A 132,812-nucleotide genomic window follows, 5' to 3' on the forward strand; every position below is an offset into this window, starting at 1 on the left:
GGGCATAAGGAGTATTAGTGGGTGGAAGACTGTCAAATTACTGAGCACACTAATATAGCAAACAAGGTGCTTATTAAGTCTACTTTATGGCATCGGTCATCATCCAATGAATTTTGAGCAGAACTGCAGAATCTGGCAATTTTATATGATGTAGAACAGTTGGTAGCTGAAAGCAGCAGGGATGTGTAGAATTGTCCTGGATGTTCTGGGCATTTATGCAGTAAGGGTGAGATGAAGGTAGTATGAGAAGCAAAAATAAACTGCCATTTATGAATCAGAAAATATTGTTATGCATTTAATCAAATTGGAGGTTAAAGTTTCTAAAAGAAAGTGGGTTTAAATTGTCTGTGGACTTTATTGCAAGAAAGTTCTAGAAACATAGGATTGCAGAAGAAGACTAAAAGTCTGGAAACACAGATTACAGTAATCAGTGTTAAATATCTAAGTCTCCTCAAATTCTTTCATCTTGAATTAGCCCATTCCACATTCCAAAAGATCCATTTGTTTGTTTTAAGCCTACTCTCCTCTTCTGTTATATAAACATATATATTTACTAGGAAATAATTAAATGGTTTCCATTCTTTGTGGCAGATGACTCATATTCTCCAGCTGAGTTTGGGGGAAGTATCACTTCCAATGATGTTATGTGGGTTCATTTTTGAATTCTTAGGTTTCTCCTCTTATAAGGATATCAACAATGCATTTTTGGTATGTATCATGATCCACAATGCCCTTAGGTTACAAATCAGAAGTTATGTTTATGCCATACTTTTAATACTTCCTGAGATGGTAAATCTGTGCATTGATTATGGGGATGTGTATGAATCATAAGGACTAATGAATCCTCAGCCCATGCATTTTAAGATAAAAAAGAAACCTGGCTGATATCAAGTTATATTCAAAGCTTCTTTGCCTTTGTTGGAAGCAATCATCTGATGAAATGTATCTTCTTTTAGGACAGAAAGGAAAAACATCCCCTCTTGTAACAGAGGAAAACAATAACCGTGTTGTTTTCTTTATGGGTGTATTGTATATTGAGGCATAGCATATATTCCTTCCTTAAACTGTTTAGTACACTCAAAGCAGGGCTTTGCACCCAATACCTAAGCTTTTAAAGGTAGTGACAAAGGTATAGGGATTTGCAGAGGTGAATCAATGATGAAATGTGCATGTATTTGTTCTAAGGCAAACAAATAAAAAAAAGGTTTGCAATAGATCATATTACATACATTTCATTACCTGGGTATTCTTGTTAGAAACAGATGTTTATAAGTGCAAGCCTACTATTACACTATGTGTTGCCATACACCACAATCTGTTGTGCTTGCAAGGCTATCCTTTGCTAATGGATAGGAAGCTTTCTTTCCTCCCATCTCACACTGCAGGTAACTTTCTGCAGCTTAACTCACTGTCCCCAACAGAGACCTTCAGTTTACCACACCCAACCATGAACGTCACAGTTTTGATTGGCATTTTAAAAAAGAAATTTTTGTGTTTCATTCAAAGCAACATTGCCACACAACTATTCAAAAGAGAGTTATGTTTCTATGTGGCAACTGCATTTTATATGCATTTTGGGCAGGAAAAAAGCTGTTGCGCTTGTGGGAGCAGGGGTGGAATCAGCAAAGAGAATTTGTTTAACAAAGAAGCAATTCATCATTGCAATATCTATAATGTCACATTAAGCTTCAGGCTGAGGAATTAAACAAGGCTTTATTCTAATCAAGTTTGCAAACCAGAATTTTCCAAGTAATTTTTTTCTGTTAAAATTCTCAGCTGCAGCCATTAGTGAACAAACGAGAATCCAACTGGATCTCTCTAGTGCACTACTTTGAACATCTAAACATCCACCGTCTGCATGTGTACAACAGATGCATTGGAATTATAACTACAATAATTCCCAAATGGCAAGGAATAATGGGAGTTATAATCCCCCCAAAAACTGAAAACTGCAAGTTTAGTGAAGGTAAGTCAATTTCTAGAATTTCAGACAGGGGTCATGCATTCTTCTTTCCAGACATGCCAGAACTGTGTCTGTGACTCACATGAAATTGTCCTGGAAGTCTATTGAGAAGGAAGTTTATTATTTCTGTCCACATGTAGTTTCTGTTTTCCTTAAACAGATGCCTAGCTAGCCAAGTTAAAAGGATAGTGGAACTGCTAAAACCAATATCCACAAGAGCTACAATGATATAGAGTACTGCTCATATTAAATAAAGTTATCTCCAAAAAGTTGCCAGTATTTTAAAAAGATTGACTATAAGTCTACACCAGGTTTGACCAATGTAATACTTTCTTCAGGAAAACCTTTGTTTGTCATGCTAAAATGGTTGCCAAAAAGGGGATTATATGTTCTTGGAAATACACTTGATATCAAATAGCAGTGATTGATTTGATGAAATATAGTGATGAAACACTAGCCTTTGAATTAAATTTTCAGTTCTTTAAAATGAATACTGAACAGTAAGATTCTATGTGGCTAAGGATAAATTTAGAATTTAAAAAGGAAAAAATTAAATAAAGTTTTTGTTTATCCTTTCCAATTATGCTTCAGCACTAACATTTTTGTTAAAAAGCTCTTGATTCCTTCTGGATGAAACAACACTAGATCGTGTCTAATAGAAACTTGAGGTATTTTTAAACTTCTAACTTCTTTAGATATTTAAATCTAAATTTTTTTGGGGGGGTTGTGTGTTTTTAGATAGATGATGGATAGGTAGGTAAGTTGCCATTATCAATCAGAAGAAAAGCTTTTTGCATATTTATTTTTTAAGTGTTAAAATGCAAGCAATTTCCCTATGTTTATTACCTTTTTAAATCCATCACTTTTATAACACTTCAGCTTCTCTTGTTTCTCACAGCAGCCCAATCAGGTAAACCTGACATAAAAGAAAGATTCAAAATGAGTTACCAGAACTTTGCAGTGTACAGTACCACAATGTTGTGAAATTAAGGCCATTTTTAAAGTTATATACACCAGGACCATCATGATGGTTAATGGAGACAATTTACATTTACATGCAGGAATCAATATGGAGACCAGCCAAATAGTGCTAGTTCATTTTAACTAATAGCTGTTAAAAAGAAGCCCAACAGCGTTACATCATTTTAACTAATAGTATGGAGGATTGCCAGCTGCTCAATGCTTAGTTGCTGGCCAATAAGAGTCTAAAATATTATGAGAAGAGGCTGTTAAACTAACAAATTAACAATCATGACATATGTCATGGGGCATAGAAAGACATCCATAATCCAATCTAATTGCTTTGATTGTTTTGTCTTATTTTGTTATGTGACTATCTCCTACTTAAAATATGTCCTTTCTTTGTGTAAATTTCTATTTGCTATAGCTCCTCAATTTCATATAAGATTTATTTATTTATTTGATTTGTCAATCGCTTACAAGATAATACGTATAAGTATAAACATGAGTAAGAATACAGGAAATAGGTACGAATAAATGGGGACAATAGGATGGGACAATAAGATAGGGTGGGACAATAGATTATGACAATAGATGGCTTACAGAGGATGAAAGCCAGGAATGTACACAGTAAACTTAAAATCCATGGTACCAGTTAAAAAGCTCAATTATGATTAAATAGACCTAGCATGAAATAACTTTTTTTTTTTAAAAAAAAAAGAAGAATCAAGAGGGAAAAAGGTCATAGTGAATAATCAAAGACAAATAAGCATTGCATGAATATATTTTCCAGTGAATATGATTCTTAGGTCAAAAGTCTCTTTCTTTTAAAATCATTTTCATACATTCCCTATAACATTTTATAAGGTCTTTGTTCTCTTCATTTTGATCTAATAATTTCAGATATGTTAGAAATACTTATTTTATATGCCTAATGAAGATTATATATACATGGATAATTTATCATTTGAAATGAATCTGTCCTGTCCTACCCTCCTGTAAAAATAAAAAAGTCAGTAAAAGCTCATGTGGTAACAGTACAATAAGAAATATCTTGCAGTCTGCTGGGGTTCTCTAATTCTTGTGGTTATTAAAAACCGCAAGACATCTGGACAGCTTTTTGCTGTGTTTTGGCCTTTTCTGAAAATGCTGATCCTGGAGAATACTGGAAGTAAAGGGGAACATTCAATAATCTTATTTAAATAGATATAAAAGATATAAGTAGCATCCATTAGCTGTTATAGGTTATCACAAAAATAGAGTATAAAACAGTTGCTTATTGAGGAAAGATCTATTGATTTATTAGTCTTTATTAATTTAAAGTGAAGAATGAAAAGATTTACGATACCAATGCAATATTTAAACCTCTATTAATAATCTTGAAATGGGAATATAGTTTATATATGTATTCTATTGTTAATTATTCATTTTTGGGGCTATTCCCTAATTAGATTGTAAAGAGGAGATGTCAGCTGATATAAGATTTAGATTTAGCTGATCTAGATTTTGTCTTATGTGCTTTTTTTCTAAGTATGACACACATGTATTGATTATATATGAACTGTAACATAAACAAAATGTGCCTTTTAAATAATTTGATGATTTTCTTTAATAGCGATACTAGGATTTATAAATTTGTATTGATAAGAGTATTATATAAAGTAACTGTAATTGTGACTATGAGGTGAATGCACAAAACCGATGGACCAACCGACTTACTGTGTGTACAAAAATATGGGGGAGCTGATACTTTTATGTTTTGTTGTTGTGTTTTTTATGTTAAAAAAATAATAAAAATTTATAAAAAAAAAAATAATTCGATGATTTTAGCTCTTTTTCTAAATTTACATCCTCATTGTTTACAATCTTCTTTCTCTAAACAGGATTTAGCAATAAGCACATACCAGGATCTGGGACTTGATGGGATTTTGTTAGCAGGGAGAAATGTTAAAGCAGTGGTGGGATTCAAATTTTTTTACTACAGGTTCTGTGGGCATGGCTTTACGGGCGTGGCAGGAGGATACTGTAAAATCTCCAGTCAGAGGCGGTATTTACCAGTTCTTCGAACTACTCAAAATTTCTGCTACCGGTTTTCCAGAACTGGTCAGAACCTGCTGAATACCACCTCTGTGTTAAAGGATCCAGTGTAGTATATAAGCAAAAGAACATGCTCAATTTAATAAATTGAAAAACAATAAATATGTTAAAGTGACATCCTATTGAAAATGATAAGCTATAATTTCTACAACATGCCATTTTCATTCTTTAGTTCCACAAAAGCAACCTGGAGAGGACTTCTTTCTTTGTTCCCACCCTCCTCCAAAAATATCAGTCACTTCTGCTAATCTTGAAATACTTAGAAGGGAAGAGGGAGAGAGATAACTATAATCCATTCAATTTTCCCTCCAGTTGACCGACCCAGGAATGCTAAAATGGCATCCCAATCAGTTTTTCACCCTCTAGACTGCCATAGCTCCTGCAGTAACAGCACTTCCCCCTTAAAACTCACATAGACAATGAAATAAATTTCTATCACCTTGCCATATTTTTGGTACAGGTTCTGTTTATTTGTCAACTATATGTAGATACCATTGGAACCTACCCAGTTGCTAAAGCATCTTTCCTTTTATTTTATTTAAAGCCCATAGAAATTTGTGAAAGGATGGTGTTAGATCGGTGGATCGGTTCGCATTGAGAGGTGAGACTCGGGAGTGAACATTCAGCTCTTTATTGTGAGTTTAAGAAAGGAACAGAAAAGACTTGCGAGCCGCTTGGCTTTATACAGCCGGCCGGCAGCTCGGCGGCCAATGGCAGCGCTTTGAATCTCCCGCGATCGGCTCAGCCAATCGCGGTAGATTCTTAGCACTCCAATCACAGAGTTCAGTCAACCAATCATGTTGCGGTCCGGGTGGACCAATCGGAATGAGAGTCTTCAAGAATGTTAATACAGAACACCCCTCTCCTCATGGTTTCGTCCGACGCAGTGTGGTGACGTAGTCGTGCAGGTAGGCGGGGCTACGTACCTGCCTAGTTGACCTGCGTGGCTCAGTCTGTGTGTGATCGTCGGCCAGTTCGGACGGGCTCCGCGTCGCTCTCAACCCTTTCGATGGAACCGCCTGGAAGGGTGAGCCGGGCCTGTCGCTGCAGCTCCCGCCCGGACTACCTGGGTCGGTCGAGCTGCAGTTCCTGCTGCTCCCGCCTGGTCTTTCTGGGCTGGTTGAGCTGGCTAGGCTGTACCTTCCAGGTGAAGCTCCCGTCTGTGACAGCTCGAGGTCTGCTGGTGAGTATGGTTGGTTTATTTGGTCGTTGCTATCTTTTGGTGGGGGGTGTTCGGCTTGCGTTTGGGGGTGTACCGCTGGCGTTTCCGGTCTTTTGTCATTCCCCTGCTTGGTTGTTGTGGTTCCCCCTCCCTCTCTGCTTTCTGTGGTTGTTGTTGTCGAGGCGTCGGGGGTGTTGGCGGCTAGCCTGGACCGTAGCTGGTCGATGTGCCGCTTCCAGCTTCTTCCATCCGTTGTTTGGAGTCTGTATGACCGGGGGCCGGTTACCTGTGTTATTTGCGCAGGTACCCAGAGTGGGTCTCCCATGAAGTTCTTTGCGTAGACTGTGTCCCCGATGTTGAATGCTCGGTGCCGGCTGGAGGAATCTGGAGGTTTCTCCGGGTTGTAGGTGGGGTGTAGCTGGTCCAGCGGGGACCTCAATTTCCTGCCCATCAGTAGTTCTGCTGGGCTTTTGTTTGTGGTCGTGCTGGGCGTAATGTGCTGTATGAGTAGCATTCTGTTTATCTTTTCTTTAATGTCGCCGGTTTCAATTTTCTGGATGGTTTTCTTTGTGTATTGGACCATCCGTTCCGCCCGTCCATTCGCCGCTGGGTGAGCCATCGAGGTTAGGGCGTGTCTGATGCCCCGTTCGACCAGGTATCTTTCAAATGTCAATGCCGTGAACTGCGGGCCGTTATCCGACACTAAGACATCTGGCAACCCGTGTGTCGCAAAGAGTCTGTTAAGCTTATCGATGACCACTTCTGTTGTCGTCGTCCTCATGGTGCTTACCTCCAGCCAGTTGGAGTAGGCGTTCACGGTGATGAGAAATGTATGCCCCTTGGTCGGCCTGGCGAAGTCTATGTGTATTCGCGACCACGGTCCTCTGGGGTTTCCCATTCCAGGACTGGAGCGGTGGGGGGGTGGGTCTCTTCTCTTGGCACCTGTTGCACCCAGCGACCCACGTCTCGATTTGCTTGTCCATCCCTGGCCACCAAGTGTAACTTCTGGCCAGGGCTTTCATCTTGACAACGCCCGGGTGCCCCTCGTGTAGCATTTCCAGCACTCTTTTCTGTAGTGTCTCTGATATAACTACCCTGTCTCCCCAGAGTATGCACCCTTTTTGTGTGAACAGCTCGGTTTGCCGGTTCCTGAAGGCTTTGAACTGTTCGCTGCCCTCATTTTCCGGCCACCCCCGCTCTACCCAGGTCAATACCCGCGCCAGCCGTTTGTCTTTATTTGTTTCTCGGGCAATGTCTGGCGCGATTAAGAGCTGGCTGGGTAGAGTCTCTATTTGCAGGGTCGTTGTTGTGGGCGCTGGGTCATCGTCTAAGTCTGGTAGGGGTGACCGGCTTAGTGCGTCTGCGTGCGGGATGTTCTTGCCGGGCCGGTGTGACAGTTCATACGAATAAGCGGCAAGGAACTCGGACCACCTTGTCATCCGGGGTGACAGGATGTTTGGGGTGGCCTTGTTCCCTGCGAGTATTCCGAGTAAGGGTTTGTGGTCCGTAATGATTGAAAAGGTCCTACCGTAAAGGTACTCATGGAACCTTTTCACTCCGGAGACGATGGCGAGGGCTTCTTTGTCCAGCTGGCTGTAATTTCTCTCCGGTCTAGCCAGCGTTCTTGAGAAGAAGGCGATGGGTGCTTCCTTCCCGTTGGGTAGGGTGTGGCTGAGGACTGCTCCGATGCCGAAGGGAAATGCGTCGCATGTCACCGTTAGCAGCAGGGTCTCGCTATACTGGATCAGGACCGCGTCTGATGTTAGCAGGGTTTTTGTCTGTTGGAATGCAGTCTCCTCCCGCTTCCCCCAGGTCCAGGTAGCTGCTTTATCGAGTAGCCAGTGCAGGGGTTCCGCCACAGTTGCCTTCTGGGGTAGGAAAACATTGTAAAAGTTAAGCAGTCCCAAGAACGCCTGTAGTTCCGCCTTGTTTGTTGGTGTGGGGGCTTCCTTGATAGCTCTGAGTTTCTTTCCGGTTGGGTGGATTCCGTGCCGGTCTAGGAGGTACCCCAGGAATTCGACCCTCTCGGTGTAGAGTTGGCATTTGTTTGTTTTTTTACTTTAAGGCCGGCGTCTTTGAATTTTTTCAGCACCGCCCTTAAACGGGTTTCCAATTGTTCCTTGTTGGCGGCTGCAACCAGCACATCATCAAAGTAGGGGACCACTCCTTTTATTCCCTGGAGGAGTCTTTCCATGAGGCTTTGGAAGACTCCTGGGGCGACGCTGACTCCGAATTGGAGTTGGTTGCATCGGAAAGCCCCCCGGTGTGTGACAATCATTTGCACTTCGGCTGTCTTGGCATCGACCGGCAGTTGCTAGTAGGCTTGCGCCAGGTCAAGTTTTGCGTAGACCCGGCCTCCCCCCAGTGAGTGCAGAAGGTGCTGTACTACTGGGACGGGATAGGTGCTTTGCTGTAGCGCATGGTTGAGGGTGGCCTTATAGTCACCGCAGATTCTTATGGAGCCATCGGGTTTGATGGGGGTGACTATGGGCATTTCCCAGCGGGCATGGTCAATTGGCTCTAAAACCCCTTGCGCGACGAGCTTGTCTAGTTGCTCGTCGATTTTCGGTTTGAGCGCGAATGGCACTCGCCGCGGTTTGAGGCGGATCGGGGTGATGTTAGGGTTAAGGTTGAAGGAGATAGGGGCCCCTCGGTACTTGCCTAGGGAGTCGTCGAAGACCTCCTGGAAGTCCCTCACGAGCGTCGCTTCCCAGTCAGCCTCGTCTGTGTGGTGGATGCCCGTCACTTCTATTCCCAGCGGGGAGAACCATTGCAGGCCGAGCAAGCTGGGCGGTCTTTGTCTATGACTGTGAGTGGCAATACCTTGGTGTGGTTTTTGAAGGTGACTTTAAAATGTCCGATGCAGGCCATAGGGATGCGGTTTCCCTGGTAGTCCTTCAGGATTAGTTTTTGGTCGTCTAGCTCGTGGCGGCGGATGGTTGGCACTAGGCGCTTGATTGTGCGCCAAGAGACCATGGAGAGGTAGGACCCGGAGTCCACTTCCATCTCGCAGGGCTGGTCCTCGATGCTCACCTCCACGTGTACCTTTCGGGCGTCCATGGTCGATGAGTGGCCTATGACGACCGTCTGGTGGGTTTCTTCGCGCCGCTGTGCTTCGCTGAGTCGTCTGCTGCGGCTGTCGCGGCTCCACCGGCTCTCGGTTTGGCTGTCTCAGTTTCTGGTGGGGGTGCTGTCTTGTCGTCGGGGGCTGCTGCCTCATCGTTGCGGGCTGTAGTTTTTCTTGTTCCGGCACACCTTGGCGATGTGCCCCCGCTTCTCGCAATGCCGGCAGATGGCATCGAGGAAACGGCATTCGGAGTGGGGGTGGTCACCGCCGCAGCCGGCGCAATGGAATCCCGACTTACGTCCCCTCCGGTCCCGCCAGTCACGCTCAGCCTGTAGCCGGTGGATCTCCTCTTCCTCGTCATCGGTGTCGGATTGGGGGTCGATGTCGCCATGATGTGTGGTTGTTTCTCGGAGGCTGGCTTCTCCAGTCCTCGCTGGTGCCGGGGTCGCTTCGTTGCTTGGCGGTCGTTCAGTTGTGTTCGCCTGCCGCATCCGGGCTGATTGGCGGGTGGCCTCGGCTGCAGTTGCCTCAGTGAGGGCGTCGGCGAGGGAGATGTCACCCTTGGCCATCAGCCGGTCTGCAGTACGGGGTCCCTGAGCCCGAGGACGACTCGGTCACGTAGCACCTCGTCCAGGTCGGCAAACCCGCATAGACCCCCAGGTTCCTTAGCTGGGCCACGAAATCGCCTATGGTTTCGCTCTCGCACTGATCTTGCCGGTAGAAGTCGTGCCTACGGGTGAGTATGGGCACGGCAGGGGCATAATGGCGGCGCAAGATGGGCTCAAGGTCAGCCCAGTCCATTTCTTTTACGTCAGCGGGCTTTGCCAGCGCCTTGGCCATCTTGAATACCGCGGGGCCACAGTGCGTTAGGAACACGGCCCATTTCCTCTGCCCATTGGCATCCTTGAGATTGCTGCATTCCAGGAACATTTGGAAGCGATCGGTATACGATTCCCAGTCCTTGGTGGCTGGGTCGAATGGAGCGGGTGGCGGGGTGCTGCTGGCCATCTTGCGGGTCGTTGCGCTCCGTTTGTCACATGCTGTTTGGTTCCTAGCCTCATGATCCCACCTTCGTCGCCAGTGTTAGATCGGTGGATCGGTTCGCATTGAGAGGCGAGACTCGGGAGTGAACATTCAGCTCTTTTTTGTGAGTTTAAGAAAGGAACAGAAAAGGCTTGCGAGCCGCTTGGCTTTATACAGCCAGCCGGCGGCTCGGTGGCCAATGGCAGCGCTTTGAATCTCCCGCGATCAGCTCGGCCAATCGCGGTAGATTCTTAGCGCTCCAATCACAGGAGTTCAGTCAACCAATCACGTTGCGGTCCGGGTGGACCAATCAGAATGCGAGTCTTCAAGAATGTTAATACAGAACAGATGGAAACCAATATTTTTGTAATCATATATTGTTTTCATCTATAAAGATTGGTTTGACTTTGGGTCAGGAGGCAAGATAAAGAAGAGTTCCCACCAATGAGAAATTCCTTCACCCAGAAGCTTAACATTTAAAAAATTGCAAAAAAAATGTTATTTCAATGATATTTCAAACATAGCACAACTGAAATGTCAATAAATCAATTAGCTTCCACACATTAATAAGTTCTTGCAAACATAAAAGGCCCAGGACTACTTTCACACTGATTCTGAATCCTTCTCTGGAGATGTCCTATTATCGTCACATTGATGATTTACCTATCACTAAAATAAAGCCTACATTATTATTGAATAAAAAGGAATCAGACAAAAAGAAAGATCATAGGCTATTATCATTCCTATTAAAGGCCTCTGACTGAATGACCACACCTGCTGTAAGAGACAATATTTTTTCTCAGTTTCCTTGTTTCCCCTGTTCCTGACTTACTTGTGATGTTCCAGATCAGGGGCCCTCAAGCATAGCTGGCTGAGGAATTCTGGGAGTTGAAGTCTACAAGTCTTAAAGTTGCCAAGTTTGGAGAGCTCTGTTCCAGATGATCATTAAACTTTCTAGCAGATTTTTGAATGATGGGAAAGAAACTCCAAGGAATTTAAGGCTCAAATTGCTTTGTGTTAAAATGATTCTGATTTATTTTAAAACATTCTAATTTAAATAAACAAAAAGAGGTAGCGTCATTTAAAGAATCCAAATTTAGAAAAATTCTTACATTTGCTGAAGATGCAGCCAAGACTTGACCATGCTTGAATACTCAAACCCATAAGGTGTAGGAGTTTGCTGTTAAAATATAACCGCACATAAGAACACACAATTATTTAATGTCTCATTTTCGTCATCTGTATCTAGGAAATAGCTGACAGTTGGAGGTAGGAAAATAACCTAAAATAACCCAGTAGTCTATTTTCTCCATGCTTTTAAGTGATCCTAGGTTAAAATGTGCTTCCTGAAGGTGCACCAAACATCCAGGTGTAGGATATGTTAATTATAGATGCTCTGACCTCATACATCAGTGAAACTTTTCTTTACTACATGAGCCGGATTTCCCTTCTTATTGCACATACTTTATAAATAGCACTTTACCAAGGCTATTGACTCCTATTAATAAAACAGAGAGACTACTGAACTAAAAATACACATACAATAAACATGGAACCCTGCCTGGCAACCGGAATCAAACTTTGCAACTCAAGAGTTATATTTCTCTCATTATTGGGAGTACAATTAGAACTCTTCCTTTCATAGATTCTGCTTCCTAGGTAGGTGCATGGTGCATGCAGAGAACCCGAAACAGCTTTTCACAGTTCACTTAACTGAACAATTGCATACATTAAGAATATTACAAGGCTTTTGCAATTGTGAAATCTGAATTCCATTTATTTGTTTATTGGTTTTATTTTAAATTTCCATTTTTGTTTCCAAAGAATCTCTAAAGAAACTTAAAACATATTGTAACTCAATATTATAACTCTGAGGCCACTTCTGCATTGACCATTCCCCAATTCCCTCAACTAAGCTGAAATTGATCTGCAACTTTTTTTAAACTTCTGCTTATTTTAAAACACTAGGATTATTTGTTTTTGTTTGTCACATTTATATTCCTCCCAACTCACTCTACAAAGCAATTCTGGGTTCCTTATAATTAAAATCGTAAGTATTAAATATTTACAAGATTAAAGTCAAAACTAGATAGCCAAAAGCAAGAGAGGTACATTGCCCCATAGAATTGTGCTGCTTCCAAACCCCATCGGTAAAGAGAAACATTTTTTTTTTTAATATCCATGGTATACAGACCACATTAGTCAAAACCTTTTGTTACACAGCATGCCTACAGGTCTGGTTTTATTCACAATAAAATGCAAGCCAAATGGAAACCCTGTACCAACATGGTAATGAGGAGAACAACTGTGGAGAAAATTTTGCTGCTGCTGCTGCTTATGTTGTTATCCAGTTGTGAATGACTTGTTGTTTCTGTTGCAATCAGATGAAGTGGCAGAGAACACTTGTTTGTCTACCTGTAGAAAAGACTGAGGCATATTTTCAACAAACACTCTGACATTGTTTTAAATCATGTTTTCCTTGTTTCATTTTATTTCTGTTTGCTGTCTTTATCATCCTGTGGGATAACATTAAGTAGAAGAACAGACTGACAGGCTTGAAATTCCATTATGTCCACTATCCCACTGCAAGGCCAAGAGAGAGCAGAAACACATTTATCAGGAATTAATGGGAGTACATACAATAAATAATGTAAATTGCTATTGTGTGACTGAGGCAGCAGCTAGAATGAAAGGAAGGAGAAAGAGATTAAGATTTCCTTTAAAATTCAGCAAGACTTAATTATAACTATTTCAAGCACTGGATGGAAAAATGATTCAAGAACAAAAGGATGAGAATCTGAGACAGGTCACATATCTACCTTCTTCACTTTATGAAGCTGAGAGATTAAATCCGTCTCCCTTTTTATTATCAGTCTAGCTCTTATTACAGCTGAGAATCAGTATTGGAATTTTGATCTCTACATATCATACCACCATATTATTGAAGTTTTCAGCCAGGTTGTTGGGCAGTGCATAACAAACATGTACTGTATATCAAAGAGCATTCTAACAGCAAGGTCATCCGTTAGTTCCAGAGTCTTTCTTCCCTCAAGGGACAGACTAAAACTAGTGTCATGTATTTGTTTTCTCAAAGTAATCAAGTAAAGAACTAGCCAAATGCTAAAAACTGAAGAAAATCATAGATTGCATTTCTTTCATAGCTCTTTGCATTAATAGAAACCCCTTCCCCAGCAGTCCTGTTTACAGTTGCTAATTAAAACACTGATGAGAAAAGCTTTTTATGAAGAGAACTGATATATAAGTTGTGGAAGGAGATGCATAGAAAAATGCTTTCTTGGAGTATGTCTACAACATACTATATAAGGACTGCAACAGCCACTATGTAGGACTGAGACGCAGAAGACTAGCAGAGCGCATCATGAACACCAACTAGAAATCAGAAACACAATAAAAACTCATTAATTTCACAACATATGGACAGACTCAACCATAGTTTTAACTGGAAAACTGTAAGCAGCCTAGACCAATTTAAATCTCAAAATGCTAGAGAATTCCTGAAAGCATGGCATGTGGACAAATCAACCATCAGTAGACTCATTAACTACATTTACACAAGATTCAAAAAAAGACAATAAAAAAGTAAGAAGGAAATCATTAATTACATTAATTAATTTATGACCGAATAAGTGGCTTCGCAATATGACAAAATGTATTGTCCACAGTATTTTTTTAAAAAGTGTTATTTTGACTGGAACAAACTCTCCAAAATGCCTTGCAAATATGCATTCCAATCATACTTGTCTAAATAATGTTCAATTCAATTTAATTCAATTTCAGAAGGTCCAGAAAGTTTGTTATGCCAGCCTGGTCATTGAAAGGCTAAACGGTGATGTTGGATTGTATCAAGCCAGTTTTTATTGCAAAACTGTAGAATAGTGAATAATTGTTTGTGTTCATCCATATGTTGTCCATCCCTATAAAACAAAATGTTTATCAGCTTGGAAAATTTACACGTACACACACACACTTACTTCATACATATAGCAATAGGTCACTTTTCTTTAAAAAAAAAATCCATTAAATAAAATCTGCAGGAGAAATCACTGCAATTATTTTGTATTTTACTGATCTCTGACCTAAAGACAAACAGCCAATTCACAAAAACTAAGTTGATTGTTATTTAACATAGTTGTGTTCAAAGTATGCTATGGGTAAAAAGTATTATTTATCTTCATATCTATTTTTCCAAACATAGGTAAATTAGCAATGTTCGGATCATTTTATCATACATATTTCCTTTAATTTATCTGAAGCATGCCTACCCCACTATATATAGTGCAATTTAAATGCTAGGATAGACAGTTGAATTTGCATTGCTCATTGCTCTGCATTCATTCTAGTTAGTGTCCCAAAATCGACACAAAAATAGTAACAGTAATTATACTGTTCATGTAATTAGAAATGGAACAAGATTATATGATGAAGTAGAGTGTAAGTTCTGTGAATGTCTCAGTACTGACCTCGTTTGGCACCTGCTAAAGATCTAGCACCATGGCAAACCCAACCAGTGATTGCAGACACAGTACCCATTAATTATTTCCTGTACTCCAACTGTCTAAGCAGCACTTTGTTCTCAGAACAAAGAAAGCTGCAAAATGGAAAAGCCACAGATACGTTTCTTGTAGATGCAAAGGCCTTTTGGCCAACTTAGACCAAACTATCCAACATGTATTTTGTAAAGTCATGCCATTGATCATTACTTTGATGTGTAAAGACTTACAAACAAACAAAATTAACTGCTACAAGAAAAACCAGATTATTCAAAAATTATATTTATTTGTCCTGCTATCTGAAAGATTGTGTATATCTTACGTGGCGTGGTGTATACATTACTTAAGTACTATAAGGTAATTCATAGATAAAAATGATTGGAGTGGCACACAACCTGTTTATCAGATCTTGCATCCAATGTTGTCAAATAAAGTTTAAATAATAATAAATTGGTTATTTATTATAAGATGCTATAAGATTTGTTGCTATTGCTTTTATTTCAATCTTTAATTAATTAAACATAACAGGAAAAAAAGGAGCTAATGGTTAAGGCTCTAGATTAGAGACTGGGAATTTTGGTCCTACTTAGGTACTAGATCAGTTGGGTAACTTGGCTCAGTCAGTCTCTCAGCCCTTGGAAGAAGGCAATGGCAATCGTTCCAAAATCTTGCCAAGAAAATTGCAGGAATTAAGCAGTCACAGGAGTCAGCAGTCATACAAAGAAAATGAAAAGAAAAAGAAGAAATATAACAAAACAGCATACATAAATACTGTGTATTATACCAGTGGATAGATAGATAAAATTGTACACAATAGTTACAATAAAGACAATATTTCACTGCAAGTGTCCATACAAAACCTATATTTATAAACAACTTATAACCTATAAGCAATTATAAGAATATTAATTGTTCATAAGACGATCTAATTTCAGTTCTTCAATCCACTGAGTAATTTATCTATTGAAGGACCCTTTTCCACTGTTGTCAATTTCCATATAGTACATATGCAGGTTCAAAAGACATCCTGGAATGGTAAATCCAATCTCAAAAACAAAATAACATGTGTCATTACTTCTTATCACAACATAACAAAACTGGCAAAAATATGTTTCAACAAAGCATTACTGTCAGTGCATGTTGGATTCTTGCTGTTTATGCTGCAATGTGTTAACATAACTACTTTTTTGGAAGATGTTTTTATATGCCTGTGGTAAAAAGTGACAGTTTCAAAAAATTATTTCATTAAAACCTGTGAAGGCATCCAGATAAAAAAACTGAGGAAGGCTAATGTCCTCTGCCATCCTTGCTCTTTTCTATGTAGCTTTACATATTTTGCCCTTTACTCTTTATAATTTATGGACCTTTTCTCCTAGTTCCTAGTTTGAAGCAACCCAAGGTGAAACCGATTGCCTCAATTTTCACATTACAAACTCAAAGCAAATCAGGCCCTCTTTGCTCATCAAATCTCCAATTTGAATGTAATCAGGACATTTTCCCAGGAACTGTTTATAATTATGCAAAAATCTCCTGTGTTTTAGTGTATTAAAACCAACATTCTTAGCCCATTTCATCAAACAATCCAGTGAGACTTTAATATTTGTATCTATTCATGGCATTATAACTAATACTTGCAGCAGCATTACTTTAATGTATCTGCTGCTGACAATACCCTCCTTTCATAACAAGGCTAGATTCTAAAGCAGGTTGTTTCGTTTTTTAAGATTCCTTCACACCCTGGCACAAATAGAAGTAATTTCCTAGAAGTTAGAAACAAAAATGATCAATTTCATTTCTTCTCACAGATCCATCTTCTTTCTTACGATATAATAGCCTTACATTACTATGCTTGGTGATTACATCCTTTGCTACTATGTTCAAAAATTGGGGGGAGATGAAGGAGCCTCTATCTGTAGAAGAGACAACTGCAGATGGTATACAGATAATAAGCCTTATTAAAAGCAATAAATCAAAAAATGACCATTTTAAAAACAGGTAGAATATAAAATGCACAGGCACATTAGGCAAGCATGCAATAGAAGTAGTGAAAAGTTTTTTCACTTGATGGATAGAAATAACAATATGTCACATGCAAATAAAGCATCAACCTTAACACACTTGTCACCCTGGGGAGTTCAAGATTTTGAGATAAGAAATTGGAAACAACTTTTCTACTGTCTGCCAGAATTAAATTCTACATGTTACCTTTCCCCAGGCTTCCAAGTACTTATCTCGAGTGGTGATAAAAGGTAAATAGTAAAAATAGGGTGGAAAAACAAACTGGAATAAGAAAAAAATCCAACGAAGCAGGACATATTCAGGTTGTACTACAAAGTCAGACTGAATTTTCACAGTGATGGTAGAGCTAAGGAGAAAAATGGAAGTTAAACTTTATTTAAACTGTTTAAATAAAGCACCTATATTCCCATCTTGTATGGACTTTGGTTAGTAAAATCCAAAGCATTTTCCTCTCTCTTGCAGAATGGTGGAAGAATTCCTTGTGTTATCAAAAATGTGCGCAGAGGTTCAGCAATCTTTATAAATATCTTTTACTGGTAAGCCTTGGAAGAAGTAATTTGCCAGGGATATTTAATTACCCTCTAGTAATGGGTAATAACTCTTAGAGCTAGTTTGGTTAAGTTACCCAGCTAGAAACCAGGAGACTGTAAGACTCTCTATACATTTAAAATTACAAGCATGAGCGCCCCAATATAGCTGACTTTCTTGATCATGTATGTAAGAGTAACCCAATCTTTAAATGTTTAATGTCACAGAATGAGCAATCTCAACTAAAATAAACATAAAATTATAAAGTTTTAAAAACAGGCAGGCACCAACCTATGATAATAAAGTTGAGCTTAATTCTAGAGAAAAGGTAAGTGCAAGTGCTAACCATATTTATTAAAAAGGAAAACTCATCTAAGTTAGTATGATTTTATTCTGACTAAACATGTTAGAACTAGCCAGTCAATTATTTGAATTAATCAGGCGTCTGTCTGAAGGCTGTGCAGATTGCATTTTCAGGAAGCTATGAAATGCAAGCAACATAAAAAGTGCTGTTGTAGAGTAAGGCTGGTCTGATGGGGCTGCAAAGTTGTTCTGCAAAGCTGCAGCATAATCAGTTTAGGTTAATAGGTAAGTTAAATGTATGCAGAATCCAGGGGCAACAATTTACAGGATTTAATTTGATAAATTTCCTCTATAACAGAGTATTTCTCTGTTCTCTTATTATCAACTCAAAATGTGTTTTTCCATATAATATTTAAATGTATCGTTTAGGGTTACCATGAACAGAGAATGAATCCTGGCCTCATCCAATGCCTTTTCTGTGATCCCCCATTGCTGCTTCAGCTAATGCTAATGTTGACCTAGGCTGATCCTGAAAAAGGAAACATGGTGAGAGAATACGAAGCTAATAATGTAGTACCCTTCTATGTTTGTCTAAACTAGAAGATCACATGGAGAAAACATGGTAGCAAAGTTCCTCTACAATCATAAGCAAAGTATTTGGAAACAGAATGACTCGTCTTCTTGAGCCCTAGGCCCCAAACTAATTCTGGATATTTTAGTGACATGTCATATTTAATAAGTGCCCAAACATGTACTGGAAAGATCCCAGTGAAAAGGCGGAATATAAATCAGCTGAAAGAGCAAATAAATTAAAATATCCTATGAGCTAATTTTGAGTGCTAGTGACTTCATAGACATGCCTGTATAATTTCATTTGCAACAATATGGAAGCCTTTCACTATTGCTTTCATCTGGGAGATATATAGGATGTACCATAAGCCAAGCTCCTGATTTATTATTATATAATAAATTGTCTGTAGGTCCTGGCTTTTGGTACATCATACATATAAATACAATTTCTAGTGTGATGAACATCCACAGTAGTTTTCCATCCCAGGAATGCATTATGTTTCAGACTTAAACTGAAACTAGACATGTTCAACCAATTGCTTCATTTGTTATCATGTAACAGCAAATGTTTTTCCACATATTTTATTTTGAGATGAAGTAAAACTTAAAGGAAAAAAATGAATGTTCTTCTCTTGAGTTTGAGCAGTTCCTAAGCATTACAAGACTCTGAGATGACTTCTTTTCTCCCTGACTCTTCCCTCAAAAAAGTAAAGGAGAAAAAATGTGCCATTTTAGCCATGGATAACAATGTGATATTACCCTACATTAGGTATAATACTAGAACATGAAAAGTGAATGGGAAGCACTGAATTGTTGTTGTTGTTGTTGTTGTTGTTGTTGTTGTTATTATTATTATTATTATTACAGCTAGCCAGATGTTCAGACTGGCTTTGGCATTTTTGTCTACCCATCGAGTCCTTACCAAGAACCTGGGCTAGGCAAATCTGGATCTTTGATGCTGTTGTTGTTGTCATTATTATTGTCTCTTTTATTCATTAAACATGAAACTCAGTCAACTGAACATTTAAAAATATATCACAAATATAATTGACTGGCTCTAATATTTGATACGAGTTGCTGCCATCATCCTAAGTATCAACCATGCTAATTACTATTATATAAACTTTTATTCATTAAATATGAAACTCAGTCAACTGAACATTTAAAAATGTATCACAGATATCATTGACTGGCACTGATGGTTGATACAGATTGCTTATTATTATTATCTCTTTTATTCATTAAACATGAAACTCAGTCAACTGAACTTGTGCTTTTGTCCCAGTCGCTTTACAGTTGCATGCCCTGGTTCCCTAGCAATAGCAGCTGAACCTTGTAGCCCATTTTTTGACAGATGTTCAGGAGCCACAGCATCTGATGCAATCCTCATTGACCTGGGCGACGACTGACCCTGTATGGAATTTTGTTGATTTTTTCTCATAATTAGTGCTGGTAGGTGTCTGGGTTGGTTCACAGTGGCTAAGCCACTACCAATCCGAAAACCAGCAATCTCATAACCATAGGGACCGCACCTCATAGCCATCTAGGCTCAGCCATGGGTATTACTATTACTACTGTTATTATCATCATCATCATCATTATTATTTACTAAATTTATGCAGTATGCCACCAACTCTCAAAGACTTTAGGCTGTTTAAAATTATTTAAAACATAAAAATAAGATAGAAAAAACAACCAGAAACAAAAAGAAAGTGTAGAGATTGCAGAATCACAAATTAAATGAAACTAATATACCTGTATTAAATGGAAGCTTCAGTCACTTTCACAATCACGCACAATCGTGCCAATCCGTGTCCTATTGTCCCCAATTATTAGTTCCTATTTCTTGTATTTAAACTTATGTTCATTCTTGTTTCTGTTATATTATAAATTTTTGACAAATAAATAAATAAATAAAATAAACTTATTCTCCAAATGAGTATCCTTCTACTGTCAAAATGCACAAATAAGAAGGGAAAAAAAAGATTTGGAGAAATTGCAAAGTTTGCAGAAGAAGTAGGTAACATCTACGAATTGGGACGCCCATTCTCAAGATGGAAGAGTAGAGAAGGGCTACATGGATGGTCATTGGCATCCAGTGCTAATTAGATAATAGATACTTCTGGATGACATTTTGTATAAATCAATATCAATATCAATATAAATATATTATGGTCATGTGCTATGTGGCAAACTGCCTGCTGGTCTTCATCAGACCTTTCATTGGCTGTGTTAGGAATAGTGGTATTGACTGCCTTAAACAAAGGGCTATCATTCCCATTCCCCAGACACAACACTTAGAAAACAAGCACAGGCAGCACAGAAACTGACTGACTTGATCATGGAGACAAGTGAACGCAATATCCTTCACTTATTCCAGCTGCCTGCCTGGAATCCTAGTTTAGAAAGTTAGCACCCGCCCCTCTCCTAGAAAAATGAAATATCCTAGGAACTATTAAAAAGGCATATTTCCCCTAAAAAAAGTAGAAACTCAGAAGCAGAATCTCATCTCAGAAGCAGAGGCTCACCCCCACCTTTGTTAATGGGCAGGCCATTAAGGCCTGGGCCAGAATATTCTACATAACAAAGGCTTCTGGCCATCTCACTACCTGGCCTGGGAAGATTGCATCAGCCAGCACTCAGGTGAAACCAGACAAAGCCTACAAAGTGAACTAAGACCCCTGCCTCTGGGAGTGTAACAGCCAATGGGATACATTTCTTACACAGGAACAGGAAACACTAAGGTGGGGCCCAACAGAGGGTATAAAACAATTGCACTTTCAGCATCTTGCCTTTTTTCCCCTTCTTCTTTTCCTTCACCCAACATATGATCATCCTTTTTACTTTGGAGCTCTAAGCCATGTGGTCCTGTTCACCATTAAAACATTTTTCCAAACAGCCTCCATGTTTCCAGCGTCTTTTTCCCCACTTGGAACTGAACCCAGAAGGATAATTCTTCCAACACTAGTAAGAACACTCCATATTGAAATTATTTTGCTGTGGTCCCAACTGTATTATACTGATATCATTAATGTTTACATCTTACATTTTTTATTATAGAACCCCAGGGCACATGCATAGCATTCCCATATAGTTTTCAACATAGACAGCATAGATAAAGCACAAGTATATGGGCTTCATCAGAATTGTTGTCATTTGTTTCTTTATGATAATCTGACACCCAAGGTAATTACCCTTAGCGTGCATATGGATTTCATTGCATCAAACTAATGGAGCAGCTATTTAAAAGCTAGTTCTGCCAGAACACTGTTTCCTATTTAAGGGAATTTATAATATATATGATACTATAAATATGGCATTTGTCAAAGCAAAACTGGATAATGTATTCTTATGAAATCCAGGAAAATTTCTGTTTCTTCCTCTGTAGACAGAATTTGCAAGAGCTATGCTATAGAATTCTCACTATTAACAGAATCAACTGATTATGTACCATATATGCACATACATAACATAAAACATTTCTTACAATTAAAAAACACAACTCTCTCATCAAACTTTATGGAAAACAGCCATCTTAAAAATGATCATGATGTTTCTTCTTGGATTGATATGAAATTACTATATTAGTAGTAGATAAGGTATTATATCACTTAATATGGTTGTAGTTCTTTTGTCTTTGGAGTAAGCTAGACATCAGGAATTATATGAATTGGTTTAGATATTAATGTTGTATTATACTGTATATTGCTCCTATCCAAATTAAATATTGGTTTAGTTGCAATTCACTTACAAATTAGGAATATATTACAAGACACTGACTTAAACATAAAATCATATTTTCAAGAAATATCTAAATAGACCTTTACATTAACTTTACATTGAGTGCAGCATGATATGGTTCTGACTGAAACTGCTGTGTTGCAAATATTTGCAGCGCTGAATAAAAACTAAAAACTCCAGACTACATCAAGTTGAAGATAATATATCAAAATAGGTTGTAGCATAAAACTGTAGGAACTGATAATCTAAGGGGATAAAAAAGAGTCCATGGCAAGTTCTGGCATGCCTTCACCAAGTAATACACATTTCTTGATAAATCCACCCAAGGACAAGCAGTAACTGGAAGCAGAGCAATGGGAACTACATTCACCAGGACAGGGATAGATTGAACAGACTGTTATATTCGTCTTAAATAAATTTGTGCAGTATATTAATTTGTATAAAAAGAAACAACTAGAATAAATTAAAGGTTCCAGAACAAAATTAAATTACTGTAATTCCTTTGTTAAATGAACTTGCTTAGCAGTTGTTACATTAATTTGAATGTCCGCAGAACAAATTTCTGCATAAACATTTTAAAACTAACTTCATGCAGCCTCTGCCCTATTTTTCTGCAATTTAGTTCAAAATGATAGTTTTGACCTTTAAAATCCTTCATGGCATGGGGCCCGGTTATCTGAGGGACTGCTTCTTCTTGATTATGAGCCCATACCATCAGATCCAGCAGAAAAAGTATGCTATGGGACCTGTCTGCAAGTGCACTACATTTGGCAGGTCCCAGGAGGTGGGTCTTCTCTGTTGTGGTGACCACTTTCTGTGGGGATGCCTGCCCTATGGAATATTACTTTCCCCCATCCATCCCCAGTGTGGTTGGTTTCATCTCTATTGGTTTTTTTGGAATTCTCCCAAAACCAGTTATGTTATCAGACTTGAGTATCCTGGTCCTGGGGACTTGTGAGATCTTGAGGTGGCTTCATATTGTTAATACTGTTCTCTCTTAGCCTTATTTAAAAAAAATATTTTTAAACATTTACTGTTTTATAAGTTGTTCATCATCCAGAGTTACTTTCCACTGAGATGGGTGACCAAGACAAATTCCTTGTGTGCCCAACCACACTTGGCCAATAAAGAATTCTATTCTATTCTATGTAAATTTTATAAACAAACAAATATTTTATCTTTCCTTTCTTGCTCTGTGAATAGCTCTTCCAGGTTGATCTTACAATGCCCAAGATGTAGCAGTACAAGACAGAAATGTTGTACTGTATACAACTCTGAATCTAAATTTGGCAAAGTGTTCAGATGACGTTATTTTGTTGGGTTCATGATACATTTGTCTGGAACAGAATTTTCCAGGGTGCCCAACAAAACAATTTGAGGAGTTTTGACCTAGAGGAGCCCAAAGAGAGTAGTCATGTTAACTGAGTCTGTCTACATTCTTGTAGCCTCTGTGAAAACGGCCGAAAAAGTACAGCTGGATTTATGTGGGAGTGGGGCTCCAGCAGACATCCTTTTCCTGTCAGTCTGAGCGTCGTCCAACTTCTGGACTGGAGGAGAACAAGGAGGGAGAGGGAAAGCCAAGCATTTTCTCTCTCGTCCCCCCATCCCGCTTTCTGGCTCGCCTTTCTTAAAACCCAGGTCTATTTTTCTGCTGATGTCAGAGCGATAGGAAGCTGACTCAGGGTGAAAAACTGTTTGCTCTTTTCCTAGCCTGCGCTTTTGCAGAAAATCAGTCCAAAGTTTACGGGATAAATTTGTCAAGCTGAAAGCAACACCCTTCACCCCGCTCCGGGTGCATTTTTCCGAGACATTTGTTTGCATGATGTCACCGGAGAGAAATTCTGGCGGGGATTTTTTTTTTTTAAATCACCAACCAGGAGCTGTGCCTTTACAGTAAATCAATTATCTATTTGCAATGCGCCCTCCAGCAGTCGGGCAAACAGAAGGTACAAGTGGTGGCTGATAAGAAGCATGTAGCATAGGAGGTATTGCACCTTTAAAGTAACTTCCAGGAGGTCTGAATTAAAGGCTGCCCACCGGACCAAACGATCCTTCCCATGACAGAGCTGAACACAAAGACAATAGTCTTTCTTTGCCACTAAAAAACTTTAGCCAAACTTAGCTACCGGCTATAAAAGCGCAGTTGTATTTTCTGGAGTGCTTGGATGGAATTTGAAGTTAGTGTAAAACGTTCCAAGATATTACCTCTCTTGTTTGGGGTCACTGTTCGGGGCTCATAAAACGGATGTAGAGCGATCCGCTGAAAAGCTTTTCAAACGCCAGGAGAATATGAGCATAACATTAGTTTCTCTCCCCACCCCCCTTCTTTTTAATGTTCTTCAGTCCTGCCTTCTAACACTTTTCCCGAAGGGAACGAACCATTCTAAGAGCGGGAGGGGTGCTGGCTTGCTTCTTCTTGTTGGAAAACGGAGGTGGGCTACCCTAATGGGCGGGACTGATTGTTGCTTCGGTTAAGCTTGGGAGAGGAGAAGGAGCCTGTCCGGCTCGGAAGGAGACTCCGCTGAAGCAAGTGACGGAAAGCGAGTTTCTGGAGGGGCTCGAAGAGAGAAGGATGTACAACAAGGTCGAGGACGAAGAGGTGAGTCGTGGGCCGACGCTGGGGGACCCAGGCAGCTTTTGTCCTGCGCGCGAGAGCCAGCGGAGGATCCGACGAGGTGGGAAGGCAGAGAAAGAGGCATCGCTTGAGAAAGGATTCTCTCGCTTGAGTCCCCGGAGTCCGGAAATCGAGCAACCAGTGCCGGAGGAAACGTTTAACACTGGTCCCTTGTTTCTCCCCCTCCCCCCCTCTATTTACCCTCGAGTATTACTATTTTAAAGCTTAGACCCTTCGCACTTCTTTCCCCGCTTTGCTTTTATTTTCAGGAGGCAGCCTGTTTTGCCTGAAGTGAGGTGAATGTTTAGCTGGGCGGTGCTTTCCATGGATTAAAAAGGAAAAGGATCTTTCCGTCCTTTTCTTCAGCAATCCGGGATGCTTTCCCCTTCCCAGTTCCGCACATGTGCGCTACCGGATTGCTTACATTAGCTTTCCAAGCTTTCGGATTAAAATGGGACAGCCAGTGTTTGCAAACCGAAGTACTGCTGACTTGGTGTAACTGTTCCCCTTCACTGGGAATAATGTGCTAAGCACATTGGCTGGATCCCCTGGAACTGAGGAGATTAGCGCTTGCCTTGAGACAGATTTTATGAAAATACAGAACTAAGTAAATTTCTCCCAGCCAGGTAGTATTTCATTTTTTTAAGTACTGGTACTTCTTCTCCCTGGGATTCTTTACTTGCTAAGTATTCCTCTATTAGTTGTGCTTGGAAAAAAAACAAAGCTTTTTAAAATACTTTATTGCTTTTCCCTTTGGGAATTTTTAATACAGCAAAGTAGGTTTTCCAATAGTGGAAATTAAATTAGAGCAGGGGACATTGTTCTACAAAAAACCAGCAAATGAAGATGTATATTTACTGTTTGTAGGCAAACGAGTGCATTGATTTGTTTGTTAAATTTATATGACCACCCATCTCACTCAAAGTGACTCTGGATGGTGTACAATAAAGCCAACAATCAAAACATTCTACAAAACCACCTACAATGTATGAAAGATAAGAAAGAGGAGGTAGAGGCACATCTTTCATATTGCCTAAGAGCTAAAAGGCAGCAGTTTCAGGCTCAATCTATTCTAAGTCATAATAGGTTTTGGTGCTCTTTTAGAAGGGCTGAAGTTAATGAGATTGGAAGGAAGCTTTTTGACTTTCTCCAGTGATATCCGTCTGCAAATCCATCATAATTTCCCTACTTTGCCAAGTGATTCTTTGGCACAATGGGAGAAAGATAATTTGAGGGAACAAAAAGACCGATCACATCTTTGCTTTGTGTATTTAAATTTTTTTGCTCCATTGGCCTAACATTGTATCATGCTGACCTCCATGGAGCTTTAAAGAAGGCTCCCTACATTTCTTCTAAGTCCAACATGTCATTTGTTGAAAGCATGGCTGCCAGGATAATTCCTGTTAAGTTATAAATCTTTAGAAAATAATAAATCTGTTGTTCTTGAAGGTGCTGTAGATGAAATTAAGCAATGTGGGATAAAAATGGGGGTCTGCATCTAGTCTAATAGATGGGTTATAAGAGTTGGGAGGCAGACCTTTAAATCTTATGACTGTATAAGACTTCAAGGTTATTTTCCTAAACAAATTAATAAGAACTGGTTATTGGAGGGTTTTTTATGCTATTGCATTTTATAAATGGGAATGTGCAGTAGAGATGCTGAAATAACTTCATTTTCCTATGGAAGAAGTGCAGAGAAGTGTGAGGCATTTCAAACACGATTACTATTGATGTTATCCACAGTTGTTTTAGTGACATCTAAACAACTATATGTGTAAAAATAATGGAAAACATTCTGTGTTTTGCAAAGTAGTGGACAGAATAGCAGTTAGATATGAAAGCTATTATTATGTCACTGTTAGATTCCCTTAACTATTGTTCCAGTCCAGTGTTTTGTAGGTGACTGATTTGGTAATGCTGGTCACGTGTACTGAGCAGAGTTTTAAATATATACATAATAATTAACTGCCTTGCAGAACTATGTTAAGTGCATGGAAAGCAAGTTACAGAGCTTTGATGTCAGCTTGATTCTTGTTTCTACTTTGACACAACTAAATGGGAGATTGAGAGTGCTTCTTTCTTGGAATAAGTTCTTGAAGTTTTCTAAAATCAAAAATTGAGCAAGTCTTTCTTCAAAGAATGGGTGGGTAGGGGGAGATGGACTTAAATATTCTGAATCAAGGAAAAACTTCTCTTGAGCCTGGCCTAGTTTAGAAGATGATAATAAGTTGACCCAAGATTGCATGGGAAGCACATCTTGTTCTGTAGCCTGCGCCTGAGGCACTGGAAGCCTATTATACATATAATTGCCCTACTGATAAAGGAAGTAAATGTTACAAATACTTTCAGCAACATATTTAAAATGCTGTCAAGAGTTTTACACATTTCAAGGACCAGACATTTGCAACTAGAAATCAGCATGCCATCAATATCTTTTTTATAGTACATTTGTGTCTTTCATTCTTATCAACCTTTCAGATGACAAATGAAACTGGAAAGCTATAACAGCACTGAAAAAAGTGACTTATGACCATTTTTCACACAACCATTGCAGCTTCCCTTTGGTCACACAGTCAAAATTCAGATGCTTGGCAACTGGCATATGAAATTGCAATGTCCTGGAGTCATGTGATCATCTTTTGCAACCTTCTGTCAAGAAAAGTCAATAGGGAACCTGGATTCACTTAATTATATCATTAACTTAACCGCTTAACTTAACAACAGCAGTGATTCACTTAACTGGCAAGAAATAGGACCAAACTCACAACATCTGTCTTGTTTACCAACAGAAATTTGGGGCTCAATTCTGCTCCTAAGTCAAGGAGTATCTGTAATATGTGTCCACAACTTGCTTTGTTAAATACATGTTTAAGAACTAATGGATTTAAAGAATTACTCATGACTAGAAAACCCCGTGACTCATTGGGTTATCCTTTGAGACAAAGGTATACAGTGCAGCCTGATATGATCAGAATGAACATTAATTTTTAAGCCAACCACATTTTTTACTCCAGTGCTGCATCCCATGATCATTTAAGAAAAGTATATATCATAAATATAAAAGTAATTGTGGCAAACAAACTTTGAGTAAGTCAGTATTTACTTATCAACAAAATGATTGTGTGTGGGCAAAAATTAGTGGGAACATGAATGATCTCCACATTCTAACTGCTTCCCTATTCATTTTGCTTATGGAAAGATAGAAAAATCATATTGGTGTGACTGTGAGATGCTGCAATGGCCGTAACTTTGTAAATAAAAGGTCTGAACGTGGAAATACCAATTCTATAAGAGAAATAAAGCCCCTATTTTTTGTGCATTATTTAATTTAGCAGCCTGGATTCAAAAATTGTGTAATGCACCATTTGGAATAACTTAAGGAGACAAACAAGCAAACAAACAAGTAAACAGGTTTAGTGTAGGTAGGAAGGTAGGTATGTAGATACAATGCAAAAAAATTCTATTGCAATAAGTCTTACTGGTCACAAAGGGGCTTGTTTCTGATATATTGCTATTTAAGCCTGCCTTCATAAAAATGCATAGGATGGAAAGAGAGTCAAGCCCTCTAGAATTGTCTACATCAACTGTCAGACTTTAAGGTTGGAATATTTTAAAGAATATTTAATATTAATATTGAATTAAACATAACTTGCTGTGTCATCTCAATCCTGGTAAAAATGTTAAACTCAATTCTGGATAATGGATGCACTAGCAAACCAATTAGCAATAGTTGAGAAAACTGCCTGACTATAGTTAAAATCAATCACAATTTAGAGTTCAGATGAAACACTTGCAATCTGCTGTTACCTGGAAAGGAAGAGAGAATAGCTTACAAGTAGGGCTGGGGTGGTCTCTCTTCGGGACAAAATGGTTCACCTTCCACTTTAAAGTGTTCTGACTGTTCCTTGAATAATCACTTCAGGCTTTGAAATAATTTTAGCTATTGTGAATGAAGGCAATGTTTCTGTGCATGAAAGTGAATATGATATGAGTTTGAGAAGATTGACAGGGGCTGTTTGTATATCTGAGCCACTTTATTGGTGGCATCTCACCTCATAGCATGCTGGTCTAGTTCCTCCGAGCTGAAACAAGAGTCCATCGTTTATAAATATGTGTATAATCCCTATTGAGTGTATGCAACTTTTTCAGTTATGGTTGATTTTATTACTTACATATTGCTAGACACTTACTTTTTTCTCCCTTTAAGGCAATAAAACAGTCTGCTTGTTTTAAAACTTCTTATTCCTTGAATTTTATTTTCCTTAGAAAGTTCAAATGCAAATTATTATCAGTATCTTTCAGAGAAACTTTATTGATAGAATTCTTTTGATAAATATTTATAAAGCTATGGGAGTTAAACTGTCTTGTTTTCTACTAAATATTCTAATATGTACGAGCAGAAATATGTTTAGACTAAGTGCTCTATGAACTCATGAGCCTATTGAAGGGGGAACATGAATAGACCTTTTAGCATTTGTTATACTTTCAATTATTTATGCCTAGATCACTCATCTATGACATATATTTTCAATGCAGCAGACAAAAAGTGGAGTCGTTTAATAATCTTTGGTGAGAACACACTTCAACACTGCATAATAACATGAAGAAGATGGGAGTGTAGACATGTGCAGGAGGCCCCACAGAATTCATTTGGCTTTGGCCCTAATTAAATGAATATAAGGTTGTAACCACATGTTAATAATATGTTCCTGTGATCTTCCCTGTGGTCCTTTCAGATGATTCAGTAGCAAAAAAAATTTGCTTTTGTTTTCATCCAGAGTCATTTAACATGTTTGTTGTTGCAGATAGAACAAGTTTGCATGTATGTATGTATGTATGTATGTATGCATTTATGCATGTATGCCATCCATCTCACTGATACTGCAACTTTGGGCCACTTACAATAAAATAAAAAGTTAAAAAGTGCTAAAAAAATTAAAAATTGAATAGAGAAGTTAAAAGTTAAAAACCAATATCATAAACATTCTGGGAGATGAGAATCTTCTTTAGCCCATCAGCCAACCCCAACGTATCAGGTTCTTTGGGGGCTTTAGGCCAAATAGCACAGCTGTAGCTCTTCCAGAAGGCCAGGAATGTGAGGTCGAATTTCACTTCTAATGACAGAATATTCCAGAGGGTGGGGCCACAACAGAAAAGGCTCTTCTGGATCTTGCCAGTCAAAATTCTTTGGATCTGAAATAGGACTTTTCTTCTGGAACGAGCAAGGTGGGTTAATCCCATTGGGGCGAGACATTTCCTAAGAGTCCCTGGACTCATGCCATAAACAACTTTAAAAGTAATGACCAATATCTTGAATTAGACATTTAAAAATTAGAATTAAGCAAAATGACAACCAGTACAACTCATAACAGTGGTGTAACACGCGCCACTGACAGCCTCCAAAACAGTACACACGGTATCACTACATTCTGTATCAAAAGTAGATTTCGAACACTCTTCAAGGATAGCTCCATGTAGAGCATGCTGTGGTAATCTAATTGGGAGATGACCAGGACATAAATGATTGTTTGCAGGGCCTCATGATCCAGGAAAGGGCACAGCTGGTTTACAACATTAAGTTTCACAAAGGCTCTGCTAGGCATGACGGCTACCTATCCTTTGAGCAGGAATTTTGAATCTAGGATCTAGATTTTGCAACTGGGTATATCGGTGACAGTGCAACCCCATCCAGAACGTAAGGATGATAAATCTCAGGTCTTGAAGTCCCTTGAACAGCTGAATCCTTTTGCCCCCCCAAGTTGTATTCCATTATAACTAGAGATTATCAAATTTGAGGTTCCTATAATCTCCTACTGTTTAATAAAAGGAAGAGCTGACCATTAATAAACAGAACCAAGAGAAAATGCAAAGAAAGGGCCAAAGCAGATTTGACATTTATTAAAACTGAGATGATTTCATGGACACAAGTATTGTAGATAACATTTTAAGTTGCCTTTTAGATTCAATTCTATACTGTAGAAACACTGAAAGTATACTTATTCTATTATGCATCTCTTCTGTCTTCCTCACGTTCCCTGCTTAAATTGTTGGCTATTTTCAGTCTCACTTACTGTTTTGTTTCATATGAGATTTATTTGCTTTGGGGTTTGGGGGGTGGGGGTTGGTTTGTGTGTGTGTGTGTGTGTGTGTGTGTGTGTATGTGTGTGTGTGATGACTTTTGGATTTTAAACATTGTACATGAACTGTAGCATATTTTAGTTTAGAAAGCAAACTGTAATATTTTAATACTTAGTTTTTAAAGATACTACATTTCAAAGTATTGTTTATTATGAGCTTATTGTTTTTGGGTTTTTGCAGGTGTCAGAATTTATCTGTTTTCATTTAATTTGGCTGTAATAATCCTCTTTTGGTGAGCAGCAACATGATGTCAAATAGAAATAATCTTGCCTATCACAGTCTTAGAACAGGTATGTAATTCATTACTTATAGTAATGTTTCTTTAGCTTTTAATGACCTAGAACTATTGACTAATTATGATACAGTCCAAGTTAGACTAGACTGGGTGCATGCTGTCTCATTAATGATCAAAATAACTTATTCACCTGTAAAATGTTTAGAATTGCAATAGCTACAGGAGTCATTGTTTGAATATATTCTACACAAAATAAACTTTGGTTTTCTATTTTCCTCAGTAATGTTGAATCTCTGGTTTTCTGCCTGTGTAAGAAACTAACAAGACAGCAAATATATTGTTTCAGTATAACAATAATTAGCAAGTACTTGTTTACTAACATATGAAATAGCTACTGTGCAGTGAAAGTTAATCAATTTCCACTCTAGTTGACCTACAGATCTTCTTTCCAAAATAAGCTGTTATGTTTGTATTAACCTGGAAGTGCCAATTAAGGCATAACAGAAATCATATTTATGACAATATCATAAGTAAGACATCCTTTTTAAAAATATTGTGGCTGAGTAAAATTAGCACTATTCATATTTTGCTTCTACACTTGCTATGTTATGTTTTAAAATGAAAAATAATAATTATAGAGAGCTGGTTGTTAGGTTCCATGTTTCCCTTGTATTTTGGTTATGATGATGTACTATGGATATTTTTTTGCTTATTATGGATGGCTGTATTTATTGGACTGCTGTAAATTACTGTGAGTCTTTATTGATTCATTGGTATATAAATGATATAAATAAATAATTTCCCCTATTCTTTTATCTCCATTGAAATCAATGGATTAAAGTATTGCATATAAATACAAAATGCTGGAAATAACTCTTGGAATTAATTACATTTGAAACACATGCAAATATTTTCAATCTCTGGAATTTCCCAGATGATTTAAAGAGCTGCTGCTAATCAAAATAGACAATAGTGAGAAAGATTATTGCTTCCCCCTCTAAACCTCTTTTAAGATTCTATATATTTAACAAGAACCAGATTTGCAGATGCTTAAAATCTGCTTTCAACAGCTTAATTTAGCAGTTTAGAATATTGTACGTGTTAGCACTTTAATCAAAATATTCTTGCATGTGCTGGGTGGAGTAATACAAAGTTCTTGCTAATGCACAATATTTTCCATGCTTTGTTCCCTTCCTCTTGTATATATTCTTTTTTATAAATTACCACTGATAATTTGAAATATATTTCAAGGAAATAATGCTGTGGTTTTCGTTAAAGACCTACAAAATGGAGAAATTCTCTCTAGTATCTTCTCCAAAGATAAAAATGATCAAAAGTAAAGACAGAGGATTTGAAGATGAATATATTTCCCCTTGAAATTGCAACCTGACTCTGCTAGCTTGATTAAATTGGTAGTAGGAAATTATTGATATCTAATAATTTGATTGCAGTAGGAAGTTTTGATATTGTGAATTGACCATGCAATAAACCTTAAGACTATATAGTCTTCAATATATGTACATAAGAATTAATTTGTTGGACCTATTGGAATATACTTCTAAAAAGTATAAGATTGCAAAATTAACATATTTACACCTTTATTTTTATGAATGATGTCATAGGTTTCATCCAGGTCCTGAGAAATTCTGAAATGAGTTTTACTAACTTTAATTGGTAATGGGGATTAAGAGAAATGAGCCTAGGACAGTGTTGGTGAAATGGGAGTGCGCGCACGGGGGAGCGCTGGAAACCAGAAGAGCAGCTCTCCGGCGTGCATGTGTGCACCAGGAAACTGAGCTTCTGGTTTCCGGCATGCACATGTGCACCGGCCACTTGGTCTTCCTGTTTCTAGTGCACATACACATGCAAAGACCACGTGCGCCGGAACCTGGAAGAGCAACAGGGGATGGCTGGCATGTCACTTCTGTCATGCATGCCATGGTTCGCCATCACGGGCCTAGGATGATATGTTGTCTAGGGTTTTGGCATCCGAGAACTATTGCATTTTATTATTTTTCTTAAATCAGCATAAATTATTCTAGATCATGTATTAGAAATAATGTTTATCAATCTGGTAACTATGATGAAAATGATCCAGTTGAATAATGCCCCCTTGTAGATTGAAAAAAATCCTTTTCATGTTATGCATTGTTTTAAAATAGGTTTCTATTTGCTAGCAAAATTTCCCAATGAATCCAGAGAGCTTTGGAACAGGGAGAGAGATTGGAAAGCAATACTCAAATTTATTCAGAAATCCTCTCCTAATTGCATAAATGAGATGGTACACTGAGATATCACACATACCCCTTCCTTCAGTTACATACTTCTATACATTGGAGTGTAAAGTTATTTGTCAGAGTTCCCATCTACAATTTTGAACTCATATTTTTCAGGGTTTTGTACAACAAGAATGTGGGTTGTTGAAAAGGTACAAATATATATAAAGTAGGACAAAGTTTTCCCCCAAAAGGGAAGTGTTTGTGACTATGTGACTCTGAATATTATATTATCACTAATTTGATATCAACCCATTGTTTGTTGGGGGGCAAAATGAGAGAGACCATTATAAGAATAATTTTAAGTGGCAAGAGTTCACTTAACTTAATGCATAAATAAATTATTCTTGAAACTGAGACAGCTATATCAGACTGTTTCTGCCTTTTATCCAATACAATCTATTACCTACTTGTAAGTAAGGATCTTGACCTTTCCCCCATCCATTCTTTTTTTTTCTCTCTCTCTTTGCAGGCAGCTAAGATAAATAGCTTATACAGGAAATTTGTTTCTGGTGTACCACTAACATCATTGATTTGGTGGCGTCTTATTTCGCACAGGTCTATCTTGATTCTTTCTGTATTAACAGGGCTGTTTAAAACAGGAATACTTTTTTAATCCTCTGATTTGAAAATAGTTTCTAAAATTACTCATCTTTACATTCACTATAATCTATGTTGCTACAAATTTTTTGTTGAGTTCAAGTTGCATGAAGTATGAATTGTAAAAGTACTGCAAGTTAGGAAAAGAGTGAATAATTCACTTGTTAAAACTCTTTCCTCTTCTTCTCTCTCTTTTTTCTTTTTACAGATTCCAACAAAATGTTGGAAGAATATGGCCATATGCAAAACCAGGCGGAATTACAAAATACCAGTTTGGGAAAAGAGGTAGTTATGAATTCTCTTGAAAGTGATCTCCAGCATATAATGGACAAACTCAACCAGAAAAAATACTCATCAAGTCTGAAATTAAAAACAAATGAAGACTACTCTGGTTCTTATTTAACACTCTCCCAGCCTCTGGCACCTAAATTGAGCCCTGCATCCAGTGTTAAAAGTATGCCATCTGTTTCCAAAATTCAGGGAATCAAATCTTTGGCTTGTGAGAACTCTTATCTTTCAGACAAAAATGCTTCTCGAAAGCATATGGGTCCCATTTCAGGCACATTCTCATCGTTAAGTGGGTGCAGCCTTGGAAAGAAAGACTTTGATGTTTATGCTACCAGGGAAAATGAAAAGCAGTTTGGACATCTGAGTAAATTTCCCTATTCAAAGTACAGTCAGAAGAATAAATCTCATGATAGTGTCTATTTCCCAGGAGCACTGGATGGGTGGAAAAACTCTGGATCTCTTCTTACAATGTGGAATGGGAATTCAGGAAATGATATCATTATTTCACCATTCGGCAGCTCTGGAGCTGCCAGTATGCCCTCTAGTCCAAAACAAATCAGGAAAATGAATATACATGACATTATATCTGTTCAGGCTAGGTCAGCTAAACAAAAGGATTCAGTAATGGAAGCTCAGGGGCCTAGAACCAGAAAATATCCGGGTGGTTCATTGAGCCACATGGGAGTTTATAGTCGGTCATTGCCCAGGCTTTACAAATCAACAGAAAACCAACTCACACCACTGAGTTTACCACCCAGAAACTCTTTTGGGAATTCCAAAAGAAAGAAGACTATTGAAAAAGACCCTCTACCTCAAAATATACTGGATGCCGACAATTACCTTCATTTTTCTTCTTGCACTTCAGGAGTATTGCCATACACACACTTTCCACCTGAAGTGAATTCCTATGTAAATTCAACTCTCAGTGTCCCTGCAAGCCCCCGGATAGCTAGGAAAATGCTTCTGGCATCTACTTCCACATATGCATCTGATGACTTTGATAGGGTTGGATTGTCAGAAACAAGCCCTAATAATTCATTTATTCCCTTTGATGCTGAGAGAGGGTTTCCTGGAAGAAGAAGAATTTCCAATAGCTCCATGGAGTTTGATGAAACAGATTTGGAAAGCCACAGGCAGACGCCTTCCATTCGAGAGAGAAAGAGCAGCATTAGTTCTGTTTCTGGAAGAGAAGACCTGATGGACTACCACAGGAGGCAAAGAGAAGAAAGGCTGAAAGAACAGGAAATGGAGAGACTGGTAAAAAAAATTTTCCAGTTAATTTTTAACAGTGTTTGCTATTATCATATCAAATATTACCCTTAAAGTTACTTATTATATGTGCAGCTGTTGTAGTAGTTTACAGTTCAGGTGTTTGACTTTTCATGTGCATCAGTGTTTGCCATCACACAAAACTGGTCAAATCACATCCCGTTTTAAAATCTAAGCAGTGCAATGAAGCCATCTATACAGGGTAGGAAACTGAAAAAAATTTATGGTGCTTCGACTTGTGTGTTCTGACAAAATGATCAGGTATCCACAAATTATATCCTTCAGGTATCCAGTACTTCAGAAAAGAAATGTTGATGACACTGTTGTTTGCAGTGGTAAGATATGTACAACATGTTTCCCACCTAAGTTCTATAAATTATAGTCATAGGTATTACTTCAACAGAGAATATTTTTGTTTTGGCTTAAATGGTATTTATTTTCAAAAGCAGTATATATAGATAAAATTTAGGCCAGCTCTATACAGTTTGTAATTGCATGTGCATTTTTTTCTATGTCATTATGATTGTCATCGGTTTGCTTTTAAATTATCTAACATTAATATACATAATGTTCTTAACTATAAGAATTTTCTTTCTTTTTTGTTTAAGATGAAGTGATATTCATTATTTTAAAAAACTCTGGAAAACCTATTAATTTGAACACATTGAATAGTTTCCATATCTTAGAGAAAAACTTTAAGTCATCTGTGATATTTTTTTCAAATCTGAAACATTTTACAGTAGGGAAGCATAATTTCAAGAATACAGCAGAAATGAATGTACATCTTAAAAATGAAATTTTGATAATGGAAATTCGCTATTCATTTCATTGTATGGGTGTAATACATGAATACTTCACCTTGACTTATTCCCACTTAATTGAGTGAGACTTGCAGACAAGGACTTCTTTGCCTGGAATCGTTCCCATTGTCTTTTGTTTGTGGAAAAAATGGCAATCAGCTAAGCAAAAGTTGAGTGCATGTGCCAAATATAGCAGCAGTTTATTTGTTCTGAAGAAATTGTCTTTTCAACCTCATCTAATTAAACAGATAAAGTGCACATTGCATTGAAAAATAACTAATTAGTGTCAGAAGAAAGGAAAGAGAAAATTGGAGAAAGAAAACCACACTTTTAAACATAGGCAGAATCTAGTTTAGTCTTCTGCTGCAATTAGGTTGGAACTATAAATTCCAAAACTTCTAGGTCTGATAGAGCAGATACAATAAGGATCTGTCTACAGTTTAAAAAGTGAACTTAGATCATCCAAAAAAAAGACACAAGTACAGTATGGGAAAATTCTGAGTTCCTAGGTTCCCTTTCACCCCTGCTTAATGTGTATACAGTTTACAGTTTTCCTTTTTAAAAATAACTTTGTCTTTTATATATGCTTGAATTAGAAAAACCTCTAATATGAAACTACTCGGGACACATTAGGGATGGACAGGGGTGAAAACCATAGATGGGTATAAAACTGATATAAATTGTCTCATAGTTAGTCCCTAATATTAGGCTGCCAAATATCACTCTGTATAGCTTTTGATGGAAAGAGGGAGAATATTCTGTATCTGCTGTTTCTATCTACTGTAGTAATTGTCTGGCTGTTTGTATCCCAGAACTTTATCCTACCTAACTTGTAAAAATTTAGTCATTAAAGAGTACTGAAAATGGTTTTAATTTCACAACTCTCATTTAAGTCAGCAGAGGCTGATCTATGTACCCTGGGAAACAATATAAACCCAAAATATTTTATTTCCTAAGAATCAACAGTATACCTTTTTTTTAATTAATAAAGTTTTATTTGGGTTTTCACACATACAAGTAAAACATCTTTTTTGAAAATAGCATGGTCCCAGGTTGAACTTCTTTATACAGACACAAAACTCAATTTCATGCTCCTTTTTGTATTTTATTCCATATCTTATACTATTTTACATTTTCTATATAGTTTTCCCCTCTTTTAATTTTCTCAATTTTATTTTGATTATCTGAATTCAAATCATTATATTTATACTTTTGTCTGTTCTGTTTCAATTTCATATTATCTTTTCTCATTAAACAAATTTTCTCCTGTAGTTACTAATTGGAGTATGACACCTTTATATCTTTTAATTAAATCCATTCAAATCTTATTTAAACTTCAATATATACCTTAAGTTTATGACCTTCAATATAATACATAATACATAACTTCCAATCAAATTCTGCTTGGTACATTCGTATAATACACACTATATTCTTTTAAAAAAAGGAAAGAAAGAAAGATTGTAAATATATGTAATTATAAACCCTCATTCCATTCCAGTTCAGTTATATCATTAATAATCATTAAAATCTTAACATCTTTAACACTTCTTTTCAATTAAATATCATATTTCCTTAAAAACACATATAATCTCCATAATTAATTTTTCCCTTATTTCTCTTTACATATGTTTTATAAATCATTAAATATACCTTTTGTTACATTTATTTATTGACAAGCATTCCACTAAATTACGATAGCTATTTTATCAGACATCAGACATGATATTCTTTCAAACTAAAATCGGAATTCCGATTTTTGGGGGGAATCAGCCCCGCTCCCCCTTCCCCCTTCTTCTCCTCCTTCCCCTCCCCTCGGAGGCCTCCTGAGTCAGGAGTTGCTACTGCCCGGCGCAGCTCCATGCGGCTCTAGTCCCGCGTTGCCTCGGGAAGGGAAAAGCAAAAAGGAAGAGCTGCGGCGGCGGTTTGCAAAGAGGACTGGAGAAGGTGAAGCGGTTTTGCAAACGATTCCTGGCTGCCCAGATGTAAATAAATGGTTTTTGCCCGGGAAGCCCATTCTCACGAGTTTAAAAGGCTCATGTAATAATATGCCTTTCTCTCTCTTCCCCCCCACCCCCCCAACAGGGCGCGCTTCAACGACTCCTCAAGCCGCTCTCGCTCTTTCAAAAGTGTGAGGCGGGAGTTAGTTGCAGGAAAAACTGAGCCAAGGAGCGGGGACACAAGTCGCAACCGTGGCGGGCAGAGTGGGGGAGGGAAGATTGTTATTCCTGTTATTCTCGCGCTGTGGGGATAGTGAGCGTGTGTTTAGAGTAGGTGTTTTGTGTGTGTGGGCGTGGCGAGAGCTGCCTTTGGGGTTATAGAGCCGCCGCCTCTCGCTGAACTACCCGCGCCGGATGCAAAAAAAGTTCTCCATGGGGAGGAAAGTAGACCCACGTCACGCCTCGGGTCTCTTCTCCCTCCCCTCCCCCCCAGCTGCCAGGTGCCTGCATGATCAGCCCAGAGGAGCCCTGCCTCCTTTAGCCCGCAGCTCGGAGGATCTCATGCAGTTGGGTGAGGAAGAGCCCGAAAGCACCAGCTGAGGCTTCCGTGGAGTGTGGGGGTGCTGGGGAAGACCTGGATTACTTGTTCATTAAAGATGGCTTCTTCTTTGTCGCAATCTTCTTGTTCTGCAGGCATTTCTTGTTGTTTCTCATAATTCCAAATCTCCATTTCTAAAAACTGAAATACGAAGCCAAAAATACCTCTCCCTTCTTGTGCATCTTCTTTGTACTTTTTAAGTTCCATTTTCAGTTCTTCTAAAAGTGGAAGCATTTTAAATAACCGGCCGATTGATTTTAATCATTAAAAACAGTAACCAAGAATCCAGAAATCATCAAGTAATCCAGATAGTCCCGAGTTGTATCTTTTCATTTCTTTTTCGACTTTCTCTTCCTGGGGTTTTTGTTGCGATATTTCAGTTAGAATGTATCTTTTGGAAGTCTTTTGCTGTAAGTTCTTTTTTAATTCCAGGCAGTCTCCTCCCTTCCAGATCCTACCCTTTTATTCTTTTTCTCTCCTTTCCTGTTTTCAAAAGCTTTTAATTATCCAGAAATCTTTATTATCCCTTTGACTTTTTATTTTCAGCATTAAATGCCTATTGATGTCAAAATGGATTTTTTTCCAATTTCTTGCTTAAATCTCTTAGCAGTCAGTATAGGGAAAGGAGAAAACCAAATCTTTTCCCTTTTCTCTCTCCTTCGCAGCTTAAAAATCTTCTTAGGGAACAATGTTATTGTTTTTTAATAGTTTCAATTCCAGGGTACCTTATTTGTTACTTTTGCTGTTTGACCCGGTCAACCAAAACTTTCTCTTCTTATTTTCCTCCTGCACATTCTTTTCCGGTTGAGTTCTTCTGTGTGGTGGCCATTTCTGATCACCGCTGCAACTGCCTTCAGGTAAGGGAGTAATGGCCAGCTGGGGAGGAGAGATGCGGCTCTCCTCAACCCTGCTGGCAGTCTCCCCCCTCTTCACCACCTCTTCGGCTTAGCCCAGAAACCAGCCGGCTCGAGGCGCTCCAGCGGCAAGCACGGATCGAAGCCTCGCAGAGTTGAGGTTTCGGTATGTCGCTGAAGAAGCTCAAACCGAAAGCCCCAGCATACCTTCTTTAGTCAATATATATATTACCCAAAACTGATTATGTTACTTTTATTTCCCCTCAAAGGAGGGGCATAGAAGAGGCAGAATGATTTAGTTCACACTGTATTATAACAAATTTTAAAACATTTAATAACAAATTAATGCTCTTCCATTACATTTTTATCATATGCTTGATATGCTTGGGCTACTTTTTTATCATATGCTTGATATGCTTGGGCTACTTTAAACAGTGATGGACAGTCTTTTTGGGATAAAGACCATATGTTTTGGTCTTATAGTATACTGGGGATTGAGTGGGTACAGTATAGAACAGAATTTTAAAATTAAAATTAGATTTACAAATTTAATTCCCTCCAAAAATATGTCTTTTGAACATCTTATGAAATTGCATAAGAGTTTGATATTTTTGCATGATTTCTTAAGCAAGATTGATGAAATATATGGAAACTATATGAGATTCTATTTTATTATCATAAAATATTTTTATTTTAATTTATTATTCAGATTTCAGGGCTTGACGGCCATTGATGAAAATGGACAAATGCATGTCTTTTGAATTGCATACAATCATTTGCAACAATTAATCTGATACTCATAGGATTGTTGTTATGGAAAAATAGGAGGTTATGGTGTGTTAGATATATTCATTGCCTTATTTATAAAATAATGAAGGTGGGATATATATATATATATATATATATATATATATATATATATATATATATATATATATATATATATATATATATATATATGCTTGAAAAATAGGAAAAGCAGAAGCAAAATATAACTTTTGAGAAAGATGTCCTAAAACCCTAAAAGTAATCTGAAATATTTATATATTGTTAAAGGCTCTTGATATTAGTGTAAAAATTAAGGAGAAAAATATGCAATGAATTATTCTGATGACTTCTTCCATTATACCTTTATAAAGGCTGAAAGTAACCATTTTCTGTTTAGAGACAGGACAAAAAAATTTTCCAATTTATTTGACAGCTGTTTCCTTTGTACAAATAGTTTTGTTTTTCTGAACAGGATATGAGTTCATTTGCTTTGAAACATGTTAAAAAGTTAAAGTGAGTGCATGTTTATACATAAAGGAATTTCCTCCCGCTTGATTGGTTTTCTCTTTTAGCATCCTGTGCATTCAAACATTGTGGGGGCATTCACAAGTAGAATAATGCATCTAATTGATAAATGTTTTGAAGGTCAACTCACTTGTACTAGTTCAGTTGTCCTTTCAAGAAGCTTCTTGAGGTTGTGATTTAGTTAAAACTGTTGGTTGCAGTGCTACAACCAACTTTTTGATTCAGCTGTGCTTGGAAGGGAGTAATCAGAACAAAGGAAAACCCAAATTCTATTGAATTGAAGTCAATTTGACATTTTGTTCCTTTGAAAAAAAATATACATTCTATATTCCAAATTCTAATTTTAAAATTCTAAATTTAAAATTAACAGTGGTGAATATCCAGATAGGCAAGCAGTTGAATGGAAAAAATATTTTGCCTCTAGTGCCTAAGCTGAGAATTTCATGTTCAGTTTTTTAAAGAAATTCACACTTTTACCTCTAGATGGTAGTCTTAAATTAAAAATAATTGATTTTCATTCATATAGTCACATAGATATTTGGTTTTATTTATTTCAGCAATGAATAAACTATAGATGAGTCAATATACTTACATTCTAGTCCAGTAATCCTTTAATATTCTGGTGGCCATGTGTATGTGTATATAAGTGTGTAGAATGTATGTATTAATTCCATATTCCTTAAGATGCTTTTTTTAAAAGAGAAAAATCTATTTCTTTTCATTAGTAAAGTTATGTATTTATTACATAACTTATAGAAATACGTTCTTCTGTATCTCAGTAAGAATAGTGACTATTAAACAATTTTTAACAAAATGTTATTGCATAATGGCTTTAACTGTATATGTATATTGAGCTTATGGATGTATCATTATTACTTAGTTTTTTTAACTGCCTAGAATCTTAAAATCAAAGAAACCAGTGATATTTGTTAATATATAATAAGAAGTTGCAGTCAGTTATCAGGATAGGTATATGTAGGACAGTGGGATTTTTAAATAGGTACCATGTGATAGCAGCCATGTAATTTTATTGTGTATTATATTATTGTAATAATCCAGACAGCTCCTGGATTACTGTGTCCACTTTTGACAACACACTTTCAGAATGTCAGAGGACAGCATCCAGGATGGTAAGTGGCATGGAATAATAATAATAAAGTAATGATTGCAGGTTTGGAGTTTATTTTGGCTGGCAAATAAGACTCTGAGGAAACAATAGCTATCTTCACATTGATGATTTAACAATGAAAAATTATCTTGAGGTTGTTTAAATAGGATGCCCATTTAGCAGAAGGTTGAAAGAATGGATTTCACTGAAAGATGATTGAATTACATGATCCAAGGTCCCAAGGTAATTTTAATTGTTAAATAGCTTTTACTGATAGGATTTTTCCCAATGGTCCTTTCCAATATTTTATGATTCTATTAATAAAAAAGAAAAGGGGGCTTAAAATTCTGTTGGAGTACATCTCTCATATTTGACTCTATTATTTGAGAGTTATTTTCCTATCACTTTTATTGAAAACAAGAAACTGAGTGGTGACCAACCACTCAGATCAGCTATCTGTATTTTAAAATACAATACTTTACATAAAGATAAACTGTTGGTTATGTATTTACACACACACACACACACATTTGAATTGGCTTGAAAAACACAGTTTACTGTACATTTATAGAATGAAAGTGCAGTGAAATAAGGAATAGCTGGAGTCCTGTGGTGAAAATAGATGCCACAAAATAACAGCCCCAAGAATTTCCTGAACATAAGTTCTCTGATATCACGTTGTCCACTTTGAAATAGAAATGATGTAATGTAACATGTTACCCAATTACCAGTGTAGTAGTGATCAAAGCCAAGGGAGGTATATTTCTTGCTTAAAGGTAGAAGCATTTTTGTAAAAATGGGGTAAGCAGCAAGAATTTGTCATTTCTTACTATGTTCAGTTCTCTCTCTCTCTCTCTCTCTCTCTCTCTCTCTCTCTCTCTCTCTCTCTCTGTGTGTGTGTGTGTGTGTGTGTGAGAGAGAGAGAGAGAGAGAGAAAGAGAGAGAGAGAGAGAATGTTCATTCTCTGTGTCTCTCTGCAAGAGACAGAGAGAGAAACTTCCTTTTACCAATTTGTGTTTTTAACTGCTGGTAATGGTAGATTTTTTTTTCCTCTCAAAGAATAGAAATATGTATAATGCCAAGATAGCATTCTGTCCAAAAGTAAGAGTTTGGTACATATCATTGTCAAACTACACCTCGGCTGCATTCATTTGGAACTGGGCAGGGGAAAATATTTGTGTGTGGGCTACTATTTGATACATCCTGCATTCTGAAGGGTGAGTGGGGAAAAAGAGACCAAATTGAACATATCCTGTCACTATACGTGCGGGTTGGCTCAGAGAGGAAGCACTGTTTATTTCAATTCTTAATTACTGCAGTGAAGGTAGCATTAAAGTCAGCAAGTAATGGCTGAATGTTGGTGTTCCTGGCCAGCAGTCAGACGGAGCTTTCAGAAATGGGTTGGGTACTCCAAGGACTCAGGTTTAAGAGGAAGAGAACAAACACTGTTTAAGCAAAAGAAGAGAGAGCTGAAGGCTTACGGTGAAAATGCTTTGAGGGAAGAAAAGAGTTTTAAGGTGCAAGGATTTCATTGTCATTTTGTCTTCCTAATTTAATGTTTTGTTTGAAAAGAGGAAGGAAGGGAATTTAAATTAAGGGATAATTTAAAAGTATAAACTTAATTTTTAATGCCACATTTGAGCTTTTCTACATAGGTTAGGCAGATTTAAAAATCAACTGTGAATTGGATAGTTAAGAGACTAGTTTTTCTTGTAATAAAGAAGTTTCTGAATTAATTTCATGGATATGCAAACATGGTTATTGAACTTGACACTCTCCAATTCCTGCTAAAGCAAAGGGTTAACCAGGCTTCAGTACTTATTATGTGCATTTATTTAGGATTATACCCTTTGAATTCAACAGGCTTTTCTAAGTAATTAAACAAAGGCTTTGATTACATCTAATGTCTATATCTGCTTTCTCTTACCTTTGTACTTAAGAAAAGCAGAATTTGAATTTATTGTTTTGGGTTTTCTTGAGAAATGAACACCACTATAAAATACTCTGAAGAATATGTATCTTCAAATGAAGTTTCTCAGTATTTGTGTTCATTGTTACTGCTTTTTAATGCAGAGTAATCTTCTAAGGTACCTTAGCTTATAGATTGAAAAATACATTGTCTTAAAATTGTGACATATTTCACTTAAAGATAGAAAACTCTTGAGTTAGCAATAGATTTTGTAATATTGTTATGTTGTAAAATAGACTAGACTTTCTCAATAGGTATGAATCAGCAATTCAGTAAGATGTTAGTAAAGTGAAATTATCATACAGTTTGCTGTTTATGTTTGTTTATGCTAATATAATTTTTACCATCGTCTTAATTGCTTTTAGACCAATTATGGAAACTCAAGAAATTCCAAGGAGTACAGTATAAGGATATTGCTTTTTTTAAAATTATCTATACTTTTTCTTTAAAAAAATTTGTCTTACATGCAGAAGACTTATGAAAGACATAATCTTTGAAGGCTTCTTTATTTGTAGGTAGCCACCAATAGAAATATAGAACAAAGCTTATTGCAGGCTTGAAATACAAAAGTGTAACTATCCAAGCTTGCATTAGATAATACTCATTAGAGTATTATCTAATGATACATTCCCGTATTAAAGTAGTGAAGCTGAAGCCATAGATATTTATTTATTTTAAACGAATTTATAGGCCACCCAATTCACACACGTTGACTCTGGGTTATTTACAACATTAAAATATAAAAGTGTAAAATTTCCTTTCCATACTCACTCCAGTCACTTGATTGACTCTGTATCAGTGAAGGGTCCCCAGATCTCCTGACAAAACCACATAGTCAAGGTCTTCCAGAAGAGTAACAAGGTTTTACTTTGTTAAGTAACTTCGTTATGTAATTCAGTCATTGGGAGAATAATATTCCAAAGGGAAGCAAGCACCATAGAGAAGGACTTTTCCTTGGTCCTACAAGTTTTGCCGCTGTAATGGATGGGCCTCTAACATACCGTTTTCTTCCTGCTCTGGTGGGCTGGGGAGATGTGGTCCTTCAAAAGATCTCATTGGAAAAAGAAATATGGAGAAAGCAAGGGAAGACAAAAGCAGACACAGAAGTTCAAAGCAAAATCAATAGTCAGCATAGTAAAACTAGTTATTTCCTTGAATAGTCTTGACTTTTAGTTAATGCTCAGGGTTTATAGTGGACTTGGAAGAGATAGTCTTTGTTATTTCCTTGGATGCCATGAGATAGGCTTTTTTTCTTTCTTTTGTATTTCTTTTTTAGGTTGAGAAATGTCTTCAGTTTTACAGACTACAAGAAAATGAAAGCCATCATTTCACTGTCAATTTTGCACAAAATTGTATCTGTCTGTCTGTCTATCAATTATTTGCTACCCATCTCATAGTTCACGGTGACTCTTGAATGCCTTCAACTGCAAATTATATTCAGTTTCTGATTTTATGAGTTTTATGAGAAATTGCCTTTCTTAAGGCCTTGTGATTGAATGATAAAGTGCTAGCCAATTTTCACTGATGGTGCCATTCTGATTATTCATTGGATTTTGATTCTGAATTTCTAAATACTGAAGTTCTCCTTTAATCTGTATATTTAATATAAATATTCATAGTTTAGAATAAAGTTTGATTGACATGCCTGAAAAAAATTATGATGCCCACAAAATATGTGAAACTGTGATATATATTCTATTTTTAATTATTTGTTTTGATATTAGGAGCGCCAGAGACTCGAGACCATTCTTAATCTATGTGCAGAATATTCCAAGACTGACAATGAACCTGCCACAGTCACTACCGTAGCTGATGTTCAGAAAATTAATAAAGAACTTGAAAAACTCCAGTTGTCTGATGAAGATTCAGTCTTTGAAGATTCTCAGATAATAGCAGACTCAAGATTCAGAGATCATTTGCAGCTTCCAGCTGAAGATTCTGATTTCTCTGAATTCAATGATCTTGGACAAAATTCTATGGGTTTCTTTTCTTCAAGAGGAACAAATAAACATTTAAATGGCAACAGGACAAGTTCACCTTTATCTTCTGCTTTCCTTAAGGATGTCACTGAATCTCCCTATCTAAGCATTATGTCAAAGGTAAATAGAATACTTTTCTGGTGGAAGGTTCATAAATATATTTTAACTGTTGGTATATTTTGCCAAACAGCAATTCCAGACATACTTACTTTTTTCTTTTTAGGACTGTTCCAAAGACTCTTTTTGTGGAGGATGGGTGGGAGAGGGAAAGACAATTCTTTTCTGGAAGCAGAAACAGATTGCAGTGTAGTTTGTGATTGATTATCATTACCAATACACAAAAGAAAGCTGTAATTTTCAGGTGTGGTGTCTTTTCAGCAAAATCTGCTTTCCAAAAAATGTATCTTCCTTTGATATGACAGGAAGGAATCATAGGCATAATCACACAGATTGCAGTTATATCAGTAGTCAAAAGTAAAGAGAGCAGCATTTTAATTTCATGTGTAGACATCTAGTTCAAACAGACTATCTTCAAAACTTACAGATAAAATGACCAAAAGATATTATCAGTAAGGGAAAAAACATATCTCAAGGGGAGAATATATCTTTTCTTCCTTTCTTTTTTTCCTGTTCGAATCTGTGTTGAGTCTTGATGACTGTCTGGATAAGGGTTTTTTTGGCAAGATTTTTGGAAGTAGTTTGCTGTTTGTTGCCTTATTCCTAGGCTGAGAGAATGTGACTGTAATCAAGGTTGCACAATTGCCTAAGGTAGAGCTAGAACTCGTTGCCACCCACTTTCAAGCCTGATTCCTTTAACTAAAACATTGTAGGAAACATGCTAAATAGGATTTATAGAATTACACTTTGAAGAACTTTCGTACCAAACTCTGAAATAATTTAACAATAATTATGCTTTCTGCATGCTTTTTGTGTTTGTGCTTATTTTGTTTATAGGAAAAAAATGTATGAAAATGAATGATTATTCTAGAATGTACTGTAACAGATTACTTAATTATTAAGTTATTATTATTAATTTTTAGTTGTTTTTAAGAAAAGAAAGAAAAATGATAAGACATGTTCTTCCTTTAAAAGCTCTTTTAAAAAAGGCAATTGTTGATTTGTTACAGTCACCAGAATGCATAAGCAATGAACAAATAACATCAGAACTTAATCAAATGGAAGAACAGCGCATTATAATACTAAATAACCTGGAAGAACTTGAACAAAAGATCAAAGACTTAAATGATCAGATGGATGAATCCTCCAGAGAGGTATAAGATCTCTTTTTTATTTCTGAATGATGGATTTTCATTTTTAAATATGCTATAAATTCTTGTTCTGGAATTCATACTTAGTTTCAAGACATTTATACAGATAATTAAAATGGTATTTCTCATAAAAAAAACATTTCATGACCACAAATAAAGTGAAGGAAGAAAGAAATAATTATACCTTTTAACTTCACTTACAATATTAGCTAACTCTTTTAGCACTTTCCTACATGGAATTAGTCCTAGACATTAATATAATTCAGATGCAAGAGTAGGATAATTAGATTTAGTAGTTATAATCTAGACTGTAAATTAGATACTGGTAAATTAGGACTTAATTTAAGAATCCCAGAGTTCTTTCCTGTAGAGATGAGCAGCATACAAATTAATTAATTGAATAAATAAATAATTTGTTGGGATTTATTCTGTACTACATCTTTAAAGAATTATATCTGTGATGATTAGTCTGGCAGAATATTACAATATGTTGTACTTACATTTTGTAAATATAAGAATATTGCAGATAGATAATCAGTTTGAACTGATTACTGCTGGCAGTGATACCCAATATAACAATTCCTCTGGATACTATATGATGTTCAGTAAATTGTACTTCTGAAAGCCCAGAGCATTCAAAGACGTGAGCTGTGATGATGCAGTGGTCAGAATGCAGTGTTGCAGGCTAATTCAGCTCACTGTCAGGAGTTCAATCCTCATCAGTTCAAGGTTGACACAGACTTCCAGCCTTCTGAGGTTGGTAATATGAGGACCGAGATTGTGAGGGGCAATATGCTGACTCTATAAACTGCTTAGAGAGTGCTGTAAAGCATGATGCAGTGGCATATAAGTCTAAATGCTATTTGTAAAGAATCCTCTCAATACATTCCTACTAATTTCAGCCCAATTATATACATTTCCATTTTATTTTCTTGCAATCTTATTTTTCCTCGAGTGTGCCAGTGCAATGATTTGTCACGAGGAAGTTCTTAAACTACAAGCCAAAAGAGCTAGACATTTTGTGAAAATAAGCTTGTTGTAGTTGATTTATGCATTCAATATTTTGCAGCATTTTCTGTTTGTTTAGGTATGCTTATCTATTTAAACCATTGTTTCTTTCTAAGGACAGTGTTTGTATTCAAATGTATATCATATATAAGTAAACTTTCAAGATATACTCTATGTTGGAATTACTTTATGAAGGAAATTGAGGTAGAGAAATTTTTTATGTTCTTAGATGGATATGGAATGTGCCCTATTGGAAGCAGAGCAGAAATCTGAAACAGCTGAACTGCTCAAGGAGAAGGAAATAGTAGATCATTTGAACAGGAAGATAGCAGAGTTGGAGAGAAATGTCATTGGTGAAAAGGCCAAGGTAAATAAGTGGATGATATCATATTTTAACCAGTGTGTTGGAATTTTAGAAAGAAGATACATTGTTCAAAATTAAAGGAAGAATACATTGATACATTGTTTAAAATTAAAGGCAGAAAAAAGGTGTTGCAACTTATTAAAAGACATATTTGTATCAATTCTCTCTGTCTCTCTCTCATAATGAACATCTATGCATTAAATAGTTTATTTTGCATTCTCTAGCCCATTATTTAACAATCTTATACTTTAGGAGACTTTGTCATAACCATTTAACATTTCAGACAGAACCATCTGATGGAGATGATTAGATGGAATTCCTGCACTAAGCAATAGGATTGGACTCAATGTTTTTAAATAGCTACCTCCTACTACTTATTTCTATTTCTAAGTGATGCTCATTAATTACATGTGTGATATATTCATATAGCCGTTATTCTGGCAATAATGTAATACTAGTTACAGTATGTAAACGGAAAACTCCTACAATCTAAGTGATAAATGAGCATCAGCTGTTCAACTGTTTACAATTAAATATTTGTAAACTTGAAGAAGAGCAAAAATATCAAAACACTGGATGTATTTTATAGGCTCATTATATCATATATGGCTGTTAACTGTACTACCTACAGTACCTTGGGAGGAAAAAGAAATATAGGGTATTATTAAATTTTAATGGATTATCTTAGGGTTAAAGAGATATGCAGTTAGAATGTTACTGCTATAATAAAGAGTATCTAAAGGAAAACACAATATGAGGATATGCTTTTCTCTTCCTACTGTAGTTTTGATAACTATAGCACTTGCATTTCTAAGCAAGTTCCATGGCTTCTTTTAAAAAGCAAACAGCTGAGAAAAATAATTTTGGGAGATCGGCGATCAAGGGTGGATAGCCCCTCTCCTAATTTTTACAAATAGGACCAAGTAATTATATATCAAATGTTGTACAATCTAACAGATAACAGATAATCAGAGTTGGAAGGGACTTTGTAGGTCATCTAGTCCAATCCCCTCCCAAGTGGGAGACCCTACACCATTTCTTTTTTAAAAAAAAAACAAATTTTATTAATTTTTAAGGACAATACAAACAAACAAGACATAAAATATAAGAACATAAGACATCTTTTCTGAGAACTGCTTATTGAATTTTAACAAAACAAATAAAACATCTTATTTGGAAACAGCATAATTCCAAATTATCACATTTCCATACAAACACAATTGGATCTGCATATTTATCTTATATATTCAACTTCGTATCTTTTTCCAGCTCTCTATTTCTCCCTTTCCTTCTATTCAATTATATTTCTTTTGCCTAAATTTCTATATCTTTTTATTCATCGTATACTTCCATCTATCTTGTTTACAGTTTCATTGTTCTCTCCCAACATTCTTCTAAAATTTTATTAATTCTCAATAGACAAACATAGACAAACAAAACACAAAACATAAATACATAAAACTTCTTTTTGGAAAGCGGAAACCCCAGGTTACATCTTTTTGTACAAATTCATGCTCACCTTATATACTATTTCGTATCTTATTTAACATTCTATATTTTCTATATGTTTTCTCTCTATTCACTCTCTTAATTCTATTTTATTTATTTCATCTCGATTTAAATCATTATACTTGCATCTTTTGTCCATTCTTTTTCAATTATCTATTTATCTTTTCTTTCTAATACAATATTTCTCCTGTAATCACTGGTTGAAGTATGACGCCTTTTTATCTTTCCCCTAAATTTAACACTCAAAATAATACATAATTTCCATACTGATTCTGCTTAGTACATTCTACATACTACATTTTAGAATAAGAAAAAAAAAGCTTATAATATAGTAAAAACAATATTCCATAGGAAATTAAACTCTATTATTAAATCTTAAACATTTTATACATTCCCTTTAATGTATTGTTAACTCATATAGTATTCCAATTTTCTAGGTCTATTTCAAATACTAATATTACAATACAATCTTATGTACTTTTGCAGAATCTTTTTTTAAATTGTATTTTACCCTTTGTCTCTAAAAAAAACCCTGTTTTTTAACATCTTGTTTTAAGCCTTTATGACTTCTCTTCCCTTTTTCCCTTCCTTTCTTGTCGATTCTAACCTTTTTACCCCCCCCATCTCTCAATCTCTGCTCTCTTAGTCTCCCCTCTCTGTTGTATTCCTTTTTTCTGTTGCTTTCTGACATTGTATCGATTTTTCACCTTATTTTTCCCTTTCTTGGTTGCTTTTTTTGAGTTCTGAATTCTCCGTTTTCTTTCCCCTCTTTCCCTTTTCTTCCTCAGCAAAGATTATTTGTCCATTAAAGATGGCTTCTTCTTCTTCATCCCAGCTTTCTTGTTGTTGTAATTCCTGGTAGGTAGAAATCGCCATTTCTAAAAAGTGAAAAATAGATCCAGAAGAGCCTTTGCCTTCTTGTTCCTCTTCTTTTAATTTTTGGAATTCCATTTTCTATTCTTTAACAGATAATGCCATTATAAAAAAAAATTTTTAAACAACCCAAATGTTTTTAGTCTTTCAAGGAATAGTTTCCAAAAGTCACAAAGTCACAAAGCAACCGAAATCAGGACAAACTGTTTCATTTAGCACTTTCTTCTTTTTATACTTTCTCTTCCTGGGGTAGAATTCAATTGCACAGTTCCAAAATAATTTTTTAGAAGTCTTATTGCCGTTTATCTCTGATCTTATAAGCTCCAAGCAGTCTCCTCCAGTAAAATCTTAATATAAGTTCTTTACCTCTCCCTTCACACTTATAGCAAAAAGATTTTAGTTTTTAATTCCAATGTTCAGAAATCTTTAATATCCCCTTGGCTTTCATTTTCAAGTTTAGTTACTTTCTGTGCCAAAGCAGGTTTCTCCAATTTCCATCTGCTATTTCCGTAGGGAAGGAGAGTGAGAAAAAATAAACTTTCCCTTTCCACTTTCTTCCGCCGCTTTTTATGATCTTCTTAGGAAACAATGTATCGTTTAAAAAATTAAATTTCCAGGGTATTTAGATGTTCCTTATTGTCCCGGTTCAGCCAAAAACTTTCACTTTCTCAGACTTCCTCCTGCACAATCTTGTCCGGCTGCAAGCTTCTTTGTGGCGGCCATTGCTGACCGCCGCTCCACCACCTTTGGAAAAGGGAGTTGTGCCGGCTGAGAAGGGGGGTTGCGATATCCCCGGACCCCTACCAGGATCTCCCCTATCTTCAGTAACCTCTACGGGGTAACCATAGCCTCCAAATCCAGCTGGATCGGGGGCACTCCAGCAGCGAGTGCAGCAGGAACCGCGCACGATCGTGGATTCCTACCGCCGCCGAAGCCTTACAAACTGGAAGTGCACCCTACACCATTTCTGACGAATGACAGTCCAATCTCTTCTTGAAAGTCTCAAGTGATGGCGCTCCCACAGCTTCCGAGGGCAAGCTGTTCCATTGTTTGATTGTTTTCACTGTCAGAAAATTTCTCCTTATTTCCAGGTTCAGTTTCCATCCATTATTCCTTGTCTGGCCTACAGATGCTTTAGAAAATAGCTTGACCTCTTCCTCTCTGTGGCAGCCCCTCAAATATTGAAACATTGTTAATCTAATTGCTTTCATATACAATGAAGTTTATTCTGGTCCTAATTCAGGTCTGATACATGCTAATCTACTAGTTCCTTATTTGATATACTGTAGCTTTTATTTCAGGATCTTCCCCACTCACTTCATAGAAAGAAACAATATAATTTCATAGCAATAGCATTGGTTTATAGATTTGTAGATTGGATTACCAATAGAAAAGGAGATTGAATTATCTTGTACCTTCTAGAAACTCATTAGAATGTCCATACTGTTCTGATTAGAGAGTCAAGGTTACATTTGTAATTGTTGCTTATGTTTATGTTTAAATCTGTTCTGAAGGCTTTCAGCATATTTTTAAAACAGAAAAAATAGCTCTGCTTCAGTTAGGCATGTTTGTTAATCTCCAGTTAGTGAGGCATGTGCCATTCTATACATCTCATATAACTAACTGGTGGGAAGATGTAAAGGCAGAAGATATGCTAGTTTGAATCTCCTAACTCCCCCGTCCCCTGTTACTTAATACAGCTCATGAACTGTGTTCATTCATTAGTAATAAATGAATCTTGTTGGCTTCCATTTCAGTTCCAGGGACAATTTAAAGTTTTAATGTGAATAATAAAATATAATTTTGTCATATCCTATTGCTTATTCTTCTCTTTAGAGGTTAGTTTTCAACATTATGCTCAGCAATTAAATTGTAAAAGTATTTTCCCCCATGGACTTTTGTAGAGAAAGATCTGTAAAATAATTTTGGTAATTTATTTTATATTTTTGTAATTTCTAAAAAGAATTATTAATTCCAAACAATAGTGCAGTCTTTCAGTCTACATTTGTTTCTTTTAGATTGAAAATGTCTACTTCCTTGAAATAAACACAGCTGAATTCACTAGAACTGTTTGTTAGTAAAACTATATAATTTATGCTGAATATTATCCTGAAACTGATACCACATTTCTACCTATTTCCATTTTATGGTTTTGCTTTTCATTTCTTTTTTATAGTAAAGTTATAATTAATGATTATAGGTACAACAATAAAAATAGAAACTAAAAAATAAAAATAAAAAGAGCAGACAGTGTAGAAAAGAAAGAATAAAATGGAGACGAAAGAAAAGTACAAATAAAAAAAGAAAAATATACAAAGAAGTGACTTACAATGTGCATCACAAATATAAATATTAGTAATTTATCATGTCCTCTTAAAATACAACAAATTGTCTATTTTTCCCAGATCTTATTTCCATAAACAAATCCATAAAGCATTGTCATTTCAGTTTTGGTCAAAGTTAAAGTCCATTAAGGGTTACCGGAAATAATAAGACATCGATGGTAACCTTGATCAAATACACCAACTTTATATCCCCTTCTTTTATAACAGTCTTCTAACAATTATAATCTTTAAGGTTGTCAGCTCTTTTTTTCACAGAGCCTCTTCAATCTCCCATTTTTTTTTTCCTCCAGAAGCAGCTCTTATTTTCTTAAAAGTTGTGATGTTTAATAGCAATTGGATGTTCATGAAGAGCGAAATATTAGATTGTATGAAAGATAAAACACTTTCGCTCATTAAAATGTAGCGGTTGTATTTGTACATTTGATAGCCTTGTGTTCAGGAAAAGGGTTAAGAACGTCTATGAAGTCTCTTTCTGGACACCTGCTTGATAGGAAATCTCGTTCGTATTTGTATGATGGTTGTAAAGCATGTGTTTCTAGGGCTTGTGAAATTCTGAAAAAGCAATGCCATGAATGAAAATGTAACCAGATTTCCATCTAATTGATCAGCAGCTGCACTGGCTTCCTCTTTCACATGATTATCATTAATGGCAGTTTCAAAGTGACTGCATTTATGAGCAATTTTATCTGTAAAACATTAAAGCCTTTATAGTACACTGTCAAGGCAAGGAAACCTTTTACAACTCTTAAATCTGGGTTTATGAATTATTTTTAATTAGAAATAGTCAATAGTTTGATATTATGACTGTTTAGACAATAAACTTAAGTATGGCTTGTGAAGTTATAGGTATATTTCTCTCTTGTCCTCTCTACCTTTATTCTGTTGTGCAGTATCTTGGCACAACATTAATCCAGAGATAAAGTGTAATATCAAAAATCAGGAAATCTGTGTGAAGATACTTTGTTCTGTTTTGTGTTAATACTTTGGAACAATTTAGTTTACACAAGCTTGACTATTCATTGTAAAGCCCCGATGTGACCAAGATTATGACCAATATATTTGCCCATTGCCTTGTTTTACAAAGCCTTGCAGCATTGTCCAAATGGGATATAATTGTCCTATTTGGGATATAATTCTGGCATTCTGGTATTTTATGGAAAGTATTGAATCATTTTCTAATTGGAATTTATAATTTTTGAGGGATTTGAAGTTCAGCTGGTTCAGTTTTTTTCAGTTATACTTCTGGCTTAACAAACATTTCTTAAATTAAGCAAGTTTGAAGACTTGCAAGAGGGAGGACTAGATTTTTCAGAACTATTTTGCAGTTCAGAATGTTAATACTTGGGAAACTGCAACATTAAATTTTACAGTTTGGAATTTGTTGCTTCTTGTATAAAATATGTCTTTGTCCTCCCTAACAGATTAATTATTTTCACAGTAGAAAAAGCTTTGATATAAGCTGAGACAAATAAAACAGATGTTTCAAGTTGAATTTTCTCCAGAGAAAGAGATTCCTTGCTTTGTTTATGTGAAGCAGACAGGGTTTATAGGCTCCTGCCACAGCTGGGAATCCAAGCAGGATTTGAATTTTGTTGATGATATTTGATACAGTCACAGCTGTCCAAGAGAAAAGGACATATATATTCAGGATGGATTGGGACTTCTCCTTTCTTCCTGCCTTAGGACTTCAGCAGGCTTCATTTCTCTTTTGCTGACCATCTCCTGGTCAGGATGCTCAAATCTTCCTAAGAGCAAAGTTCCAGTAGAAAGGCAAACAGATAGCTACACTCAATCATGCATGTTCATCTGGGTGGAAAAAGGCCTACTGTGAAGAGGGGAAGGAAATGGAGAATGATAGCTGCAGCACTAAGAAGCAGGAGTTTGTTCTGGGCCAGTTCCCAATTGAATACTTGGCTAAGCTTGTGGCTTCCTTTGAGATATCAAAGGGTATGTAGAGAGATAAGTTGTTCCGTTATACCCTTTAGATTATGCATGTGGATATCTCTAGGATTTCCTAACTATTAGAGAAAATAACCCAGCTCCCTTCTAGCATCACAAACTATTTGATTTCTGATATTTTTTTAGTTATAAATTTTTGTGTTATAAACAAGTGTTTATAGCTGCATGCATTATTTTAGGCATGGTTTTTTTATAAATGAAGTACATTTGGGGGTTTGTATGTAATAAGATATAAGTTGCTGTTTTTAAAAACAAAGTACAAAGTGCTTGAAACCAATGACAGGAATAAAATGGCATATAAATATTTTGTGAAAAATATATTGCAAATATAATCAATGTAATTGTATATGTATGGAAGGGATATAGATGATTATGTTCTGTACTATCTAGAAATTGTGACTAATTTTTAGGGATAAGAGACCTAGGCAGTTGTCTATTCCTTTTTCCTCCTTTTGTTCTGTTTTATGGACATTCCATTTATAACAAAGTTTTAAAATAAATATATTAAATTAATTGTATAGGCACAGCATGCATACATGTGGATTACAAAGTTTGTATAATATATCTACTGAATTTTTAAAAGAATACTTTGAAAAATCTTTCCAAGGTATTGCTGTTTTAAATCCAAGTATCCATATGAAAACTTTTAATAACTTTTTTGTAAACAGGGGACAATAAACAATTATATTTGTGTCTAGATACAATTCTGGCCAATGTACACTTTTATATGTAAAATTAATACTTATTAAGTAACCCCTTAATTCTGGAAGAGTTTGCTGGAAATTGTACAATTTACAGAATTTAGTCTTATTTTACAAAACAAATATGTCTTGTGTGCCATAACATTTTATTCAGAAAAAAATTTCCCATTGTATCTGTCTGTAGCACATAATACAGTAAGCGTATTATAGGGTAGTGGAATAAATCTTCAATATTCGTGTTTATATGGTGATCACTGTCTGTTCAAGATAGTGCCCCTTTTTTTTAAAAAAAAAACCACCCCTATTCTTTATGTGTTTCTGTTGTATAAAAGACATTAATTCTGATCTAACAAAATGCATGTCTCCAGTCTTAAGAAAAAATAGGAAATGGCTCTTCCATTTGGCATTATATTTCCTTGTCTATCCATTACATGCAGCTGTTAACCTTCCAAATTAATGACTTCCCTTGTAAGATGAGCTCAATGACATCCTTGTATTTAGTATCACTGAACAACAGAAGATGCTAACTTTTCTCTTTAGCTTCCTTGTTACCCTGGCAAATGAACGTGTTTGAATGAGAAGAAGCTCTAAGAATTCATAAAAGTACCAAGAGAAGTTTATAGGATTTCTTTTTGTTTTTGAAAGGCTCAGTAACATTCTAGCAGATTAAGATTATTTCAGTTTTCATTGCCAGTGGAACAGATACAGATACTTAATTTTTCACTAAACAATTTTTAAACTTGTAGCTGTAGAAAACTAGCTTTGCAATGGATTTTTTAAAAAAGGGACCCAAGAACATCTAATAAGTTATTAAGCCAGTAAGCTTAATGTCTGTTTATGTGCAAACTGATAGAAGTAATCATCAAAGAAATGTAACTAAGCATGTAGATAAACACACCTTAAAATCAGCATGGATTCTGTGCAATCTACTTAAAAACATTTAGGTAGGCTAAGGTGAGCTTTAGTATGATTCAGCAGGGTTTTTGATATGCTCTTCCGTTCATCAGTACTGCTACAATGTAAACTGAAACTTAACAGTATGGCAATCCCATGGAGTCCTAGGAACTCTTAAATTAAATATTGAATCAATGAGCTTTACATTATAGAAATTTTCTTATAAATCAGAGAAAGAATGGTTTTTTCTTGCTGATTTAGAATGTTCCAGAGTATTTTTCTTTTCAGTATACCATAAAAATAAACAGTTCTCATTGATAGGCCAGCTGTGAAACTCTGGTAGACAGCTGTGAGATATTGGCTTACCTCTTCTTTGTATGAAGTTCTCTGTTCCCAAAACTTTTTCTTGCTTTATATAAGAACATGAAGATATATTGTGATGCCCCTATACCTGTTTTCTTAGGAAATATGAAAGTAAAGGATGAAAGGGAGATTTAGCTATGAACAAGGAAATTCTGTGACCCCTAATGTAGTTTAGGATCAAAAGGAGAAAATTGGGGGGGGGGGGAGATAAAGAGCCCAGTGAAAAGTTAAGAAAGATGCTTCTTAGAAACCTAGCAGATTGAAATAAAAATATTTTATTCTTCCAATTAGAGTTACACCATCAGCAAACCTATTGCAAAAATCATAGTATTATTCAGAAAAAAAAAACTTTAGTTATAGGATTGGTCATTTTGTGCAATAATTCTATTCAATTTTAATAATCTAACTTGCCAGTGGAAGTTAAGCCTACAAGGATCTATTGATGGAATAACACAAAATATCTGGTATATTGTTGATGAAATATCACGTTTTTATGCATTTGTAATCTTTTTTTTCTTCAAAACCAAACCAAACATTTTATGAGAAATTTATACAGTAGTGTAACATTAACATTTAGTCTGCTTTGATTTGGGGTAAAAGAAATCTACATGGATATGGAAAAATGTTTTGCCATATTTGAGACAGGAGCTAATTGGCTTAGAATTTGTGTTATCTGATCAGGATAGGATTCCTTCAGCTAAACTAGATTTTTCCCCAGCATGTTTGATCACTGAAACAGAATTTCCTGCCCCAACCACTTATTGTTGAATGATCTCTCTTTTTTCTGCTTACACTGACTTAAGAACTACTTATCTCTTTGTCTGTTATCTTTATGTCATTGCAATTAATCCCTATTTTCTTTACACTGGAGAGCATGATTGTCCAACCTTCTGGTTTGCCTGGGCTACATTGTGTGATGAGGAATAGTCTTGGGCTGCATATAAAATATATAATTAATGTATATAAATAACAAACTTCCTTTATTTTTTAATATTTTTATCATCTTGTTGGACTGCATTACTAGCTCTTCCAGGCCACATACAGCCAATGGGCCGCAGGTTGGACATATCTGCTGTAAAGCCTTTGCCTTATTTTCCTTCTATCATTAGGAAATTAACATGTTACCATTTCTGTTTCATCGTAGCTAATGTATCATTGAACCTGAAAGCATTAAAGGTAACACTTCATCTGGAACAAAACCCCAGAAATAATATGATAGCTCCGGGAGTATAATTACAAATCTAACTGTGACTTTGTTTCTGCTAATTAAGAATACATACAGAGAATGGAAATTAATTAATAAAGTTTATACTGGGAACATACATGTTCTCAAATCTGAGTATGGCTTTGTTACAGATACAAGTCATTGTACAGTAATGTTTTATCTTTATTAATGTAAATATAATCTTGAAGAATATGGAACTAATAAAATCCCCATGATAAGGTTCTTCACATATGTTGTGATTATGACTTCCACAATTCCTGTTCCCCATGCTGAGAGTTGTGACCCCCAATACATCTACAGGGAGCTAGGTTCCTGAAGATAGCCTTACATCACACAACATGTAGTATGATTTATGGCAACTCTTATTTATGTAACATTGTAACATAGAATTACCATATGTTCCAAACTACAAGGCAATTTCTCTTTGGTTACCATAAAGGTCCGTATCTTCTGAACAGACTTTTTTATTATTATTATATGAGATTAATTTTTTCGTATATGATGTTAAATAGCAGAATATATACTGACAAGCATCTATAACAGGTTGACTAAACCACCTTTTGGATATTCCCAGGTTGTTAAAATTATGTTCAGAATATTGCACTAATATGCAAAATAGCTACAGCCTACCAGCATGCAAAGCATTCTTTTGAAGCATTTAGCTCATTCCTTCAGTTTCACCTCTTTGCCCTTCGCCATTCAGAATCACTAACTACTGCTTGGGTTTAAAGGTAATTCTGTTGTTTATTTTTATGGCTCAAACTCCAGGAAAAAATAAAGCTTGATGCTGAGAGGGAAAAACTAGAAAAGCTTCAGGAGCTTTACTCCGAGCAGAAGACTCAGCTTGATAATTGCCCCGAGTCCATGAGGGAACAATTACAGCAGCAGCTTAACAGGGTCAGTAGCATGGATGTGGTGTTTCTTTAGTGATTGTTATCAGATCAAGCCCAAAGATTTCTAACCAACTCTTTTTCATGGCTTCAGTGCTGATTTTCTATATTGCTGTTAAGAATGTAAGTGCATGGTGACAACTAAACAGAATGTGAAAAGCTGGATTAACAATGGATGTGCACTACAGGCTTCAAAAGTTATCAGTCATCTAAGGCTTAGCACTCTGTGACATTGAACACTAAAGTATGACTGAGTATGAGTGGAATTTTGATGTTTAATCAGATTAGGAATAGATAAGATCTATTTGTCTAAATATGGAAAGAATTCTCAATTAGGCATGAAGGATTACTTATTTAATTCTTACTGCAGCATTATTAATCTTAAATGTGCATATTCACTTCGAAAATTAATGTATAAACTAAGCCCTTCCCCAAATTATTCTTTCCTATTAGATTGTATTTTGATCATTCCATGTAATTTGATGACTGCTTTGTTTTAATTTTACAACCGTTGTAAATATAAATTTATAACACAATAAAAAAGAAACATAGGAAATAGTGGGAGATTTGGGAATATGGAAAGGTCATCCAGACTAGAATCATCAAACATTTCCAGATCAGATGATTATGAAAGCAAAACCTATTTTTTTCTTTCCTGAAAAAGAAAAAATTTAAAGTGAAATTTGGTAAAAATAAATAAATAAATAAATCTGAGGCATGTAGCTGAAGTCAAACAGCCTACAAACAGTTCATTCATGATCCAAGCCATAATCATGCCCATTCTAAACTGCAACATTTCTTCATATTGGCACCCCCTTTAATATAATTTAAAGATTTGTTTTCTTTTTTTGAAGTGCATATTTAGCATCTAAATACCTCTGTTCATGATGGCTAGGCTAAAATAAAACAATGGATCTGTTGTCATTGATTAATTTGAGGATGTACATGATAATTTTAATTTCAGGTCAACAGGTATTTTAAAATCATGCTTAAATAGACTTAGGCATGCTTAAATAGACTTCTCTAGGATGTAATTTATTTTTATTTATTTATTTTTTATTTTGCTTTATGTCAGCTTTCACAAGCACAAGTCTTTAAAACTGATACATTTATTTTTATTTTTCTTATTGAAGGATGCAGACTTGTTGGAGGTAGAAAGCAAACATTTTGAAGATTTGGAATTTCAGCAGCTTGAAAATGAGAGCAGATTAGACGAAGAAAAAGAGAATTTAACACAACAGCTTCTGCGTGAAGTTGCTGAATATCAGCGTAGCATTGTTAGCAGAAAGGTAATTTTTTAAAAAGAAAAATGATCAGATCATTATCTTTGAATATTTCAGTGCCAGCTGATTGCAGTTGTTAATCTAGCCAACAACTAGCAATTTAACTAACAATTCAGTTAATCATTAATTTCTGGATTTGCCCACTAAGGTTTAGTAATTACTTAACATATGAAAAATATTCTAAAGTATTATATTTTCATTTCTTTGTTTCTTAACAAGAACATTTTTTTATTTTTAAGAGAGATGGTACCTTTCCGAGAAACTTATTTGTCTTTGTACACATGTTCTGTAACATTCATAAATACCTATCCTCCCATAATTCTTCTCTTTCTATTTACTCTTCTATTTTGGAGTAGTACTAGAGGAATATTGATAGTGCCATCTATTAGTGCTGCTGGAATATGCAAGCATGTGAAGTCCAATCACAGGACTTCTACCCAATACAAAGAAAAAAAATAGAGTGAGATGTTACTTCTTCTGTAATCTTCTCTGTAAATTTGTGTAAATTTGACTTTCAAATGGGTAGGAACTATATGAACAATACTCTAAAGCTCATATTAAGTATGTGTTAACATTATCTTTATGATAGGAAAAGGTTTCTGCTCTCAAAAAACAAGCCAATCACATTGTACAACAAGCACAAAGAGAACAAGATCATTTTGTGAAAGAAAAAAACAATTTACTAATGATGTTGCAGAGGGTAAGCAATTCTTCCTTTTTCTTCCAAGAACTTAATTAAATGTTACAAATACAGATATTATGTGGCTCAACTTCCTCTTTTTTTAAAAAAAATGTAAACACATATAGTTAGTATAATACCACCATGTATCATAGAGAAGTCTGTAATATATACAGTCCAATGAAGAAGTGAATAATGTATATAGTGAAGCCAATTGGAACTGTATTTTCCATAACACTGGAATGAATATGAATCTTTACATTAACATGCAGTGGATTTGTTAAATTTTCCTCAGCAGGTGTATCAGGAAAAGTACAAGTATATTTGTGTATATCATCTAGTGTTTGCTGAGGGAATTAATTGGTATTAAAACCAATCCAGCAAACAAATTGGGAAGGATATCTCTATTGTCTATACTGTGAAGATAGAACAAAAATTTTAAAAATGCATTTGTGAACAATATTCAGTTGAAACATCTTAAAAAAATTTTTTTTTACAAATCTAGTTACATTTGAAAGAAAAGAAATACAGTTTAGACATTTGTATAACATCTGTCTCAAATATAACTTATTTTTTACAGGAGAAAGAAAATCTTTGCAATTTAGAAAAGAAGTATTCCTCACTATCTGGAGGCAAGGGATTTTCTCTCAGTCCCAGCAGTCTAAAAGAGGTAGTGTGAGATTTGGGAGAAAGGGTTGGTAACTGCCTTATTTTCCATATTATTGCAACCAAAGTTCAATGAAAAATGACTTGTATTTCACTACTTCTATAAAAGGACTCATTAATATTAATTGCTAATATTTTGACGGTGGTCAGTTATTGTAAGGAGGATTTTCTAATAAAATGTGACATAGACATGTGCACTAAAAGGAAATATGTATTGTTTTGAAGCACAAACATTACATTCATTACAAGCATTACATTCCAGGCGTTCAGCTTAAGCTTTTGGATCAAGGATGGTTGGGTAAGTTCTAGGGTTTGAATGAAACAAATCCAGAGGAATCAAAGATTATTTTAACAGGGCATGTAGTGTGGTGCTGAAATAATTGATCTTCTAAATGGTCTTCAGTTTTCTTAGATTCCGTGTCCTTTTTTTTTATCTTATTCCATTTGCATGCAAACTTCAGTGATCATTTTTTTTATTATGCAGACATATATTTCAGTGTTAGAAGAGTTGTAAAAAATGTGACACATTAGAAAGGAAAAAGAAAAAATCAGATTCTTTGAGTGCATCCTTTCAGTTCTTGCTTGTGCCTAAAACTTTTCTGCTACTATTGCTGCTGCTCTAACGACTTTCTTATTTTTATTGAGAATTGCAGCTGTTATAATCCTTGTATAAAGAATATTAGAATAAAGAATTATTAGAGTATTCTGCAAAACATTTGATTTCAAACATATCTCTGGTTCATGAATTTATTTTGATAGAATTGAAAAAGTAAGATTCTGTCATATTTTTGTTTCTTCTAGTGAGCTTCATATTTTAAAAGACTTTTAAGTGTTTGCTTGCTTTAAAAAGCAGCTTAATTCCCATTCTTTATTGGGATCGTGCTTGAAAATAGTCAAGCATGACTATTCAAATAGTCAAATTTTCAGAGTGCTACATAAAGTCTTTCTAGAATATGGTAGTGTTTTATTTAAGCACTTATTATATTAACCTGAGATAATATGAAAATTGTAGTAAATGTAAAGCATGGAGAGTTCAGCATAGATGATTGAAAAAGTATGTCAAGAAAACAGTTTTGTAATATCACAGCATTGGCTGTATCACTCTAAACTAACTTTCACAGATAATTTCAAATTTTAATATTCTTGCATGCCTTTTGACTTTTGCTTTTGTATGTTTAACCTCTGAATTCCTCCTTTTAGGATTTTGTGAATGTAAATGACATTAGTGACCCGCATGGCAATTCCACGAATATCTCCCCTTCCACTCAGCCCCCCTCTGCTGCTGCTGCTGTTCCCACTGAACCTTCCACAGCTGGCCTGATAAGCCAGTCACAAAATAAAGAGGTTTGTTGGAGAGATGTTTGCCATGTGTAAACATTATGCTTTCAAATTTTGTTCCCTTGGTGTTCACAGGTTGTAGTAAACCTTTTTATCAGTTAAAAAGTTGGGTAGGGAGATGAGTTAATTTTTCTCCTATGGGTCTCTTTCAGGAACAGATGTGTGTATGTTTATTTGTCTTGGGTGTATCTTGTGTCTTCCGTTCTTTTCCAGAGTGCTGATAAAGTAACTGGGATTTTGTTATATTCTCATTGAACCCTTATGTTTACACCATTCCCATTTTAATTTCCAGAAAAAAACAGCAAAGCAAGGTCTATTTTCCCTAATAGGATATCATAAACCTAGTATCAAAATATTAGGTGTGGTGGAAGAAAAATACCATTTGTTTTTTTCTGTAAACTGTAAATCACACTTCATGCATCTGATAAAGTGAGCTCTGGCTTTTCCCACAATAAACTTCTTTGTAGTATTTGCATCCTGTATGTATGTTTAAAACTCTCATACCATTTCTTTTTTTTCTATAAAGCTAAGATCACCTTTCTGTTATGGATCTGTGATTCCTCACTCTCTCTCTCCTCGCCCTCTTGCACAACTCTCACCAGCCGACTGGCCTGAGGTCAGGGCTGCCAATATAGAGTCTTTTACTTTACCTGATACACCACCTCCTCTACCAGCTAAGAAAAACCGAAGGGAACCCCAGGTAACATGCCAGAAGGCAGGCTGTCTTGGTAATGATATGATTATCGTTGCATGCCACAGTTTGAAAAAGTGCATGGAAAATAATCATTAGTAAGCTCTCCAGAACCCTAAAGGTCTGAATGTATGGTCCTTTTCCTTAAAACTGACTGATGGAATTCTAACATTTTGCACACAGAGTTCTATGTACATTAGTTGAGAAAATTTGTACATGCATCTTGTTAAGGACCACCCACTTAAACATCATCTTAGGCATGCACAATTTCTTTATTGAGACCAATGTCTTTACTCTTAACAGTTTTATGTCACACTGACATATACAGTGCTGGTTAGTAATATTACAATCCTTTTTCTGTAAAAGTAGGAGTTGAAGAGATGATTTGAAAATAATTGTTTATCTTCATTAACATTTTGAATGGCTATTATCCAGTGGTGAGCTGCAAAGTGGTTTACCACCAGTTTAGTGGGTATGGCTTGGTGGGTGTGCTTTGCATGCATGCGCACACTTTGCGTGCGTGCCAAACAGCCACTTTGCGCACCCGCAGAGGCTTTCCTACTAACCTCCTGCAATCCTGCACTCTCCCTGTAGCTTTAACAGCTGATGCGTGGCAATCTGCTATGCCATGCAAAGCAGCTGCGCTTCAAAGGCAGGGAATAAAGGTCAGTATGGGAGAGCAGGCAGGTGGGCCCAACAGCAGCTCATCAGAGAGTTCAGTCTCCGCGCTGATCTTCGGTTCTACCAGTACACCAGAACCAGGACGAACTGGTAGAATAGCACCACTGCTATTGTCTCATTCTGATACTGGCATAGACTTATATGTATGGTATGAAGCATTAAGAATGCTTCCAAAATAACTCTGAAGCCACATTCACAGTTTACAAGCAAAGCACTCTGAAATCTGTTCCAAATATGAGATTATATTTCATTGAAGAATTCATTTATAGATCTCCTATATTTGTAGCCACAAGTTGTTTTCTTTGAGTAGATACTTGGTAATGATATGATTATTGTGGCATGCCACAGTTTGAAAAAGTACATGGAAAATAATCATTAGTAAGCTCTCCAGAACCCTAAAGGTCTGAATGTATGGTCCTTTCCCTTAAAACTGACTGATGGAATTCTAACATTTTGCACACAGAGTTCTATGTACATTAGTTGAGAAAATAAAAGTTACATTTTTATTACATGGTAAACTTTGCTGGTATCCCTGTGTGTTACTGAGGAAGAAATCAATTTTAGACTACATTCTTTAGCTTCTTCTGGATAAAACAACTTCAGAACCCTTAATCCAGAGGTGGGCTGCTGCCAGTTTTGCACTGGCTTGGCCAAACCGGTAGTTAAGATTCTGCACAGTTTGGCGAAATGACAAATCCCATCACTGATGGGTCTTGCCCCCGCTCGGTTCATTTTGGGGGGCCAAATACAGCCTGAAAATGGCCCCCAAAACAAGCTGAAAATGGCGGGGGTGGGACCAGCCAGTGGTGGGATTAGCCCCAACTGTCTGAATGCTACCCCTGTGTTTGAGGTGAGCGGCCAGGAGGCATAGCTGGGTGTGATGAGTGATGTCACCCACCTAGTCATATAACCAACCGGCCACGCCTACCCAGCCAGAGAACTGGTTGTTAAGTAGTCCAGTCACACCACTGCCTTATTCTTTACAGTATGGCAAGACAAGTTAAACAACTCCACAATAACTAATCAGTTTTACCTTTATATGGAAGGAATGAGGTATTGCAAGTTGGTACATTGATTGGGTAAGCTGTAAAATCGGTTAACAGGACTTAGATTTACCCAGTAAGAGATTATCATTTAGCATGCAGTTGGCAATAATACATTTCATTAACATTAAACTAACTTTAAGAAACATCACCCCTATGCAATCTTCCTTTCTTATTAATAAATGATTACTTCTATTATACTTTGCATTTAAAACAAATTAGAGCAAATAAAATCACCAATAAAGAACTGTGTAATCTTTTTGTATTTTTGTTCAAAATATATGTGCCATTGTTCTTGTTCAAAAACATTTTTGGTATTTAAAATCACAGTGAAAATATATTATTCTTTTTGCTTATATTCAGCAATTATTAAATAGAACAGGATTTATGACAAGTATAGAAGTATCAGTATCAAGTATTAGAAAACACTTAAATGTAATATATTTATTCCTTTAATATAAAGATATATTACTGCAGTATGTTTACATTAAAATTAGTTTTCTTGTGGAAATCATTCATGTAACAGTAAATTATTTAAAATTTTAATTATTTAAAATTTACTCTAATGTTTGGGAATCTGAAGACGTCTTGATTTTTTACCTTTTACCTTTGGCAATTTTCAGTTGTTTTAAAATTAAATTATGACTTTTCAGAAACATTAACATCCATAGCACGCCATCACACTAGAATTTTACACATTATTATTTATTTTAAGCATTTCCGAAATTTGGAAGAGAGAAAGAAGCAGCACAAAGAAGGCCTGTACATGAGTGATACTTTGCCTCGCAAGAAAACAGCTCCTCCCATATCACCTCATTTCAGTAGTTCTACTCTTGGACGAACTGTTAAGGTAAGCAATTGTACTGCTCAATTTCAAGTTTCAAGAATTTCTTTGAATTTTGAGTTAATGAAGTTCAGTAGAAACTTAATCAGCTTGAATGATGGCTTTCTCTTCACACATGCACATGTACATTATCAATATTTACACGATATAATAATATAAAATTGTATTACTTTAATCTTCAAATAAAAGTTTTGGGTAGCAAACGTGAAACATAATTCCCATGCAATTTCCCTCCTGTGAGAGAAAGTAGCTGATTTCAGACTGCCAAGCTATTTCAGAGCTGAACTAAATTTGACCTTAGAGCTTCTTGTTAAAGGACCAGTCAGATAATCGCTATGTATTTATGGCATGGTGAAATTCAAAATATTTTATATTTATATAGTCCCTGCAGGGACTCATTTTGTTTTAGACTCCATCTTCCATAAATAAGGTGAATTAATTTTAAGAGGAACACCCTGAGTGTTTTGCTGAGGATAAACCCTAGTTAATGTCATCAAATACTTGTCTTGTATTTATCCTGGATTAAAAACCCCAGGATGTGCGCCGGTTGTGTTTTAAACTGGATTGCCTTAAGCTACTTTAAATAAAAAGTAATATTTCAGTTATACATAAAGTTCATTTGAAAAATTTATACATAAAAAGTGGTAGCTCTAAATAGTTTTTGTTTTGTTTTTTTGACAGGGTCACCTGCCACTTGGACAAAGCAGTAGCTGTGGCAACATACTTCCTCATTGTTCAGGATCTATGACCAAAGATTTGGAGACAAGGAGAACACATAAAGGTAATGATATTTAGAATTATTCCATATATTTACACGCAATAATATCTAATATAAATCATATTCACATTAACATTAAGTACATATTTACTTTAATTGAATAAATACCCAAATTAATTCAGCTTCATTTAGCTTTAGCTGTTTTAAATGGATACTTAAATTTTCTCATGCAAAACTGGTGTCTTTATTTGTATACTTCATTGTTGCACATATTCTTAATAATTTCTTACAGCAAGATTCCAATTAAGACATTGTTTGTGTTGAATTTATTAAATCTTGACTCAACTCAGTACGCATTTATTTTCAGATTGATCATAAACAGAACAGTTTTTTCTTGAAAGTGAAGTCCTTCAACGGTTTTTTTTTATGCTTTATTTATTATTTGAATAGTGCCTAAAAATTACTACCATACTAAATCTCATTTGCATTGTAGTTTGGAAATCAAGGGAACATTCCCAATCAAGGGCGCACGCGTGCACACACACACACACACACACACACACCTTCTGTAACTATATAGAGTAAAATACACTGGGAATATATTTATAGATGCTCACATTCAATCTTCCTGCACTTGGAACCTTTAGATATCAGATGAAAAACTAGAAGGTTTCCTTCCCAAGACATACCTCATTTTATTTGGCCTATTGAGTGAGCATTTGGTATCTAGCCAAATCTGTGACTACACTGTTGGATTAGAAGTCATATATAAGAAGGGATACACACTGTCCATTTTAAACTATTTCTAATATTTAAGACAAAGTACAAAATAGCTAATTAATTAAAAGTATTACAGTATAATGCTTATGCTTATTAATGTTCATAACAGCAACAGAAAACATATAGACAAACAAAAATATACTTTCAGCTGCCTTCTCTAATTATAAAATTAGATAGTACAGCCCTAACATTACTTAATTAAAAGTAATATCCACTACATTTAAAAGGATTCTGTGTGCTTACCTAACCTATTTAAAATACAGGTAGTCCTCAACTTACAACAGTTCATTTCGTGACTTTTGAAGTTCCGACAGCACTGACTTTTTCACACAACACTGCAGCATTCCCATGGTCACATGATCAAAATTCAGACGCTAGGCAACTGGTTCATATTTATGATGGTTTCAGTGTCCCAGGGACATGTGATCGCCTTTTGTGACTTTCTGACAAGCAAATCAATGAGAAAGCTAGATTTATTTAACAGCATTGTTACTAACTTAACGACTGCAGTGATTAATTCAACTGTGGCAAGAAAGTTTGTAAAATGGGACAAAACTTACTTAACTGTCTCAATTTTGATCGTAAGTCAAGGACCAGTTGTAGCTGAATTTTTATTTTTTAATTTATTATATGTACTTCCTGGAGAGGCGACCTTAATTCTTAGAACACTTATACTCAGCATCTTAAATATGCTGAATGAAATAACATATTTTGATAAAAACTGCAATCCAAAATATTTTGAAGAAAAAAATCTTATAAGAGAAACTGTCAGCCTTTTTTCACCAGTTCTTTTTTCTACAATTACATTTCTTTCTACATTTGTTTGATTTGTGCATCTCAGTAAGAATATTTGTTTTTAAAGATTTAGTATTTTAAAATAATTATATATATTTTTTCCTTTCTACTGTTTGTGTCATTAAAATCAGGTAAAAGCAAAAAAGGTATGAAAAACATTTTTCTGTGGTATTACATGCTTGATTTTACAGTACTAATGACAGAGAGGACACTGTCAAGTTGTTCAGAATCAATATGTGTGGAAATTTTAAATTTCCTATTCAAAAACTTAAGAAGGGTATTAGGATTTAAACAATCCCATGTTTAAATCATACAAACTCTCTCATATAATTAAAAATGGCATCAGATTGAAAACAAGACTATGCCCACAGGTTTTTGCCCTCAAATCTGTGGCGACAGAGAGGAATACTGCAGTAGGGGAGTTTGTTGAGATTGATGCCACCAGGATTCAAATGACAGCACTTATTTTGTAAATTCATTTTCCTGATACGTTTGAAGATAATGAATCCAATATTGAAGCTAGATCAGTTGAAACATCCTTCTCTTTTCTGTTTGTATTTATTAATCACTTGGGTATAATGTAAAGACAGCATACAAACAAATTCTTCAGGTTGATGTCAATTAATCTATCTTGGATTTGCAAATAAAACAAGCCAGGTTCATACAATGCATCTAGGTCTTGCAAAATATGTTGACAAATCTAAACAGTTGTGGCTTAGTCACATTGTTACTGCAACTGATATCACAAAAATATTGGCATCTATGTAAAAACCAATATTTATTTTCAGGAAGATGCAGACACTGGTTAAAATAAACATTTGCTTAATTTTGAAGGGAAGATATAAATATATAATATGCACACAATTGGAATTATAGCCTGGCATAGAATAAAAGTAGCATTTGTAGTGAGCTGTTTGTCCATATATGTATGTATAAAATATGCGTAAAATATATATACACATGTTAATTTTTTAGAAATTTGGTTTTCTTCCAACTCTTTTTTTCTGAAAATCACTGTTATTCGCAGAAGACAAATTAATGTTTGCCTGTCTAAATAAAAGGAAGAAAGTTCTCTTGTGAGTTCCGTTAAAGCCCTGTGGAAGGAAAAATGACTTTAAAATATCCTGTCTTTCCTTCTCTTGTTACCCTATAGCACACAAGGATACTGTGAGCTTTGTCCTCGTTTAATTGACTCATCTTTTTTCCATGTTTTCTTTAAAATATAAACACTCTTGAGATGATAACAGGAAACTGTTATTTGACTATTGCAACCATACATGTAGAAGAACAAGCTGAGGTGACAACTACTGATTTTCTGGATTGACAAAACTATTTAAAATTATTTCAATTAGCATATTAAAAGCATCTCTGATTCACCATAAACAGAAACAGACTCTTGACTGCGTTCTTTGATGTGGTTTGTACTTTTTTGGTGTGATTTCAACTCTTGTTCTGTTGTGATATTAATAACAATAATATAACAGGTTTCTTACAACTGTTTTTCTGCTTATTATTATTTATGATACTTTCAATTAATTTGGCTTGCTTGGTTTTTTTCTTTTTGAAAAACATTTCCATGCAGTGCTTTGAATGAGACATTAATTTGAGTTTTTCATTGTCATGCCAATATTTGCTTTTTGCAAATTTATTCATATTTTTAGTAAGACATAATATATGGATATTTATCTTACCTAGGATGGCAGACTAAATAAAAATTAAAAGTGTGGACTTCACCCGGTTTATCAAACTCTAAAAATTTTTTGCCTACCAAAATATATTCTCCCAGCAAATGTAGTAGTCTCCTGAATCAGTATTAGATATGTCACTGCTTCCTAAAATATATAATTTAAAGAATTGTTGTCCAAATATACAACTGATACTATTTCCACAGAACTCTTTAAAACATCACTTAAATTCAAGGGATACAAGTCTGTTCCACATTTATTGCCCTAGTTATTTAAAAGAAAAACCCCTTATCAAAAGCAAAATTCTTTTGAATATTGGATATTACAGAAGACCAATAGAACAGTGGTTAACATTGCAACCTTACAGATATATACAAAAGAAATAATCCCAGATCCTTTCTTTCTACAGTGCTATAGTTTTGGATTAATAAAACTTACAAAATTGTACAGATTTTTTTCTGCTTCCTTGACTTAACCCATTTTAAAGTTATTCACCACCACATGCTATGTAACATAAAATAAATGTGTGTGTATAGATGGGTTGGTAGATAGATAGATTAGATTAGATACTATAGATATAGATCAGTTTATATTTTAATTTTACATAACATGAAATAATACCCTGGGCTGAGTCAAGGTAGCAAAGAGAAGAAAGATCTCATTATATGTATATACTATTTGAGAATAGAGTTTATACTTATAAGAATCCTTATTAACAAAATTTCCAGTATCTAAAATAGAATGTGTATCTGGTTTTTAATGACCATTGTTTCAAATCCAGAGATAAGTACTGAATAAAAATGGCTCTTAAACAGATTTTAGTTTAATGTATTTGTGTTCACTATCAATGCTGTATTAACCCAGCTTATAAAACAGAAATGACTTTCCTTCTTTTTCTAGGTTATAATCATCAGCATCTCCGTGAGGATCAAAGCCAGAAGTCTCCTGAATTCTACAGCAGAACTGCCTCAGAATCAAATGTGTATCTGAATACCTTTCATTATCCTAATCCTAATCTGAAAGACCACACCTTTGATACTCTTAGTTTAGATAGCACAGACAGTATGGAGACAAGTATATCTGCCTGTTCCCCAGATAATATTTCCAGGTATATTGTGACACTGTTCAATTTATCAAGAAAATACAACACAATAATTACACATACCAGTATATTTGATTATTAAATATGAGTTTATTGAAATGTAGTTTTGTAGATCTTAGCCAGAGCAAGAAAAACATTTTATTTTTAGAAATACCCAGTCAATAGAGAGAAATATTTATGTAAGTGTGTGTGTGTGTGTATGTGTGTGTGTGTGTGTGTGTGTGTGTGTGTGTGTGTGTGTGTGTGTGTGTATATTTTCTGAGGTTCTCGCGGGTATTTGTATGTGGATCTTTGGTTGTTCGGGTTTTCTCCCGCGTAAGATTCAAAGTGTCTAGGCAACGTTTCGATGAAGTCTCATTCATCATCTTCAGGCTTTTGTCTCCGGCTCTGTGCTTCTCAGAGTAATGGAGATTGCAGCTGCTTCCTCCTTTTAACTGCCAGTGGGGGTGGGACTTGATTGGGTGGGGGCTTGGCTGTGTTCTGATTGGGTGGGGGTGTGTTCTCATTGGTAGGGGGTTTGGCTGTGTTCTGATTGGTTGGGGGGTTAGTCGTGTTCTGATTGGTTGGAGGCGTGTTCTGTTCAGGTGGGGGCTTGGTTGTGCTCAGGTTAGTCTTAGTTGCTGGGGGATTTGAGCTGGAGAGTTGTGATCTTGCTGTTTGGCTTCTAGTTCGTGGTCCTGCTGCATCTTCATAGTGGGTGTCGGTTTGCTTCATGTATGGCTCAGAGGGGTTTGAAGTGGGTAGTGATGCAGCTGCAGTGCAGTTTCTGGTCCATGGTCGTTTCTCATTTTCTGAATGGGTGGGAGTCTGTTTTCTACATGGAAGTGTGGTGGTGGCATCTTGTGTGGCTCTCATGGGTGTGGGTCCGGTGTCCTTTTTCATGTTAGGTACTCGTCTGTTCATGAGGGCGGGTTTCCAAATGGCTGGAAGGCGGGAGGTGTCATCTCGTTTGTTCATGCTGTGTGGGCGTTTTTCTATCTCTATGGCTTCTCTGATTATTCTGCTGTTGAAGTGTTCGGTTTTGGCGATAGTTCTGGTATTTTTAAAATCAATTTCGTGTCCTGTGGCTTTGAGGTGTTGGACCAGGGAAGAGGTCGTTTCTTCTTTTTTGATTGAGTTCTTATGTTCTTCAATGCGTGCACTTATTCTTCTGTTAGTTTGTCCAATGTATGTGGTAGGGCAGGCAGTGCAGGGGATTTCGTATACTCCTTGGTTTTCTAATTCGATTTTGTCTTTGGGGTTTCTTAGGATGGTGGATATTTTTCTGTTTGTGCAGAATGCTGTTTTGATGTTGTGTTTTTGGAGGATCTTGCTAATTTTGTCTGTAGTGCCTTTTATATATGGGAGGAGGGCTTTGCCGTTTTCTTGTTCTCTGTCTTGGATTTTGGTTGGGGTTTCTTTTTGGATTAGGTGGGTAATCTTCTTTCTTTGGAATCCATTGGCTGTAAGTACGTTGGTGAGAGTGTGTAGTTCGGTTTTTTCGTGTTGTTCATCGGCTAAGCATTTTGTTCTGGAGATGAGTGTCTTGGCTACGGAATTGATCTGTGCTGGGTGGTGGTGTGAGAGTGCATGTAGATAGCGGTTAGTATGTGTTTTCTTCTGGTAGATGGTGTGTCCTAGGGAGCCATTGGATCTTTTGTATACCAAGACATCTAGGAAGGGAAGTTGATTGTTGGCTTCTGTTTCCATGGTGAATTGTATTTTGGGGTATAGGCTGTTGAGGTATGTGAGGAAGTTGTTCAGTTTTTCTATCTCTATGGCTTCTCTGATTATTCTGCTGTTGAAGTGTTCGGTTTTGGCGATAGTTCTGGTATTTTTAAAATCAATTTCATGTCCTGTGGCTTTGAGGTGTTGGACCAGGGAAGAGGTCGTTTCTTCTTTTTTGATTGAGTTCTTATGTTCTTCAATGCGTGCACTTATTCTTCTGTTAGTTTGTCCAATGTACGTGGTAGGGCAGGCAGTGCAGGGGATTTCGTATACTCCTTGGTTTTCTAATTCGATTTTGTCTTTGGGGTTTCTTAGGATGGTGGATATTTTTCTGTTTGTGCAGAATGCTGTTTTGATGTTGTGTTTTTGGAGGATCTTGCTATATATGGATCTTTGGTTGTTCGGGTTTTCTCCCGCGTAAGATTCGAAGTATCTAGGCAACGTTTCGATGAAGTCTCATTCATCATCTTCAGGCTTCTGTCTCCGGCTCTGTGCTTCTCAGAGTAATGTGAGATTGCAGCTGCTTCCTCCTTTTAACTGCCAGTGGGGTGGGACTTGATTGGGTGGGGGCTTGGCTGTGTTCTGATTGGGTGGGGGTGTGTTCTCATTGGTAGGGGTTTGGCTGTGTTCTGATTGGTTGGGGGTTAGCCGTGTTCTGATTGGTTGGAGGCGTGTTCTGTTCAGGTGGGGGCTTGGTTGTGCTCAGGTTAGTCTTAGTTGCTGGGAGATTTGAGCTGGTGAGTTGTGATCTTGCTGTTTGGCTTCTAGTTCGTGGTCCTGCTGCATCTTCATAGTGGGTGTCGGTTTGCTTCAAGTATGGCTCAGAGGGGTTTGAAGTGGGTAGTGATGCAGCTGCAGTGCAGCTTCTGGTCCATGGTCGTGTCTCATTTTCTGAATGGGTGGGAGTCTGTTTTCTATATGGAAGTGTGGTGGTGGCATCTTGTGTGGCTCTCATGGGTGTGGGTCTGGTGTCCTTCTTCATGTTAGGTACTCGTCTGTTCATGAGGGCGGGTTTCCAAATGGCTGGAAGGCGGGAGGTGTCATCTCGTTTGTTCATGCTGTGTGGGTGTTTTTCTATCTCTATGGCTTCTCTGATTATTCTGCTGTTGAAGAGACCACAAGCTCTAGAAAAATACGACCACAAACCCAAACTCTGGCTCAGATACGTAGATGACACCTTCATAATCTGGCCACACGGGAAAGAAAAACTGAACAACTTCCTCACATACCTCAACAGCCTACACCCCAAAATACAATTCACCATGGAAACAGAAGCCAACAATCAACTTCCCTTCCTAGATGTCTTGGTATACAAAAGATCCAATGGCTCCCTAGGACACACCATCTACCAGAAGAAAACACATACTAACCGCTATCTACATGCACTCTCACACCACCACCCAGCACAGATCAATTCCGTAGCCAAGACACTCATCTCCAGAACAAAATGCTTAGCCGATGAACAACACGAAAAAACCGAACTACACACTCTCACCAACGTACTTACAGCCAATGGATTCCAAAGAAAGAAGATTACCCACCTAATCCAAAAAGAAACCCCAACCAAAATCCAAGACAGAGAACAAGAAAACGGCAAAGCCCTCCTCCCATATATAAAAGGCACTACAGACAAAATTAGCAAGATCCTCCAAAAACACAACATCAAAACAGCATTCTGCACAAACAGAAAAATATCCACCATCCTAAGAAACCCCAAAGACAAAATCGAATTAGAAAACCAAGGAGTATACGAAATTCCCTGCACTGCCTGCCCTACCACATACATTGGACAAACTAACAGAAGAATAAGTGCACGCATTGAAGAACATAAGAACTCAATCAAAAAGAAGAAACGACCTCTTCCCTGGTCCAACACCTCAAAGCCACAGGACATGAAATTGATTTTAAAAATACCAGAACTATCGCCAAAACCGAACACTTCAACAGCAGAATAATCAGAGAAGCCATAGAGATAGAAAACGCCCACACAGCATGAACAAACGAGATGACACCTCCCGCCTTCCAGCCATTTGGAAACCCGCCCTCATGAACAGACGAGTACCTAACATGAAGAAGGACACCAGACCCACACCCATGAGAGCCACACAAGATGCCACCACCACACTTCCATGTAGAAAACAGACTCCCACCCATTCAGAAAATGAGACACGACCATGGACCAGAAGCTGCACTGCAGCTGCATCACTACCCACTTCAAACCCCTCTGAGCCATACATGAAGCAAACCGACACCCACTATGAAGATGCAGCACGACCACGAACTCGAAGCCAAACAGCAAGATCACAACTCACCAGCTCAAATCCCCAGCAACTAAGACTAACCTGAGCACAACCAAGCCCCCACCTGAACAGAACACGCCTCCAACCAATCAGAACACGGCTAACCCCCAACCAATCAGAACACAGCCAAACCCCCTACCAATGAGAACACACCCCACCCAATCAGAACACAGCCAAGCCCCCACCCAATCAAGTCCCACCCCCACTGGCAGTTAAAAGGAGGAAGCAGCTGCAATCTCACATTACTCTGAGAAGCACAGAGCCGGAGACAGAAGCCTGAAGATGATGAATGAGACTTCATCGAAACGTTGCCTAGACACTTTGAATCTTACGCGGGAGAAAACCCGAACAACCAAAGATCCACATACAAATACCATGAGAACCTCAGAAAATATATATATATATATATATATATATATATTTTATATATATATATATATATATATATATATATATATATATATAATTTGTTTTCTGAGGTTCTCGGGTATTTGTATGTGGATCTTTGTTGTAGAGTTTCTCCAGCGTAGATTCAAAGTGTCTGGCACTTCGATGAAGTCTCATTCATCATCATCAGGCCTCTGTCTTTGGCTCTTGCTTTCAGAGTGATGTGTGGGCGTTTTTCTATCACTCTGAAAAGCAAGAGCCAAAGACAGAGGCCTGATGATGATGAATGAGACTTCATCGAAACGTTGCCTAGACACTTTGAATCTTACGCGGGAGAAAACCCGAACAACCAAAGATCCATATATATATATATATATATATATATATATATATATATATATATATATATATATATATATATATATATATATAGTTATTGTAATTGAGAAGATAGGAAATTGGGAATATTACATCTCTTCTGTCTATTTAATGACCAGTTAATTCTGGTATTTCATTCATTGTTAATTAGCAGCAGTGGTGGGATTCAACTGGTTCGCACCACTTCAGCCAAACCGGTGTTAAATTGCTGGCTGACCCCATCCCACCCCTTCTAGAAGGCCCCACACACCCCGTTTTGGCTCCCAGGTAAGTGCAGGGAGGCCTACTAGGTCCAAAACAGTTTGCAGGGGGTTACGGCGCCTCCCCATGGCCCATTTTTGCTCCCATGGGGGTCAGGAGGCCAAATGCTGTCTGTTACATCCCCTGGCCATGCTCACCATGGCCATACCCACCCAGCCAGTCATTAGAGAAACAGTGGTTAAATTATTTGAATCCCACCAGTAGTTAGCAGCCATTTCATCAGAGTACCTGAAATGTTTCCATCTTGACTGATTGTTGTAATATAAGTCACTTTAAGTGCTAGTATTTTTTACTTCCTTCCATTTCTTGTTCTGTGTCACATTTCCCTGTGTATAATTTCAATGGAAATCCTTTTAGCTGAAGAGTAATAAGATTAAATAATACATAAATAATAATTTCACTTGACACTTACCACAAATTGTATTCTTAATGATGATTTTGCTAGAAACAGCATTTTATCTACAGCACCGATTTATTTGGAAGCTTCTGAGATCATGTTGTCTATAACTAAAATCTTGGTCTACTTGAACACCCATTAGATTAATCTGACAAAAATTGTTCTGCATTTTTGCTCTTTGTTTTAGGTATTTTTGCTGATTGATTGATTCTTTGCTGTTTTGTACTTGGGTGGAAAAATACGAAGTTGGCTAAACAGTTCCTTTTGATCAGTAATTCCACTGAAGGAAATACATAGAAAACAAAAAAAGCCTAGAAATATATTTTAATGGATTGAAATATTTTTTCAAATATTTCAGTTATTATTACTGGTTTTTGTTACAGTGCCAGTACTGCAAATGTGGCAAGAATAGAAGAGATGGAAAGACTTTTAAAACAAGCTCATGCTGAGAAGACACGGTTGCTTGAATCCAGGGTAATGATATACATAGAAACTTCAAAGATATTCCATTGTTGAAGTTGTATGTTCATTAGATTTTGAAATTAGTATGTTTTGATAGAAGTTGACAGGACTTGCATTGTAATTAACTTCAATATCATCAGCCAACACAGATTTAAAAGTGTACAGATACCCAGGTTTATTTATTATAGATTAATAAGAAATATGCAATATAATCCAAAACTAGTCTGTAAAATAAGCAAATTAAGTTGTTGCTTGAGATAATCTTATTTTTAAGGACATGAATAATAAAGCTTCTGGTCTAAGAGAGATATCTATAATAACACGTGCATTGAAGAGAAAGGAATCAATCTCCTATATTTGCTGTGGTGGTTGGAATACTGGTTTGGCACCAGAAATATTCAGGTCATAACGACTTTCTGTCAGTGCAGCCTACCATATAAAGTTATTTTGAGAATAAAAGAGAGAGAGAATGCTGCTTATCTTGCTTTGAACTTTTTGGAAGAGGAGTTTTGAAGTTTTTTGAATCTATGGAACCTGTTAGTTACAAAAAAGAGGTAAAGAAAATTCCTGGAAAATTCTCGTAATAGAAAATTGCCTGCATCCAAGTGAAGTTTAACAAAATGATTTTTGCCCTTAATCTTTCATATAATCCCATCAGTATAATTGGAAAACTTATAAAAAGTAAATATAACAAATATGATTAAACAAATAAATGTTGAGTCTGCTTTTCTAAACCAACACAACTCCCCCTATCTAGCTACATACACGTTTTAGAGAATAAATGACAGTCTGAATATTCAGGACATTAAATTTGGATTACGTTTTAAGAGAAACAGTAACTTGATCTATATTTGGAAGTCTTTAAATAACCTGGCTTAATACAATATTGATACTGAACTTGAATATATTAATCCTAAATCTGCTTTAACAGCTATTTTTATTGAATCCTATTGTGTTATTCAACTATCATTACAAGGAGGATGCAAACTATGTGTTATCAAGACTCCAAAATTAAAGTTTTGATGGCTATCTGTAATGCCTAATGATAGTTGTAAACCTGAGTATTACACATGTAGATATATATCCTTAATTGTACCATAGATCCATCCAGTATTTATCTTTGTATTTAAACCACAACTTCAACAGCTTTTAAAAATAAACATCTCAATAGATTTTATAATCGGTATTATAATCCAGTGATTCTCAAAAATGTTGATAGAAATAAAACTTTATGATTTGGGCAAAACCACCCCAGGCCCTAAGGCAGAGTGGGTATTTTTGTGTTTCAGATGTTTGCTAATATTTTCTATTTTTATTTGTTTTTACTGAGTGTCAAAGACGAGCCATGATTGCTGTCATTTTTATCATAAAAATAAATGCAACTCAGTGCCTTGCCCCAAGCTGAAGCAAGAATATCCAACTCCACACAATCAGAAAGGATATGGGAGACATGCACATATACAGAGATAGACAGGAAATAATCATCCAAATCTGAGGAAGATGAAAAAGGGGCAAAACTCTTACCACTTTCACTTGTTCCATTTACCGGGGCTCAGAAACTGGAAGGTAGATTAGCAAACAGTACATTTAAGTTAGATCAACTTGTATTAAAACTATTTTTTTTAAAAAAAGTGGAGAACGTTCATTTATGTTAAATTGCCTGTATTCCTTTAGGAACGAGAAATGGAAGTTAAAAAAAAGGCCCTAGAAGAAGAAAAGCGTCGCAGAGAACAGTTAGAAAAAAGGTTACAAGAAGAAACTAGTCAGCGACAAAAATTAATTGAAAAAGAAGTTAAGATACGTGAAAAACAGAGAAGCCAGGTATGTAATATCTTGAAATAGAGAAAATACAGCTGTTTGAAGGAAGAGAAGAAGTTCCTACGTATGAATAGATCATTTTGTTGGACCAAGATGAGAAAGACCTTGGTAGAAGTCTACACTTATCAAACTTATCAAAGACCAGCATAGCTATTTTTATTAAAAAGTAGAGATAACATTGTAGGTTATATACAAGTGATGAAAATGCAGGGCAAATAGATGATTTCTATCCTGAGAAGATGGGAAAATTGATTATTTTAAATGTGCAAATGTAAACAATTAGTAGATAACATGCTGTCTATTGTGAGGATTTTACATTTATTAAAATAAGCTAAAATGGCTCTCTATAGACCATACTTCTCATTTTGTTAGATGAAACATGAAGGGGAGATGTCAGGAGAAACCTAAGCTAAATGCAGTTGAAGTGGTTCTTTAAGAACACACATCTTTTTTCCTACACTTTGCATAACGTTTTTATGCTAAAAGGGAAGAATTGTAATGCCATGCAGTTTTTGAAAAAAACTGGACTAATTGTAATAATGAAGACAGAAAATTGTAATAACAATATTAATTGTATCTTTATTTTAGTCTCGTCCCCTGACTCGTTATTTGCCAGTCAGAAAGGAAGATTTTGATCTGCGTGGCCACATAGAGACAGCTGGCCATAATATAGAGACTTGTTACCATGTCTCTCTCACTGAGAAGACTTGCCGGGGCTTTCTTATTAAGATGGGAGGGAAAATTAAAACATGGAAAAAAAGATGGTTTGTGTTTGATAGAAACAAAAGAACATTTTCTTATTATGCAGGTGAGTTATGGTCTTAGTTTTGCCATGGCATTCTTCCTGTTGCTGTATTAAATTTATTACATTCATAAATTCTATTTTTTAACTTAAAAATGTTTATCTTATTGCTTACCAGTCTTGTATGTTTACATCTTGGAATGAAGTTAAAGGTTAGAATTAATGTTCGTACCTCATGTTCTGGTTCTTTAGAAACAAAGAAATGCCCAATATAACTGTGTGTAGATGGAATCAAAACTGATGAACTTGTTTGCATAAACTATGAATCAATATTCTTCAAATTACAGACCTGGTTATTTATTGTTTTCTAAGAATTTTTGTTACAAGTTATCGCTATTGGAAACATATGCATTTTTAAGGCTAGAAAATTAGGACTTACAATCTGGAGAATCTCACATTGCCAAAAGCTTTTTGTGCTTGTTTTCTGTAATTGACTATCCTGCACTGTGCACTTTACATTAGCTGATATTATAGCAAACCAATAAGATTGACAAGGAGGCAACAGGAGGCTTAACAGCAAGGAATGCAAAGGCAGGGGTGGGTTGCTGCGGGTTCACACGGATTCGGGAGATCCTCTAGCTAAGATTCTGTGGAGTTCAGTGAACCCACAAATCCCACCCCTGGCTGGCCCCGCCCACCCCTCCCAGAATTCCCCCATGTGGCCCGTTTTGAATGCCAGATAAGTACAAGGTCTGCACAGAGGCTCGGGGAGGGCAAAAGATGGACCTCCTGGAAGATCCGGAAGGCCAGGAACAGGCTTTTTCCAGCCTCCGGAGCCTGGGTAAAGCTGTTTTTGCCTTCCTGGAGGGTCAAAGAAAGTCTCCAAAGCCTGGGGAGGGCAAAAAATGGACCTCCCGGAATTTCCGGAGGCTCATTTGCGGCCTCCAGAGGCCATTTTCGCCCTCCCGGAGACTCAAGAAAAACCACCAGAGCCCGGGGAGGGTGAAATGCCCTCCCGTCATGGTGCAGGAGGCCGATTAGGCCATGCCTACCATGGTCATGCCCACCCAGCAACCAGACAGAGAATCAGTTGCTGATATTTTTGAAGCCTGTGCAAAGGCAAATGTAGCCTAAAGAAATATAGTTTGTGTGACTGACTTTTGTTCCTGTGCTATCTCTCTTGAGAGATTAATAATGGCCTTCTTCACCTTTTGTTCTACCATCAGTAATCTCTCTCTACCTAGTATTTCAACTCACAGCTAAAAGCTTTTATTAGGTTTGAAATAGAGAAAATAAAAAATACAGTCGTGTGCCAAATGGTTAATAATTTTGGGAACCAACTACAGACAGACAAACTGGCTGATCCATTGGTTAGTTGATGGAGTGATAGATTCATCTTGGGACACAGTAAATATGTGTTCCAGATAAAAATACTGTACCTTACTGTGAGTATGCCTCGTTGATATTCTGATGTGTTAATGTATTGTCAAATCAAATTGGTATCCAAGTAAAACACCAGTTTATTTTAAATTAAATAGAGGTCTTAATGGTAATCTGTAATCTCTATGATGGCTTGTTTGTTTCAACCCAGGTTTTTTTTTATTTTACTCTAGACAAACATGAAACTAAATTAAAAGGAGTAATTTATTTCCAAGCCATTGAAGAAGTTTATTATGATCATTTAAAGAATGCTTGCAAGGTAAGAAAAGATGCATATCTTGCTTTTATTAAAATATATTTTTAATGTTTAGATGAAATAGACACTATTATTATATATAGATAATAATAGAAAAGGTGACTTAATAGCAAAAAGCTGATGGGTTGAAGAACAGTATATGAAAATATAAGAGAAAATCGAGAAAAATTAATAAATCCTTTGAAATGAAATGTACTATCCAGATTGTAAGAAATTTTAAATATCAATACTTTCTTACCATTAATTAAAAATTAATTTACAAATAAATGTTATATTTTGATCAAGCTCATGATTATGCTTAGGTTGTATAGTATCCACATTTAAATAAGCTTTTTACTGTAATGAAACTGAGGCAAAAATATGTTCAAAAAACTTAATGAGACTATAGATCCTATACACATTCTGATTTTGACAGTTTATAAAGATCATGGTATTGTGCTAGTGTCTTTGCTTCTCTGCCAACATATAGTAATTTATAGCTAATACAATAAATGCAATTACAATAGATAACTAGTATTTCATTACAGAAATACGCAGTGATGACAAACTGTTTGGGCTCAGCATATCTAAAATTTAGAAATGCATAACTTGACTACTGGTGTATCGCATGCACTTCATCCCCATCCTGGACAAAAAAGGCATCTCTGGATTGCCTCTGGAGCCAGAATGTTTGCACAATTTTCAGATGCCTCAGAGGTTGTGCCAGGCCCTCTCGCAGAACTTCCAAAGGGTTAAAAGGCTTGGTGTGTCATCAAAAATGGCATGGTGTGTCATCTGTGACACACATATCATAGGTTCACTGTCACTAGAAAAGTATTGTGTTTTTACCTGGAATCTGTTCAAAATCCTATTTTGAAACCTAAAATGTATAAAATCTGAGCAGCAAAAATTACAACTGCCAGCCAACATAACCAATAATGTTGGGACATATTCCCTTTTTACCCAAAATAAGATAATTTTGATTTTAAATTAGTTCCTCACCACAAAATAACAAACAGTATACAGAAAGGAAAGCTAGATAAACAATACAAATAGTGTAGGGTAATGTTTATATGACACATTATATGTCACATGTATTTGTATTTGTGTGTGTCTGTGTGTGAGACAGTGTGTTCATTGACTGCCATTAGCCACATTCCTAAGAGGGCAGAGCCAGGATTAAAATAAATGTTTATTTTAACGAAATCAATAACTAGTAATGAAAATCGCACATACAATTATGCACTCAATTTATATTTCAACTCAGCTACATTCTTTATTTCACAATTATTCAAGAAAAAGAGTAAAAATGTAACATTCAATATTACATTTCCATCTGTTTCAGAATGTATAATAATAATTATATAAACTTCTACTTTCTTTCCAGAGCCCTAATCCATTGCTTACCTTCAGCGTTAAAACTCATGACAGAATATATTATATGGTGGCCCCATCACCAGAAGCTATGCGAATATGGATGGATGTAATAGTTACAGGAGCAGAAGGATACACACACTTCATGCTGTAGTAATATAGTGCAAAGTTTCGACAGTAGGGCATAATGCAATAATAGCTGTGTTTTTGAGAGTGGAAAGCCATTGACAAGTCATATGTATAAAATTCTATCAATAGAACTAATCTTAATTTCAAAAGGAAATGCATCATATGTAAGGAAACATGAAATTCTGATGGGACTTTATTTTGTTATGTATTTGATTCATTAGATGTTGACATAACACAAAAAAAACCCTACTTAAAAGATAAGAACCCTCTAAAAATGAATAACCGGACAGCCATAAGCCAATTTATGTGGCATTTTCTTACAAATTCTACCATGCTGAACTTTCCTTATGGAAAAAAAAATGTCATTAACAGTATTGCTATACTTTTAAGTATAGTATTTTGTATTAAGAAGTGAAAGAAAAAGATATGATGCCTCTATATTTAATGTACAGGGTTTATGAACAATTTTATGTTCTTTTCCTTACAAGTATTTTATAGCAAATTTTAAACTACTGTTTGCAGTGTTTTTTGTCTTAAAACACAACCAAAGATTCATACTCCGTGTGTAGAGATTTAATTTTATGTAATAGAACAGTTTTTAAATTCTTTTATATATACTAGTGTTTTAAAAATCTTTCTATCTGTATCTTTGAAATGCTGGATGTTATTTTGAATGTTAACAAAATTGATATCTTTAGGTATTTTAGCTTTCTTCTTTAGAGGATAGAATCAGATAAAAATCTATAGTGAGCAATTATGTCTGCATTTCTACTGAGGCTATTGCTTATTTTCTTAGCAAATTACGATTTCTTTACAAAAGTATTCCTTCACCATACTAGCGTAGTAGAATTAAGAACCAAAATTAAAAAGCCATAACCATGTAAGGACCTCCCCAAATAACTTGGTTTTTGTGTGTAAAATTACAAGTCTTTGGAACAACTATTCACAACTTTCCCATATAAAATAAATATTTGAATGTAATTGAATATTCTCCCAGCCTAAATTGGCTTATAAACTAGAACGAAAAATTTCTTAGGATATACTGTACTTAAGATCAATCATGAAGAAAAATCTTCAAATCTTTTCTGAATTATATTTCCGTTGATGATGAAGCATTTCTTTTTGGCACACAGACATATTTTGCAGCTAATTTGGTAGGTGTCTGAATAGAAGCCATGAAAACTTATTTTGCATCATAAACAAAATTGCAACAGTTCTACTACACATTCATTTTAGTGCTATGTTTCAGATTTCATATTCTAGATCACTCTTTATGTTGTTAACATAGAAAAAAATGTTTCACTAATGTACTGAGGAAACTATCAAAGCATTTCTCTTGAATAAAGTGCAGTACAGTCCTTCTTTCTGTTCCTCATGTCTGAAGAAATGTATGGGGACCATAATTCAGTTAACAGAGCATGTGCATTATGCAAATACTTCCGGGTTTAAGCTCAGGCAACTCTGATCAAAAAATTATTTAGTGCTGATTATAAAAAAGATAATCTTAGAGGGATACTGGACTAAATCACTAACCACTGATTCCAGACTCAGTGGGTAAATTAATTGATGGTCTGGAACCTATATCTAGCACTTGCCATACCATGTTTTTAAAAAATTATGCATTCAAGTGATCACCATGTTATGTTCTTAAGATTATATATTCCTTAAAGATCATTTCATTTAAAATAATCTTATCATCTTTAAGTACTGTATTCAGAGGAAGTTTGGATTTTGAATCATGCTTGTATTTGATGTTGCCTTTTAATATTTTGATTTTATACATGCCATATTTTCAGTGCACTAAATGAAAAATCTTAAATCTCATTAAAGAAATTATAAATAAACCACTTTTCAAAAATAGTTATTGAAATATACTGAATTTAGTATAGTGTATGGTGCCAAGTAGCATGATAACAGTAGTTCAGAGATGCCACATATCTTCGGATGCATTTACATGAAAAATCACACAAAAAACTTGCATTTAAATTGTTGAATCAGGGCTTAAAGTTGTTTTTCTTTTAATTAAATGCAAATAAATAAAGAAGTATTAAACTTTAATTGTATATACACTGTGTAATATATGTTATTTAACTTACTGGTATTTACTTGTGTTTTTGTTCACCAGAGAAAAAGGCATTAAGTTTAATTCAGACTTAATCATATTAAAGTAAGCCCATTGAAATCTATCAAAATTAAGTTTGTATTAATAGAAAGGTGGATTGCTTCCAGAATTTTGTTCTCGACACAATTCATCTAGATCCATCCCACACTAAAAAATAAAAAATACAAAAGAAAAACTTAAATTTGTGTCTTCTGAAGGAAAAGGAGTTTGAAAATTTTGCTTCACCAATGTTATAAGATAATTTCCAAAAATTAATGCCATTGGTTTCACTGTTTCTAATGAATATTTTAATTTTACTTCGATATAAATTTTACAGGTTTTCTATTTTTTTGTATCTTGCATGTTGTAATGGCAACATTTAAATAAATGTTAAAACATTTTCAAATTCAAGTCTGATTTTTCAATAATTTTCTGGGAACCTAAGAGATTTGAGATTCCCTGTAGCTGTTAATGCAGTTACAGAATGGACTGAGCTAAATATCGTAAATATCTACGATCATAGAAGTAGTTGAAGGTTAGTTGGTTAGTTGAAGGTGCGCTGCCATCTGATTTCATTTCAAAGTTGGCTTTTATTAAATACTTATTTATTGTATACAGTAGTAACTCATTAAATGTTATATGCAGCCGAACTCTGAGTGACTCAAATTTCTTTAAAAACAACAGAAAAAAGACAAAACCATCAGAAAACAAAGCTAACAAAGATGGTGGAAAATTTGTAATGGAGACAAAGGAAAAGAAGAAAAGGTGTGGGGAAAAGAGTTTCAGAGACTTTCCAAATACCAGTAAGGTAGGAGTTGTTACAGAAAAGGCACAGTTCCAATAGACAACATTGTTTAAGGAACTCAGTGCACCAATTCAGCCAGATTAGAATAGGTTTGTTTCTAAAAATGTTTACTGTTAAAGTAATAAAATAGACATACACTAAATAGTATAATATAGTGAGAAAAACAAAATATGAAAATCCACGTGATAAATTTAAAAATGTGTACAAAATTAATTCAGTTGTTAAATCTATCATTAAATCTGAATTATGTAGCAATCTAACATGGCGTATCTGGAATACATTCATTAAATTCAAGATTACTTTTTTGCCAAAAAAAGTTACAAAAAAAAAGATCCTTTTTGAGTACCAAGACTTGGAGATCTCTGAAAGCTAATATACCGTATATGTTATCTAAACTATAGAGGTCTATGAATTTAATTCATGCTAAAGGATTGAGCCCCACAGAATAACATTTGGCTGCCTGTGACTGAAAAGTCTCAGTAAAGGATGTAATGACTCATGTTGCCTCCTAGTGGTCAACATCACACCAGATTCCCCCCCCTCCTTCAATCATGTCCAGTTCTCAGAGACTGCCCAGACAAGTCCTTGCGGTTTTCTCAGCAAGGTTTTTCAGATGTGGTTTGCCATTGCTTCTTTCCCAGAGCTGAAAGTGACTAGTCTAAGGTCCACCCAACTGGGATCTGAGACCTATAAGCAATAGCACTTGGATTTATATACCACTTCATGGTGCTTTACAGCCCTCTCAATAGTTTACATCAGGGGTGTCAAACACACACTGTCAAGGCAGCGTCACATGATGTATCGGGACTTTTACCATTCACTAAACCGGGCGTGGGCATGGCCAGTGCATGATGTATCCGGCCTATGGGCCAGGAGTTTGACAGCCCTGGTTTACAGAGTCAGCATATTGCCCCAAGCAATCTGGGTCCTCATTTTAATGACCTTGGAAGGATGGAAAGTGGAGTCAACCTTCAGCTGGTCAGAATCAAATTTGAGTGAGCAGTGAATTAGCTATGCAGTACTACGTTCTAACCATTCTTGCAGTTTCTTTCCTGCTACCTGATCCTCTACACCAAACTGGCTCTCACACTGGTGAAAAGAAAAGAAATTCCGTCCATCAACATAGGAAGGGGAGGAGGGGTAAACATCAGGCAAAATCCCTTATAAATAGGAACATGATAGAATGTAACATCTGTATCTCTGACAATATTAAGAAAGACTAGCATTTTTCCAACTAACAAATTTGATTAAAGTTCATATGAAATTGCAGTTCATTAAATGCATTGAGTGGCTTGATTATAGGGGAAGTTAGAGTAGTTATGCAGATTACACAAGACACGTTGCAACTACCTTATCAATAATTAGTGTTTTTTATAATCCAGTTTGTTGAAACGTTCTGGAATTGCCTGAATCAACTGATGCATGTGAGTTCAACAACCTCTTGTTCAAAAACAGGCAGTAATCGGAATGGCCTGGACTACTGAAATGCTCTAACAATTTGCTAGTTGAAAAATCAGCAGTTGTCTGTTTTTGTTTCAATAGACAAACACAGCAAGATAATAATGTATGTATTAGTAATACATTTCATGTCATGTTCTGTTTTATTTGTGTTTTCAAAGCACCAGTCTAACATAGATCACGGTCTTCAGACTAGTTTTTAAATCCAGTTCTTAAACCACGTTTCATTAATGAATGTATAAATGAGGGGGTCCTTGGTGTTCAGCTGTCAGCTATTACAAAAAACAGGAAAGAAAAAAAAAACCTAATGTAAACAACCCATCGGCCAGTAAAATTTGCAAAGAACAGACTTATCAGTGTAAATGTATAAATCGGAAGAGCTACTATAGAGAAGCTCTATTGTATCTTATAGATAGATGCACTCGAAGCGGTTTTCGTTGTTCTATACTGCAAAGCAAGAGTTGGCGCATGCGCATGCCTAATCGACGTGTCCCCTTCCCCCCCCTTTTGCGCATGCTCTGTCGCTGGCAAAGCAGCCGAAGGAAAAGGCGTCTGCCAGTTCCGCCGTCGGGCAGGAGGGACATGGCAGTAGCGGGCGTTACGAGAGTGTTTTCGCGGGGAAAGCAGAAATGGGGTTCATCTCTCGCCCATAGGACAGGTTTAGGTTTCCCTCAGTTGCTGGGTAAGTGCGGAGTGGGTGAGGTCTGCTGCGTCCCGCCGGCCGAAAAAGGCAGCGATGGAGGAGATGCCTCCCCTTAACGCTAATTTGTAATTAAGATTGGGATATGATTGATGCAGATTAGCACTTGAACGAAAATGCACATGCATTTTACACATCAGTGGAAAAGAATATATATTATTTTCCTTCTGCCATAGTGGCTTTCCCCCAAAAAATCACAAACAGATTTTTTTCCAAATATTGAGCTTGGTTTACTAAGTTCTTTCAGTCGAATCTAAATTCCTTTTTAATCCGCTTTCAATTGAGTAGAATCTTCAAGATTGAACGTGTTAAAGAATGCTATTTTTGTGTGTGTGTAAAGCATTATATAGACAAGCTACCCAAATACATGAGTAATGCTGAATTATGTTGTGCGGTTATTTTAAGTCTGAGTCTTACCTGCTAGGCTATTTTATTGTTAACAGCAAACATCAGTAATACATATATTTTGAGTGCTGTAAGCCTGTTTATGGAATAAAGGGCTTTCTGATGTATTTGCCTGCAGTATTCAGAATAGTGGTCATACTTGCTGAAGGTTATCAAGCGATTGTATTTCCAGAAGGGAAGGAAAAATATTGAAATTAGAAAGAGCCATCATAACATCACCATCAGTATCCCTTCCCCTGTAAAACCCTGCAACCTTGGAAAATAGTTTACAAATACATTGTAAAATTATTACAAATCACTTTTTATTTTCTCATCTGAAATTATAATTCCATCCTTTGCATGTTAAGTGTTAAAAATTTAAATCATGGTTTCATAAAAACAGATTTTTTATTCCTGTTTTTGCCTCAATCAGTGCCTTAATTAGTGTCAGTTTCTTTTTATTTGCATAAAATTATTTTAATGCTGTCATCAAAATATGAATGGTTTGTTTATTTTTTGGTTAGGTTGTAAACAGAAATCATCACACAGTTTGCTTAACCGGTCTGATCAACCCAAACTCGCTTATAATAAGCTGAAAGGCAGGAATCCAGGGGTTGTCTTCCTGCCCGGTATTTTTTCAAATATGAATGGTGTAAAGGCGCTTGCATTAGAAGATTTCTGCAAATCAGTTGGTCATGCTTTTGTAAGGTATGTTTTTTAAAAACTTACTGTTGATTGGTGATATGTAATTAATTAATTTATATATGACTTTCTAAATTGTTGCTTTGTTGTTAAATTTATAAATCCTATATTCGCTGACTGTTGGGTATCTTAATGTTATATATAAATTAACAATACTGCTAAAAACACAAGCATGATAATCCATTAAATTGGCAAAAACTAGTATAGAATTTTACAATCCTCTGAAGTGGAACTGGTAATTATTATTTTCTGCTATGTGGGTTTCTTTATCCAAACCTATCCTCTATGGCAGGGGTCGCCAACCTTTTGGACCTCAGGGACCACCAAACTCATAATTTTAGATCCCAGGGATCACTAACTAGTTCTGTGGGTGTGGCCTAATTTGTGGTGTGGCTTGGTGGTCATGTGACTGGCTGGGCATGGCTTGCATATAAATATATAAATATTGAATTTTTTTAATAAAAAGAGCAACTTTATCCAAAATCAGGCAAAGCAGGCAGGCAGATTGAGTTGCTCACAGAATCACAGATTCATTCAGAAATCTATCTATCTGCCATTGGCTAGCTCAGTCTGTCACATAAAATTTGCTAGCAAGCAAACTCAAAATTAACTCACAACACACCATGCATGTAAATATTGCATTTTTTATTTAAAAAAACAGCAACTTTTACCCAAAATCAGGCAAAGCAGGCAGGCAGATTGAGTTGCTCACAGAATCATTCAGTGATCTATCTATCTGCCATTGGCTAGCTCAGTCTCTCAAATTTGCTTGCCGTGAGTCTGCACTGAATTTGCTTGCAAGCAAACCTTCAGTCCTAAGGGAGGTTCGACTGTACTTAAAAGCAGAGCCGAAGATCTAAAGACTTGCTAGAAAGCAAGAAATCCAATCATTTCCTGCTTCCTAGCTAATCTAAATCTCCCAGCACAGCAGAACAGATGATGGTTGGAAAAAGGAAAAATAGCAATTTAGCAGGCAAGTTTACTGGGTAAGGAGTGAGTGGGCAGGCCATGTGGGTGGCGCAGCCTTGTGTTTCTGCACAGCCTGGATTAATTGCTTTGGGGGGGTGCTCTGGGGGTGAGATTTCTCTGCGGCCCACCAAAATTCTCTCACGGCCCACCAGTTGGCGACCGCTGCTCTATGGAAAGTGTGACATATAATAGTATGTCTCTAGCAATGATGAGAGTGAAGTCTAAAGGTAGGATCAACAAGGACCTAGTTTTACAAGGGACCATCTCCCATTGTTTCTGCCATTTGATACATTCAGACAGAGTGAGCAAACTCCAAGCGCTTTCTCTGCTACCATTTTGTAGAACCTAGGAAGCTTGCCTTCTTTGTTATTGCTCCCACCTTCTTGAATAGGACTTCCCCAGATATATAGCATCCACTCTCCTGAGGTGCTGAAAAACCCTTAAAACCTGGCTGTGTGGTCAATGTGTTTGGCAGCAGGGAAGGGGCTGTCACACTGTATTTTAATGCCTATTTTTAATCCAAGCTATTTTCATTCTTATAACTTATTTTTAGATTTTATGATATACCAGAATTTGTTGAAGTGAGAAGCTATCATTAATGTAATGAACAATAATAAAATCATAGAATATAAAAAAACATCAAAGCAAAAATATCAAAATACCATAACATGAAGCACATCATAGTCATCCAAATAAGAAATTATAAGGGCATAAATTGTAGTAATTATCTCCCAAAAATACATTATAGCTATATAAAGCATTCCTGGCCACTGATGAAATGTAATCTTCTAGTATTGGATCTATGAGTATCTCCAGCAGTTTCAGAAACACTACTCCAGAGCAAGTGGTTATACTTGTAAAATTCTTCATCTGCTTGTCGGAACTGTTTCTGTTTTGACAATCCAGCATTTACATGTCAAATTATCTCCAGTATATATAACTTAAACCATAGGTGCAAACTAGGGCCCTGACAAAAGAGATCACTCCATATGCTACACTGTAAAAAAGTATTCAGCCAATTAGGACTGGGAGTTGCATAATAACATATTCCCCATATCAACCATATATTCCAAGAGATAATATGGTTGATAGTACTGAGACGGTGGTGAAAGGATAATCAGACATGCACTTCACTTGTAAGTATGTACCAAGCATCAGAATGGTTGAGAATATTTCTGTTGCAATTCTTGCATGAACAGAAATTGTAGCAACTTTATTATAACTATTTGGTAGCCCCATTGAGTGCTGCTTGTAAAACCCTAACTTTATTTGGACTCTGTTTTTTTTTAAAAAAAAATTCACAGGTTTGATTACAGAGGCTGTGGGAGTTCAGAAGGCAGTGTAAAAGATTGTACTTTAGGAAAGTGGCGGAAAGATGTGCTTTCAGTACTGGATGAACTCACAGAGGGACCACAGGTTGGCTAGTTTTATTTTTAAACAAAGCATAGTGTTTACTCAACTTTTACTATGTGTGTGGTTTATTCTTTTAATAGAAGTATGAATATATTCATAGCTGCTGTTTTAGAGAAGCTGGTAAAGACTGTTCAACCATCCATGCTTAAAAAAGAAAAGGTGGTTCAGAACTTGCCTAAGCTTACTGATAGCACTTTTTCGCATTCCTTCTAATCATAAGCTTAGGAAGAGACGTACATCCTTTAAGGAATTGCTGATAGTGGAATGTAGGCACTTTTGTACAATCCAGATTGCTTTATTTCTATTGAACCTGGATCACTGTGAAATCCTGACAAATATAATCTTGATTTGTAAAATACTTTAATAAAATTAACTTTTGATTGATGATAGTTATTGTGTTAGTATTGTTGCTTATAATACTTCTCTACAAAATTACCTTTTAAATCAAACTGCTTTGAGAACACAATCAGAAAAGTTTGAAGCTATGCTAAATAATAAGAGCCTTAGGGATACAAGTTCTAGTTTAACGACTGTGTTATTGTTTATCTCCACATGAGCCAGCATGGATGAATGAATATCATGATATTATGCAGTTTTTGCTTACAAGAAGAACGAATCATGGAGTCTTGAGTTAATTTTAATTTTTTATTACAACTCTTCTGTGTGATACTAGGAGTTAAAAATGATTTGATGACACATAATAAAAATCTCCTTAAAAATAGCTCACATTGTCAAAATAAGCAAGGTTTTTGAACTATCCTTTAAAATTATATGGTGCTGTAAACTGGCATACTATATATTAACTTATTAAAAAGAAGAGATATGTAAAATACTGTGAATCAATACGGTTCCATGTTTAATGACACTTATTTTTAATAGGCAGTTCTATCCTCTTATTAATTTGCTTCATTGTTATACTGATGTACATGTCTGTGAGCTATTTCTTAATAAAAGTGCTATTAATATTTTTATCTTAAGATTTTAGTTGGTTCCAGTTTGGGTGGATGGTTGATGCTTCATGCTGCAATTGCCCGTCCAGAAAAAATAGCTGCACTAGTTGGAATAGCTGTAGCTGCAGACCATATTGTATCAACTTTTCAACAACTTCCTGTAGAGGTAAGGACCAATATAGATCTGGTATTCAAATGTTTATTGAATATATAATCCTAGATAAGGACCTGGGATAGATTGTGATGTCAGCTGGAAACATGAGTTCTACTTGAGGATTAGAAAGAGTAATAGTCTTTTATTATTTAAAGTATTTGTGGTAATGTTTTAAAAAGCTCTTTTTTAAAATACTTAGTTAACTGAACCAATTTAGGATTATCCCAACAAACCAAGTTAAAAATACCGAGGTCAAGAACTGTTGTTTCATCCTGCTTCAGGGTTTACAAAATTTCATTTCATTTCATCTTATCAAAATTAAATTTTACTGCAATCATTGTTTACTTTCTGTTTTGTATGAGTCAGATGAGGACCCAAAGGAATGAACTGGTGTGAGGTCAATGAAGAATCTAAGCCAGTGAATAAAAGATAAAACATGATGATTTAAAGCTTATTAGAAAATGTTGAGCAGAAAGAAGGTAGTGGAACTTTTTTTTGTGATAAAACTCTCAGATGCAACATAATCTTGTTCTTCATGGACAGAATTTGATATAGTTTCTGGAGCCACAACCTGCAATATTATCTGCTTATGTCTTCAACAAGTGGACTCCAATGAAACAAAGAGCCTTCTTTCTTAAATCAGTTCCATCATTTTATCTATGTCCCTTTCGGCTGTCTTGAAAAACCAGAGCAAAAGTTGGTTCCATGGAATAGCAATAGCACTTAGACTTATATACCGCTTCACAGTGCTTTACAGCTTCTCTAAGCGGTTTACAGAGTCAGCACATTGCCCTCAACAATCTGGGTCCTCATTTTACCAACCTCAGAAGGATGGAAGGCTGAGTCAAGTGAGACTCGAGACTGCAATACCACTGTTCGACCACAGCTCTTGAATAGAACACTTCATTGGAAGAAGGGATGTTTCTGTGAGCCTTAAAAGAGCAGTAGAGCCATTCAAGTCATTAGGGTGGAACCTAATGTTCCTAGTAGCATAATTTAAGGCAAATCTGTGAAAGGCAAGTGAAAAGGACCATTCATTTTTGCATTTTTTTTCCATGTTATGTACATGTTTCCTCTCTAGATTAGATTGGCACCCTCATTGTTAGCCTTCTAGAATATGTTTTTTAAAAAACCAACTGAAATAATTGGTTTCTGATTTATTTCCTGCTTTTATGGTTTGCATGTGTTTTCGTTGGCTTTTATTGCGTTTTTCTTGCTGTAAACATTGAGGAATAAATAAGCAGCCAAATATATAAATAAATAATTATTCAGTTCCTGGGAGGTGATATTAAGTATAGATAGGTTTGTGATAGGTCTATTGGGTTTCCTAGGGTTTATATTAAATAATAATTTATGTGAACCAGAACCCTCTTTCAGAAAGAGAAATTATCAGTTATTCATGCTCAGTTATTCATGCTAAGAAGTATTCAGATTAAAGGATCTTCATGCATTGTACATCAATGTGTTTCGTATATTGTTTGGAACTTCAGTAGGCAGTGTAAATAATGTACATTTTCAGCCAAAGTATAATAATTTTGACATTTTGTGAGTACTTTTGTAAAATGGTTGCTTGGGGGGTTGCCTTTACATTTTACTTTTGTAAAATGGTTGCTTGGGCGGTGAGTCTCAAAGCACTCATTTATAAAATTACTGCCCATCCTTTATAGAGTGCCATTCCTGCATTTTTGCCTTTCTTTCCAGTATATCAACCTTACACATGTTTAATCTCTTAGGCAAAAAAAGAAATAGAAGAAAAGGGTGAATGGAAACTCCCAACCAAATACAGTGAAGAAGGATTTTACTCTGTGCCATATGAACTCATTCAGGAAGCAGAAAATCACTGTGTGTTGAGCAGTCCACTACCTATTAAGTGTCCTGTAAGACTTATCCATGGCTTAAAGGATGAAGATGTTCCATGGCAGATTTCTATGAAAGTTGCAGAGAATATTGTGAGTGGAGATGTGGATATTATTCTCCGCAAATCTGGCCAACATCGGATGAAAGAGAAAGATGATATCAAAGTTATTGTGTATACTGTGGAAGACTTAATTGATCAGCTAAGTACTTAACATGAATTGTGTTGTATATAAGTTTATATATGGTTGTAGAAGAGAAAAAGAAAATAATTTCAAAAGGGTGACTGGTCAACTAGAACAAGCTGGAGCTTTAAAATTATTTCTTATTTTTTTAATTTATTTTTTTTCTCTGTAAATACAGTTATTTCTTTAATGCTGCATTTGCACAATACAATGTGAAGAAATGCTACTGTTAATTACATTTTACCACATACAAATCATCACTATGCAATATGCATTTCTAATATTTTGTACTCTGATATATTAATGTCAATAAATAATATGCTTTTTCTCTTTGGGTGCAGCGTGACTTATTTTCCTTTTTATACCTTAAATACAAACTATACTGTTCTTCCAACTGATTTGTAAAATATAAGTTTTCTGTGCATGTTAGAATTTTAGCTAAAATTATTTTTTACGTGTGTTTATGTGTATACACATACACATTGGGTATTTTTTAGCATTGGGGAATATTAAAAACTAGGGGTAAGTATGCTCCCTATTGAATTAATTCATATAATGTATTAATTTTTATTTCTATGTTCCTGTTCTGACCAAGCCTTAGCAGAACCAAGAAACAGATTCCTTGTCCCAAAAAACCCCTCTTTATTTAGTTACTGTGAATTCATGGCATTCACACACAGAAAAGTCCAGGCAATAATCCTTCCAAGGGTTAATTGCAAGAACAGACCTTATCAGTCCTTGCATAATTGCAAGATTGAGAGCTTCCAGTCGCAAAGCTGTAAATTAATTCCTAGAAAGAAGTGAAGCAAGAACCACAATAAGCAAATTTTACAAAAGAAATATGGAACTATTTTCTCCCGCAACCACCATTCCCCTTTTGCTTCTATTTATTCCCCAGGAAGGGGCTATTCAGCATCCCAGTGTGTCTTTATTCCCTAGTTGGCCCCTGTTCCTCAGTTCTCTCCTGACACCTCTGTGCATACGCGCATCTGGAACCAGCTTTTCTTCTTCCCCACTTATCTCCAATGGTAACCGGGAAATGTCAGACAGCCTTGGCCCTATCTCTGCTTCTGATGCAGAACATCCAACAGAGCCTTCCCCAGACTCCAGGACTGGCCCAAGTTCCTCCCCAACCACCTCATTGTCCAAGTCTGCCGCCAGTTCCACTGGCAGCTGGTGGAACACAACCGTTCCTACCTTCTTACCTGTATTCAGAACAGTTTGCTTTGAAATACTGGTTCTTTTCAGGAAATAGAAATTTATGAAACAGTTTGGTTACAATTTGCATCGAAGAAGTGACTTTCAATAACAAATTCCTTTGATAACATTACATCCTAAGCAGAATTATTCATACAGATTTCAGTGAAGCTTTCTTCTAAATACATTGCCTGCATAGTGTTAGAAATGTTGCAAAAACATCAAATTGTTGCTTATTAAAACAAGCAAAAGAGAAAAGAATCACATTATTAGTATTTGCTGTTTATTATTTAAGGTTACAGACGATTTTAAGATTTATTTTCCTGTATAATGTGGTTCCAATTTGGACTGGAATGACCTTGCTGGGTGAGACTACCTGATCATTGACAACAATGCATTTCTTGTAAGAAGTTGAATTCTGAGTCATATAGAACAGGGGTCCCCAGCCCCCCGGCAGTGGCCCATACTGGGCTGTGGCCTATTCAGGACCGGGCCACACAAGCAGCAGCCCAGCACATGCACACACAGCTCAACTTGTGCAAGTTGAACTGCGCACGGATATGCATATATGCCCTACTTGTAAATGGTCAAACTCTGTTTTGGACTACTACTACTGGTAGTTTTAAAGTTTGTAATACAAACTTTAAAACTACCATTCGTTCTTAGGAAACATTGTTCAACATTTTTTTTGATTTATTAATTTGATTTATCAATTGCTTACAAGATAATATGTATAAGTATAAAAATAGTTATGAAAACATGGATACATGTAAGAAAATAAAAGAAACAATAGGATAGGGACGGTAGGCACTTTGGTGCGCTTATGCATGCCCCCTACAGACCTCTTAGGAAAGGGATGAGGTCAATAGTAGACATTCAAAGTTTTATTTCTTACAAAAGCTATGTATATGCAAGATTGTTTTTCCTTAATTAAACAGAAAATAAATTCAGGCACCATTAAAAGTCAGCCATAACAGCAGGAGTTTAGTAAATTGCTAACATCCTGTTGTTAATGGCTGACTTTGTATGTTGCAAGACAAACATTGAATCCATTTCTGCTGCAAAACTGAGGTGACATGGATCATGTAATTAAAGATTCAAATATTCAGGAGCTAACTGTATGGCAGTTTGTAGTTATCTTGTTGCTATTGCAAATATAATTACCTAAGCACATAGGTTTTTTTAAGGATTTTAAACTACAGGTAAAACTCGAAAAATTAGAATATTGTACAAAAGTTCATTTATTTCAGTAATGCAACTTAAAAGGTGAAACTAATATATGAGATAGACTCATTACATGCAGATCAAGATAGTTCAAGACATGATTTGTCATAATTATGATGATGTCTTACAGCTCATGAAAACCCCAAATTCACAATCTCAGAAAATTAGAATATTACATGGAATCAATAAAACAAGGATTGCACATAGAATAATATCAGACCTCTGAAAAGTATAAGCATGCATATGTACTCAGTACTGGTTTGGGTCCCTTTTGCAGCAATTACTGCCTCAATGTGGTGTGGCATGGAAGTTATTAGCCTGTGACACTGCTAAGGTGTTATGGAAGACCAGGATGCTTCAATAGCGGCATTCAGCTCTTCTGCATTGTTCAGTCTCATGTCTCTCATCTTTCTCTTGGCAATGCCCCATAGATTATGGGGTTCAGGTCAGGCGAGTTTGCTGGCCAATCAAGCACAGTAATCCCACAGTCATTGAACCAGGTTTTGGTGCTTTTGGCAGTGTGGGCAGGTGCCAAGTCCTGCTGGAAAATGAAGTCAGCATCCCCATAAAGCTTGTCTGCGGAAGGAAGCATGAAGTGTTCCAAAATCTGGTTGGTGGCTGCGTTGACCCTGGACTTAATGAAGCACAGTGGACCAACACCAGCAGATGACATGGCTCCCCAAATCAACACAGACTGTGGAAACTTCACACTGGACTTCAAGCATCTTGCAGTGTGTGCCTCTCCATTCTTCCTCCAGACTCTGGGTCCTTGGTTTCCAAATGAGATGCAAAAGTTGCTCTCATCAGAAAAAAGGACTTTGGACCACAGAGCAATAGACCAGTTCTGTTTTTCTTTAGCCCAGGTAAGACGCTTCTGACGTTGTTTGTTATTCAGGAGCGGCTTGACAAGAGGAATATGACATTTGAAGCCCATGTCCAGGATCCATCTGTGTGTGGTAGCTCTTGATGCACTGATGCCAGCCTCAGTCCACTCCTTGTGAAAGTGCCCAACACTTTTGAATGGCCTTTTCCTGACAATCCTCTCCAGGCTGCAGTCACCCCTGTTGCTTGTGCACCTTTTTCTTCCACACTTTTCCCTTCCACATAACTTTCTATTAATGTGCTTTGATGCAGCACTTTGGGAACATCCAACTTCTTTTGCAATTGCCTTTTGAGTCTTTCCCTCCTTATGGAGGGTGTCAATGATGGTTTTCTCCACAACTGTCAGGTCAGCAGTCTTTCTCATGATTGTGATTCCTACTGAACCAGACTGAGGGACCATTTAAAGGCTCAGGAACCCTTTGCAGGTGTTATGGCTTAATGAGCTGATTAGAGTGAGAAACTTTGAGCCTAGAATAGTGAACCTTTCCACAATATTCTAATTTTCTGAGATTGTGGATTTGGGGTTTTCATGAGCTGTAAGCCATAATCATCTCAATTATGACAAATCACGGCTTGAACTATCTTGCTTTGCATGTAATGAGTCTATCTTATATATTAGGTTCACCTTTTAAGTTACATTACTGAAATAAATGAACTTTTGTACAATATTCTAATTTTTTGAGTTTCACCTGTAGTATGAAAGAAGTGGACCTAAATTCATCATAAGTTATTAATCATGAAGTATTGACAAGACTGGAATAGCTTTCAATCTCAAATTTGTTATAAAAAGAAAATTTCTAGCTTAAAACAAAGTCCCAATAGCTTGTTTTCCAGAAATCAAACATTAGCAGGAAATGAGGGCAATACAAAACTAATGATATACAGATCTAATTATTTCAGTATTTTGACGTTGGTTCTATCTTGGCTGTTAAGCAGTAAATTTGAAAGCAGAATCGAGAGCAAGTAATGTCTTCCTTTTTTCTATATGCACAAATACACACAGACATATATAATGCAAAAATGCCTGAAAGCCAAGGATGTTCCTTTCAGCTGAGTGAGCCAGAGAGATGGCCTTTGAAATCTTGTTGCATTCATAGTTACAATTGAATAAATGGCTGTAATTATTTTTTGTACATCCAGTGGTAGGATTCAATTTTTTTTACTACCGATTCTGTGGGTGTGGCTTGGTGGGCGCGGCAGGAAAAAGATACTGTAAAATCTCCAGTCAGAGGACTGGTATTTGCCAGTTCTCTGAACTACTCAAAATTTCCATTACCGGTTCTCCAGAACTGGTCAGAACCTGCTGAATACTACTTCTGTGTACATCTCAACGCTAAAATGTATGAAAGTGACTAGGGGCATTTATTTGCTTATTTAACAAATCTCATTCATCTCCAATTATAGCCTTTGAAAGACCCTTTTAAAAATGTAGAATTATATCAGTAATAAAGAATAGCATTCTGTGATAAAAAAAAGTCACACTTTAAATCACAGCAATAAATATGTAGCAGCTATCATATTTAAGAATATACCCACTGAAATCCTGGTAGAGTCAGTCTTCACCAGATGAACAGTCTCTACCCAGGAATGCACAATCCCAGTCAGATGCTGATCAAAGCAGCAAACCAGCCTTAATGAGTATTTAACTTGTCGTTAAGAATGTTTGCATTATGATAGATTAATTAGCCATATACAAACTTTTATGCTTTTCTGTCATTAATTTCTTTTAACTCCTTTTATAGTTTTGTTTTTGTGTTTTTTTTAAAATTCCTAATTATGTGTTATTTTTCTTATACTGGAATATGACCTATATAAAGATTTTATTGATTGATACTTTGAATTGTACTTACTGGCAACAAATGGAGCACCTGCAATATACAGTATGTTTTCTGGTGAATTATTCTTGCTCAACAGCAAGTAGCTGCATTTAGAATCGGTTGCATTTATTGGAGTTTTCAAACTCCAGCCCAAGTGGAACACAATATTGTCTCCTCCTTAGTAGGGGAAAGAAACCAGGAGGAAGAGGAACCCAACTCTTAGAAGGCTAAGCTTACTTTGCTCATACTATTATTATTACTATTATGGGATTACTGTCAATTTGTCAAATTTGAAAGTTTCAACAGAACCCAATATGCAAGATGTTGGCCCATGTTTTTTATTAGTGTCTCCCTATATGATGTGTCTAGTTCTAAGTGAATATGAATGAATTTATCCTTATGAACAAATTTATCCATAAAACCTCTTGTAAACTTGCTCATGGTGCTTAAACCTGCATTAAGATTGCATAAACTTGCTGGTCATCAAAGACTAGTAACCTTAAATAGTGCCTCAATTCAATATTGCATGGTTTTAGTAAGAACAGGAAAGTACTGAGTTTCACCATCCTTATTATCACAGTGTACATTCAGATGTGGGCTTGTATCTGTGATCACATTCATTGGTAAATAGATATTTATTATGTTGGTTTCTCTACCAAAATTACTCTGGATATCGTAAATCTGAGGCCAGAGAGAAACTATTTGGCTAATTGTACTAGTACTTTTGCCTATTTAGTGTCGAAGAGGTCAACCAGCTATACCTAGAATTGTTCATCAGAAATTGCCCAACTAATTTAATCCAGAACATGCCTAGGGCAGGGCATCTTAATCAATTTTTCCCTTGTGAAATTCAGAAACCAGTAGCGCTAATCACCATCAGCTGTCCAAATTCGATCAAAATTTAAAAACCTAAATCTTGTCAGGGAGAATTCTTTTGAACATCTGAATATGACATTTTGCATTTATCCAGGCAAGCACTACTTTGGAACAAGCTCAGTGGAAAATGGTGGTCTTTTGATCTGACATCAAGGGTTGTTAGAAAACAGAGAATTCAATCGTGTTCATGTCACTTCTAGATGACGCGGTTATAACACCCTGGAAGCATCAAACAGGCTCAAGTCAACTGTTCAAACATTCTTCTGTTATAACACCTCAAAGAGCTTTTTCACAGTTATCTCTGCAATAAGAACAAAGACTATTCTTACAGTAGATTTCCTTAACCACAAAGAATCCTGTAAGTTCACACATAAAAGCTACCAGCCCCAAAATTGGAAGGGGTGATCATGGATAAAATAAAACAACCAACTTTGTCCTCAACAGGTGCATTCTCAAATGGCAAAATAGACAGTGCATATATTATTGTGGAATTACAGTACATTATATCATACCATAACATAAGGCTTAATAAGTTTGCATTTTTGTATTTGAATTTATTAGCAACCCAGCTAAAATGGACTTGAATATATAGTTTGCTAATTACTATACTGTGCATTATATACTTATACTTGGTTCAAATATTTATTTTTATGAATCAATTTATTTCTGCTCTCCAATGAACTTTATCTCATGATTTTTCTTCTGTGTATGTGCACTAATCTATTCAGTTCATCAAAACTGGTAGAAACCCAGATCCATTAGCTTGTCCATCATATGTCAGCTGCTATACTGAAACACCCTGTCTACTATGTAACTTATCGCTTTGGATAGCGAGATGGGTGGTATATAAATTTAATAACTAAATAATAACTTAATAAATATCCAAAAAATATCATGGTTCTTGTAATCATTAAAAAGTGGAGCTAGAAGAGATGTATTATTAGTGTTTAACCTATAGTATCCTGAATGTAGCCATTAGATTCTGGATTCTTTTAGTCTTACTGAAATACTAAAAATATTAAAGATTTGTTGGAGGCTCAGGTTTTTAATAAACTCTGAGTTATCAATCAGTCTGTTATTTGCACTATCTCCATATGTCTACTAAACAGAAGACACTGTCCCAGGGGAGTTGTTCTGAATAGCTACCTTTCTATATTACAAAATGAAAAAACAATGACAAAATAGTAGCAATTTATTATTAAAGAAATTCTTAAGGGGTGCCTATACATACTGAATGTCATTTTGAATAAATCAGTGCAAATATGTGTTTAATTTTTATTCAAGTATATTAAAACGTGGAATTAAAGACAATAAGCAGTATAAATGTCAGGTTTCTTTTAAAAAAAACATGCACGTATCTGTGGCATGTGGCTAGACAGAATAGATGCACAATATTTGCCTGATTCTAAGAACTTTCCATCTTTGAAACAGATAGCTTCTAGCTTCTGTAGTTGTTGCCATGGAAGCTATCAAGAAATTCAAATGAAATGTGCTAAAATCTTGTTTTTGGTGTTTTCTTTAAACTGATTATGAATCATAACAATTGTTTCAATGTGTTCTATTCTAGAATAATGAAAGTTAAACTGTGTGACCGTGTTCATTGGAAATTTTAATTTTTTTATAAATTATTTTTTCTCAAGAACTATTTCATACCCACAGCATGTTGGATACAGGGGAGACAACCTCTAAGAGAAGTAGATTTCAGGCTTTAAAAAATAAAAATAAATCAGTGCACAGTACAGAAGACTGACAGGAAAATGAGGTCACCTACTGAATTTTTCATGCATTCAAGTCCAGGGGAATCTGAGATTTATATAAAGCAGTGAGCTCATTATTTGCATCAGAACTCAATAACAAGGGGGGAGGGAATAACATGGGGAAAAATGTTGACTATCCAAATGTCGAAAGTAGCATGATGAAATCTGCTCTTTTTTTGTTACAGGGACCATGAAGAATTCACATTGAAATTAAAAGGTGTTCTAGGGATTTATATTTATTCAAATGTAAGCTTCCAACTATGCAACTGTGCTTAGCTTTTCAGCCTAAACCATTTGTGTTTTGATGACATTAAAAGGATGGCCCATGAGAGAGAGATGAAAATGTCAGCTTTCTTATCTAGTTTTATTGGTGATGAACAATACCTCTTGGCTGTTTGCAAGTAACTGGGCAAATAAGTTTCTTTGCTGAAGAAAAAAAATCCTCAGACATGCAAAAATTAACATAAAAATACTCTTTTTGTAAAGCTTTTTGTAAGCTTTTTGTAAAAAGGATATTCAAAACAACTTTCTGTCTGAAATGGTGCAGACTTCCAAGGAAAGGCTACATTATTCCTGAAAAAAAACCTGAACTTTTCCAAGAAAGTCTTGACTTAATGTCCTCAAAGAAAAGAACGATCAAAGCAACGTACTGCATCATGCCCCTTCATAGTGATCTGCACACAAAGCTTATGTCACACTAGGGAAAATAATGACCCAACCTTAAAAAGTTAATATTTTTAGGAGTTTAACTTTCTTTCCAAAGAAATACAATCAATGTATAATAACAAATGGTTAAATTCATTCATTATATATCAACTGAGGCTTACTTGGTATAATTTACTGTTCTATCCAAGAAAGCATAATCTCTTGGGCAAGTCCTGAAAAATCCATATTAACTCCATTTGCTTATTAAGTACAGTTCAGCAAATAACAGCTGTGATTTGGCATGAATTTGGAAAGAGTTATAGTGCTTAAGAATTTGAAGCTTTCTGCACTGCATTGCAGATCTACTGGTTTGGGATGGGATGCTGAAAAATCTAGTTTTTTGCTAACATATTTATTTAGAAACGGAAGAATTTTTTTTCCATTTTCAGTGCATCTTTTAACAACTATCAGATTCCAACCTACTCAGCCTCCACATTTCCAGATTTTACATCATTGCTGTAGGTGCAGGATTGTCTTCAGTTCAATAAAATTCCACTGTTGTCTCTGATTCTGAGAGTATTTGAAACAGCTAAGTTCTTGGGCGCTATGACAACGGCTGCAGCATAAGAGCATTGCACAGAATAACAGTCTGACAGCAGCGGAAGTGTGTGCAGAGAAGCTGGTTGCAGCTGATTGAGTTGAATAGGACTCCTTCTCTAGCTATGAGGGAATAGGAGTGCCTCTTTAATAGCTCTTAGCAACGCCCTTGCTTTGACCCTACTCGACTGTGAGGGAAATCAAATCAATACAACCTCCTCTGAACCACAATGCTTCCACAGCAGCAGGACCACGACCAGCAGATCATCACAGCTGCCTTTGTCTCTTCTTAAATTTGATCAAGATTTCCTCCTTTGAATTGGATTTTTGGATACAGTTAATTGCTGAAAAATCTTCACGTGCCTCGCTGAAAGGATCTTTTAAATTGTTCTGTATGAATGCTTTTTATACTTCTGGCTTTGGTGGCTTGCTGTTGTTCATTAAAGAGAGAACTTTGAATTTGCAATGTTAATTTGAAATTTAATTAGCAACTTCTAATGCTGATGGTAATTGTATGTGGAAATTTAAAATATGCACTGTAATAGCAAAAATTCACACACTCTTATGATCATGAGAGCTTGTTTTGGAACACATTTTTAAAAAGGTTCACTCACCTTTTTTAAAGATGCTTTGATGTTATCTTTATCTTTAGTAAGATGCTTAATAATAGTTGATCGATAATTCGTAGCTTTTAAAAGTTAATGTGTTTTTTCTCTCCTTCCTTCCTAGAGATGGCCAATAGAGGACCAAGCTATGGCTTAAGCCGAGAAGTTCAAGAAAAGATTGAACAGAAATATGATCCAGAACTGGAAAGTCGTTTAGTGGATTGGATTATTATGCAATGTGGTGAAAATATAGAGCACCCCCCTCCCGGAAAACAACATTTTCAGAAATGGCTAATGGATGGAATAGTAAGTAATAATCTGATATTACATCTATCAATGTAACATTGTTGAATAATATCATTTGCTCCTAAATTTCTACCATTTCAGAAATATATCAAGTAATCAATTAACTTTAGCATGCATTCCTGACCTCATTAGGTAGCATGTCCTATAAAATCAATAAGTAACAAAGTATTGTTTCAGAGATTACAAAGTATATTTGATTTGTTTAACTTAAGAGCAATTATTATCTCCATCTGTAAACTGCTTTTCTCTAGACTCCAACAAAATAATTAAAACATTGAAGGTGATTGCTCTTATGAGCAGTATGAAAAACAGTGTACAGAGACAGATGGAACAATGGGTATGCAATATGAGGAATATAAATTACAATCTTTGACAGTTAATTACAGATCCTTTACAGACCTGAGCTTTTCCATAATAGCATTATCTTCCTTAAAAATGGGTTAGTTGTGAATATTTGTTTATAAAATGCCACAATTCTGTTTTTTTTCCCAAGGAATAAGCAATTCTAAGTCTTTAAGTGTTAATTTATTCATTTACTGAAAAAGCAGCACAAAGATGCTTTCATTTATATGGAAGACTTGGCAAAATTATTAAATGTAGTGATTGTGTTTTTATCAGCTTACTACTTGATACTACTTACAATTGAGCTAAAGCTGTGTTTTGCTCTTCCATGTGACTATCAGTTGTTATATAATCTGAAGTGACTAATTTGATTTTGCCTGCTTCATTACAGCCATGTATGTTTTATCTGTGGAAGGGGAAGCTTTGCCAAGCATTTTTAATGTGTTTGGCTCAAATGCATCCATAATAAATGCTGTCAGTAGCATACACTTATGTTTGTATTATGTATTTCATTTGAGGAGCAGAGAGCCAGGGGACCCTTTCTAAGTGGCATTAGAATATCTATGTTATAAACAGAGTAATATACACCTACTGTGTTGCCTTTAGTTGGTGGAATTAATTGATTTTGTCTCTTTCAATTCTGCTTTTAATGGTCAATCTCCCAGCTGCTCTGCAAGTTAATAAACAATCTTCATCCCAAGGGAAAAGAACCTATTGCAAGGATCACAGAATCAAAGATGGCTTTCAAACAAATGGAACAAATTTCTCAGTTCTTGAAAGCTGCAGAAATCTATGGAGTACGAACAACAGATATCTTCCAGACAGTAGATTTATGGGAAGGTAGAGACTTATTTATATATGAGGGTGTTGGTTTTTTTACTGTAAAACTGTTTAATCTGCTATTCACTATATATTTCTTTATGAGAAAATTCCCAAATGCCATTACAATTATTTCTGATTTGCATTGCCTTTAAGCACTGTTCTCTCCAGTAATGCCTTATTTTCTCTTGAAATTTATATTGATGCAAGAGTTAATGAAATATTTTGTATTTATATCCAAGTGAAAGATCTGGGTTTTTTTTTACAGAAGAACATCAAAACTAAGAAAATAGAGGTTTTATTATAGCAGATATTTCAGCAAAATAACAACTTATCATTTTAAGGATAGTGAAATGTAATTAGTTTTCATTTAAATGTAAACATAAACCAGTTCTCATTTTCTATATTTAGCTTGGAACAAAGTTAGTAAGTATATCAATACTTTCTGAATTTCATTATCTAATTTTAACCAGTATGTATAGAAAACATGCACAGAAATTTAAAAATGTACATATTAGGAGAAAATCCAAACAGAAATTAATTATATTAGGGGAACCCATTACCAAAATTAATACATTAAGAAAGATGCACATAGAAAGAGTATATACTAGAAGAAATATATAGCTATTTTCTAATAACTTGGTGGGATAATAAATTTGGTGGGAAAAAATCATGATGGGACATTCATAGTATGGGATTTATCCAGTTTCAGATTGGGAAAACATACTTGACAAGTTCACTCATTGATTGTAGTACATGAAATTAATCATTCCATAAATAATAACCACTCTCTTGAATGAAAGAAAACTCAGGGAAAATAGTCTGAAACCTGATGATAATAATGTTTAGACTGAGTTTATATTGGATGAAGTTTCAAATGTGTATATGTTGTCATTTCACCTCTGGAAATGGGCCTTATTCAAGTCGAGTAGTACCTTTATGATTTATGCAAATCCTACAAAAAGGTGTTTTGAAGCACAGCCGAAGTTTCAGCTGGTAGAAAACAACTCTTTTTAAATTGAAAAAGCAGATTAATCTTTTACCAAGTTCTCAAGAATGTTTTAGAAGCTGTTCCTGACTATCCCAATGAGAATGTACAGCATATGCACAGTCACTGCTCCACATTTTGCTCAATAAAAAGGTGAAGTAATTTTATATGCCCCTCTTTTTATTATACTCTGGAATAAAGAACATTCCATGTATGTCTCTTAGCATCAGGAAAGACTTGGTTTAATGGAAATAAAATACTAATATCTATCTGATATTCTGATAACTTAGTCTAGTGCCTAAATTCAGGCCTTTTTTTTCAACAGCTCTCTTCCTAGTATTAGAAGAATCCATATAAATAATAATATGGTCCTTGTAATGATGAATTTGATATTTCCTTATATGTATCCTTTATGAGTATCTGATGGAAGTCATGTATATGAGTCAAAATAAATTCTTGCACTCTCCATTTAAAACAATTGTCCATTCTTATTATATTCGTTTTTCCTCTCCATTTCCTAGTCTAGTCTTGTGCAGCAACTGTAGGAGTTCTGCTTTCCCTTTTATATTTATTTTGTGCTTTAAATTAAATTATGAGCCTGAAGGCTTGCCTAATCCATTTACAGGGACTTTTGTATCTAAAGAACATTTTTTAGATGTGAATTGATAATGATACTCAGGAAACATTGAAAAGCTCCTGCTAAAAGCCCTGCCTGATGTGACTACTGGCTCTGGGGAGAAAAGGATAAAGCAATATTTTCTTTCTATTACTAATCACATCTCAGATGTTTCCAAGAAAAGTTAGGCAGAATAAGAGCCAGTAATCCCCATATCAAAAACTGTCAAGTAATGAGAGATGATTCTGGATTTTGACCAAGAAAAGTGATCTTTACAATTCAAACGGCATTCCTTTGAAGTTTGAATCAGAAACTGAATGAAGGTAGTGAAGCTTTCCCAATTCTACTAATGTCCAGTTGCTTACAGCTGTATTCCCAGAAGAGGAATTCTGGGAACTGTACTGCCCTCTCAGCTGCAGGGCATCAAGTTGGAGGAGGTTTACAAATACCACGACCCTGGGTTACACTGAGATTATCTACTTGGATAGCCATTTACAGACCTCATAGTTTAAATCTGTATTATGCTAAGGTTAGGAATAGGAACAGAGAAACCCAAGCTCTCGTGACATTGACTAGAATATCAGTGTTGTTGTGAAGGAAAAAAAAAGATTAGTACGCTTAAGCACATACCAAATAAAAATACTAAAAAAATCTATAACTAGGTAGTGAGCAAAAACTGTCAAAAATGTTCATCTGATATATCATGTCTTTTCAAGGGTGCAAATAATGAATAATTAAATGTGGATGACAGGGGTAGGAGCACAACAGTAGCTATCTTAATAATCCTTCATGCTAATTAAGACACCAAACTTGTCCCCAAATTGGGAAGCAGGATTTTGTATTGTGATTGTCCCACCAAAGTAATTAAAACAATTCTTGATTATCAAGTCATAGATTGCTTCTTCTGAATTAATAAAACAGTTCTATTCAAATCGGCATGCCTTAAAATTACAGAAGGTGTATGTGTGTGGGAGGGAAAATAGCATACAAAATTGAGTTATTATGTAATACCTTATAAATATTATTTCTACATTTAAAAAAAACAATAAACCTTTGGTTTGCCATGGGGCTGCCTAGTCCCTTAAGAGCCCCTCTGGCCTGTAATAATCCAACATTAAACGACCATCTTAGAATTCCCTGCCTATTGTTTAATTGTTATTATTCTATAATTTTTAAATGTTTAACCCTAATTTAATTTTTCATTTCTAATGTTATTTTTTATACGTTGTTTTATTTATCGGTTATATTATAATGCACAATGCCCAGAGCCACTCTTTAGGGAACGGGTGGTTTAGAAATATGAAATATAAGTAAATAAATCTCATAAAAAGACATGCAACAGAGGTACTTAGAAATAGTACATCAAATTAACACATTAAGTATTTGACCAGAATGTCCAATAGACCTGAGAAGACTATCATTTTCTTTATTAATAGAACTTTAAAAGGTTTTTAAAAGATTCTGTTCATCACTGGCTACATTTTATTTACGTTTTATTTGTTCCATAGATGTTATACGCAATACTGCTAATTACTCAACTTATTTTAAAATTATTTATTTAGCGCATTCCCATTAAATATGTAAATATGTTCATTTTTAACTTGGAAGTTATCATAATATTATAAAATATTAAGAAGGTTGTACTTTCTGGCCCAAAGCCCCTTTTAAGTGAGTTCTGATATTGAAGTCTTTGAGATTTCATTTCCAAGGCTATCATATGACAGTTAAGAAATATTTGTGATTCTTCATTTCCTTCATCTAATGCTAATTGTAAAAAACTAGTAGTTAATTTTTTTAAAAAAACCTTTCACTTCCAATGCAAGCTGGACTAGATACTTCTGTTTTCAAACATCCACACCTACGAACATGGCATAAGACCAAGGACCTGTAGAAAGTTAACCTTCTCCTTCCAGCTTGCCCTTTGCCAAACACTTCTTTCCTTTGTTAGAATATCACATTATCATAAAGCACTGATCTCAGATTTCCTTTTCCAAAACTGGAGCCTTTGTTTTGACTATGACTTTAAAGGGAGTGGCCTAAGATCTATGCTCTGGGATCAGCATCTTTTAATAGACTTAAAGTTACTTTAAAAATTAATGGGAGTAAAAAGGGGGAAAGATGGCTTCTAAATCCTCTCATTGCCTTACGGATGTTACCATTGCATTTTTACTTCATCCATGCAGTCCTCAATAGCTACAAACAGTAATTTTTAAAATGTGGCTTTTAAAAGCAACTTTTAAAAGATGACATTGTCACGAAATTAACAGATGTTCCTTATTACAATGAGCCAGGGCTGTATGACTCACAATCCCCCATTAATGTTAACTTTTCCGTAGTCAATTTAATCACTCTGTCTTTGTTAAGTAAAGATAGTAAAATTAATTCATGCCACTGCTTAGGAACAAAATAAGGACTGCTCTGAAAACAGTGCTGGGCAATTTTTGTAATGATATTACTTGTTAGCATAGGCCATGACAACTTAATAACTGCGGATTCTTTTATGTGATTTTTCATGTTGTCTTGTCACCTAGGGTTTGATATATGGTGTGGCTTTGTGAGTGTAGAGGGAGATTTAACTCATTAGTGTTCAATATTTTGCTGCCGAAATAAAGATTAGCTTTACATATCTAAAGCTTCCTTCAGCAATTCTCAGAGTGTATGTTGTCAATGCAAAGAGTGGTGGTGGCGAGAATGAAAATGAAAATAGCACTGTAGTCCATCATATTGCCTTCTATTTGCAAAGGATGAATTATATGCAAAGGAAAACGTCCTGCTTCTATAGAGATGCATCACATAATTTAAATCTCTGGAATTATAGAGACTGTCCTCTAGAATGTCTATGGAGATTCTCAGTCAGCCGGGTCATAGTTGGCCCAAAGCAGAGGTGGTATTCAGCACGTTCTGGCCAATTCTGGAGAACTGGTAGCGGAAATTTTGAGTAGTTCGGAGAACCTCTGACTGTAGGTTTTACAGCATCCTTCCCCTGCCACGCCCACCAAGCCACGCCCACAGGGCTGATAGTAAAAAAATTTGAATCCCACCACTGGTCCAAAGGTGCTTTTTCAATAGGCAACTGGAGTTTCTGGTTGACTGATGTCTATCTCCATAGACATTTGTCTATCTCCATAGACATTTAGCTATGTATTTTGGGATAAACACCCTTCGAATGGTGCGGGAGTATGAATGGATATCAGAAAATCCAGTTGCCTCTTCAAAAAGTACCTTTGGGATGTCCTCTAGAGTGATACCAGTGTTTTCAATCTGGACATCTCCAGATGTGTGGACTTCCAAAACTCCCAGCTAGCTACATGAGAAGCCCTGTACAGATAGGCACATGAAGCTGACAAGAAAGATAATACATTGAGGCAAAACCAACATTCTTTTGCTTCTATCCTGCAATCTCCCCCACATACATATATGTTCACATTTGTAGTGGGAAAATTGAAGAAGGTTTAAAAGTAATATCAGGAGACTGAAAGAAAAAACAAAGTGGTTGACATAAGAAGAGGCAAGTTAAAATGACCAAAAGCTTGATATATCTATAATAGAGGAAGGCCAATGAGTTATAAAAGACATAGATGAAAACAGCCTGAACTTATGTGGGCTGTATTCCCTCATAATATCATGTTTTGGAGCCTATATGCAGCTTATGCTGGTGAAACTTGCAGCAAGCTATTCATTTATTTCTGGTCATCATATTTTACTTCATTTGTTGGCAGTTAGAATAGGGGGGAAAATCCTAACTCGAGCCCCCAAAAGCTAGTTTGTTCTCCACAAAATTTTGCCAAACCTGATTAGAAAGATATAGTTTATTGAAAAGTATAGCCTCTAGTACAATCTCATAGAGATCAAACATATGGGCAGGTTTCCTAAATCTCCAAAACTTTTTATAGTTATACACTGACAGTCGTGCAGCAGTTTGCAAGCTAAAGGTAGGAAGAGTTCTATCAAGGAAAATTCCCTTGAGACCAAAATAAAAACAGGAAACATAATGTAATAATAAAAGCTCTGGGGATTTTGAGGTTAAACAGGTGTCTACGTAATGCTGCTGTAGTACAACCAAACAATTTAACAAATGAATAATTCTTTTTAGGAAAAGACATGGCTGCCGTGCAAAGGACTCTGATGGCTTTAGGCAGTGAAGCTGTTACAAGGGATGATGGATGCTACAAAGGGGATCCCTCCTGGTTTCACAGGTAAGAAAACATTTATTGTTTCCATTTTCAAACATTGACCTGAAAAACAAATGTACTTGTTTAATGAAAAACAAATCTTAGACAGAAGAAAAATGTATTTTTTTAAAGCACCTTAATTTTTTGCCCTTTTCAGCTGTCAATTAAAGAGCTAATGACCTTTTTAGAAGACCTATTCAAAAATGTTCCATTTATAATAAATGAATTATGCTAATGCAGAATGTTCTACCCAGGAGTGCCTAAATTTCTTCACTTACTGACCTACAGCTGTTGAAAATGAAAAGTATAGAATTCCACTATTTTCAGACAGGAAATATGCAAATCTTTAGTATAAATTATAAATGCATACACAGCTTTTAAAAAAGGGAAAAGAACAAAAGTATCCCAAATCCTTCCCTACTCCAATATGTGATTTTTTTTGGGGGGGGGGGGCGAGAAAGGTAAAGGAGTCCCTGCAGATTTGATTGCACAGGTCATTGCTGACTATAGGGGGCAGTGCTCATATCCATTTCAAGGTCATTGAGCTACCACTGTCTGAAGGCATTTCTGTGGTCATATGGCCAGCATGACATCACGGAGTGCTGTTACCTAATCATCAAAGTGGTACCTATTTATCTATGTGCATTTACTTATTTTGAAACTGCTAGGTTGGCAGCAGCTGGGGCGAGAATGGAAGCTCACTCCATCACATGGTGCTCAAGTCTTGAACTTGGGCTGCCAGCTTTCCAGCTGACAAGCCCAGTGTCTTAACCGCTGAGCCATCGCATTGTCTTCAAGTAATATGGCCCTATATATTTTGTCTTTTCCCTGACAAGCAGATCTCAGCCCTTTGATCTCCAAAACATTAGGCGAGTGCTCAGCTATCAAATGCTTGCCCACCCCAGTATATAATTTGTGTATCAAGAAGTCTTCTCTTGTTTGTGCAGCTAATAGATCAGGTAGTATGTCTTGCTTAAAGTATTTGAGTCATTCTTTCTAGAAATGACTCAGATATCTGTCGAAGTAATTGTCCAAGCATTAACAGAAATACAAAACGTAATTTGCAATTCATTACTAGCTGCTTAGATGGTTCTGAAACTATACTTCCTTAGAATTTTGCTCTACTTCATGATTGTTGATAAAGGTATATATATTTAAGAAAGCTGCTTAACAGATCTGAAGCAATTTTCTCAAACTGATATTTGATACATTTTGTTACATCAACCTCTGGAGAAATAGTGCTTAATCTTGCACGCTCTTGTCTTAGCAAAGCAGAACATCTACTTAAGTGTTTTTCTGGATGGTGGCCAGATAATATAAAACCAACACTATCAAAAAAATGGCTGGCTGATTTTCTATTTGATAATAATATTTCTACTCTTTCTCAAATATGGCTTATCCATATGTAGCAAAATACTAGGTTGGTTTAGTTTTTTTATATTGAGGTGTTGAATGAGGTTACTCCAATACCGGAGTATCCATCCACTATAAATTATTTGATAATAATTTTTATTTTTTTGTTTTGAATGAGGCCATGGCACCTACGAGGTTCCAAGAGGGGACTTTATCATGTGTTGGATGAGGGTGAACAGTTTCCCTAAAATGTCACTGTAATTAATGCTACTTTCAACATGCCATATTGGCTGAGATGCTTTCTATCTCCTTGTGTTTAATATTTTTTTAAAGGAAAAGAAATGCAAGGTAATGCATTTTTTTCAGAGTCCTAACTATTCCTTTTTTCACAGTGGCTAAATATTTTAAATATTTTAAAACAGAATCATTTTCACAGGAAAGCACAGAAGAACCAGCGAGGATTTTCTGAAGAGCAGCTTCGCCAAGGTCAGAATGTCATCGGTCTTCAAATGGGAAGTAACAAGGGAGCATCCCAGTCAGGGATGACAGGATACGGAATGCCAAGACAGATCATATAGTTTAAAACCACCTTTAAACTCTCACTTACTCACTTGGTAGCATGGCCTGACTGAAAAACACATAGCTAGTTAATGTTCATGCTGAGATCTGCTTCTAGGTTTTCTCTCTAAGATTATGTATGTGTGTGTATATGCATATGCATATGTATACACACACACACACACATATATACAATCTTTCGACTGAAATTGTGGATCTGTGTGCTTGTTGCGTGTTAGTTCACATAGCACGCTGACACCATATGATGTTCATTTTTGAACTATGCAAAGACTATTTTTCTGTATTTATTTGCAATTTGTTATTTTCTGTACCCTTGTCTTATTGAACTGCCTATAACTTCCCAGTCCTTTTCTTCTCTACTCTATTCTACTCTCATCTCCTAAAAATAAAATGGGATGAATAACTGGAAAGATTTAGGCTGGATATCTCTTTTGCAGTATCTCTATGCTCTGAAATAAATGTTTTAAAAGGAGAATCATTATGATTTACCATACTTTATAGAAACAATTGAGTTCATTATGATCCTTGTCAAGGATATATGCAGACACACACACACCTAGACAGACACAAAATTTAGCTGATCGAACGTGATTGGGCAAAAGGTGCCCCAGATCAATAAGATTGTAACCTAATGAGGCAGGAAGATCCCCAATCCACGAAAAATCATTCCAGAAAAAACAGTAGCATCAGAGGAAGAATTTGGACAATCAAAACAGGACAGTGGTGGGAAGTATGATGTTTACTGGTTCCAATCATCTTCTGCCTTCAACTGTTGACAGACACTCTTTCACAAGTAGACAAAGGCCTGATCTATTGTAAGGTGTTTTTTTTTCTTAGTATCCCTTTAAACTTTGCTGACTTACGCTGAACCCCACTACAGTACTTTCTCCTGAATACACTTACCAATGTTTACTTAATCAAGTAATATATGATTTGGTTTTTGACATGGAAAAAGCAAAACATTTCATTTAAATCATAACCTTCTCAATCATTATGGGTAAGGGACACATATCCTATGCTTCAATCCAAGTGTCTTCAGGTACCTTTCATTTAAAGTTGAAGGAAATTTCAAATATTAAAATGAATAGGATTTTTGCATAATTTATTCTATATTATTTTGCCATTGAATTCACATGTAGTAGCTTTATTACTATCCACTAAAAGGACTAACCTTTCCCCTCCCCTTCATAAACTAAAATTAAGGATTCATCTTTAAATCAGCATTAGGCTGATTTGCTCAAGGCTTTTAGTTGGAATGGGCTTCTCAAGTTCTTCATTGGTTCTCCAACCATTTTCTATGCCCTCTGGTTTTCTTCTTGTATCAGAAATGCCAAACCTAAGGTGCTGTTATTTGGGGAACAGAGAAACAAATTGTAATGTACACTGCCCAAATGTTTAACATAGTAATTCAAAAAAGAACACACGTACATATGAAAAATACAAAAAATCCTCACCTTATTTGTATTTGACAAGACTCTATTCCATGTAATTCTCCTACTCTCTGTTATCCTTTGTCTACCCAAAATATTAACTACATACAATGAAGTTTGACTATCCGTGGCTTAAATACATTCAGAAAATTATAATGCACTCAGTGGGATTCTGTTTAATAAAACCTGCATCAAGGTTGATTAAAATAAAGAGTTAACTTTTATAGGAGAAATTGGATCTTGACTATTGAGGGAAGATGAGTTCAGAATGCTTTACTATGATTATCTCATTTTATGCTTAGCTTTGTGATTGTTTAAGTTGATGTTACTTGTCTTATCAACTTACCTTCTGTAGCAGTTTTATATTGATGCTCAGGTACTCTCATTGTTTTCTCTGGAAACTGAAAGGATGATGAAGACAAAAATCTCCATTCCAGCAGTACCTTTTCCCAGCCAAGCTAAGGTATGGGATGTGTTTCGCTTTTTGCATCAAGAATATGACTGTTATGGCAACAGGATCAGGACATTTATACCTGTTTCTAATTATTTGTGGCTGTAGGATGCTATCACCTACTTTTTCACTTTTGTCTGCTTTCAGCTCAACGCATCTACAATTATATCAGGCTGGAAATATAATGACCAGAAATTCAAGATATACAGTTAGCCAGTGCACCCCTGGAATAGGTGCTCAGGAATACAATATTAGATTGGTATATCTTTATCAAACCTGACTGATGTTTGATTATAGTTGCTTCTGCTGCTATTAAATGAGTGACAAAAATACCATTAAAGTTCTTCATTCTGATCCTGGTTATACTTTCCCACTCAAAGTAATGTTGGAAAGAAAGTAAAGGAGCCCAGAAATCATCCATCTGTCAATCCATCATTGTGAGATTTTGCTGAAAACTGAATCCAACGGAAGCAAATTTGGTGTAGGAGAGAAGCTGGGAAAAGAAATTATGTCCAAATGTGTACCAAATCTGGCTGGGGACTCTGGAAAAATCTTTTATCATTATCACTATCATCATCATCAACAACAACAACATCTTCATAATACATTAAAAGAAAACCTTTCAGTGCAACAATACAATAGAGGTAGACCACACCTCAAATTCTGTTAAACTGTTTATTCTTAGTCCTCATCCTTTCTTCCTCCTGGCTATGTGACTCAAAAGCTAAGCCTATGTGATTTATCACATGCTGTTCACCACACCACACACATGATGAAATATGGATGGAATGCACACAGACAAATATAATATATTACATGTACCTCCCTTGGCCACTGCTGGTTGTGAAGTTGAAAATAATTCCAAAAGCCATACCTTGAAGCTGGATTGAATTCCACGCACATCAAAGTTTTCTCTTCCCTTCCCAGAACTTAACCCTAACTCTAACTCTAACCTCAGCCCTAACCCTAATGGCTCAACACCATTTATTCATGTCAGTTAACAAATTTAATATAGTTAACTAACCTGTGGAAATATAAGCAGCTCTTTGATAAACTGTTCACTAAGATGAAATATTTCCCTTCTGTTTACCTTTGCCAAAGTAGTTACAAATACCTAAAAACATACTAGACAAGTGTTATCTGCAACATTCGTATTTTATATGCAACATATAAAATTATTGATGAGGAACTTCATTTTAAAGTAGAGCAAAAAAAGATACTCTCGCACTTCTCCTGGGAAGAAGTTTCTTAACTTGTACTCATAGACCCAGTCTTTCTTCTGAGTAAACTAAGAAAGAATTCCTCAAACTGGACTCAGCTCCCGGAGAGAATTTAGACAGTTTTATGTATTTATCTTAGCCATGTGGAACACTTTATCATCACCTTCTGTGATTTTACTTTTTTTTTTAGTAATAACTATTTTTAAAATAGGTGGATAATAACTTTGCTTTGTTTTTCCCTTCAATATCAAAGATAGGGATCTGATTTCAAAGGAAGAAAACTGGCATGTATTTCCCCATCTTGCCACTTTACAGATTTTGCATTGAGTTAAATAAGTTTGAATGTTTCAAGTTGTATTTTGGATTCCCTATGAATTAAAATTCTATTAGGTTATCCTATCTATTTAATTGGTTACCACATTTTAGGTACGGCCAACCAGAGTTCCAATTGAGCATTTGTAATTTCTAGGAAATACTCCCTTAGAAGAAAGTGCTGTGAACGAACTATTGAAAAGTTAGGTTTTTCATTTCCATTGTTGGAACTGTTGGTATTTTAAAAATTTTATCCAGTGTAAGCTCACTATAGCAAGAAAGGTGATCTAAATTTATTTTCTTGTACTTCTAAAAATAAGCAACTCTTAAATATGCTCTGACTTTATTATTGCATAATTTTAAAGGCTCACTAGATTAATACCAATAATGCAAAAATACAATAACTGAAAAGTCCAATTTATAGCAGCCTGGTGTGTGTGTGGCAACAGTTATGAAATAAATGAAATAAATGACAAATATGAGATTTTTATTTGATCAAATATTTTGCAAATCTAGCAGAATAGTCAATTTAGGTTCAATTTCAATATTCTGAGTTTCTTCACAAAATGGATATTTCACTACCACAAACTGAACTGCACAAATATAAGAATTGAGCAATAAATGAGGTTTTGAAACTCTTTTAAAACTTTTACTGCATAGCTTATTAGCAAATGGTTAGCACAGTTTTACTTAGATAATTATTTCACCCATTCTTCCATATGAGTGGATATGGTAATGTTTATGATTAGACATGTGGTTTGTGTCCTCACCACAATATAGTTGTTTGGGGCAATAACCTTGGCTCTCTATGAATGCATCATCTGTGACCTTCAATAATGTTATAAAATAAAGATCCGATCCTATGTTCAAGCAGCAGAAGTAATAGATATAGTTGTGATTAATTTAATGGTATGATATGACCTTTGTTTCTAATTAGATTTGTCTGGCAGGACTCCTTTGCTGGAAATATCTTCCAGATGTTCTTGTAATTTATTAGTTCTAATAGAAAGGATAGTAGCAGAAAATGCATTATGTTTCATAGTTGAGGCCTGTTATATAGCTTTCTCGGATGAATGTTTTCTGTGTAAGCTGACTTGTTAGTGCCATATTTCATAAACAACATGGGTGCATTGGTTGACAAATAAAGCTATCAGGCTTAATCTAAAAATTTCACTTTTGCAAAGCCTGTCATAATGTATTATTCATGAAATATACCTGTTTAAAATTAAATTCTAGAATAAGCATACAATATTTGGGCTATAGACATATGGATGGCCACTATATGGTGGCAAAGGCTATAGCTTTCTATATCAATGGCTGGAATCTAATCAGAAGGAGTCTGGAGGCAACTTTTTCAGCTAACAAATTTTATTTTCATCAGTGCATTCTATGCCTCTGATGAATTGAACTTCAGGTCATAAAAGCTTATATCTTTCAATAAAATTAGTTTTAAAAGGTGCTATGAGACTCCTGATGTTTTGCCATAACAGATTAACACAACTCTCCTACAACTGCTAACATCCAGTGGTTCTCTATATTTTTGCACCAGAGATAAGGTCCTTGACTTATGACCACAATTGAATCCCAAATTTCTGTTACTAAATGAGACAGTTGTTAAGTGATTTTTTTCCCCATTTTATGGCATTTCTTGCCACAGTGGTTAAATGTATCACTGCAATTGTTAAGTTAGTAGCACGTTGTTAGTAGCTGGCTTCCCCATTTACGTTGCTTGTCAGAAAGTGGCAAAAGGGGATCCCATGACCTCAGGACACTGCAACGGTCATAAATATGAGTCACTTGCCAAGGGTTTGAAGTTTGATCACATGACTACAGGCCTGCTCCAACGGTCATAAGTGTGAAAAAGGTTGTAAGTCTGAACTTTTGTTTAGTGTCATCCTAACTTCAAACAGTCACTAAACAAACTGTTGTATGCCAAGGACTGCCTGTATACCCATTCTGAAATGGATAGTAAGTACTCCTATAAATCTAGCAGTGCTGAAGCAATCTCACAAGAGCTCCTTGTTAAATTTTATGGAATTTTGTGACTTGGTTGAAAGCAGAGGTGAACCCCAAACCTAGCACAACAATTAGCTGTCTTGCAGCCAGTAGTGCAGTGGCAGCAATGGAGCTGAAAGAGGCAGTTCTTAAATATTTAGCGGTATACCACTGTTTATAGACAAGTTGCACTAATGCTGCTGCCCCTAGCGTTTCTCAGAACAATGTCTAGATAGATAGATAAAATTCTTTATTGGCCAAGTGTGATTGGACACACAAGGAATTTGTATTGGTGCAAATGCTCTCGATGTACATAAAAGAAAAAAGATAAAAGAAAAGATATGTATGTCAAGAGTCAAGAATCATAAGGTACAACACTTAATAATAGGCATAGGGTACAATAAGCAATCAAATCATACTAGGAAACAGTCAATATAAATCATAAGCATAAAAAAAATCATGTAATTGGTCCACAGCATTTCTTAAGTCTTAAAAACTGTTTTTCAAGACATTTGAGGGAACAGTAACAGAGGTGGTATTCAGCAGGTTCTGACCAGTTCTGGAGAACCGGTAGCGGAAATTTTGAGTAGTTCGGAGAACCGGAAAATACCACCTCTGACTGGCCCTGCTCCCATCTATTCTCTGCTTCCCGAGTCCCAGCTGATTGGCTAGGTCTTCTTTTGTTGACCTGAACAGGAGAACGGAGGTGGAAAGCAAGTTAGTGGGGTGGGGAGGGAATGGAGATTTTACAGTATCCTTCCCCTGCCATGCCCACCAAGCCATGCCATGCCCACCAAGCCATGCCCACAGAACCGATAGTAAAAGAAAAATTGAATCCCACCACTGAACAATAAGGATATAGCACCTTTCCTTTTATAAGCCAGAGATTTAAAGCAGGGGAAGGTGTTCTTTGATGCATAGAGACATATTTAATGGTGCTTGAGAAGTCTTGACACTGCAAGCTGCTCACCTTAGTATTAAGAGAAAAAAAATACTATAGTATGTGAAAGAGTCTCCATAAAGGTATGTTCAACTCCAGCTAACTATATGGATATATTCATGTACATCTATGGAAGTAGCTTGCTTTTGTTCTATTTTAGGATGTTTGTTTGTTTGGATTTCTCATTAGACTTAGATCTAAATAATAATCAGGCCCAGACATGGCAAACTGCTGAGACCTCAATTAGATATTTTTCCTTTGTCTTGTTAATTTGTGTACATCTTTCTCCTCCCCACCCTCCCTAGAGACAGACTTTCTAGGATGGAAAATGTTCATTTAGATGATGTATCAAAAAATGAATTGATAGTACCATGAAAAACTTGCCATGTTTCCACATAGATTGTAAATGTAGAAATATGTAATCTTTTTATACTATTGTAAACTAATTAATGCTTCCATTAAAATAGTTTTACAATTACTTATTCAATTACTATGGGTTATTTTCCCTTTTGGAAATCATGCTTCAGAAAAGAGTAATGTTTGAAATAGGATGAGTTGGCAAATACGCCTTTGAATTCTGTTGCTTGAGGGAGGGAGAGGGAATGAGATAGCATAATTAGAAATCTCAATGCTAGTACAGTATAACTGATATTTACCAAGATTTGGAAATTACTTGACTCCTTTATAAAAGGGACTGAATTCTTCTTCATCTTCAGTTTTCTGAATATGGCAAAGGATAAATTCTGTTTGTTTGCAATTATTTTGATCTTGAGCAATAAGAAATTGAAATGATATCCCAAATCTTAACAGATGTATCAGTTCACTCAATAATATTAGATTTACTTTGAATAGAATGACTGCTAGAGTCCTGCTTCTACATAGGGCTGACAAATAATCAACAAGTCTGAAAGGACAGCAAAAATGGAGTTAAAGTGGCTTCATGTACAGAAACATAACTTCATTTCTATTTCTCCCTTATTTTCATCATGCCACTAAAAAGGATCCTTAAGCATCAACCTTTAATTTTAAGAAAGTAAGCAGCTGAGTTAAAACATTGAGGAACACAGAATTACAAAATAGCAGAGTTGGAAGGGACCTTGGAGGTCTTCTAGTCCAACTCTCTGCTCAAGCAGGAAATCCTATAACATTCTGGACAAATGGCTGTCCAATCTGTTCTTAATAACCTCTACTGGTAGTGATGGAATGCTCACAACTTTTGGCTTTTCCACTAATTAATTGTTCTCATTAACAGGGCATTCTTCCTTAATTCTACACTGGATCTCTCTTTGATAAGCTACCATCTCTTCTTGTGTTGCTCTCAAATGCTTTGGAGAATAGGTTGACCCCCTCCTGCCTACGACAGCCCTTCAAATGTTAGAAAGACTGCTATTATGTCATGCCTAGTCCTTCTTTTTGTTAGATGAACATACTCAGTTCCCGCAACTGTTCATCATATGCTTTAGGCTCCAGTCCCCTAATCATCCTTGTTGTTCTTTTCTGCATGCTTTCTGTATTTTTGTATTCTAGTGACCGAGACTGTATTCCAGTGCAGTATAAAATAGTATTAACACTTCATGTGATTTTGATATTATTCCTCTGTTGATGCAACCTATGACTGCATACTTAAGAGATTGTCCACTAGGACTCCTAGATCCCTTCCACAGTTACCTCTGTTGAGCCCGGTATCATCTATTCCAAGGGTCTTCAAACTTGGCAAGTATAAGACTTGTTGACTTCAGCTTCTAGAATTCCTGAGCTAACATGACTGGAGAAGGAATTCTGGGAGTTGAAGTCCACAAGTCTTAAAACTGTGTTAAAGGCAGTCTCCTTTTGTGCTTTCACTTGTTAAGAATATGAGAGTTTTGAATGAAAGGGTAGAAAGGGTGTGACAGATTGCAAAAATTAAAAGGATAAAATACTGCAATGATTTGTGAAGAGAAAAAGAATTACTAGTAGTGAATTTATCAAAAGAATGCAGAAAAATTTAAAATACTATAATCATAAATATATTCATAATGTAAATATAATTAGAAATAACCAAATCAAAAATTTTAATCTGCCTCTAAGAATTCATTGAGTTATAAAAGCAATCCTGTCTGACTATATGAAGGGCACCACATTTGATCTCTGGGAAATGCTGAGTTGTCCTACTTAAAGCATTATGATTTGTACTCAGATGACTAGAGAATTATGCTAAGCATCTGCATGACTTGGAAAGATTCAGCTTGCTTTACTTCTTATATTCATTATGCAGCAGTTACAAGCAAAGGAACAGTGCCAATGCCAATGCCAAATGGCATTTCAGCAAAATCATAGATTGGTAGGAAAATATTTATTTGCTGAATGAGGAAAAGCTCAAATGTAAGGAAATTTAGCTTAACACCCACAGAAATTAAATATTGATCAGTACTGCCATTTTGAATTGAATATGGAAACAAATGGAAGCCAGTGATGTTGTCAACATCTAACAAAGCAGGTGTTTAGTCTTCTAAACAATTTTGTCTTCTAAACCAGTGATCCCCAACCTTTGCGGCTTGCCACTCAGCTAGGAGGGGCAGACGGCAAACAAACTACACGAGTAGCAAGTCAGTGCGCACACACGCAGTTCAACCTGTGTGAGCTGCAGGCCAGCATGAATGCGCATGCACATGCAGCTCCGCTGCAAGTGGAGCTGCATGTGCATGCGTGCTGGCCCACCACTTGTGTGATTTCAGCTGCGCTTACACATGCCCACTGGGCCGCCTCTCATGCAACCCAGTTCCGAATAGGCAATGGCCTACTAGTACACTGAAGCCTGAGGGTTGGGGACCCCTATTCAAACAAACTACTTAGTCTAGATAATTATAATTGGTACATTGGCCTGAAAAAGCCGGCATGGGGAATTCTAGGAGTTGACGTCCACACATTCAACAACAAAGTTGCCAAGTTTGTGAATTATGAGGCTAAAGAAATCTTTCCGACATTGTACTCACAGAGATGTTAGGTCTCTAATTCTGAGAATCGTTCCAAATGGTTCCCAAACAAATGAAAGATTCGAGATTGGAGCAAGCAAACCTTTATTGATAAAAGGCATTCTTCCTTCTAAGAATTAAATCCATATAGGGAATTTAATCCATATAGGGAATTTAATCCATATAGGGAATATCCATATAGGGAATGTTGTAGTTGAGCAATGAGAGGCTAGACCAGGGCATGGATGCAACAAGACTTTATTGAAACAATAAAGGACTGAACGTGTTAGCCCTGCCTGGAGCAGGCTCACAGCGATCAGCGGCTGGCCGGACCCTGCAGCTGGCTTTTATAGCCGGCCGTCAAGGGAGGCCAGCCAATGAGGGGCAGCAAACGCCCCCGCAGCATGAACGGACCTGGGTGGGGACTTTGGCAAGTTCCAGGGACATAACACCCTTCCCCCAGATGCGAACACGCATAGTCATTTAAATAAGCGGGCGGTCTGTGCTGGCGCCCGAGCGTCGTAACTCCAGTGAGTTACCAAGTGTCTCAGAGTTCAAGGAACCCGGTGGGGTTGGTGATGGGGTGCAGCCTCGCTCTGAGGTTTGCGCAGGTACCGGTGTAGTGCTTCTGGTCGGTGATGTTGTGGCCCGTCTGCTGGTTCAGGTGGCGGACCCATCGAGAAGTCCCGGTCTACTGCCTGCTCCCTTGGTCCGGGTGGTGGTGGCGAAGAGATTCTGGCATGGTCTTCGATGAGAGTTTGGTGTGGCACCTGGGGGTCGACCTGAGCCCACGATCCAACACTGGCGAAGGTACCCTGTCGCTTCCTTAGCTGGTCCAGGTGTCTTCTCCAGATGCGGCCGTCTTCCAGCTGGACTCGGTACGACCTGGGACCGGTGATGGCTACTATCACTCCTGGAATCCACAGTGGGTCTCCGGCATAGTTCCTTGCAAAGACATGTTCCTGCAAGACAAAATCTCTGACCCCCGTCATTGAAGCGAGAGGGGTGTCAGGGCAATAGTGAGGGTGGAGCCTATCCAACACAGTTCTTAGGCATCTACCCATCAGAAGTTCAGCAGGGGATTTGTTGGTGACCATGCAAGGGGTTGAGTGTTGGCTTAGCAAGAAGCGGGAGAGTCTGTGATGCCAATCTTCTTTGCTGAATCTGGCTAACGCTTCTTTTGTGGATCTAACAGCTCTCTCCGCCAGTCCGTTGCTGGCAGGATGGAAGGGGGCCGTGAAGATGTGTCAAATGCCAAGATTTGTGGCAAAACGGCTAAATTCTGTTGAGGCAAACTGGGGGCCATTATCCGAAACTATGGTATCTGGTAGCCCGTGTGTTACGAATAGGCGGGTCAGAGCCTTGGTAACTGCTTGCGTGGTGGTCGTGGATAGTTGGGCCACATCGATCCATTTAGAGTATGAATCTACGACCACCAAGAAGGTTTTGCCGTGTATAGGACCCGCTAAGTCAATGTGTAGCCTTGACCAAGGCGCGTTGGCGCTCTCCCACTTTGTGGGGGTGGTGACTGGAGGGGATGGTCTGGATTCCTGACAGGGTTGGCATGAGCTTACCCACTTGACGATGTCATCATCCAAGCCAGGCCACCAGACGTAGCTCCGAGCCAACGCCTTCATCCGGACGATGCCCGGGTGGCCCTCGTGTAGTGCCTCTAAGACTGGTGTGCGAAGTGAGGCCGGAATGACAACCCAGGTGCCCCACAACAGGCAGCCCTGTATGCTAGACAGTTCCTGTTGACGGGTCTTAAAAGGTGTGAATTCGGCTGCGAGGTTAGAGCCCGGCCACCCCCTCCTCACCCAGTCCAGTACCTGGGCGATGGTTTTGTCCGTCTTGGATTTGGTGGCGATGTCGAGGGCGGTGACAGGAAGGTCGAGCTCGGTGACATCGAAGATGGCATGGACCGGGGCCGGGTCTTCAGCTGGAGCTGGCAGGGGGCAGCAGCTGAGGGCGTCTGCATGGCTTAATGTTTTTCCTGGGCGGTGGATGAGCTTGTACGAATAAGCCGCCAGGAACAAGGTCCACCTCGTCATTCTGGGAGACAACACTTGGGGAGTCTGCTTGTCTCCAGAAAGAAGACCCAGGAGAGGCTTGTGGTCCGTGATTAGCTCGAAGTTGTGGCCAAACAGGAATTCATGAAATTTCTTAACCGCGGCCACTGCGGCTAAAGCCTCCTTGTCGATTTGACTATAGTTACGCTCTGTCGCTGAGAGCATTCTGGAAAAGAAAGCGATTGGTGCCTCGGAGCCGTTGGGTAGTCTATGGCTTAATACGGCGCCAATCCCAAAAGGGGATGCATCCGCGGCTAGTACCAATGGAAGATGTGGGTCAAATTGAATAAGGACCGCATCTGATGTGAGCAGTGATTTGACTGCGCGAAAAGCGGTGTCTTCCTTGTGTCCCCAGTGCCAAGGTGATTTTTTATCTAAGAGCCTGTGTAAAGGCTCTGCTACTGATGCTTTGTGAGGTAGAAATGATGCATAAAAGTTCAATAATCCCAAAAAGGCTTGTAGCTCGGCTTTAGTGGTTGGCGTGGGTGCCTCATGAATTGCCTTGACCTTGGATTCTAGGGGGTGAATGCCTGAGGCGTCAATTCTATAGCCCAGAAAGTCCACCTGTCTAGTGGCAATGGCACATTTCTCCCTTTTTAATTTGAGGCCATGCTGTCTGAACCTGTCTAACACTGCTCTGACTCTCTGGAAGAGTTGGGGCCTGTCCCTGGCCGAGACCAAGATGTCGTCGAAGTAGGGCACTACGCCAGGGAGGCCCTGTAGTATACGCTCCATGAGGGATTGGAAGATGCCCGGGGCAACACTTACGCCAAACTGGAGACGCTTGCACCGGAAGGCACCCCTGTGGGTCACAATGGTCTGCAGTTCGGCTGTTTGGTTGTCAACAGGGAACTGTTGATACGCTTGTGACATGTCCAATTTGGCAAAAATGTTGCCAGGCTCAAAGGTATGCAATAAATGTTGAATGACCGGGACTGGGTATGCGCTAACTTGTAGAAAGCGGTTAATTGTTGTTTTGTAATCTGAACAAATTCTCAGGCTGCCATCCTTTTTAAGGGGTGTGACAATTGGCGTCTCCCATTTGGCGAAGTCTGTCGGCTCAATGACCCCTTGCTTTAATAATTTATCGAGCTCTGCGTCCAGTTTAGGCCGAATGGCGAATGGGACTCTACGCGGTTTCAGCCAGACTGGAACCGCTTGGGGGTCAACTGCAAATGAGATGGGGGTACCATTATAACAGCCTAACTCATCGCTGAATACGTCTGAGTAGTCAGTGAATAAGGAGTCAGTGTCAGAAGCTGAGACAGCATGGACTCCTGTTAACCCTAGGCCGAGGTAGGGGAACCAATCAAGCCCCAGAAGACTAGGGAGGTTGCCGTTAACTACCACTAGAGGCAGGTGGCCTTTGAAAGCTTTAAAATTAACAAGGAACTTGCCTTTGCCGAGTACTGGAATGTCCTTTCCCTGATAATCCCTCAAGGTGATCTGGCACTTCTGGAGCTGGTTTCTGGATAGTCTGGGCTGGATTTTCTTGAGGGTGCTCCAAGAGATGATTGAGAGCGCTGACCCCGTGTCAACCTCCATACGACAAGGTTTACCTTCTAATAAAATGGAGAGTGTTATTTTACTAATAGAGTGACAGGTGTGGTTAGCATGGTAGCAAGTGTGACAATTTAGTACTTGCCTTTGGGGCCCAGAATGGGAAAAGGAAGGAACCTTTTGTGCTGAGTTGTGCGCGGCCTGGCAGACTCTGGCGATGTGGCCTTTTTTGTGGCAATTGTTACAGATGGCACCCTTGAATTTGCACGAAGCTCTCGAGTGAGGTCCGCCACAGGATAGGCACAGGATGATGTGTTTGGGTGCGCTGTTGGTTTCTTGCCTGGCTCCTGCCTGTGGTTGTTTAGCATGGGTGAGGCGGTGGATGTCTGTTTGATCGTTGGGATCATCTTCGTTGACTACCTCTTCTGAATGAACGGTGGCGCAGCTTTGTTTGGGAACGGGACCTTGAATTTCGGTGGCTGACTGGGTTGCCAGTTCTGCTGCCAAGGCTTCCTCGACGGCCTGGGAGAGGTTGAGGTCCTTCCTGGCGAGTAGTCGCCTTTGGAGGTGAAGGTCTTTGACCCCGCAGACGAGCTGGTCGAGGAGCATGTCATCTAGATGTTCCCGAACCCGCAGTGGAGAGCTGCAGTCCTCAAGGCGGCCATATATTGGTTGACGGTTTCCTTTTCAGCTTGCTTCCTCATCCGGAAGGTGAAACGCCTCGCGATCTGTGATGGTCTGGGGGAGTAATGATTGGTGAGAATCTCTAGCAATTCTGCCCAGGGGACATTCTTTAACTCATGTGGAGCAACGAGTGCTGTGGCAGTATCAAAAACGACGGCTCCGCAATAACTGAGGAAGAATGACTTTTTTCTGTGCTCCCCAGCATCAGCCAGACCAATAGCATCGATGTAGTGGTTAAAACGATTCTTGTATGACTCCCACTTTTCTTCATCCGGCTTGAACGGTGGGAAGGCTGGATTGGAGTTCATGATGAGGACTTCTGCAAGTTATGCTGTTGTGAAATCTCTCTGGGACAACAAAATGGCACTTTGTGCTCTTGTCAGGCTAGTGACTACAGCTCTGGAGAGGCTCCACAGAACCTCTCTGCTCTCTCTCTGGGCTAGCAATTGTGGCTAAGCTGCAACGGCTGTTGGCAGCGTTTTGAATTTCGCGCTCCTGGAGAGCGTAGGCGGTAATGGCTAGCCGCCTCTGATAGCGCTTCAAATTTCGCGCCTGCGTAAGCGTCAGTGACTCGGAATAACAGCACCGCGCTGTATTCCGGCAAGAAATCCAAACAACAGCCGTTTGAATTTCGCGCTCTTTTGTGTTGAGCAGCTGCGGCTCGCAGCGCTTCACTTTCCCCTGTAGCTTGCTAACCAAGCGGCTACAGACGCTTATTACTTTCGCTCTTGCTGACCGAGCTCTCCGGCGGCGCGGCTGCGGCTCAGCGGTTTTAGTGATTTCAGCTGTTGCGGATTGCCTCTGGTAGCCATCCCACCTTCGTCGCCAGTGTTGTAGTTGAGCAATGAGAGGCTAGACCAGGGCATGGATGCAACAAGACTTTATTGAAACAATAAAGGACTGAACATGTTAGCCCTGCCTGGAGCAGGCTCACAGCGATCAGCGGTTGGCCGGACCCTGCAGCTGGCTTTTATAGCCGGCCGTCGAGGGAGGCCAGCCAATGAGGGGCAGCAAACGCCCCCGCAGCATGAACGGACCTGGGTGGGGACTTTGGCAAGTTCCAGGGACATAACAGGGAATATTCCAACAAGAGTCTTCAGCCAGTGTATCACTGAATCTTGGCATTGTGTATTTTAGTGATCGCTTCACAGCACTGATACCTGACTCTGCATGCTTGTATTACTGCAACTTGATTTGTGCACAACGATTCAGTTCACCTTATAAAATTTTTAAATTGGCAACAGCTTTTATATGAACATTAAAATATTTGTTCTTTATGTTGAAATTTTTTAACTCTCAAGATCCTTTTATGTTTCTGCATAAATTCTGACTAGGAGAAAGAATTTGGCTATTTATGAGCCACTGTAGAACTGCAAAGTTACCATTTTAAATTCCATGTCCTGCATGTTCACAATAGATTATACTGTGAAAGCAGGCATTCTATGTCACATGAGGAGCCCCTTAAGAATTCGAATCTAAGATTTTTCTGTAGCTTGAGTTCCCAGTGGATTGTCTGCTTTAGATATAAAGATATAAAAGGTATTTTATAAAGAAATGAAGGATTGTTTGTGTCAGGTAAAAATGCACTTTTTAAAAATACATGAAGCAGAGAATGATAATGACTTGTGGTTTTTACTTTCTGAAACTGCAAGACAAATATTAGTTTACACAACTTGATAAACATTTTTAAAAATATGTGCATAAATGATACTTTCTTGTATTATTTTCCTATATTATTTTGTTAATCAAAACTCAAAACAATGCTTTTTTTCTGGTGTGTTTGTATGTTCAAAACCTGATTTAGATATCAGGATTACTGAGAGTATTTTAAATAGTTTCAGATGGCAGCTGTTACTATATGGTAAGTCATTTACATAAAATGGACATCTTTCAGATAGGCTGGGTAGAACACTGTTCATATATTCTGCAAAACCATATTTTTTCAGTCTTGGCATATTGACTAAACTATGTGATTTAATTCATATAACTCATGAAGCCATATCTATGCTTTTATATACCATACCATAAGGCAGGGGTCCCCACCTTGTTCTATGGACCGGCACTGGGCCACCCCATGCCAGAAAGTGGGCTGCACAAACAAGCAAAGCCCCATCAATCAGCAGGATGCAGGTAACATGAGCAACCACATCTTCTCCAGTTCATGAAAAACGTTTCTCCACAGAACCAGGTCCTGGTGCCCAAAAGGTTGGGGGCTGCTTCCATAATGCAACTACTGTAACCTATTGCATCTAAACAAAATCAATTATATGACATTATTGCTTAGTATATATTGTAAGTAATTTTATGCAGTAAACTTTCCAAATTATCAAGTCACAACTCAGTCATGGTAATGCTTACTTTAAAATACACTTAGATTCACTTTGAGATCCAGGAAAGTGTTTTAATATTTCTGAAAGAGACATGGTGGTGCAGTGATTAGGATGCAGTACTGCAGACTATTTCTGCTGATTGATGGCTGCCAGCAGTTCAGCAGTTTGAGTCTCATCAGCTCAAGGTTGACTCAGCCTTCCATCCTTCCGAGGTCGGTAAAAAGAGGACTCAGATTGTTGGGGGCAATATGCTGACTCTATAAAACACTTAGAGAGGGCTGTAAAGTCTAAGTCTAAGTGCTATTGCTACTGCTATTAAAATTAACATAAATGTTGAGGACACTACCTGATGATTAACCAGCCTTTAATCAATGGCTACAACATTTACATTGTTTGTAACTTGAGATAACTTAGCTCCTAGCTTACTCATTTATGAATTTCATTTATGAATACTAATATTACAATGGTAAAATTTGGCATGACAAAGCCATGCAAAAGCCTAAATACTTATGAAATATTTAAGTTCAATTTTATATATCACAGGATGATGATCTTAAAACTGTAATTCCATATGTATTTACTGAAATACCTATCCCCTTAATTTCATAAGGTTTATGCAAACTTAAGTGGGCAGAGGATTATCGTTTATGCCTGTCTGCAGAATGGAGAACTCTTCCTTGACTTTAACTGTTCCATATGATACAATCAAAAATGTACTCTTGATAATCATTCTTTCTCCTGTGTTGGGCATATGGCAGAAGCCCTCCAGAGAAAAAGAGTGAGGGACCAGGTGTTCTGTGAAAAGAAGATCTACCTGTTTGTTATGACAAATGCACATCTAAACAGAAGCATAAAGCTTTTCAGACAGAGCTATGTTGAGACAGAAATACATTACAAGACTTTTTAATTCAATTTAGCTTCAAACCAGGAGTGGGATTCTACTGGTTCAGAGCAGTTCGGGCGAACCCCTTGTTCTGATGATCAGCTGGCTCTGAACTGGTTCGCTGTGACAAGCATGTGGGCCTACCCTCCCACCATTGCTCTTTCCTGTCCTTTATTTCCTTTGTTTAGAACATAGCTGATTCGCGTGGCAGAGTGTTTTGCCGTGTCTCAGCTGTTTTATTCACAGAAGCTGCAGTTGAAGGTAACCATGGGCTTTTTCAAATGCAAAGCACATGTGCAGAGCATGCACTGCACGCATTTGGCAAAAACATGCATGAACATTCCCAGAACCAGTTGTTATACCTGTGGAATCCCACCCCTGTTTCAAACAATACATTATCTTATCCTCCTGGATTTGAATGTTCTGTGTGATTACTCTTCCTTGGGCCATCATATATTTTAAATTATTTGATGAAACTGTAACTAATGAAAGAAGGACAGTAGTGCCATCAGGCCAATGGAAATCACGCATACTCTAGATTCAGTCTGGACCAAGCAGCCGTCACAACATTTGCTTGAATCAAGTGTTTTTATAGCTCTGCCCTGCATCATCTGACATCTGATCAAGGCTTCCTATTTTAGGCCCAAACGAATCCTTGGTCTTACCTCATCCTAAGTATATTAGGGAAAAGAAAAAGTAGGCTACATAAAAAAATTTCTAGTGAGTTTTATTACTGGTGAGTTTTGGTTGAATTGTAACCTGGCAGTTACAATACAGTGGATTCTATTTGAATTCTAGGAAAAAAATATTTCTTAACAATAAGAGCAGTTTGACAGTTCAACCAATTTTCAAAGAAGTGGTAAGGAAATCTTCCTTGGATCTGTTCATATAGAAGCTGGACATTACTCTGTTGCGGATGCTTTAATTTTGACAGAGCTGCAATTTGAATCAGTGAGCTACATGGCCCCTTCAAGCTCTATAATGCTATGTAACAAACCATACTGTTTCATCTCTGGACAGATGCTATATATAGCTGCTTCCCTGAGGAATGATAGATGCAGTGCAGTGATGCTACAAGAGAAGTATTTAAATCTACCCTTAAGCTGTGTCATGCTTGCTAGCCACTGAAGAGATTGCTAATCTGTAGAAAGAAAATCAGTGAGAGTTTTTAGCTGATCATTTGGATGAAGGACTAATTAAATAACCTTTTAGCTAAAAGGAATTGCTCTGTTTCCATGGTTAATAAATTACCAGTGTGAAAGGAAAGGATTATTGGTAACAATAGATGCTAGGGTCAGCTTTCTACATTCATTACAGTTTTAGTAAAGAAATATGCAAGCTGCATTTTCAATTTATGTGAAATCACTTCAGTTTCCAGAACAATTCTGATTGCAACTGCATTAGGATCAGATGCTTGGCTAAAGATTTTTTCTCCTGATAGTTATAAATTGAGTGGGGATCCTTAGGAATATTTTTAAGACTTTAATTCTTAGTATCATATTTTTAAAATACATATAATTAAATCATTTCAACTATCATTTATTTGTTTTAATCTGTTGACAGATGTAATATGCATTAGACGTCCATGAGTGAAGGATATATTTCAAAGTTGAGAAATGTCCCTCAAGAAAAGACATAAAATTTAGATTTGAAGCAGAAACTCAGATTCCAAGTTAGTAGAATAAGCAGCTCGCTTTTAATATTTTGAATAATTAGAGCAATATATATAGCCATTATATGTCCTTAAGAAGAACATATCTAACATTCTCACTATATTTGAAGAATTAGAACTCTGATTATCATGGAAATATGTTTATATTATATTTATCCTTCATCTTGTTTAGAGTTTTATGATTTCTGTAGGTTACCTAACCTAGGGTATCTGTTGCACACTGCAGAAATGAACAACCTTTTTTTGGTCATAGCCATATTCCTTCAGAAGTGGATCAGGACCATATATAACGGGTGATAAACAGGGAGGTTTTTTTTTTTTAATTACCTTTTTTTCTCACGTTTGTTTTCTGACAACATCTTCTGCTCTTTTCAAGCATAAGACTTGGGATGGAACAAATTGTTCTTGCTATACTCTAAACTGATTTCTTGTACACAGATTTTATGGAAAGCTTTTCAATTTAAGCCAAAGGCTCCTTGAAAATAGACCAAAGGACACATGTCTCTCTGGGTTGCAACATATTTAGCTCATTGTGTTAAAGTGAATTCCATGTAGACATACATATGAATTAACCTCAAATAATCTTATATCCAGTGAAATATATAGATTTTTCATGTTACTTCTGGTTATTAATGCTCTTTCCTATTTCTTCTAAAACAAGGATTAATTGATTATGTGTCATCAAA

General features: G+C 36.6%; 3 protein-coding genes and 1 long non-coding RNA gene across 15 annotated transcripts; 3 read left to right on the forward strand and 1 right to left on the reverse strand.

Moving 5' to 3' along the window:
- Positions 1–2,809: 2,809 nt before the first annotated feature.
- Positions 2,810–24,248, reverse strand: LOC148125301 (uncharacterized). The gene is made up of 3 exons (XR_015744326.1): positions 24,150–24,248; positions 11,385–11,452; positions 2,810–2,879 (listed from the first exon to the last, which is right to left on the reverse strand). It is a non-coding gene; the product is annotated as an uncharacterized LOC148125301 (long non-coding RNA).
- Positions 24,249–24,383: 135 nt separating this feature from the next.
- On the forward strand, positions 24,384–85,302 carry PHLDB2 (pleckstrin homology like domain family B member 2). 12 transcript variants are annotated; one of them, XM_087937414.1, is made up of 20 exons: positions 24,388–24,543; positions 30,877–30,986; positions 34,016–35,352; positions 45,651–46,025; positions 47,033–47,176; positions 48,411–48,548; positions 59,183–59,311; positions 60,438–60,593; positions 61,177–61,287; positions 61,847–61,936; positions 63,133–63,276; positions 63,797–63,970; positions 66,401–66,535; positions 67,211–67,310; positions 71,408–71,615; positions 77,423–77,513; positions 79,176–79,322; positions 79,908–80,127; positions 81,675–81,760; positions 83,124–85,302. In XM_087937414.1, the coding sequence occupies exons 2-20, from the start codon at positions 30,941–30,943 to the stop codon at positions 83,262–83,264; spliced, it is 3,972 nt and encodes a 1,323-aa protein (XP_087793540.1). In that variant the 5' UTR covers positions 24,388–24,543; positions 30,877–30,940; the 3' UTR covers positions 83,265–85,302. The 12 variants fall into 12 exon arrangements, with proteins under 12 accessions (XP_087793546.1, XP_087793548.1, XP_087793540.1 ...); XM_087937423.1 differs by having other exon boundaries at positions 24,396–24,543; positions 34,016–34,092; XM_087937415.1 differs by lacking the exon at positions 24,388–24,543 and adding an exon at positions 24,599–24,619.
- A 2,811-nt stretch (positions 85,303–88,113) lies between these two features.
- On the forward strand, positions 88,114–95,242 carry ABHD10 (abhydrolase domain containing 10, depalmitoylase). The gene is made up of 5 exons (XM_026700779.2): positions 88,114–88,285; positions 89,212–89,395; positions 91,663–91,774; positions 92,750–92,887; positions 94,609–95,242. Exons 1-5 carry the CDS (start codon positions 88,117–88,119, stop codon positions 94,942–94,944), a joined length of 939 nt encoding a protein of 312 aa, XP_026556564.2. The 5' UTR covers positions 88,114–88,116; the 3' UTR covers positions 94,945–95,242.
- Positions 95,243–103,966: 8,724 nt separating this feature from the next.
- Positions 103,967–115,352, forward strand: TAGLN3 (transgelin 3). Its single transcript, XM_087937424.1, has 5 exons — positions 103,967–104,301; positions 104,639–104,820; positions 105,828–106,002; positions 111,679–111,781; positions 113,547–115,352. The coding sequence occupies exons 2-5, from the start codon at positions 104,641–104,643 to the stop codon at positions 113,686–113,688; spliced, it is 600 nt and encodes a 199-aa protein (XP_087793550.1). The 5' UTR covers positions 103,967–104,301; positions 104,639–104,640; the 3' UTR covers positions 113,689–115,352.
- Positions 115,353–132,812: the final 17,460 nt, after the last annotated feature.

This window comes from Pseudonaja textilis, chromosome 7 (assembly GCF_049901715.1).
Source record: "Pseudonaja textilis isolate UNSWEBS1 chromosome 7, rPseTex1.2, whole genome shotgun sequence".
Lineage (NCBI taxonomy): Eukaryota > Metazoa > Chordata > Lepidosauria > Squamata > Elapidae > Pseudonaja > Pseudonaja textilis.

Excerpts from the sequence above, each read along its gene's own strand:
- ABHD10 (XM_026700779.2), top strand. The coding sequence starts at position 88,117 with ATGCTCTGTCGCTGGCAAAGCAGCCGAAGGAAAAGGCGTCTGCCAGTT. Across the intron at positions 88,286-89,211 it reads AGGTTTCCCTCAGTTGCTGG|GTTGTAAACAGAAATCATCA; the intron begins GTAAGTGCGGAG and ends TTTTTTGGTTAG. Across the intron at positions 89,396-91,662 it reads GTTGGTCATGCTTTTGTAAG|GTTTGATTACAGAGGCTGTG; the intron begins GTATGTTTTTTA and ends AAAAATTCACAG.
- PHLDB2 (XM_087937414.1), top strand. The coding sequence starts at position 30,941 with ATGATGTCAAATAGAAATAATCTTGCCTATCACAGTCTTAGAACAG. Across the intron at positions 48,549-59,182 it reads TCATTGGTGAAAAGGCCAAG|GAAAAAATAAAGCTTGATGC; the intron begins GTAAATAAGTGG and ends CTCAAACTCCAG. Across the intron at positions 67,311-71,407 it reads GACAAGGAGAACACATAAAG|GTTATAATCATCAGCATCTC; the intron begins GTAATGATATTT and ends TTCTTTTTCTAG.
- TAGLN3 (XM_087937424.1), top strand. The coding sequence starts at position 104,641 with ATGGCCAATAGAGGACCAAGCTATGGCTTAAGCCGAGAAGTTCAAGAA. Across the intron at positions 106,003-111,678 it reads GACAGTAGATTTATGGGAAG|GAAAAGACATGGCTGCCGTG; the intron begins GTAGAGACTTAT and ends AATTCTTTTTAG. Across the intron at positions 111,782-113,546 it reads GATCCCTCCTGGTTTCACAG|GAAAGCACAGAAGAACCAGC; the intron begins GTAAGAAAACAT and ends TCATTTTCACAG.